This window comes from Cryptomeria japonica, chromosome 6, assembly GCF_030272615.1.
Source record: "Cryptomeria japonica chromosome 6, Sugi_1.0, whole genome shotgun sequence".
NCBI lineage: Eukaryota > Viridiplantae > Streptophyta > Pinopsida > Cupressales > Cupressaceae > Cryptomeria > Cryptomeria japonica.
This window is the reverse complement of record NC_081410.1, coordinates 319,339,839-319,484,017: the sequence shown is the minus strand read 5'-3', so window position 1 is coordinate 319,484,017 and position 144,179 is coordinate 319,339,839.

The window sequence follows — 144,179 nt, the reverse complement described above, 5'->3', positions numbered from 1 at the left end:
ATGCAAGACTACAACAACCTCAATATAGCAAAATGAGCCTCTTGGCCAGCAATAAACAAAGGCATATCAAGTCATCAAATGCTGCCATCAAATAAAAGATAACATCTCAGCAAGACCAACTCACTTGCTGGTCCAAAATAATATAATAATCATCTCAAACATCCATGACTTATCAACATGGAAGAGAGTCTAAAATATCCACAAGACATAGATAAACAAATATACTCAAAACCATCAAAATGCATCAAAATGGATCAAACCCAAATCGGAAAATATTAGCAAACCTCAAATAAAGCCTCTAGTACAAAAATCAACTCAGGATAATACCTCAAAAATGACCAAAACTAAGAAAACACAGAACACAGACAATTTAGCACTTTTATCCCGTGGAACAACGCTTCTATCCAATATAACAATGCTTTCATCTCGTAGGACAACACAAACATTTTCAGAATCATGCATACATATCCTAAGACAATGCATTCATTCCCAGATTCGTGCTTATGCCTTTTGAGACAACGCTTATGCTGTACAAAACAACGCAAACACAAAATAAAAACAATGCGTTTACACATTTAAACAACACTTTTTACAGAAACAATGCATTTACATATTTCTTACGAAAAACTCAGAAATCTTACGGGTAAAATAATAAAATCCAGACTTAACCAAAGGGCTCAAAAAATACATGAATAGAGACACCCAGAAACAAGGAATACATAGGTATAAACAAAATAAAACAAATCAGACTATAAACCAAGATTCAATCAAAATTTCTTCACGATAAAATACATACATAACCACTGCAAAACTTACAGAGAAACCAATGAAACCAAATCCAACTCTCACAAACTAAAAAATCACAAAGGGGAAAAATATCCATTCAACTCCCATACAAACCAAAAATTAATCAACCAGAGATTTTCACAAGAACTCCACAGAGCCAAGAAATGACATGCACAGGAAAAACCAAATATATTTCTCCAACGACTATATGAAAACTCTTAAACATAAAGTTTCTTCCCTAAATATTAACCTTCAACAATATTAAAACTATGGAATAACATAATACTTCATCCCAAGCCCAAAACACTTGCAGGCACAATGCATACACATAGAAGCCATTAAAATCAAAATACAAATGCAAGAACTCCAACCTGCATCCTGAAGTAATGGAATGAAGCTGAAGAAGAGCTCCCACAAAGCCAAACCAAAATCCAACTAAGCTCCAGTCAAAACCAAGAGTAAAAGAAATCCAAAACCAAGGAAGAAAGCTTGCTGGAAAAAATTCCAGATTATAGCCAACTCGAAAACCATCACGGGAATGAAAATAAAAAGTAACAATAATCCAAAAACCCTAGCTTCAATCTCGGCCAATCAAAATATTCCATTTTGGAATATATTTTACCAACCCACCGTATATTATAATTTATTCTCCCATTTTGAATCTAGCCAATGAGAGTAAAGGGTAGGTAGAGTAAATATAAAATATACTTACCTATCTAAGTGGGAATGTTTTATTATTATTTAATTTAATGTGTTCATACACCCCACTTATGAAATAAAAGTCAAACTATTAAATAAACATAAGCTATAAATAAATAATCCAAATGGGGATTAAAATTAAATAAACCAAAAGCTAATTAAATAAATTAAAGAGCCAAATAAATATAAGATATCAAATAAATACTAAACCATAGAAAATCAAATAAATAATTAAATAATCAAATACCATTAAAAATTAAAACACAAATATAAAAATAAATATTAAACAACGACAAAGCTTACTAAATATTAAATAATCATAAAATCAATAAACGTTAATTATCAAATAAATATAAATATCAAATAATTAAATATTCAAAACTAATAAATTAAATACATTAAAATAAACATTACTAAATATAAAACCACACATCAAGAGCCACATAATTACTCTAACATACTCAAGTAAATCAACTGACATAAATCGAACACACAATACCAAAAAGACCAAGCTTACTAACTGACAAGGCGAATTATGCCAAGACATTGACGACTCACGGTGAACAGATTAGACCTAGAGTATGTGAAGGGAACTCATGCCATCTCCAAACCACATAAGCCATTGGAACTAAAGACACACTCAGACCTATGAAGCCAGGTGGAGTCGATGTCTGGTACCTACAAAATCCCACAACAACAAAATGATAATACAACATATACATATACATATATAGAACAAGCAAGTATAGAGAATCATGATGACACATCTTGCTCACAATGAGTGATGTGGAATCATCTCTATCATGAAGATAGTCAAAAAATATTCAAACAATAGTCAAACACATCTCATAAATGTCTCATCAAATGTAATTATGAAGTAGGGTTAGTGTAATCGTAAGCATCATCAAAACCATGGCCATCGGTCTATCATAGGCCCATTAGACCTTTCCTTTATTCCAGGTATTTCGTTCAGGAAGTATAAAGCCAAGTAAATAAGAAGTGCACTGTATTTAAATGTGTGCTTTTATCCTACTTGATCTTCTTCAAATTGCTCAATAATTCAGTCAGGAAGGTTGTGCATAGATCATACCTTTTATCTTCCTTCAACATTTGATATGAAGAGTAAATAGCAATACTAGAGATAGAGTTGTATCTGCTTGACTAGTAAACCTTATAACCGACTACCATCAATGCAAATTTTACATCATTCTCCAGAATGCCATTTATGGTCGTTGATCTGTTATCAAATTTGGAACCTATGGTAGCTATCACCATGTCATTTGATACTTTCCTCAAGCTGGGCACATCACCAATTTCACTGAGGAAGGTCACAACTCAGTTCACTTGCTTGGTGATTTTGTGCAGCCTGTCAAGCCATATAAATTCATCATGAACATGACTAATAATTTATTGAATCCACTTTGCTTCATCGAACAACAAAAAGTGAACAAATTGCAAAAAACCTTATCTTCAAGCACCTTGTACTCGGGTTTCAGACTTCCCAAACCATCAACCAAATTCTTGTTGTAAAGATGCAGCATGTCCGCATTTCCAAGCTCCTCAAGATCATAGTAAATTTAAGCCCTGATATCTTTGTTATGGAGCACGTTGTAGGGTATCGATGAAAATGCACATTCTGGATCATCCTCAACTGACTTGAAAGGGTGTTTCTTGAAAACAGGTTGGGCCCTGCCCTTAATCTCGACCACCAAATGGGTAGAAACACCAGAAGCTAAATCCATTTTGAATGCTAGGGTTTGTGAAAATAGAAAGCCTGAATAGATAAATACCTTGCTTCACAACCGAACGCTGAAATTCACTTTGGAGTCACGAAGATCGCCAAATTGCTTTTCTCTCTTCTTTTCTCTATTCGCTTGATCGCATTGTGACAAATGAAACTTTGAAATGTACTTTTATCCTTCAAAAACCTAATTTATGACTACAATAAATGCAACAACCGATTACCATGATTTTCATGAAGTTGGATATCGGAGCATCAAATCCTTACTGAAACTTTCAGACAACATTTGCACATATGATTCCATCCTTCTGCAACCTTCCAGAATCAATTGCAGAATACCAAAGAGGGGGTTCTTATAATGTGCATGAAAATCTCCCCCTAAGGCATAAAACCCTAGTTACTAGATGAAGATCCTACATCGAATTCGGGTGCAGACCCATTTTTTGCTTTAGATTCATCTTTTTTAACCCACATCTTCTCATGCTTCTCCCTGATCTCTTGTACTTTGCTTTTCCCTTCTCATCTAATTTTTTTTTTGTACCGGAGCATTGTTCTTGCTTCTATAGTACTTTGCAATATGACCGGTTTTGTTGCATGCACGACAAACAACATTATTTTTTGTAGATCCGAAGTTCACCTGATTCGGTCTCATCCTGCTTTGGTTAGAGATATGTCCAAACATCCCACAAGAATAGTATATTTTGTTTTGGAAATTATTCATTACCGCTCTACACATATTTGACTTATGTCCAAAGTTATTACATATGAAACACTAACCAGGAAAGGTAGGAAAATTATTCATGTTGTTCATTCCATTATTCATCCACTTTCTGCATTGGTTCACCATATGATCAAATTTATTGCAAGTAAAGCATGTACCATTGAATTTGTGAGCATTAGGTTGTCTTACCAGAGGATTCTTGCTCTTCTTTTGATCAAGTTTTGCATTGCCTTGTCCAGATCTGGAGGATTCACCTTTCTCAAATCCCAGACCTCACATGTCCTTTCCATGCCTCTGACTCTTCAGCATCTCATCAAGCCTTGCTGAGGTATCTTTGAACTTGTCTTTGTTTTCATTAATAGTAGCAAGTTCATCCCTTAAGGTAGCAATCTGTCTTTCAAGTTCTTGACCATTATTCCTTGATTGTGTCAACTCAAGCTTCAACTGATCATTCTCATAGGTAATCCTGAAGCATTCATATACTCTTTCCTTCAATAATTATGCCAGATTCTCTTCATTCTTCTTCTGGTCCTCAATCTCCTTAGTCAACCTCATCACAATGGACTGAATCTCATTTTTCAAAGCAACATTCTCTCTTTCAAGCTTGTCTACTTCATTAGCTTTATCCTGGTATTCCATGATATGATATTCTTTCTCCTTTAGCTTGTCCATCAATTCCTTCCTCTGCTCTCTAGAGATGTTTGCTTCATCCTTCAAGTCATTAATGAAATCATCAATAGCATTCAGGTTCTTTTTCAAGGTACAGATCTCATTTCTTGCTGCATCAGGATCCTCAAGTGCCACACTGAGCTGTCTTTGAAAACCAGAATCCATTGACTCAATCTCCCAGACCTTCCTCAAGTAGTTAAGCTTCCTCAAAGGAAGTAGGATCTGATACCAATTGTTGGAATCAGGGATCACTGAGAGAGGGGGGGTGAATCAGTGGTCTACTGGTTAGCAGGTTTTCAAACTTAACTTTCAACCACCAGAAGCAAATACTTAAAAATGAAATGTAGAAACATGAAACGAACAACCACAAGATCATAACACTGATATTTTTACATGGAAACCCAAATGGGAAAAATTAGAGTGGGATTTGAACTCATAATATTATTCCACTATGGCCAATAGCAAAATAATATTACAAAATGGGAATGCATAGGCATTCAGGCACACTGCTTAGAGCTCATTGCTCAATTACAATAACTCAGAAGGCTACAACCCTCAGGGAAGTTTCACTAACTTACAAGATAATTATAGTGATGAATTACAATGTATGAACTCTGAAATAGCATCTACTATGCTTGGATGAGTTTCAGTTGAGTGCTAAAATAGTGATTGGAGCACCTTCTCTGTTCTGCTTTGTTCTGGCCTGTTCTCTATCTGATCTGTCAGCTACCAGATCAAGAATACGCACATGAAACTACACCAAAATGGATTCTCGATCACCTCTCACTCACATATAATCACATCATCCACTAAAAAGATCACACACACCAAACTTATATACTGACAAGCACAAAATAGGTCATACATCATGTCAGCTTGAAGGTGTAAAGTGTAGTCACATGTCGGCTTGATAGGATCCAAAAGGATAAATGTGGGTCATAAAAATGATAATAAAATGATGTTTCTAAGTTGACACAATCATCCCAAACACTCTTCAATGCACCGCAATCATCGGAAAGCTTCCGGACCCAAAACTGCTATGTTCTTCCTGAAATACCAGTTAATTAGCTACTGACCAACACCCGCTTCTAGATAAGAAGAATTACGACCACTAGATAAAATCTATATGAAGAGTTGCCATGAATGACAACCCTAGACCAATAATCTACCATTGAAAACCACCAGATGAGTGTCAATTTCCAACAATCTATACATGTACATATATTTTTATACATATGCGTACATACATATATATATATATATATATACATATACATACATATATACACACATATATACATACATATACATACATATACATACATATACATACATATACATACATATACATACATATATACATATATATACTTACATATATATATATACATATATATATATATACATACATATATATATATACATATATACATATATACATATATATCTATAGACACACACACACACATATACATACATACACACACACACACACACACATATATATCTGTGTGTGTGTGTATAATATATATATATATATATATATATATATATATTATACACACACACACACAGATATATCACACACACACACATAACTCATTAATAAAAATACAAACCATATGATTAATATTTATAAATAACCATTAATACAAAGAAAAGGATAAATAATCACTTGCACATATAGATGCATACACAACCAGGGTTATTGGATATCACCTTAATGGCATTCTGATTAGGTAAATACATGACTAGGATTATTGCCTTTATGTAGAGAAAAGGTTATAGGTTAGGTCAATTGGGCCAATATGCTATCTCCCACAACCGCCATTCGGATTTTTTAAACACTCTCGGACTTGTGAAACTAGGTGGAGTCGATGACGTATGCCTACATCACAAATGAACACATATACAAATATAATATATATCATATGTACATGCACATTGGTGAAGGGATATCGTGACATCATATCTCTCTCCTACGAGAGAGTGATAAGACATCATCCCCTCACACCACAATTGGGAACAAACACATAATATATGAATCAATATCTCAATACACTTCAACTATCACTATTAATCACATCTCATAGTCTAACTAAATCCATTAGTACATGGGTTAGCAACCATAATATAATATGCTTCACCTAACATAACTTATTTATAATGAAACATATAATCATAACATGAATATTAACATACCATATATCTAACTCTAACATCATAATAGAGTCTCATTAAGATAAACCATCATAAAATGTAGCGTCACCAAAACTGCATATAAAACCAAATAAATTACCTTGAGTCCATCCAAACAAAATTAATGTCTAAACATAGAAGGGGCATCACACATAAACCTAACTTCAATAATTATCCATAAAGTAGAATCAACATCATCAAAGTAATTATAATGAATACATCAATATCAAAGAGAATATGAATATAAATAATGAAAGAAGAGGCAAGGAGCATCAAGAACACAAAAAAATCCTATAAGTATCTATCACATCCTATCATAAAAGATGAATTAGGGAGGGACACTACATCTTATGTATGTATCATGATTAGGTGTATATATATGTATATATATATTTTGTGCAAGTGTTTTGTCTTTTGGTTGATGTAGGTACAAGACAATGACTCTACTTGGCTTCACAGGTCTGAGTGTGCTTATACTATGCTAGACTTGTGTGAATGTTGTCATTGATGTCAAACCCTGTGATCCAGTTAGGACCGGATGTAGCATATTGACCAATAGTGGAAGATAGGTATGTATGCAATGTTGAGCAATAGTGGAAGATAGGTATGTATGTGATATTGAGCAGCACGGTATGTATGGATTACAGGAGTAATTTATGGAAGATCCTTTGCTCCATAATCTAGTGTTCTGCTAGTCATGGTTGAGTTTTTTCCTTTTGTATCAAGTGTTGATGTTACCTATTTTTTCCCTTAATGTCAAAAATATGTTTACTTTCAAGAAAAATCCCATAGTTTCAAAAGAAAATATTTTATGATTGTTAGTAGGGTTCAATTTGTTTAAAAATTGTCAAATCCCTTCTTATTTTCAAGTTTATCTTGAAAAGGAATGAAAAAATCAATATATTTATAGCAAGAGTTTTCAAAGGTTAAATCAATTAGAGTAACTCATTTTGGAGGAAATTGCGGTTTAAAGCTTGTAGTTTCCAAGTTTCACAAAAATCAAGCAACCAAGATTTTACTTTCCCACGTTGCATGACAAAGAATCTGAAGACATTTTGTCACATAAGACTCTTTGTTATGAAACTCTTTCCATGTAGTAAGGATAGGGTTATGGCTATGAGGAAGCTTTTCTTCTACAAGTTAATCCATACAGAGCTGAAATGACAGCCAAATAGCAGTTAAGGAGGTAAGTAAATAGCTTTAGGTTTAAAGGAAGCCTTGCATAGAGCTCTTAAGCTTGATGCCACTCAGTTGGCATCCCATGATTCAATGAAAGGGTAGCCTTTGTTATAACAGTAAGTTATTAGGCCATCTTCTCCTCACTGCATGTCTAGAGTCCTCATTATATACCTACAATGCATGCAAATCTCAACAAAGTTTAGATTCTTACAATGATACATAGGAATGCAAAGAAATGAAATGATAAAGTGATCTTAAAGTATTACTTGCAAACATTAAGGAGTTGCATTCCAAAAAGTAGGAGTTGGCATGGCATGGCATATAAGGGTCTATTTTGTTTATGATGAATTTTCTTGTATCACATATCTGATAGAATGTATTATGAAATTATCAAATAATAACAAAATATTCATTAGGTTGAGAAGAAAAGATTGATTTCTGTATGAGTCTTGCATATCAGAGTTGTAACGGTGATAATTTGGGAAAAATCTTTGAATATAGAGATATTATAGATCCTTGAACTCATGATTTTCAATATAGATTTCTATGCAAACATGACAACCCCTGAGAAAGTCCCCAAGTCATCTCCAACCAGGTACAAAAGAACAGATCCATGACCTTGGTTAAGAAATCAAAGAGAAATATAGTCTCAAAAAGATTGTAGTAGTTATAATAGTGCATGCACCAAGAAATAAGGAGCAGTAAATAAGGAGTAGTGATATTCATGATCACGAGAGTATGATATGCATCTTGTAGTGTGTATGTATAACTCTAAACCAAAGTTTTTGATTAAGGAAAATTAGGTTTTAAGGGACCCGAAACCTGCTTACATTATGAAAGATGAACAAGAAAGAAACAAGAGAAGATAAGACCAAGACAAAACAACTGCAAAAAACCATCACAAAAACCAGCAGCCAGGACAAAAGGACAATAAAGAGCCAGCGAGAAAATGGCATCCAAAACCCAACATTACAAGTCAAATGAAAACTTTTATAGACTCCTCAGCATTCTGAACCAACAACATCATGGCCTTAGCGGCTTCTCTTAGATCATTTTTCTCCTGTTTTAGCTGAATGCCTTTCATTTTTGTCTCCATATTAGTGGTGGTCTGCCTGGTCCTTTGCCTAGAGATTTGATGAGTAGAGCTGGAGGTCGGAATATCTTCAATGATTACCAAATCCTTATTCTGATTTTTCCTCTCTAAGTGATCCACCAAGGCATTCATGTTTTGAGAAGAAACTCTCAAGACCTCAAGACGATGGTTCATGAAGCTTTTCAATGCCTTCTCAATTTGAGCAACCTGATTGATGATGTTATCGTTATCTACCTTAGTCTTTTCTTTTACAATTCTAATAACATACTCTAGATGTTTCAAATCCCCTTTTATCAGGTCTTTTTCCGACCAGTCCTGCATCTCAATTTCCTCCTTAGCTTCATTGGTTTCCACCTCCTCACTCTTTTTCCCCGAATTTGTTTCCTTAATCAAATTGTGTATCTTATTTTCTAGGTCCCTCTGTTTGCTTCGAATGCTTGTTATGTTGTCAATAACCCACTTCTTGAGATTGAAAGACTCCAGTGTGCAATTTCGGGCAGTATTCAAAATAGTATTTGCCGAATCCCTACCTTGCTTAGTGCACATGGATTTATGGTTGTCTTCCTCCATTGAGTTCGGGGTGACATTCCTGTTATCTGAACCCAACTCTAAACCAAAGTTGCTGATTAATAATGATGAGACTTTTTAGAGAAAACAAATACCTACTAGTCAAACATCAAAGGGTAGCTACTCCCAAGGCATCACACATTGATCACATATCAAAGTGTAGTAGAAAACCTTCTAGAAAAGGTTAATAATAGTGCCATTAAGGAAGAATATAAAATCACTAGAACACATTCATATGACCTTATGACAGTGGAAAATATGAAGACTGTTATGAACAAAAGAGCAGTGCTAGCAATGACAACATCCAAATGAAGAAGGTAGGGATCATGGGAAAATATGAGACATACAATGAAATATGACTATAATAGTAGTCAAGAAACATTAATCATTGAGAAGAAATCATAATAGTCATTGATGATAGTGGCTAAAAGACAAAGAAATGCACTCAAAGGAGGCTCAACCTGTAGACATGGATAGTGTTCATCAATATATAAGAAAGAACAACCAAAGGAAAGTCATATGACTAGCATAAATAACTAAAAGATTGCTAAAGGCATGATACTGTAGTCATCGTACTCTAAGACAAGACAATGACACAGTCCAAGAAGCACATGAGCTAGTTGGTAAGGGAAGAGTATGAATAAATCACAGTGAGCACATTGATAGCCTTGTAAAGAGCAGTAACCTTATACCAATCAAAGAGAAATGTCAACATTAGTACTCATGAAAGAAATACAGTGCCTTGTCAAGATCACAGTCAAGAAGAATGTTGTTTATAATTCTCTACAAGAAAGCATAGCCATCAAGGTCATCTAAAACCTAAAGATCATTAAGTGCATCAATGAAGACATGAAGGATAACAAATAGAGAAAGATAGGAAGAGTAAGAGCGATCAACTCATTAGAATTGTCAGTCACAAGTACAACACATCACAAGAAAAGGGTCTAGATACAATGACATCTCTACAGTGACATCTATATGTTACATAGAACAAGCAATGATTGCCAAAATGCAGTCAAGAAAATATCTTAGAGCAGTCCATTTCAAATAGAATCCAAAAATAATGATAGTTAGAAAGCTAGATAAATACCTAAAGACCAAAGAGGAGCTTGTGAAATGGTGAATACTCTATTAGCACAATGGACAAATAAGGGTTCACAATATCCTTATAAACACTATAAGTAGCCCATCATCAAATGATAGAGCAAAGGAGGTGACTCTATCATGCATCACATAAAATCAATCATGTATTGAGTTTATGGAGAGGAGCATCAATAGAAGGGTTTGGCTATGAAGGTAGTGACTACATCAAAGGTATAGTTAAGAGACCTTCAATGAGCATCCTTAACTCCCAAAATAGTGACATCATGAAGCAAATTTGATAGTAATAAAGTTGCAGTAGTATTCAACTCAAGCATAATGAAGTCAAAAATAGTGAGAATAGAGAAAATACAATGATGAAGTAGTCGTATGAGTAGAGTAAAGGTCATCAAAGGTCTTATAATAGCATAGAGAGAGAAAAGGTTTCCTTATATATAACATTTGATAGTGCTTTGACAATATTTTCCAACAATGACAACAAATCATCTTGCAGTCATAGACAAAAGTGTAGAAATAAAACATGAGACAATAAATGATAGTGACACTTCTTATCAACAAATACCACACATACATAGTAATAGCATGAAAGGAGAGTACTGTTAACAAAAATAAGAGAACCCCATTGATAGCCAAAAAAGATAAATAACAATATTGTTTGGACATTGTATTAATGAAGTTATTGTCACAATGCATGATTTAGGTCTCACTCATTTAGAATAAAGAAGATCAAATCACACCAAAGACACAACAAGAAGCCTCATACTTGTTAAGGGCAACTTGCAATCAGATAATAGCATTCAACATTTAATGTGCATAGTGGATCAACCATTAGTGTAGGCTTATGAAATTATCCTTGTAGCACAAAATGTTGGCCATTTGGTGGAATTGATTATGTGTTGCATTGATGTTTTGTCATTGATACCAAAATTAGCTATTTGGATGCTTTATCGACACCCTTCTGGTCCTGGTAGGATGAGTGGTTTCTGGTTGATTTGGATCCAACATGATTCGGTAGGCTCCGATATGGTTTGGTTATGGAATTGGCTTGTTCATAATACTCATGCTCATATTCAGTAAGTTGGTTTTGGTCTGATGATCGGATGCTATCCTGTTTGCTTAAAAGATTGGTTTCTGGTTCTAGTGAGGGTTTCACCAGCAGAGCTTTTGATGAAGATCTTTGATGAATTGCATGTGTTGTTGGTGCAACTTCTAGTGGAGTTTCACGATGCTGTTGGTGATCATGTTCGAGACTTGGTAGATGAAGATCATTACTTAGTGTGTGGACCTATACTAGGTTCTGGTTGATCTAGGTTATGGACCAACTTTAATGTAATGTGTGGATTGGACCTCTCGATGCATTTTCAGGATGTCTTGTGTTGGATTTATTTGTTTGGTCTAAAGTCGACATGGTTTGTAATTATGTAATTACTTTATTATCTGGTGGCCGACCTGATTGTTTATGGTCGAGGGTTTGTATATATAGATGTAAGATCTCATTGTAGATCATATGGTAGAGATATGGTTATGGAAAAGGGATGTAATGTGTGAATAATGTAATATCATTCAAGCAGAGGATTTGGTCAATAATTGGAGATCAAATTGGGTTTATGTAAGAGGATTTAGTCCTCTAGTATTGAGCTTAACCAGAACTATATTTAGACATAGGAGATGCTATCTTTTTCAGTTCAACACTTCTCCGAATTGTAGTTTGGATTTCTATGTAGTTAGTGAGGCTCCTTTTGTGATGAGCAGTGCGCTCTAAGCTGTTGGCCTTCTTGCAAGTGTAGGCCCCTCAATTGTAATTCACATACTTACTACAGAAGTATTATCTGACTATGGGTAGGCTTCCCACCGTGGTTTTTCCCTTTACCAACTTTTCCACGTATAAATCTTAATGTCACGTGGATGGTATTTATTCTGTGATTATTGTTTATGCTTAATTGATTTAACTTCTATTATGGTATTAATGTTTTGGGTTCTTCTATTAAAGTTATAATTGTTAATGGTTTCAGTAATCTATAACAACTAATCCACCCCCCTCTTAGTTGTCTTCCAGTTATTTGAACTCTCTAACAATTGGTATCAAAGCTTTGGTCCTCTCTATAGAAAGATTAACCGCTTGAGGAAGATACTATGGCATCTAATAGTTCAAGTTAATCTAGTTCATCCGGGGCTATCTTTTGAAGAGATATTCCTAGGCTTGATGGAACAAATTACACAATATGGAAGATTCAGATGGAGACTCATCTTAGATGTCTTGGAAAGGAGATTTGGGAGATCACACAGAATGGTGTCACAACTCATAATCTAGGATCTGACAATCCTCCTTTGGAAAACCTGGATAAGGAGCTTGAGAATGATTGTAGAGCAAGAGAAGCCCTCTTATGTGGACTTTCTGATCAACAAATAATGGGATTAACTAATAAATCATCTGGAAAGGCTCTATAGGATAAGTTGGAGACTCTTAATGAAGGTAAACCTACAATGAAGATTGCTAAACTTGATGGTTACTGAGTGAAATATGAAAACCTAAAGATGGAAGAATATGAAAGGATTACTGCATTCATGGAAAGGGTAAATGAGATTGTTATGGGAATTCAATATTGTGGTGGAACTCTGAGCGAAGATGAAATTGTTTCTAAAGATCAGAGAGCTCTACCACTGGCTTACAAGATGATGGCTACTGCTATTAATGAGTTGAGAACAATGGCTAATACATCTGTCAACATAGCTAACTTGGTTGCAAAACTATCTTCTTTTGAGCTTGAAGAATTTGGACCTTATGGAGCTATGAAGACTGAACCTGCTTTTCATGCATCTACATCTACAACCAGTTAGCAAGATTGTAAAGATTTATATGCAAAGGAATTGGAAGATATGAAGAGAGAAGATGATGATTTTGAGCAACTTGAAGCACTATTTGCTAGAAGAGTACCTAAAGGATCGGTAGGAAGTAAGTATGAAGGGAATGTACCTTTTAAATATTTTGCATGTAATAATATTGGTCATTTTGCATATAGATGTCCTGAAAGGAATTCAAGATTTGAAGAAAGAGTTAAAAGATATTTTAAGCCTAACCCTAGATATATGAACAAGTATAAGTATAGGAAAAACATAGATAAATCATGCTACATAGCGGATGAGGAAGGTATTATCGATTCAAATGATGAATTGACAGAAGACTCTACTAGTGGTTTCGGCAATGGGAAGAAATGGGTGTTCGTGCTATCAAGGAAGAAGATCCGACACTGGGAGAGAATGGACCTAAAGAGAAGGCACTTGCTGGTAAAATTGAAGACAAGGATGAATGGGTAATTGATGATGGTTTTTCACATCATATGACTGGAGATAAAGGGAAGTTTCTATCTTTACAATAATTTGATGGTGGTCTAGTTAGATTTGGAGATGACGAAGCATGCATGAGTAAAGGAAAAGGAACTATATCATTGGATGGTAAGAACAATACTAACAATGTTTATTATGCTCAAGGTTTAAGGCATAATCTTTTGAGTGTAGGACGATTGGTGGATAAGGGATTTCAATTACATTTCATGGATGGAAAATGCAAAATATTTAACAGATCTAGATTGGAGATTACAACTGGTACACAGACAAAAGGTAATATATTTCATTTGAAATCTGGTGAGAAGACATGTCTGATTACACAGATTGATGAGTGTTGGTTATGGAATTAAAGGATGTGTCATGTGAATTTTGATCACATTATGAAGATAAGTTCAACTAAGGTAGTTAGGGATATACCTAAGATTATGAAGCCCTGTAATCTGATATGTAAAGAATGTCAAATGGGGAAATAGGCCACGACCTCTTTTAGGAGTATACAAGATAAATCAAATGATGTTCTTGATCTTATTCATACTAATTTGTGTGGCCCTGCTAGAGTTAAAAGTTTTCAAGGTGATAGATATTTCATGCTAATCATTGATGATTATTCTAGAATGATGTGGGTTACTTTTCTAAAGGAAAAATCTAAAGCATTTGAAAAGTTTAAAATATTTAAGGCTAAAGTGGAAACTGAGACATGATTGAAGATTAAATGTTTGAGGTCAGATCATGGTGGAGAATTTACATCTGGTGAGTTTAATAACTTTTGTGAGAAGCATGTATAAGAAGACAATTTTCTCCTCCCCAGACACCTTAGTAGAATGGAGTTGTGGAAAGGAAGAATGAAACTATCTTTGATGCTGCTAGAACAATGATGATGGAAGCTAGTCTACCTCATATCTATTGGAGAGAAGTAGTGAGCACAACGGTTTATACATTCAACAGAGTACATATGAAAGGAGAAATTGGTAAGACACCTTATGAATTATGGTGTGACAATACACCTATTGTAAAGTATTTCAAAAATTTTGGTAGTAAATGTTGTATCAGGAGAGATTCTATTATTGGAAAATTTGATCCTAGATGTGATGAAGGCATATTTCTTAGTTATTCTAATGAAAGCAAGGCATATATATGTTATAATAAGAGATTGTAGATAATTGTGGAGAGTGCTAATGTCAAAGTAGATGAGCTTAACAAAAGTCAAATCAAAGTTTATGAGAAGGAACCAGTAGTGGAAATGATTATATCTGAACCAATAGAACCTTTACCAGAACAGAGTGTTGAACCAGTTACTCCGACAGTATTGAAAAATTTTACAGTGACTGAAGAACAAGGAAGATGAACAGAGAGTCAGAGGACTCCTAGGTATGTGAGATTGAATCATTCAAAAGATCTGATAATTGGGGATAAGAGCAATGGAGTAATGACAAGAAGAATACTGACAACTAATGAGGTATGTTTAATTTCACAAGTTGAACCGGTATCGGTAATTGAGGAATGTAAAGATGAATATTGGTTGAAAGATATGGAAGAAGAATTAGATAAGATTGAAAAAAATAACACATGGACTTTAGTTCCCCGGCCTAAAAATAAATTTTTTATTGGAACTAAATGGGTGTTTAGGAATAAATTGAATGAGGATGGTCAAGTTATAAGGAATAAGGCTAGATTGGGTTATAAAGGATATTATTAGAAGGAAGGAATTGATTATGGAGATACTTTTGCACCTGTAGCTAGGATTGAAGTTGTAAGATTATTTCTTGCCTATGCTGCTTATAAAAACTACAAGGTTTATCAGATGGATGTTAAATGTGAATTTTTGAATGGGGATCTTGATTAGGAACTTTATATTGAGCAACCTGATGGTTTTTCACTATCAGATTATACAAACATGGTTTGGAGGTTAAGGAAAGCTTTATATGGATTGAAAAAAGAACCCAGAGCTTGGTATGCAAGGTTGGATAAATATATTTTGAAGCTTGGTTTTACTAAGGGTAGTGTTGACAATAATTTATATTATAAGATCACTAATGATGATATACTGATTATTAAAGTTTTTGTTGATGAAATTATTTTTGGAGGTGAAGATAAGTTATGCATGGATTTTTCTAAGAATATGGAAAAAGAATTTGAGATGTCTATGATTGGTGAGATGAATTTTTCCTTAGGTTTGCAGATTACTCAAACTGACAAAGGTATTTTCATCTATCAAACTAAGTATGCTAAGGAATTGTTGAGTAAATTTAGTATGGGATATTCTAAACCAGTAAGTACTCCTATGGTTACAAGTGAGCAATTTAAGGAAAAGATGTTTCTACATCGATAAATCCTACAAGATACAAATCTATGATTCGAGGTCTTCTTTATTTGACTCAGACTAGGCTTGACATTATGAATGTTGTTTGCATTGTTTCAAGGTTTTAGAGTGAACCTAGAGAAAATCATGAGAGTGTAGTGAAAAGGATTTTTAGATACTTGCAAGGTACATCAGAATATGGTTTGTGGTACCCTAAGGATGATGACTTTACTTTATGTGCATATACACATGCTGATTGGGTTGGAGATGTTGATGACCAGAAAAGAACTTCTGATGGATCTTTCTTTCTTGGAAAGAAGTTGGGATCAACAAGAAATAGTCATGTACTTCTTTATCTACTACTAAAGATAAGTATGTTGTTGCTGCTACTAACTGTACACAATTTTTATGGATCAAGCAAATGTTGAAGGATATAAAGGTGGATTGTGATGCACTGATAGTTATTCACTGTGATAACTCTGCTGCTATTGATATATCAAAGAATCTGGTATTTCATTCTAAGACAAAGCACCTATCTATCAAGTATAACTTTTTGAAGGAAAAGGTGGAAGCAAATGAAGTTAAACTGGTTTATGTGAACACTAAAGAGAAGATTGCAGACATTTTCACTAAACCTTTGCCTAAGGAATCTTTTGAGTACCTGAGAGACAGATTGGGAGTTTTTGCCCCTCCGGTAGAGACTTGATTGATATGGTTTGGCATCAATCTGATATGCATTATTAAGAGATACTATTCATTTGGGCATTGATGTGGGGATGCTACTGCTCAAGGGGAGTAGTTAGCTTTGCAATTCAGTGATTAATATTTTTACTTTGATATTTTTGTTAGATTTTTGACATTGATGTCAAAGGGGGAGTGGTATTGATGTGAAAAAGAAAAGGAAAAAGGGAGAGATTTAGAGCATTGAAAAAGAAAAGGAAAAAGGGAGAGATTTGGAGCGTTATAGAGATATTATTCACATGGGGAGTTTGGTCTTTGTTTCAGAATTTCATTGCTATATCTTTGAGTGAGAGACTTGTTTGGCATTTCTTGGTACTTAGATGTTTTTCATATCTAGTGTTGCCATCAATGCCAAAGGGGGAGATTGTTGGCCATTTGGTGGAATTGATTATGTGTTGCATTGATGTTTTGTTATTCATGCCAACACTAGCTGTTTGGATGGTTTATCGACATCCTTCTGGTCTCAGTAGGATGAGTGGTTTCTGGTTGATTTGGATCTGACATGATTTGGTAGGCTCCGATATGATTTGGTTATCGAATTGGCTTGTTCATAATACTCATGCTCATATTCAGTAAGTTCATTTTAGTTTGATGATCAGATGCTATTCAGTTTGCTTAGAAGCTTGGTTTCTATTTCCAGCTAGGGTTTCATCGATAGAGATTTTGATGAATTGCATAAGTGGGGTTGGTGCAGCTTCTGGTGGAGTTTCAAGATGCTGTTGGTGATCATGTTCGAGACTTGGTGGATGGAGATCATTACTTTAGTGTGTGGACCTATACTAGGTCCCGATTGATCTAGGTTATGGATTGACTTTAATGTAACATATGGATTGGACCTCTCGATGCATTTCTGGGATGTCTTATATGTTGGATATTATTTGTTTGGTCTAAATTCAACATTGTTTGTAATTATGTAATTAGTTTATTATCTGGTGGTTGACCTGATTGTTTATGGTTGAGGGTTTGTATATATAGATGCAAGATCTTATTGTAGATCATATGGTTATGGAAAAGGGATGTAATGTGTGAATAATGTAATATCATTCAGGCGGAGGATTTGGTCGATCATTAGAGATCGAACTGGGTTTATGTAAGAGGATTTAGTCCTCTGGTATTGAGCTTAACTGGAACTGTACTCAGGCATAGGAGATGCTATCTTTTGCAGTTCAACACTTCTCTAGATTGTAGTTTGAATTTATATGTAGTTAGTGAGACTCCTTTTGTGATGATCAACATGCTCTAGGTTGTTGGCTTTCCTACAAGTGTATGCGCCTCAATTGTAATTCACATACTTACTACATAATTATTATCTGACTGTGGGTGGGCTTCCCATCGTGGTTTTTCCCTTTATTGGGTTTTCCACTTATAAATTTTGGTGTCATGTGGATGGTATTTATTAAATGATTATTGTTTATTTTTAATTGGTTTAACTACTATTCTAGTATTAATGTTTTGGGTTTCAGTATTTAAGTTATAATTTCTAATGGTTCCGGTAATTTTTGACAACTGATTCACCCCCCCCCCTCTCAATTGTCTTCCGGTTATTTGAACTGTCTAATACAAAAGGCTATCCATTCAAAAAGATATCTCTATCAAAATAGAGGAAAACAATGACTATGAGCAGTCATAATAAAAAGAAGAAGTCTCTACTAGATAAGATAGAACTGTCCAAGATTGCAAAGGAATTAAAAAATAGTCCCAGGTCTAAGCACAAAGGCAGTAGTAATGTGAAGGGCACAAAGACAATGACCTATTGTAGTAGAGTCATGTGTCACAAACTAATCATATTTCCTTAAAATAAAAGAGCATACTTGTCTAAAAATATGATAAGGGCAACTACAGAGGCGAAGTTGCAGGCCTAGGCCACAATCCACAAGCAATGAGTAGTTACAAGACATTGAACATTATAGCAACACTATCATCTCATAGTTCTAAAGTGTAGTATAACATTTCATAAAACAAAGATATCAATCATAGACATAGACAAATATAATGATGAAATAGAGGAAAGTAGATTGATAGGGTACAAAGGGTAGGGATATAAAGGAGATAGTAATGTTCATTGTTGCAGTAGCATACAGAGACCATTACCTGTCATGCCAATCTTTTAAAAGTCTTGGAGTAGCTTAAGCCTACAAAAATTCCTATAACAGAGTTTATAGTCATAGTAGCCTCCATGATCAAAAGACAATGACCAAGTGTAGATAAGAAGACTAGTTAAAGGTATAAAGAGCAATGATGTAGAAGTCATGCAAGGACAATGAGAGGATATTAAGATGATAGAGGTGGAAGCTTGAAATTAAGGGGATTATGTGGAAAAATATCTTCTAGATATCCTACGAAATAGAAAGGAAGCATGGTCAGATTGAAATGTAATCACTGCTTCTATAATCATGAATCCATTCCAAGAATCTCTCAAGAAAACAAGGATTAGTTGAAAATTAGTAGAATCAACATGTTTAAGTTTGAGGATTGGTCTTAAAGGAAAAGTGGAGTTCTAAACTCATCATGCAGTTAAAGGCATTAAAAAGAGTGATTTAAGGGCTAATGAGGCAGTTTATCATCTGTTCAAGGTCCCACATGGGTCAGTCACCACTTAAGACCTCTTTTGTAATAGTTTACAAGCAATTACAGACAATTTTGACTCATTTTTTGAATTCTTTTCCCTTTCATTCGACCCAAGAAGATACCTCATGCAAATTGGAGCATCTTTAAAGGTGGAGCATTCTATTCAAGTGGAGTTCAATGATGAAGAGCTAGAGTTTAAGACCAGTCTCTACTTCCAGTCAGAGATTATTTTCATTTGATATATCTCTTGTATCTTCTCCTTTCTTTCTAGTTCTTTTCTCTTCGCCCTTTGCTTTCATTTGGGCATGAAGCATTGTGACTCAATTTTTTGAGTTTTGTAACAACAACATTTATTTGATTTTTTGATAAAATAGAAGTATTATTCCTTCTCAATATATTATATTTCATGTTATGGATGAGCGATTTGATGAGTTCTTATGATTTATTTTCAAGGTCCTTCAATTTGTCTCATTCAATCCTTGTTTGTTGTAAGAAGATACATGTTTTATGCATGTACTAGATTGTGTAGTTGATTTTGATGGTTTTTAGCTGTGAAATCTAGTTGGTTTTCCTTCAACAAAGCATTATGTTAAGCCCTTTCTAAGAAATACTTATGCACCATTTTTTTAGTTGAGTTGTGAAATGTTCAAAGCTATAATATTTTTGTGAATTAAGAAGGTTGCAGATATTAGATAGAATATTTGGTGCATCACCTCTTAGGATAGATTCCAATTTAAAGTTTCCTTCTATCTTTTTTCCCATTAAGAAATTCATTTGCAGGAGATTCATCAAAGAGAACCAGCTCACTATGGAGGTTGATTTCCACAATAGGCAACCCACATGCTTGGAAATCATCCCATGTTTCAAAATATTGCCGAGCTTTTAGATTAAGTATAACAGGTGCAATCTTGGTGACAACAGTTGGTATTAGTTGTGATAGCTGAATTTCTATTTGAATGTTTGTATTGCAATATGATCTATAAATTCTATGCTTAAAAAAAAACAGCATTTGTATCTTGAAGATGGAAGTTGTTATGCTTGGAATTCATGTCTATGGGTTCGTATTGATGGGTCTGACATACCTTTTTCTTGCTTTGGTAATTCAAGCATGTGTTCTGGTAATTAAAAAGAAAGCATGTAGAAGATTAGGGAAGACTGACTTGGTTACCTTGTTTTGGTCAAGGCATGTTTGATTAGCGTGTTGATTCGAGTGATGCATGATTGTGTAAACCTTTGTCATTTGGCCAACTTATTGTCTTATTAGTGGTACATAAATATACATGTATATACAATATATACATATACATATATATATATATATATATATATATATGTATATGATGATTCATGGGTATGTGAGTAGTAGAGTGTGGTGTTTATGTGTGTGTAAGGGTGAAGGCGTGTATAAGTGTGGAAAGTGCAAGTGCAATTATAGTGTTGTAGTAATCCCTTACCAAATCTGTTATAAGTAGGTGTGTTGACAGGTTGGAGAAAGTGTTGCAAAGATCCCTAACTGGATCTACTGTAAGTAGTTATTTTTCTATCTAATATTATCTTGGAAATGACTTCATGCACTTGGAGATGCAATTTTCCTTAGTTCACTTGTTTCTATTGCAGTGAGCATTGTGTCAGTAATCCATGTTGTAATCTGGCAGTAATTTTTGTTATAATTAGAAAGTGAGACATTTTGTAGTTTTTGTAAACACCATATAACTAGTTATATTATCTTAAGAATTAACCTTCTCTGTGGTTTTTCCTATTTGGGCTTTCCACATATAAAAATATTGTGTCTATCTTGTGATTATGTTTTCCATCTATTCTGCATTTGCTGATTCATTTTGTTGAGATTAATTGCTAAGGTTAAAATCAGTGGAAAGTTTTTATTGTTGTGAGAATACCGATTCAACCCCCATCTTAGTATTCCAGACCATTCAACCATTCAACATACTATACCTGATGGTGGTTTATATGGAAATAACATTAAGGAAAATATGACCTAACTCTAGCCATTGTCTTGAATTAGGGCAATAAATTTGTTCTTGGAGTCTGACTTCTTGGGTTTCCATGAAGGCAACATTTGGGCTCCCTATGTTAGTGATCTTTGATTGTGTGGTATTTTTTGATGAATTTATCTTGGTGATGATTATTATCATTTATGTCATATTTTTATTAGTAATATTTATGTTATTAATACTATTATTAATAAAGTAAATAATCCTCACCTTTATTATAATTATTATCAATATTTTCATCCTTATGTGATATAATTATTTTTTATTAGTAAAGCAACGTTGACCAGGGCACTGACCCTTAACATAGTCATAGACTATTAACAACACATTATCTACATAAAAAAATCACAAAAACCAAGTTTGTAATGAGAGTTTAATAGAGATAAAAGCAATAGGGGAATACCCCAAGAGTCCAAAGAAACCTAGAAACAACCAACAACCTATGACCTAAGGGGCCATTTTATGGACCCCATTCATATCAATGACTTCACCTTGGTATTCAAAGAGGAAACTGTAGAGTTCCTGGTTATCTTGTTTGTTAGCTTCATCTACAATAGTCTTATCATGAAGGAGGTAGAGAGTCAGTGCAGAGCTATGCATTACTTGGATGCAAAATTTGTTGATGCTAATGAGTTGCTTGTCCTTGGTATCCAATATGTTATTAATCTCTCTAATTTCTTGTTTCAGCTTCTGATGTTCCTCATTTGGCCCCAAGATGTAGAGGCGGTTATTCAACTCACATATATCAAAATTGGGGGCCTTCAGCTCATCCTCCCTGGGGTGATTTGTGGGATCCTTATTCCCATCCTTCTACATTGTCCGATGTTCCTTCTCCCTAGGAGAGAGACCCTTTTCTTTTTTCTTCTTCTTCTTATTCTTGTCACTTTTCCTGTCCTTTTCACCATCTTCAACAACAACCTCTTCATTATTCTAGGACCCCATGACTAGCTTAGAAGTCATCCTAATAATAGGGTCCAAATTTTGCATAAGGCTCATCGGGGCCCCATCATCCAAATTCTTAGTAACTTTCTCACTGGTTATGTTCAAATCATTAGGTCCCATAAGGGGAGCAGGGTCCTCCATGTTGTCAAAGTCTAATTTTTGGGTGTCAGCCTCATCTCCCACAGGTTCATTTGCAATATTTCTGCCCTCACCCTCATCAAGATCCTCCTCAATTTAAATGGATTTTTGGATCTCATTATTCTTCTCACCCACACCCCTTGAGGCAAGCCTACAAGACCTTCTTATAACCTCAGTTTCCACCACCTGGTCTTCATCCTCCGATTCCTCAGAGCTGGAATCATTGATGCTAATTCATTTACATTTTTGAGTGGATTTACCCTTACCCTTAGAGCAAGAGGCTTTCCTATCCTTCATCGTAGAGTTGGAAGGGAAGGTGGGGGGATCAACTCAGTGATAGTAATAGAGGATGATGGAATTAGGGAATAAACAAAAGCTTCATTGGAGAGCTTGAAAATATGGAAGGGGCCATTCCACTCACAAAATCCGCCAAAGGATGGGAGGCATGCAAAGGGGGTTGGATAAGCATTATGTTTCTGGGAGGGAATAAATCCAAATGGTAGTGATAGAGCCTATAGATTAGACCCTAGTGGAGGAGGATAGGAGGTAAATGTCCTCATTTTTGGGTCTAGAGCCTCTTTAATAGAATTCTCCATAAAATGTAACAGATAAAAAGACAATCATAATAGATCATTATTTCTAAAATGATTTAACAAGGGAAAATGGTAGTAATAAATTTTTTTATGGTGACCCTCAAGAGTAAAATACTTCATCATCATTAAACATACCATATCCCACTGGCAAAACTGCCTTGAAGTTTCACCCGAGCCTCCTTCCCTTTGAAAAATCGATTGAGTCCTTTGCTAGTAGCCACATGAATCACCCTCTTCCATCGTCTTCCTTCCAGAGATAGGCTATTTACCCTGGCAATAGTTTCCTTAGTGACTTCAAAGGAAATCCCCCTATGGCCACTCTATGATTATTCCATGAGACTGGAAATTGGATGGAGAGTTGCTCATCGTGCCCACATAGGTTTTACATGAAATCCGCCACCCCACCTTCAACACAATAGTTCCAAACCACCACATCCTTCTTGAATTCGTTAGGTTTATTTGGCTCAAAATGAACCTTATCACCTCCCATGGCAGGATCTCGAGTGTTGATGATCGAAGCTTTTTCCTATGCCCTAGACATAAACTCAAAAGAAAAGAAGATAGGAAAAAAATGCTTAGTTAAAATGAGCTTATTACCATAATTATCCTCTAGACAAAGAGAAATGTGTGAAAGCTAACTTTAGCCTTTTGAAGTGACATTTGAAATTAAATACACCTCCTTGTAATCAAGGCTTTATGAGTAATCATTAATTGGACATCCACTTGTCTCATCCAACCCAATTCTTTCGCTAAGCACACAAAACTCCATAGGTTTTACATGTGTTATGGATTGAGTGAACTACATCATTAAAAGCTACAAGTAGAAGCAATGCCAACAAATCATGGTGAGGTGGACACAACAATTCGTGGCCTATTTGGCAGTCCATGTAACATGACCATTAGTGCTAATCAACATAAAGCTAAGATTATTCAAATTTAAAAGTTTCTCCTTCCGATGATACCAGTGAGCCCGATGGAAAATGTGGGTAAAATTAGGGAGGCGAGTATCCATGGGGGATTGGATTGCAATAGTCTCCTTGAAGGAGTAGTATGACATTGAGAGGAAAGGAACTCAAATTCCTCCAACATCTAAGACCCTGACTAGGAAGCCCAAGTGCCGCCAAAGAATCAATGACCCTGTTACCTTCCCTGGAGACATGACCAAATGAAAATGAATCAAAACCTAAGATGAGTCTAAGAGTATCTCTAATGATAATATTTGTACGTGAGAAAGAGTGATCACCTACAAAACAAACAAGCCCACATCAAGCATACCAATGAAACATTATATTGGAGGATTCAAATAAAGAAAACATGTTAATCAACCAAAAAATCTCAAAACCATCTCATTGTCCTCTATCTCAAGGGATCCTTCAGATTCAAGGTGGTTCTCAGCTTGGAAGAGCACTTAATCTCTACAATGACAACCTAAAGAATAAGAGATATGTGAATCTAGGTTTTGAAAGTATGCAACTATGATCTTAGTGATATGCTATGGATATGAAACTAGATATGTTACAAAAATGAGAAAATTTACTGTGAGATCAAGCTAGCATGAGGATGATAGAAGATAATATGTAACTAGCATGAAGTTGAAACTAGCATGATATACTAAACATGATAAAATCTATGCTATAATGCAACTAAAATGATTTAAAATTCTTGAAGATGGCAATGGAGTTCCTTGATAACCCACACAAGACAATTTAGCTATAGCTTAGATGCAAATAACTAAGATGGGATCCTTGGTATAAAGAAATGAACTCTATTTATAAAAGAATTAGTGAAATGGATGGCCAAGATTGAATTGGCTTAAGAAGGGTCAAGATTGAAAGTTATCAATCTATGTGATATTTTCAACCCAATCCCATGTTGATAAGTGTCATCATGAGATTTCTTGAGAGTAGAGGGAATAAACATTAAATGCTTGAGAAGATTTAATGGTTAACCCCATGTGGGTGAGATTATTGGGTAAAGTTATTATCCAGGGATGTAGACTATTGTCCAAGAGTTAAACTCTTGTGCAAAGTTGAAAGATGGTCAAAGGGACAAGCCATGATGTGTGAAGAGAGAAAACTTCAAGGCTTTTGTAATACTCTTTAATGGTTTGGAAGACTTTTGAGGTTAATTTGTAAGAGCCTTACAAATTTGGGGAACTCAACAAGTTAACTTGTTGAAAAGGATAGTCTTAAATGCATTTAGAATACTTTCTTCCAATTTCGGAGAAGTGACTTCCCCAAAATTAGGGATGTGACATGATTAGAATAAATTAGGCTAGTTAAGTGTAATTTGAGATGTTCTAGAAGAATGCCTAGGATGAAAGTGGGAAATGTGGGAGAATGCAAGTGGGAGAAAATAGGATTTTTAATTAAAATAAAAAGATTTATTTCAACCAAAATGAATACAACTTGCTTTTATAGGAAAATACAAGTGGGGGGATTTATAAATAAATTTGATTTATTTATGTGCAAGAAATGTTTTTAATTTAATTAAATGGCAGAGAAGGAATTTAATCAAATAAATATAATTTATTCAATTAATGGAAGAAAGAGAAATTAATCAGATATTTGAATTTAATTAATGGTCGGTTCAGAAAAAAAAGGGATATATTAAATAAACTTGAGTTTAATTAATAGGTAGATAAATGATAATTAAATAAATAAAATTCATTTAATTAAGTGTGCAGATTTAGGTGTCTACAATTTGCCACAATTTGAAGTGATGTGTGACCACATGATTCAATGAAAAATCGTTCGATATGTCTATCAAGATTTTCAATTTTGATGTTGTTGCCAAATTTTTTGATATTATGCCCCAGATATGAATACTGATACTGATATGATGTTGATATGATAATGATGCCCCCTCAAGATATGAATTGAGAAAAATTTGACGCTTGAGTCAATTTTATTGATGTTGGATGATTTGACGATTTTTCGGATTTTTTTCAGAATTTTTGATTTTTTTTTTGAAAATTTTTGATTTTTGTGGTTTTTAAAACTTTTTCGATTTGTTTGGATTTTTAAATTTTTTTCAAAATTGATCTGTCGATGAAAAATAATTAAATTTTGTGAAAAAAAAATGGTGTGAGCATAGAACGAACATTTCCCACACGTCCATCTAGTCAACATAGCTCGCTTACATCACAATGGGCTATATAAGCTTCCAAGGGTCCACTTCCAGCTCATTTGTGCATGTGGCATTTGAAGATTGGAGCTTGGAGAGGAGAAGAAGATTAGAGAGCAAGATGGTGCCCCCCTATCATAAGCACAAAGTCGAGCGGGTTCATCGATTTGATAGGCCAATAGAGTATGGCCCACTGGTAAGTGGATTTTCGGACCTCTTTGTGTGATTTTTGAGCATTTAGAGATAGATTTTTGAAGATTTTAGCAATTTTTTTGCGCTTTTTTATGTGCCCTAGTTTTTTCTTTCTTTTAGTGCATTTATTGTTTTGCAAAGAAAATTTAAATTTTCTTGTGGCACATATCATCTTTATCGCGACACATATGTGTAGACATCTAAAAATGGTCAATGCTTGCGGAGTCATACTTTAACATTTGCGCATTGCCTTATTTTAGGGTTTTTGCATTGCATTAACATTTCTTCTATGTTGCGCACTTGGTCTTTATCATTTGTGAGCATCGAGTCCTTCTTCTGCATTCTTCATTTGTCTCACTTTCGAATTTGGTCTTGTCGATAGCAATCTTTAGTCATGACTTTGGTCGATCTTATCTTGTCACATCAATGTGCGTGTTCATTTGTCATATATTGGGCATCGTCAATCCTAATTGATGATAGAATTAGGGTTTTGTCCTCTTGTCAATTTTGTCATCTTGCGATCAATTTGTCATCGATCCTTGTCCTCTTGTCAATATCGTCATTTTGCGATCGATTCGTCATTGATCCTTGTCCTTGTCAAATCATGTCATTTTGCGATCGATTCGTCATCGATCCTTGTCCTTGTCAAATCATGTCATTGTTGCGATCGATTCGTCATCGATCGTTGTCCTTTTCAATCATGTCAATTTTGATCAATTAGTCATTGCTCCTCATCAATTGGTGCCTATCAATTTGATCTCTTTGTCAATCTTGGTCAATTTGTCAACCAGTCTTAATCATTTATCAACATTTGGTCGTTTGTCAATCAGAATCATGATCAAATCGACCCTACATCAATTATCTTTTGTCAAGACCTAATTGTCATCCTTGCATTTCTAATTCATCTTCTAGGATTTTATTATTTATTCATTTAATCTTGTTTGTCATTTTCCCTCTAGGTTAAATAATTTATTTATTTATCCTAAGTCTTCTTGTCATAATTAAATATTTATTTAATTGGCTAATTAATTCCCCCTCTTTTTGTGAATTAATTAATGAATGAAAAATTATTAATTAATTTACCTAATTTTCATCAATTTCTAATTTCCTAATTTCCAATTCATCTAATTTTCTATTTTCTCCTATTTTTCTAATATTTCCCCTAATTTCATGGGAATGACATTTCAATCTTGTCATAATTTGTCATAATTTGTCAATCAATCAATTTTGCATAGCAATCTTGTCAATTTGGTCATAATTTGTCAATCAATTTTGCATGTCAATCTTGTCATAATTTGTCATATTTGTCATTCTTGATTTGAAATTTCCTTTCAAATCTCTTCATGCTAATCTTGTCATCTCTCCAATTTGTCTATAAATTGGATGAATTTCTTCAATCAAAGATCCCAAGGAATGACATTTTTGAATCGAATCAATCAATCACACTTCTAGTATCCTTATGCTGCCATTTCATCTTGCTTTCATACTATGCCTTTGCATTTGTAGGTGAGATCCATAAACAAATCAATTTGAAGGAGAAAGAAGGACAATGGAGAATCATGAAGGAGATATTCACGTTTGTTATGGTTTGCATTTGATTTGAATGTCTTGTTTTCATATCTTTGTTGAATGTTTTTAGGATTGTTATCATTGCAATCTAGTTTTTGTGATTGAGCTAGTCTAAATTCCATTTGCTTTGATGAATTCCAAATTCCAATCTACATTAATTGGTGAACCCGACGTGAACTAACCATTTAACCGTGTTTTGAATGCCTTTTGAGCTGATTTGCAGGTGAAAAACTCAAGAAATAGGGCGACCCAGAGCTTTCTGGACACTTCTACGCTTGTGTAGGAGGGATCTGCGCCTATGTTAAAGAGACCTGCGCCTATGTCAAGGCATTCTGTGCCTGTGTCAAGGCAATCTGCGCCTATGTTGAGACATTCTGCACTTGTGTAAGGCTAGAATTAGAGGTGAAAATTAGTGTTTTTACTTGCAAATTACTTTGTTTTCATTCTGTTCTTATATTCTACTTTGCTTTGGTACTGATTCTCTGTGCAGCACCTTGGCGTTACATGTGACGAAGACAAAAAAAAAATGAAACTACTAACGAATCTTATGCAAGACGTGGTCAAAGACTTTTATTAAAACATCTTGCATGTGATTTTTAGAGTAGTTGCACATTTAGTTTCTTAAAGGTTAATGAACACCATGCATGCTTTGTTTGCTTTTAGTTTGTTTGCATGTTTTAACCTTTAGAATTGGGTCTGCCTCCCAATTTTCCTGGCACTTCACACAGGCATTGGTGAGAGGGAATGACCCTAAGTGGTGACGGGCTGAAGCCAAGCTCTTCCGAACCACTCTAAATAACTGTGGATGCAACGAAAGTTGTAGACAACGGGTGCTGGAATGGTATTGCGATGATTTATTCACTGGATCAATACCCACCCGAATGAATGCCTTAACTAAAACCTTTTGTTTGTAGAGACCAAAAACCTTCTATCTGTTGGCTCAGGCATTGTAATACGCGCATGCCGAAGACACCTCTCATGTACTCCTTAGTTAGAGATAGCAAGTTCTTGGGAAGTGATGCCCCTTGAACTCGAAGCTTGGTATGCTCGAGAAGTGAGTGCACTGTAAGGGGGAGCCAGTGCTACCAAGTGTCTAGCTATCCGGCTAAGTGTTGTATTTCGTTGGAGTATTCAACAGATATTGCCCTTGCCAACCATAGGATTTGTTTTAAATGTGCTTGATTGTCTTGAGTCAAGGTCAAACAACCATTTTGTCTTCCGTGATTGTCAAAGGTTAAATTAAAAACAAACTTTCAAAAGTGCTCATAATCAACTTGGATTTTCAAAATCAACAACATTCAACTCAAAACACAATCCAAACAAAGGTCCAAATTTGTCCAAGTATTCATCCAACATTTGAACATGGTTGTCAACACATTGAATGTCTTTGTTTCAAAATTCATGTCACTTTAGGCTAGGTTTTTCATAGTCCCAATTAGGTCCTAAGGCATATTGTCATCTTCATTCATTTTAGTCCTTTTCATTGCAAGCGTCCTCATTTTGCACTTAGGTCCAAGATCATTTTCCCTAAGTTTGCATTTCATTGTCATATCCAAGATAGATTTCCATTTAGGTTGCATAGGTTGCATTTCACATATTCCAAGTTATTGTTCTTCGCATATCCTTATCATTGCATTGTCATGTCATATCCTTAGATCATTTTCATATCATATCCTAAGTCATTGTCATAATCATTGCTTTCTTGCGTGTAGTCTCAAAAACTAGGTTTTGTCATACTTGAGTAATCCAAATCTTTGAATAAACCCTAAGTCATTGTTAGGAAGTCTAGACCTTATCAAACTTTTGTCTTTTTGTCATCAATGTCATTTGGTCAAACCTAGCTTAGTATCCAAGCATATAGGGGAGACATTGTCATTTTGTCCTTTTGTCACTCGGTCCTTTTGTCCTTTGAGGTCTAGACATCATTTCAATTTCCTAAGGGTCTCTTTTTTAGATTTGCATTCCAAAAAGTTTGTCAAAATTTTGAAAAACAACCAAAAACATAGGTTGCATTCTTGCCATAGATTGCATTTTCATTTATTTAGGTTGCATTTAGTTGCATATCATACATCATCCTTTTAAAATCAAAAATCCCAAAAACATTGCATAGTGACATGTCTATTGAAACAAGGTTCCAAGCACCAATGATGCAACAAAGTTTGATGTATCAATTGACAATGCAATCGAATTTTAATCCAAGGCAATCACAATTATATCCAACCCAACAACAAGGCAATATCGGTCAAACTTTTTATGTTGAAACAAGTCTCCAAATGCAAAAACTAGAGGAGAAACTAGCTCAAGAAAAGGAGATTTTGGAACAAAAAGTGAAAAACATTTAGAAGAATAGATCACAAATGTCCAAAATGTTTCAAAAATTTCTAGGTCAAAATCCAAATATTGAGCCAATTGATGTAGGATCTCTTATCAAACGATCAGACATACCAGCTCTCCTCTCACAAATAGAGATGATGAAACAATTTCAAGAAAAGAGACAACAACATTATGTGCCTCCACAACAAGAACAAGAAGGTGTTTACTATCAATCACATTTTCAACCATCACAACCAATTGTTCAACAGTTCGAACATTTCCAACAGACACAACCAATGGTCCAATTTCAACAATATGTCCAACCAACTATACAATGTCCACAATTAGTTCAACCAATGGTGGAATATCAACAAGTTCAATCAACATATCAATGTCAACAACCACAACCAAACATTCAAAAACAAAGCTTGCAACATGCACCAAGCCAAATTTTGAACATGTCAAACCAATTTGAGCAACATCTAGTTCGAAATCAAAACATGACATCAAACCAAGACCAAATTCTTACCAAACAAGTTCAAATTCCAGATACAACTATGTCAAAACCTCAAAAGAAAGGTGGCTTTATTGCAAGGATCTTAAGGAAACTACCAAGTGAGTTCTTTGAGGAAGATCAAGATAATACACTTATGTCTAGCAATGCCTCATCCCCCCACAAGCAAATGGACTCTCTAGTGGCATCTATCCTTACACCTTTAGAAGTTTCACAGGAACCTTCCATATTGTCCTCATCAAACAATACACCCAAGGATGAAATTATCCAAGAGCTATCCATAATTGATTGCCAAAATAATCCAATTCATGATGCACATCCTTGTCATGTTTCATAAATACAAGACCCAATGCCACCATGCACTTTATTGCCATTACCTATTTTAGAGGACCCCATTCGAAGTCCCTCTTCCTCATGTTCAAGCATTGATTCCTTGTCAAAATCCATCACAAGTGTTCAAAGTGCATTTCTTTCATGCCAAAACATTGATCCCTAGTCAGAATCCCCCATGCATATCCAAAGTCCAACCCCATGTCAAGAGGATAATTTAGAGCATGAAGAAACGTGTCTTAAAATAGATCAAGATCAAGATCTTGAAACCTTATCATCCCATCCAATTATTGACTAGGACCCCATCTTCCTAGACACTCATGATGATTCCCCTATTCTTGTCAATCCTATCCAAAGTCCTATTGACACTCCATTCCCCAAGCAAGATCAAGATATCCCAGTCCATCCAATCCCAAACGATCCCCTTCCATTTCATGAAAACAATGTCCTTTCAAATCCCATTGGCATTCCACTTCCTAAGAAAGATCAAGATATCCCTTCCATCCTTTCCGATGATCCCATTAAAAGTCCAGCGCAAAGCAACTTTAAAGAGGATTCCAATGATCTTCCTCCTTGTCAAGATCAAATTATTCCTTTAAATCCTCCACAAGATCCTTTTGTTCCTCCATCTCCTTGTCTTAATCCTCCATATACACTCCAAGATCACATTTCTTTTGATGATCCCATTATTTCTCCCATTCCATCTCTTGAAGAGCCTGTCATTGAACCATGTCCACTACACAATCCTAGTCCCCCTCATGATCCTAATCCCCCTCATGATTCTAACATGTCAGTGCAAGATGTTCATGAACCCTCGACATGCATAATGGGTTCTTCCACTTCGGTGCAATCCGATCCACTTCAAGATCTCATTATTTCTCTCATATCATATCCACCTCATAATGGACTCGCATCTTCTTCCCAAAGAAAAGAGTATCCTACAAGTCAATATATTCATAAAGGCAAAGGAGTAGATCTGCATAAGCAAGAATCCCTCCATATCAAAGAAAATATTAAGGCTCATGTCTACACAACTCACTCTCAAGACGTTGGTATCCCTCCATCAAAATCAAAACACAGACCTTCCCCATCATACTTTCCATCCATCTTAGGTCCTTATATCCCTTCGTCCTCTATGCAAGGTCAGCAAAGGCACACATCCTTGAGTAAATTTCATCAATCCAAAAGAAGTCCATTTCATTCATATCCATCCATGCATTCCTTTCCCCCTCTAAGCAATTTGGATGCCGAGTATAAACGTCATAAGTCTAGCAATCCACATGTATTCAAGGATCAACATGTCCAATATAATCAACATGTCAAAGCAAAGAAAAATATTATCCAAAAAGAAAAGGAAAAATCCAAAAGGCCACAAAGGCCGATTGCTAAAAAAAAAAGTTAAAATCTATATGGGTTCCTAAATCCCTCGTGTTGGCAATGCACTCCAAGGAACCACAAAAGCATGAAAAATCAAAAACCATGTGGACCCCTAAGCGGCTCCTTGAAGCACAAAAGCCTAAAGAAACATCAAAATTGGCATCTAAAATTGCTATTCCTCCATCTAAACCTTCCAAGTCTATTCCTCCACCACCTTCTTCATCAGTTTTGGGCCCTTATGTCCCAAAATCCATAGCCTTTCCTTTGTCAAAATCTCAATATCCAAAATACATTTTTTCTCCATCAGTCCATCACCCCTCAACGTGTGTGCCAATGTTGATCTTGCCTTCATTTCCATCCACTGAAGCCCAATTCTTCCAATAGCCTATCTATTATCCAATGCATATTTTCCATCCTTCCATTCCTCTGGTCCAATCCTTTGCATAAATCCTCACCTTAGTTTCATCTTATTTTCCATGTCCTTATCCTACCAACGTCTTTGAGCATGCTTTTAAAGGTCATGGTCCATTTTTTTTTCAAGGCTACTATCCAAAAAAAAAAAAAAAAAAGATGCTTAAGTCCTTCTTCCATCCCCTATCATGTGTCCATCTTCTATTGAAAAAGTAAAAATAACCAAAAAAAAAAAAAGTGAGAAAAGAAACAAAAAGAAAAAAAAAAGTAAAGCAAAAATAATTCTTCCATTGGTGAAAACCTGGCAAACAGGCGCCTTGGGCAAGTACCATGATGAAAACCTGGCAAATAGGAATCATGCATAATTTATGAACTTCTTGCACACCACACTTGGGGGCAGGTTTTATCCTATCATTACCCTTCATTATCCTATCACACCCCTATCATTACCCTTCATATCCTATTGTCCCTCATGTACATTTTCCCTTTCAACCTTTGATCTTGACAAGGCTGACGATCTTCATGAGCATCATGTATCTTGTTTGAAACTTTTAGTCCATCATAGCTTTTGGTCTTTATCCATTTGCTTATTACAACCTTTCATCCATATTCACTGGCTTATTGCAACTTTCTGCCACTATCCCTTAGCCAATCCCGACCTTCAGTCCATGTGCCTTATCCATTCTTGGTCTTGCTTATCCTATCCATATCTTATCACTATCCATACACTCTTTCTGTCCCTTGATCTTGATCTGACATAAGGATGCAAAATTTAAACATAGTTTCAAAAACCTCTTGACATGTCCCTCATGCCATGTCACTCCTTTACATTGTCATATCCAGTCTCTTGTCCCATCACGCCATAGCCCTTGAAAATTGCATCCGTATTGTCTCCATGATAAAAGGTCTTTGTCTTCCCTCTATCCACCATCATTTCAGAAAGCCTATTTATTCATTTGTCATATTCCTTGCCTTGCTAGACACTGGGGGCAAAATCATAAAAAAAATAAAATTGAAAAATGTCCTGAAATAATCCCAAAAACATCGAAAAAATGTCCTAAAATAATCCAAAAACATCGAAAAAATGTCCTAAAATAATAATTAAAAAAAATCAAATAATGTCCTTAAAAAAGCCAAAAAAATTGAAAAATGTCCTGAAAAAAATCTCTAAAAATCAAATAATGTCTTGAAAAAATCCAAAAAAATTGAAAAATGTCCTAAAAAAAATCTCTAAAAATCAAATAATGTCTTGAAAAAATCCCAAAAAATTGAAAAATGTCCTAAAATAATCCCTAAAAACCATATAATGTCCTGAAATAATCCAAAAAAATCAAATAATGTCCTGAAATAATCCAAAAAAATCAAATAATGTCCTGAAAAAATCCAAAAAAATCATATAATGTCCTGTAATAATCCAAAAAAAAAATCACTTAATGTCTTGAAAAAATCCCTAAAAAGTCAAATAAAGTCCTAAAAAAAAAAAAACGAGCACAAAAATTTCAAAACATCAAAATCCAAAAACAATTCCTTTGGCATTTTGCATTTTGTCAATAAATGGTTCCCTTTGTGCATAGACAGATCGTTGAGCATACATCCAATGACACTCAATCACATATTGTGCTATAATGAAATCATGCATTAACAGATGAACTTTTCGATCAAACCAGACATTCAAACTGATTAAACTTGTCATATCCATTAATCAACATCAATATCATTTGTCCTTGTCACTACTATCATGGGTCTTATACAGGGTGTGGTATACTCGAAACCAGACTGTGTCTTGTCTTAGACGGGGTACCGCATTCCCTGAAACCAGATAGCATGATCATTCTTGTTTTCCACTTTTGACAATGATGATCAGACTGTTTGTTTGACTTGGTTGAATTTGTGCATCTTATCTTTTTACTGATTTATCTTTGGCCTCAATCATGTTCCTATGTTGCTCGATGATGTCACTGAGTGATTTAGAGTGACCGGGATGGTTCATGGTCCCTTTCCTTTTTTTTTTTGTTTGTTGTGTTTTCTATTTGTGGAATGTTTGTCACAAACTGGGGCAACTATATCATTGGGTGTCTATGATAAGTACGTTCGCTTTGTGAATGCTGCACACACCTCGACCCTTGATGTATGCACCCTAGGATGCTTCACTCATTCCTTGTGTGCGATGTGTCTATCTTTTGCAAAAGGGGTTGCATTCCAGCTCTGGCCTTCAATACCATGATGCTTTGCATCTGCTTTGCTACATTAAATAAAAGTTTTCACCTACTTATGTGCATTTGTGAAAGCAAGTTTTCCTTCATCTCTAACTGTCCTCTGTCTAATTTCTGCTTACTAACATTTCTTCCGTCAGTCTTGGCAGTCCGTTCGAACATATCGTCTTATGTCATTCTTATCGATCACTTGGCCTCTTTTTTGGATTTTTTTGGCCAATTCCTCGAGGGGGCATGCATATGTCATTGTTATTGTCTGGGGCATTTTCATTATTGTTCTTTGAAACAACACTTAGAATTGCATTGTCTCAAAGAGGCGCAAAATGTAGACATCTAAAAATGGTCAATGCTTGCGGAGTCATACTTTAACATTTGCGCATTGCCTTATTTTAGGGTTTTTGCATTGCATTAACATTTCTTCTATGTTGCGCACTTGGTCTTTATCATTTGTGAGCATCGAGTCCTTCTTCTGCATTCTTCATTTGTCTCACTTTCGAATTTGGTCTTGTCGATAGCAATCTTCAGTCATGATTTTGGTCGATCTTATCTTGTCACATCAATGTGTGTGTTCATTTGTCATATATTGGGCATTGTCAATCCTAATCGATGATAGAATTAGGGTTTTGTCCTCTTGTCAATTTTGTCATCTTGCGATCAATTTATCATCGATCCTTGTCCTCTTGTCAATATCATCATTTTGCGATCGATTCGTCATTGATCCTTGTCCTTGTCAAATCATGTCATTTTGTGATAGATTCATCATCGATCCTTGTCCTTGTCAAATCATATCATTGTTGTGATCGATTCATCATCGATCGTTGTCCTTTTCAATCATGTCAATTTTGATCAATTAGTCATTGCTCCTCATCAATTGGTGCCTATCAATTTGATCTCTTTGTCAATCTTGGTCAATTTGTCAACCAGTCTTAATCATTTATCAACATTTGGTCGTTTGTCAATCAGAATCATGATCAAATCGACCCTACATCAATTATCTTTTGTCAAGACCTAATTGTCATCCTTGCATTTCTAATTCATCTTCTAGGGTTTTATGATTTATTCATTTAATCTTGTTTGTCATTTTCCCTCTAGGTTAAATAATTTATCTATTTATCCTAAGTCTTCTTGTCACAATTAAATATTTATTTAATTGGCTAATTAATTCCCCCTCTTTTTGTGAATTAATTAATGAATGAAAAATTATTAATTAATTTACCTAATTTTCATCAATTTCTAATTTCCTAATTTCCAATTCATCTAATTTTCTATTTTCTCCTATTTTTCTAATATTTCCCCTAATTTCATGGGAATGACATTTCAATCTTGTCATAATTTGTCATAATTTGTCAATCAATCAATTTTGCATAGCAATCTTGTCAATTTGGTCATAATTTGTCAATCAATTTTGCATGTCAATCTTGTCATAATTTGTCATATTTGTCATTCTTGATTTGAAATTTCCTTTCAAATCTCTTCATGCTAATCTTGTCATCTCTCCAATTTGTCTATAAATTGGATGAATTTCTTCAATCAAAGATCCCAAGGATTGACATTTTTGAATCGAATCAATCAATCACACTTCTAGTATCCTTATGCTGCCATTTCATCTTGCTTTCATACTATGCCTTTGCATTTGTAGGTGAGATCCACAAACAAAGCAATTTGAAGGAGAAAGAAGGACAATGGAGAATCATGAAGGAGATATTCACGTTTGTTATGGTTTGCATTTGATTTGAATGTCTTGTTTTCATATCTCTGTTGAATGTTTTTAGGATTGTTATCATTGCAATCTAGTTTTTGTGATTGAGCTAGTCTAAATTCCATTTGCTTTGATAGATTTTTGAAGATTTTAGCCATTTTTTTGTGCTTTTTTATGTGCCCTAGTTTTTTCTTTCTTTTAGTGCATTTATTGTTTTGCAAAGCACATTTAAATTTTCTTGTGGCACATATAATCTTTATTGCGACACATATGATCTTTCATGTAGTGCATACGATTAGTTAATTAGCGCATATGATTTATCTTGTGGCACATATGATCAATGTATTAGCACATTTGATGCTTATGTTAGCACATATGTTCAATGTATTAGCACATATTTTTGATTAAGTAGTGCATTTAAATGGTGTTATGCCACATATGTTTTGGCGTATACAACGATTATTGCAGCGCATATGAAACACTGTTGATTTTTTGATATTTCTGTGAAATTTAGAAGTTGGTAAATTTGGTATTTAGAATGTAGAGGATGTTTGATACTTAGTTTGATGATCAGTTTGTCATGTTTGCATCCAATTTTTTGAGACTGTTTAATTTTGATATTGATAGGACTTGGTTTTGTGTCTGTTTGTGTTTGGATAGATAGAGTTTATGATAGAAACTCTAGATTGATAGTGTGACTTATGTTTTTGATATGAGAGATCTACTTGATAGTGTATGATAGACACTCCAAGTTTTTGATAAGTTTTATGACTAGGTCACTGAGAGAATAGGCTGAGATGAACCTTCCCTTTTTGATAACAGTTTAAGATCGAAACTCTAGAATGATAGTGTGACTTTTGCCACTGATATATGTCAACTTGATTTTTGTTATGGGATAACTTGATTTGATATGAGTTATTGATGTTGATATGGGCCACTTGCGTTGATATGAGTCAATTGATTTGATAGGAGATAACTTTTTTTTTTATATGAGATTTTGATTTTGATATGGTGACTTTATCACTGATATGTGATAACTGATTGGATAGGATAGACTAAGATCAACCTACCTAGTTGTGATAGCGTAATTGGCATCACTAATAGGAGAGGTGTTAAACAATTCAAATAACTAGAATACAACTAAGAGGGGGGGGGGTGAATCAGTTGTCATAGATTACTATAACCATTAGCAATTAAAACTTTAACACCAGAACCCAAAACATTAATACCAAAATAGCAGTTAAACTAATTAAGCATAAACAATACCATAGAATAAATACCATCCACATGACACCAATAATTATACGTGGAAAACCAGGTAAAGGGAAAAACCACAGTGGGAAGCCTACCCACAGTTAGATATACTTCTACAATAAGTATGTGAATTATAATTGAGGGTCTTGTAGGAAGGCCAACAACCTAGAGCGCACTGCTCATCACAAAAGGAGCCTCACTGACTACATAGAAATCTAGACTACAATCTGGAGAAGTGTTGAACTACAAAAGATAGCATCTCCTATGCTTGAGTACAATTCTCGTTAAGCTCAATACCGGAGGACTAAATCCTCTTACATAAACCCAATTTGATCTCCAATGATTGACCAAATCCTCTGCCTAAATGATATTACATTATTTTCACATTACATATCCATTTACCATAACCATGATGATCTACAATGAGATCTTATATATATATATATATATATATATATATATATATAAACCCTCAACCATAAACAATCAGGTCGGCCACCAGAAAATAACCCAATCACATAATTACAAACTATGTCGTCCTTAGAACAAACAAATAATATCCGACACATAAGACATCTCGGAAACACATTGAGAGGTCCAATCCACACATTACATTAAAGCTGGTCCATAACCTAGATCAACTGAGACCCAGTATAGGTCCACACTCTACAACAATGATATCCATCCGTCAAGTCTCAAACATGATCACTATCAGCATCTTGTAACTCCACTAGAAGCTGCACCAATACTGCTTATGCAATTCATCAAATATCTTCATCAAAAGCTCTGTCGATGAAACCCTCATCGGAAATAGAAGCCAGGCTTCCAAGCAAATAGGATAGCATCCAATCACCAGACCAAAAACAACTTACTAAATATGAACATGAGTATCATGATTAAGAGAATTATATAACCAAATCATATCGGAGCCTGTCAGATCATGCCAGATCCAAAAAAACCAGAAACCACTCAACCTACTCAGATGAGAAGGATGCCGGTAAAGAATCCAAATAGCTAGTGTTAGAATTAATGACAAAACATCAATGCAACACATAATTAATTCCACCAAATGGCCAACAATCTCCCCTTTTGGCATTGATGGAGACACTAGATGTGAAAAAAATCTAAGTACCAAGCGATGCCAAACAAGTCTCCTCCAATGGAAGACAACCAACAATCTCCCACTCAAAGATATATCAATGAGGTTCTGAAACAAAGACCAAAACTCCCCTTATGAATAAAAGCTCTGAGTCTCTCACTATCAATATCTCTCCCCTTTACTTTTTCTTTTTCACATCAATATCTCTCCCCCTTTGACATCAATGCTAGAAATTTGACAAAAATATCAAAGCAAAAACATAAACAACTGAATCACAAAGCTGACTACTCCCCCTGAGTAGTAGCATCCCCACATCAGTGCTGAAATGAATAGTATCTCTGATAATGCATACCTGACTGATGCCAAACCACATCAATCAAGTCTCTACCAAAAGGGAAAAAAATCACAATCTGTCTCTCAGGTACTCAAATGATTCCTTAGGTAAAGGTTTAGTGAAAATATTTGCAATCTGCTCTTTATTGTTCACATAAACCAGTCTAACTTCATTTGCTTCCACATTTTCCTTCAAAAAGTTGTACTTGATAGATATGTACTTTGTTTTAGAATGAAATATCATATTCTTTGATATATCAATAGCAACAGAGTTATCATAGTGAATAACTACCGGTGCATTAAAATCCACCTTTATATCCTTCAAAATTTGCTTCATCCATAAAACTTGTGTACAATTAGTAGCAGCAACAACATACTCAACATCAATAGTAGATAAAGATGTACATGACTGTTTCTTGCTGATCCATGAAACCAACTTATTTCCAAGAAAGAAACCTCCACCGGAAGTACTTTTCCAGTCATCAACATCTCAAGCCCAATCAACATCTGTATATGGACATAAAGTAAAGTCATCATCCTTAGGATACCACAAACCATATTATGATGTACCTTGCAAGTATCTAAATATCCTTTTCACCGCACTCTCATGATTTTCTGTAGGGTCACTCTGAAATCTTGAAATAATACAAACAACATTCATAATGTTAGGCCTAGTCTGAGTCAAATAAAGTAGATCTCCAATCATAGATTTGTATCTTGTAGGATTTACTGGTGTAGAAACATCTTTTCTTGTCAATTTCTCACTTGTAATCATAGGAGTACTTACTGGTTTCAAATCTCCCATACCAAATATTTTCAACAATTTGTTAGCATACTTAGTTGGACAAATAAAAATACCTTTGTCAGTCTGAGTAATCTACAAACCTAAGAAAAATTTCATCTCTCCAATCATAGACATCTCAAATTCTTTCTCCATATTCTTAGAAAATTCTATGCATAACTTATCTTCACCTCCAAAAAAAAAGTCATCAACAAATACTTCAATATTTAGTATATCATCATCAATGATATTATAATATAAATTACTGTCAACATTACCCTTAGTAAAACCAAGCTTCAAAAGATATTTATCCAACCTTGCATACCAAGCTCTAGGTGCTTTTTTCAATCCATATAAAGCTTTCCTTAACCTGCAAACCATGTTTGTATCATCTGATAGTGAAAAACCATCAGGTTGCTCAATATAAAATTCCTCATCAAGATTCCCATTCAAAAATGTACATTTAATATCCATCTGATAAACCTTGTAGTTTTTATAAGTAGCATAGGCAAGAAATAATCTTACAGCTTTAATCCTAGCTATAGGTACAAAAGTCTCTCCATAATCAATTCCTTCCTTCTGAGATTATGCTTTGCAAACCAGTCTAGCCTTATTCCTTATAACTTGACCATCCTTATTCAATTTATTCCTAAACACCCATTTAGTTCTAATAACATTTTTATTTTTAGGCCGGGAAACCAAAGTCCATGTCTTATTTTTCAAAATATGATCTAATTCTTCTTCCACAACTTTCAACCAATATTCATCTTTACATGCCTCAATTACTAATACCGGTTCAACTTATGAAATTAAACATACCTCATTAGTTGCCAATCTTCTTCTTGTCATTACTCCATTGTTCTTATCTCCAATGATATGATCTTCTAAATGATTCAATCTCACATACCTAGAAGTCCTCCGACTCTCTATTCCTCTTCCTTGATCTTTAGTTACTATAGAATTTTCTGATACTTCCAAAGTACTGGTTCAACACTCAGTTTTGGTAAAGGTGCTACTAGTTTAGATATAATCATTTCCACTACCGGTTCCTTCTCATAAATTCCAATTTAACTTATGTGCAACTCATCTACTTTGACATTAGCACTCTCCATAGTTATGTGTAATCTCTTGTTATAACATCTATATGCCTTGATTTTATTAGAATAACCAAGTAATATACCTTCATCACATCTAGGATCAAATTTGCCAATGATATCATCTCTCTTGATATAACATTTACTACCAAAAATTCTGAAATACTTAATTGTAGGTGTATTGTAATACCATAATTCATAAGGTGTCTTACTGAGGTGTACAGGGAGCAAAAAATTGTCTTCTTATACCATGCTTCTCACAAAAGTTATTAAACTCACCAGATGTGAATTCTCCACCATGATCTAATCTCAAACATTTAATCTTCAATCTTGTCTCAGTTTCCACTTTAGCCTTAAATATTTTAAACTTTTGAAATGCCTCATATTTTTTTTAAAGAAAAGTAACCCACATCATTCTAGAATAATCATAATTGATTAGCATGAAATATCTATCACCTTGAAAACTTTTAAATCTAGCAGGGCCACACAAATCAGTATGAATAAGATCAAGAATATCATTAGATTTATCTTGTATACTCCTAAAAGAGGTTCTGACCTGTTTGCCCATTTGGCATTCTTTACATACCGGATTATAGGCTTCATAATCTTAGGTATATCCTTAACTGCCTTAGTTGAACTAATCTTTACAATGCAATCAAAATTCACATGACACAACCTTTTATGCCATATCCAACTTTCATCTATCTATGTAATCAAACATGTCTTCTAACCAGAATTTAAATGAAATATATTACCTTTTGTCTGTGTACCGGTTGCAATCTCCAATCCAGATCTATTAATGATTTTGCATTTTCCATCCTTGAATTGTAATTGAAATCCCTTATCCACTAATTGTCCTATACTCAAAATATTATGCTTTAAACCTTCAACATAATAGACATTGTCAGTATTGTTCTTACCATCCAGTGATATAGTTCCTTTTCCTTTAATCATACACGCTTTTCCATCTCCAAATCTAACTAGACCACCATCAAATTCTTGCAAAGATAGAAACTTCCCTTTATCTCCAGTCATATGATGTGAACAACTACTATCAATTACCCATTCATTCTTGTCTTCAATTTTAGGAGCAAGTGCCTTCTCTTTAGGTAAACTCTCTTCCAGTGCTGGTTCATCTTCCTTGATAGCTAGGAACACCCATTCCTTCCTATTGCTAGAACCACTAGCAGAGTCTTCTGTCGGTTCATCATCAGAATCAGTAATACCTTCCTCATTCACTATGTAGCATGATTTGTCTCTATTTTTCCTATACTTATACTTGTTCTAATATCTAGGGTTAGGCTTAAGAGATCTTCTAACTCTTTCTTGAAATCTTGAATTCCTTTCAGGACATTTAGATGCAAAATGACCAATCTTATTACATGCAAAATATTTAAAAGGTTCTTTTCCTTCATACTTACTTCCTATTGGTCCTTTAGGTACTCTTCTAGAAAATAGTGCTTAAAGTTGCTCAAACTCATCACCTTCACTCTTCATATCTTCCAATTCCTTTGCAAACAAAGCTTTCCAATCTTGCTTACCGGTTATAGATGTAGATGCATGAAAAGAAGGTTCAGTCTTCATTGCTCTAGAAGGTCCAAATTCTTCAAACTCAAAAGCAGATAGTTTCCCAAACAAAGTATCTCTATTGACAGATGTATTAGCCATTGTTCTCAATTCATTAATAGAAGTAGCCTTCATTTTGTAAGCTGATGGTAGGGGTCTCAGAACTTTAGAAACAATTTCATCTTCGCTTGGAGTTCCACCACAATATTGAATTCCTATAACAATCTCATTTACCCTTTCCATGAATGCTATAATCCTTTCATCTTCTTCCATTTTTAGGTTTTCATATCTCACCAGGTAACCATCAAGTTTAGAAATCTTCACTATAGGGTCACCTTCATTAAGAGTCTCCAACTTATCCCATATAGCCTTTCCAGATGATTTGTCGGTTAATACCATTATTTGCTGATTAGAAAGTGCACACAAGAGGGCTTCTCTTTCTCTACAATAATTCTCAAGCTGCTTATCCAGGTTTGCCAGAGGAGGATTGCCAGATGCTGGATTATAAGGTGTGACACCATTCTATGTGATCTCCCAAATTTCCTTACCAAGACATCTCAGATGAGTCTCCATACGAATCTTCCATATTGTGTAATTTGCTCCATCAAGCCTAGGAATATCTCTCTGAAAGATAGCTCCAGATAAACTCGATGAACTTGAACTGTTAGTCACCATAGGATCTTCCTCAAGCGGTTAATATTTTTGTAGAGAGGACCAAAGCTTTGATACCAATTGTTAGACAGTTCAAATAACCAGAAGACAACAAAGAGGTGGGGGGGGTGAATCAGTTGTCATAGATTACCATAACCATTAGCAATTAAAAATTTAATACCGGAACCCATAACATTAATATCGAAATAGCAGTTAAACCAATTAAGCATAAACAATAATCACAGAATAAATACCATCCACATGACACCAAGATTTATACATGGAAAACCCAGTAAAAGGAAAGACCACGGTAGGAAGCCTACCCACAGTTAGATAATACTTTTGCAGTAAGTATGTGAATTACAATTGAGGCTCCTGCACTTTTAGGAAGGCCAACAGCTTAGAGCGCACTGCTCATCACAAAAGGAGCCTCACTGACTACATAGAAATCCAGACTACAATCTAGAGAAGTGTTGAACTGCAAAAGATAGCATCTCCTATGCCTGAGTATAGTTCCGGTTAAGCTCAATACCGAAGGAATAAATCCTCTTACATAAACCCAATTTGATCTCCAATGATATACCAAATCCTCTACCTAAATGATATTACATTATTCGCACATTACATATCCATTTCCCATTAACCATGATGATCTATAATGAGATATTACATCTATATATACAAACCCTCGACCATACACAATCAGGTCGGCCACTAGACAATAAACCAATTACATAATTACAAACCATCTTAGCCTTAGACCAAAGAAATAATATCCAACATATAAGACATCCTGAAAACACATTTAGAGGTCCAATCCACATGTTACATTAAAACTGGTCCATAACGTAGATCAACCGGGACCCAGTATAGGTCGACACGCTACATAAATTATCTCTATCCACCAAGTCTCGAACATGATCACCATCAACATCCTAAAACTCCACCAGAAATTGCACCAAAACCACTTATGCAATTCATCAAAGATCTTAATCAAAAGCTCTATCGGTGAAACCCTTGCTGGAACTAGAAGCCAGGCTTCCTAGCAAATAGGATAGCATTCGATCACCATACCAAAACCAACTTACTGAATATGAACATGAGTATCATGATTAAGCCAATTCCATAAAAAAATCATACTGGAGCCTATCGGATCATGCTGGATCCAAAACAACTAGAAACCACTCAACCTACCGAGACCAAAAGGGTGTGGGTAAAGAATCCAAATAGCTAGTGTTGGTATCAATGACAAAACATCAATGCAACACATAATAAATTCCACCAAATGGCCAATAAGAGGTCTTTTTGATTACTGATAGGATAGGATAAGATGAACCCACCTGACTGATAAGAGTCTATGATCAAAAATCCTGAATGATAGCATGATTGATGTCACTGATAGGGGCTCAATCAGTTTGTTTAAGATCTCATGATGAGCTGATAGAAGATTGTTTGATTGACTCATGTTGATTGATCCATTTGATAAATAGAATTGATATGGTGTTGAATTGTGATGTAGGTTCAACATGGTGTGTTGATTCTTAAAGAGTGATACCCAAAGATGTTGGCTATGCGGGAAGATTTGAATAATGGGGATAGGGCGGTTATTGTTGCATGTGGTTTGTCACACATCCTGTTCATGTCTTCCTATCAGAAGCACATGGCCCTATTGAATGTGTTAGCAAAGAGATGACACAACGAGAATAAAACCTTTGATCTACCGACTGGAGAGATCACGGTGACACCCGAGGATGTTTACTAGATACTTACCGGAGAGTTGGGACAATATGATGTAGAGGAGCAGGGTGGGATAGAGGCATTGCGAGAGGTTTTTTGTGATCCACACCTTAGTGGTTATTCAATTGCATGGTAGGACATGGTGGATCAGTATGCCCCACTTCTGTCTATACTAGCAGGTTTGATTGGTGGATTTATTTGTTTGGATAGGAGAATGCATGGGTTGTCAGATGGATGGGGGTAGATACTCTGACAGATGGTGAGACAATGGAAAGGATATGGATGGGGGATCTAAGTGTTGGCCCATTTGTACCACGAGCTACACCAAGTTGTATATGATGAGGGTGCCAACTTAGCAATGTGGGTCACAAACTTATAGATTTGGGCCTGGGAGCACATAGCAGTGTCTCACCCAGTAGTAGAGAGATCACGATCGATTAGGATATTCTATCTATTCATGTATCAACAAGAAGCTTCCCAACCGATGCTCAGGAAGTTGGAGTACTGGAGATGAGTCTTAGATGACATAGACTTAGTGGTCTAGTGCCCTTACAAAGATTTTGATGCCTGGGTAGAGGATGCAACATAGATCCCTATCTTATTTCAAAGATGATACTTGATAGGGAGGACCCCCTATATTGTTGAAAAATTCATCTTGCCTTGTGTACTCTATTAGTTTGGTAGTTCCCAGGTGATGCTGTAGGGGATAGCCATCTATGCCTGAGTGCACAAGGAGAGAGAAGATTAGGGTCCTCCTTTGGAATTTGATATAAAATGGGATGAGTTCCAGGCTCTTCCTCATGTATGGTGGGATATGCGAGTAGGGGTGGTGGATCTAGGTATGATAGTTCAATATGCCTAGTATTTGGCAAAGCATCTATTTCCATGACTGACAGGACTAGGGGATCTAGTGCGACTTTTGGAGGAGGGTACCGATAATGAAGATGAGGGAGGACCTAGAGGATGGAGGGTGGGAGAGAAGGCTGGGGTAGAGGTCAAGGCAAGAGTTGTGGAGGGTTAGGCAGAGTGAGAGGACAGATTGGTCGAGGAGGAGATGGAGGAGGTGGGGATGGTGGTGGTGGAGGAGATGCAGGATGAGGGGTGACATGGAGAGGGGGTGGGTGGAGATAGTATCTAGGCCAGGGAGGGCCTTTGTAGCTAGGGGCCACAACAAGAGGAGCAGGAGGTGGGGGCAATGAGGGTTCAAAGTCTGAGGAGATTGGTGAGGAGGAGGAGTGAGAGGAGGTTATGGGTGGGATGGGAGGGATTGGATATGATGAGGAGGAGGATCCACGACCCTTGGTCAGGTAGAGGAGGACAAAGATATTACCCCCAACATCTCCTGTATAGGTCAGTGCAACACAATTGCCACTAGTGCATGATCCTCAACCATCTCGATCACTAGTGGTATAGATTGCAATGCATCCTCACCAATAATAGGTGCATATAGCTACCCTTTAGTCTATGGTGTAGGGATTGCAAGTATAGTTGGCTCAAGCACATGGACATATAGCTCAGCTTTAGGGTGCACGGGGTCAATTGATGTAGGCATAGACACACATTGCTTAGCTGTAAGGCTAGGTTGCTCAGTTACAGGGTCAGGTCGCTCAGTTGACAACTGAGCGTGATACAAAGATAGAGCGATGGGGCAACATAGAGCAACTTGCACAAACAATCTATCAGATCACTGCTCGGGGTTTGACTAGTGATACCATTAGAGATCTCACGCGATAGTATGAGAGGGTTGAGAATTATAGGATCTTGTATCACTAGGTTGTGTTGCTAGAGCAATGAAAGCCATTGTTTATACCTAGCTCGCAGCATGGGAGCTCTTAGAGATAGGAGGGAAGATAGGGAGTCACGGGGCCTAGGAGAGATCCCAGAGGTGGTGATATAGGTGTAGGTGGAGGTGGTCCTAGTTCTCGATCAACAAATTCAGGAAGCAGTCATTCCTAGATTGTGTCTTATGATGTATTTTTATGATTCAGGATATGATGTATACTTTCATACTCTTTTGATCATTTGATATGATGCACTTTATTGATGTATGTTTGATGATGTACATTTATTGTTTGTTATGATATTCAGGGACATTTGTACATTATTCATGCTTTTGATTCCTTTTGACATGTATCAGTGCTTTTCCTTTGGATCAACACGGGTCACACATGCATGATGATATGATACTGATATGCTTATACATGATATAGATGCATTTGTTTTGATGATCGAGATGCTTTGATATGAAGATCTACATGATTTTGTTTTTATGATGCTATTTATGGGATGTGTGTGATGATGTGATTTATGACGTTGTGATCTATATGTTTTGAAGGTGATATGCTTAGGTGATGATGTTTACTGATATGCAAATGCTTTATGATATGTAAATGAGTTGATGATATGAATGTTCTATCATTCTCCTATGATACAATGTTTGTGTTTGTGATATGAATGTAATGCACATGTGATGTTGATATGAAAATGCTCCTAACATGCTCCTTAATGTTTGTAATGATGATGTGATAGAAAGGTTGTGAGATGTTTCTATATGCACTAATGATTTAAATGATATGCAAAATGAGACTAATGCAATTTGTATGAATGGATCTATGGTATGCAATTAACTATAATGTTAAATGATATGATAATGAGAATGAGCTAAATGATATGTAATTCAACTATATGATAATGAAATAATAATGAAACTAATGCAAAGTTTAAAATGATAATGCAAGTAATTCATGGAATGACACTAAAATGATTAATGATATAAAATGCACTCTAAATGGTATGAAAATGGCAACAAAATGATAATGCAACTAGATGGAACCTTTCAAACGATATGAAAAATGATAATGCACCTAAATGCAAATTTTAATGATATAAAAAATGATAATTCTCCTAAATAAAAAAGTTAATGATATGAAAAATGATAATGCAACTAAATGCAAATTTTAATGATATGAAAAATGATAATGCAGCTAATGCACTGTTTAAATGATAATGATAATTCATTTTTGATATGATAATGAAAATGTAACTATGTGCACTGTGATAATGATATGATATGCAATGAAATGTACCGTGGACTGATAATGAGATGTATAGATGCAAAAATAACATGATAATGCAATGAGATGTGTCTTGAAAATGAGATATAAAATCAACAAGATAATGCAATGAGATGTATCTTAAAAATGAGATGTAAAATCAACAAGATATTGCAATGAGATGTAAAATCAACAAGATAATGCAATAAGATGTATCTTGAAAATGAGATGTAAAATCAAGAAGATAAGGCAATGAGATGTATCTTGAAAATGAGATGCAAAATGATACTAATGCAACCTTTTAAATGATATTAACCAACCAATGATATGAAACTAAGTGGATATGACTAATTAATGCAACTAAATGTAGGCGAATATAATATGAAATAATCCCTCGTTGCTGATATAGTCACCCTTTTGATCACATTTTATAGTGCTTCCCTTTTTATCATCATTGAGCCTTTGATATGTTGAAAGTTAATACAAGCATCATGGTATAGTTAGAACCATAATGACCTAAGTATAACTTACATGGATTTTGATATTTGCATGATGACACAAGCATCGAGGTATAATTGAACCAAGACGAACTGAGTGTTGCTTGTGTAAAACAAACAAGATTTAACCTTTGCCCTATGCAAATCAGTAATGTCCTCAGTGATATGTTACCTGATCACATCTTGAGACAAACTTGCACAGTAGTATGGCTTCACTCACAAACAACAAACAAAGAAAAATCACACTCCCTCCTTGCATCTCTAGTTTCAAGACATCCTTGAAACACTCAAGAGATATGATATCAAAAATAAAAAATAACCATAGGTGAACATGCATGCTATCCTATGTATCATGTTAGATAAAACATCTTGCAAGTAGATCTTTGTTTAGTTTGTTTAGTTCCTAGTTTTGATGTCTACCATTGATAGTTATGATTTTTGTTTTTGTTCAAATGTCTTTGTTTCGATGGTTGTTTGCTTGTATAAATTCAAAAAGTGAATTTCCCCCTAACTAGGTCAGGATTTTATCCACAACTATCAATACTTGTTTCGATATGGATATATACATTGATCACCAAGCCATGGTGAGCTATGATACAGATAGCTATTCAAATAACCAGGGACAGTGACTACGCTAAGTGTGTCCAAGATTGTGTTGTGTGAAAAGGTTTTGTGATGGTCATTGGATTAGTTTAGATGGATGCAAAAGATATGATATATGTACCTATAGATGGAAGAGTCGATCTATCAAAAGTAACTCTTGTTTCTAGGTTTTCACTACTTGCTTTTATTGCACTTTTTTATTTTTATGAGTTTTTTGTATGTTTCTTGATTTTTTTTTTTGGTATTTTTCCCTTCTGTGCATTAGATAACTCATGTATAGAAATTTTTGAGGTGAATTCCATTGATAGGTTTGTTGAATAGGTCCCCCTCTAATGTAGACAACTGATATGCCCTCGATCCATAAGCGGGTATGATGACAAAAGGACCTAGCCAATTTGGTTCAAACTTGCCCTTCTTTTCCCAATCTTGGTGATTGCGGGGATTTTCCTTTAGTACTAAGTCACCAATTTGAAATGCTCTTGGTTTTACTTTGTGATTGTATCTCCTACACATACATTGCTGATATGCTTTGAGGTGGTCAAAAGAACATTTTTGGTGTTCGTCCAACAACTCTAACTCTTGTAGTCTATTTACCCAATATTCCTCATCTGGAATGAGTCCCTTTAGTGATACTCTGTGTGATGTAATCTCACCTCAATAGGTAGAATAGCCTCTAATCCATACACAAATGAGTATGGTGTTTCTCCTGTAGGTGTGCGGATGCTAGTTCTATAGGCCTATAATGCTAGGTTGAGTTGAACATGCCAATCACGACCAACCTCATTCATTATTTTCTTGAGGATTTTCAAGATGGTTTTGTTTTAGGCCTCTACTTGGCCATTCCCTTGTGGATAGTATGTTGTGGAGAATTAATGCTGGATATGGAATCGTTTGCACAGTTCTTTCACATCTTGATTCTTGAATGGTCTTCCATTATTCGTGACAATGGAACTAGGAATTCCACACTGACAAATGAGATAATTTAGTATAAAAGAGGATATTTGCTTGTTGGTAATAGTAGTCAATGGGATGACATCTATATACTTTATAAAATACTCAGTAGCCATGATGATAAAATTATGTCCCTTTTATGAGGAAGGATTAATCTTGCCCACTAGGTTGAGTCCCCATTGAAAGAATGGCCATTATGTAGTGAACAATTGTAACTCATGTGTTGGTGCATGTATAAGATTGCCATGAAATTTTCATTTTGGACATTTTCTAGAAAACTGGAATGATTTATTTTCCATAGTTGGCCAATAATATCCTATCCTTATAAGTTTTTTGGCAAGAGTAGGACCACTTGAATGTTAATCCTATGAGGATAAAGTTAATACCAAGAGGGGGGGGGGGGTGAATCAATATTAAGACCAATTGAAACTTTAAACCCAAAATAAAAATTATATCAGATCTAAAACCATTTAATAAATATCTCAACTTCTTTAATCAGATCTAACAACCTCTTTATTAGATTTTCTTAACACACTAATGAAATCATTTACCACAACTATCAATACTTTCACCACCAAAGTAATCATATAAACTTGATCATTAGAGAAAATACTTTCACAAACAACTCCTTATCAGTACTGGTAACCTCTGATAAAATTTTGACAAAACATCATAACCGGTGTCTCACAATTAATGCATGAAATGAAACATAAACAAGAACATCACATGAAAAACATTCCACACATGAAAACCATAAGTTTTTGATGTGGAAACCCAAATAGGGAAAAACCACGGTGGGAGTTGGCACCCACAAATATTTTTACTCTTTTGAAGTACGCCCTGTTAGGAGCTTACAATACGCCTGAGTAGGAGCATACCCTATTAGGAGTCACCCGGTTAGGAGCTTAATGATATATTAGGATCAACCTCATGAGATGATTTAACACTCTTTTGAGAGCTGCCCTATTAGGGGACTTAAATGTTTAAAGAATGTTAGGACCTACCCGGTTAAGGGATTTAACCTGCTGCAACTATTAGGGAACAACAGTTAGAAAATAATCTGTTTATTTTCACTTCTCTACTTTCTTGATCAAATCCAATTATAATCAACACTCTACAACTTTTAGAAAGATCTCACACTTCACTTGGATGACTTAACACATTCTTTAAGACCACAGACATCATAAACATCAATTGTGTCATGATAAATAGCCATCTCAACTAGGTCGGTCACTAAAACCTAATTACATCATGAATTTACAATTCAAATCATAAGAGATCATCACAGATTAATATAAAGATTATTACAACAAATTACAATACAATATCAACTATTGGTTGATCGTAACCCATCATGAAAATCCGATTTGTATCCTCAAAACACTCTACTAAGTGTTTCATTGATTCCCAAGAAATTCTTCCTTGAATCACACCAAAACAACAATCAAATCTTTTCATGTAGGTTGTGCCATGTTACCAACTTCATGTAGACTCGCCTTTGATCACCGTCATAATTGAAATCATTACCAGTTTGATGATTTCTTCATTGGTCTTAAACCCTACTAAAACCTTAGAAAAACTTCATCAGAAATTTGAAACACACCTTCTGGTAATCTTCACAAGTTCTGGTTCCAGTCATATACTCCTTTCCATGATACAAGTTTACCATCTAAACCACAAATCACCAAACATCACTAATCATTTGATTCAATCAAAAAATCTCTGCTTTACCAGTTAAAGTCATATTTCACAGACTTTAGTTCTCTACCGGTAAACCCTATCTTCCGATAAACCAAATCACTTAGATGACAAAACCAAAAATTAGGAACATTTGGAACATCATTTGACATCAGTTTCCATCAATGACAACACGAATAACCGATCATGTCATCTAATCATATAATCTCAATCTCTTCATCACAATTAGACTTCTATCCTTTATCAGTGCAGTCATCAGACTTCAACTGCATCACCTCATCTGCATCAGTTATGCCAAATGCCAACAATCTCCCCCTTTGGAATTGATGACAACACTAATAAGATATACAATAAGAGTAACATCATCATCTACAACTTGCTTGCTAGTATCACATCATCTGCCGGTTCTCCTCTTTTTTTCATCTCCCCTTTAACCAATGCTTCTCCCAATCTGATCTTTTTATCTTTAACTTCTCTCATATCTATCATATCTAATTTCTATTCTTCTCCACCTTTGACAAAAATGCCAAAGATGTAAATGCACCACTTGTCTTGAATTTCGCTACTGCCTCTTCCATCATCTCTACTACTCAAATCCGAAAAATTATAATAGAGCATTAAATCAAAACTTTACATCACTTGCTCCCCCAAAGGAGTAGCTTGCACCTTCATCAATCCTTAGTGACAAATAAACATGAAATCCACAAGATTGATGGATCTCCATCATTCTACTTCTTCCAGTATAGGGGTCTAACCCCTAGTTTACCTCTAAGAAACTCAAAGGTAGCCTTTAGTAAGGGCTTAGTAAAGATATCAGCTAATTGATCATTACTCTTCACATATTCCATCTTCACCTCTTTTTGTTGAACTCTTGCCCTTACAAAGTGATACTTCAATACAATGTTCTTGGTTCTAGAATGAAGTACAATATTCTTATAAAATGTTTATTGCACTTGTATTATCACAATAGATAGTCACCAGTTAAGAAATATCTACCCTGAATCCTTCTAGCACATGTCTCATCCATATTGCCTATGTGCAATTGATGGATGTAGCTACATACTCTACTTCAGTTGTAGATTGAGAAACACAAGTTTGTTTCTTTCTTGTCCATGCGACTAATCTTCCACCAAGTAGAAAATATCCACGTGTTGTTCTTTTCTGATCATCCACATTACCTACCCAATCAGCACCAATAAAGACATCCAAAGTAAAATCTTCTTTATAGGGATACCATAAACCTGGTGCAGGTGCACCAAGGCAAACAAATTCAAATTTGAAGACCTTTGAGACCAAGGAGGTGTGTCCAACATCAAACAAATTAAATAAAATCAATTATGAGATCCTAAAGCCAATAATGGCTTTTGAAACTAAAAAAATGTAAAAAGTGGTCAAATTATCCTGAAAGTGGTAAAATATTGTCAAATGTTGGATATTGGGTCAAAACACCCAAAAATGGATTTAGGAGGGTTTAGTTTAATTTAAAATGCAATAAGGGATGAAAATCCTTTTGTTTTTAATGTTTTTGTCAAAGTTGTAATGCATTTTCCAAAGTGCAAATTCAAAATTTCAAAAATGCAATGGTTAGGAAGAATTAGGAGGGAAAAGCAAGTTTTAATTGTTTTAGTGCTAAATAAACTTTGTAACCAACCATATGGTGGTTGAACAAACTTGGAGAGGCTATTTAAAGCCATAGACATTCTTTTTAAGGCAGATTGAATGCCAAGGAGTATAGACTACTGTAGAAACTCAATGAAAATTCAGAATTTTGGAGTAATTTCTCAGATTTTCTATTCTTTGTGAAGGTTTATGTTGAATTTTTTCATGTCCTAACATTGAAAAGAACTTTTATCAACATTACACACCTCTATGGATGATTAGAGTTCATTATTCATTCTGAAATTCTATTATAGGGCTGATTGTCATAACTTTTTTAGTATTTTCCTTTGGTAGTTTTGAGAAAATTCAATCATGGGGTCATTCCATGAATGTTGAACCCTATTTCTCATGGGATGACTATTTTATAACATGTATAATACATTATAACAACTAAAATGTGCAATTGAGGGGTTTAGTGCAGGTGATCACCATTTGGAGGATTGAGAAGCCTAGTGAAGAGGCTCGGTAGGGTGAAGGTTGGAGAGATCTACCTACACGATGGGTAGTTTTTATGATTTGGAAATTGGTAATACACCTATATAAAGGTGAATCAATAACCAATTTGGTCAAGGAGTGAGTGGACGTGGGAGATTGGAGAAACCCTAGGTTTTAGGGCTTTTTGATGAAAATTTGGGGCTCTTTGGGTTAGAGGCCTCACAATCTGAAATTGATTGTGGATTCCTTCATAATTTATCATTTACTAAGATTTTTTTGAGGTTATAAGTACCCAGAAGTAATATTTCTTGTAGTTTCTTTTTAAATCCACCATTCTAGTTGCTTGAAAACGAAGTATAGTCTAAAAAATGCAGATACTTTCCAAAACAACTTGCTTAATGTTCTAAAAATGTTATATGAAAGCCAAAAGGGTATCCAAAAATCCATTTTATTTGTCTAGTTTCTTGGAAGTTTGTAGAGTTATCATTAAAATGCTCTCGTTGTAGGGCTAATAGGGGCTCTAGGGCTAGTAGGAGGAAATTGGGGTTTGAGCATTTGGGTATTGAACAGAAGGCCAAAAATAGTTTGAACCTTTCATAATAGACCTAATTACACCTTCTAAACCATCATTTTCATTTGGGAAGGTCTTGTTTCATAATTGGCCCAATTGAACCATTTGGGGTGTTTGTAGGCTTAAGGGGATCTATCATTTCCTACCTTGTATTTCCCTTATACTTTAAAAATTAAGCTATACCTGTTTGAGAATTGTCTTATACCACCACATCTCTACCAATTCTACATGAAAGTGGTATCAAAGCAAGAAAGGTTTGGGTAGGAAGTTGGAAGGAGTGATGGCACCTGAGAACCAATTGGTTAAGGAAATTGAAGAGTTGAAAGAAACCTTGGAGAGGGAAAGAAGAGAAAGAGAAAAGAGAATGGAAAGGGAGGAAAGAACATGGAGAAGAGAGAAAGAGAGTATGCAAGCAAGGATAGAACAATATGAGAAAGAAAGAATGGACAATAGGAGGGAAGAACCTAATTAGGAAGAACAAAATGGAGATGATGGAGAAGAGCAACCAGAAAGACCAGAGCGTAGGAGGGTTGAAGATGAAGTGGACCTTGAGGAGAGGAGGTTGGTTAGACTTTTGAAGGCAATACAAAACAATGCAGGGAAAGGACATGTGGATGTACCTATCTATCAGGGAAAGATGGATAGTGAGGAAGTGTTGGGTTGGCTTAATGCCTTGAGAACTACTTTGAGTATGAAGATATGGAGGATGATAAGAGGGTAAGGTTTGCAAAAACAAAACTCAAAAGTACTGGTTTGACTTGGAGGACAAGTTTACAAAATGATAGAATGTCTAGGGGTTTGACAAGAATCACACAGTGGGCAAGGATGAAGAATTTGATCAAAGAACAATTCTTGCCTTTACATTATAGCATACATGTGAAGAGGATGAGACAAAACTTGAAACAAAAAGACATGGATGTAATGTCCTATACTGAACAATTTCATAAATTGAGTATTAGAGGAGGATATGAGGAAGAAGATGAGAAGGTAGCTAGATATGTCAATGTCTTGAAGTATCATTTGCAAGATGAGATTGGTCTACAAGTGTGAAGGACCATTGGTGAATGTTTTCAATTGGCTATTAGAGAAAAAGAAAAGGTGAAGAGGAGACAAGAAAGGTCAGGAAGAGGAGGTAACTCAAATAGAGGAAGAGGTGGAAGAGGTCAAGGACCAAGAAATGAGGAAAAGGGAAAGGAATCATTTTTAGAATCAAGGGGTGGATACAATCAAAGATGAGGAAGAGGATTTGGTCAAGGAAGAGGCACATTTAGGTGTTATAATTGTAATGAACCAGGGCACCCATCATTCAAATGTTCTAAATGGAATGAGGATAAGAAGGAAAGGAGGGTTAATTTGACATAAGAAGACAAAAAGGAAGAACAAGAAGAAGAAATCATGATACCACCAGAGGAAGGAGAGTTGTTACTCATGGGGAAAGTACAACCATCATAGCAAGAAAGGATCTTCAAGAAAAATTGTAAGATCCATGGCATGGTATGCAATTTGATTGTTGATTCAAGGGCTTGTCACAATTTGGTTGCTTATGAAGTAGTCAAAAAGTTAAATTTACAAACCCTTGCACATCCTAATCCATATTTTTCTACATGGGTCAGTGAAGGTCAAAATATGTTGGTAAGGGATCAGGTAGTTATTGATTTCTCCATTGGTCAATATGCTGATAGTATTTTGTGTGATGTAATGGATATGAGTTGTGGTCATTTGATTTTGGGCAGACCTTGGCAATACTCTAGAAGAATTATACATGATGGGTATCAAAACACCTATGTGGTTCATAAGGGTGGAAGGAAGTACAAATTGAGCCCATTTATGGGGAAGGCAAGAGACAACATTGTAATGTGTTTTGGCAATGAGTTTTTCAGTCAAAGAGTAGGGTAAGAAAAGTGCAGATTTGGAGCATTATGATAGTCCATTTCATAAAGGACTTTGGAATATTGATCATGTACAAGTTGGTATAGTCAAGTGTCCTATCATTAGACAAAGGAAGGACAACAAGTTGGAGAAAATGCAGATGCCTCAAGATAGAGGAAAAGGGGCAGCCATGAGTACCATTGGTTTGGGGCAGCCAAATCATAAAATTTTTGTTTCTAATGATTGGTGTATGAATGTAGGTGTTAATAGGAGGAAAAAAGTCACATTTGGGGACTATATAGTTCCTAAGAATCAGATGCAAGCAAGCAAACATGAAGGCAAGGTATGGATGACTTCTTGGGACAAGAAGACTTTCATTCATGGGGAGTATGGTGCAGGTGTACCAAGGCAAACAAATTCATTTTTGAAGACCTTTGAGACCAAGGAGGAGTGTCCAACATCAAACAAATTCAATAAAATCAATTATGGGATCCTAAAGCCAATAATGTCTTTTGAAACTAAAAAATGTAAAAAGTGGTCAAATTGTCTTGAAAGTGGTAAAATGTTGTCAAATATTGGATATTGGGTCAAAACACCCAAAAATGGATTTAGGAGGGTTTAGTTTCATTTGAAATGCAATAATGGATGAAAATCCTTTTGTTTTTAATGTTTTTGTCAAAGTTGTAATGCATTTTCCAAAGTGCAAATTCAAAACTTCAAAAGTGCAACAATTAGGAAGAATTAGGAGGGAAAAGCAAGTTTTAATTGTTTTAGTGCTAAATAAATTTTGTAACCAACCATATGGTGGTTGAAAAAAATTGGAGAGGCTATTTAAAGCCATAGACATTCTTTGTAAAGCATATTGAATGCCAAGGAGTACGGACTGTTGTAGAAACTCAATGAAAATTCAGAATTTTGGAGTAGTTTCTCAGATTTTCTATTCTTTGTGAAGGTTTACCATGAATTTGTTCATGTCCTAACATTGAAAAGAAATTTTATCAACATTCCATACCTCTATGGATGATTTGAGTTTACTATTCATTCTAAAATTCTGTTATAGGGCTGACTGTCATAACTTTTTGAGTATTTTCCTTTGGTAGCTTTGACAAAATTCAATCATGGGGCCATTCCATGAATGTTGAAACCTGTTTCTCATGGGATGAATATTTTATAAAATTTATAATACATTATAACAACTAAAATGTGCAATTGAGGGGTTTAGTGCAGGTGATCACCATTTGGAGGATTGAGAAGCCTAGTGAAGAGGCTCAGTAGGGTCAAGGTTGGAGAGATCTACCTACATGATGGGTAGTTTTTATGATTTGGAAATTGTTAATAAACCTATATAAAGGTGAATCAATAACCAATTTGGTCCAGGAGTGAGTGGACGTGGGAGATTGGAGAAACCCTAGGTTTTAGGGCTTTTTGATGAAAATTTGGGGCTCTGGGGGTTAGAGGCCTCACAAACTGAAATTTATTGTGTATTCCTTCATCATTTTTCATTTAATAAGACTCTTTTGAGGTTATAAGTACCCAAAAGTAATATTTCTTGTAGTTGCTTTGTTAATCCACCATTCTAGTTGCTTGAAAACGAAGGACAGTCTAAAAACAACAGATACTTTCCAAAACAACTTGCTAAATACTCTGAGTATGTTACATAAAATACAAAAGGGTATCCAAAAATCCATTTTATTTGTCTAGTGTCTTGGAAGTTTGTAGAGTTATCATTAAAATTCTCTCGCTATAGGGCTAATAGGGGCTCTAGGGCTAGTAGGAGGAAATTGGGGTTTGAGCATTTGGGTATTGAAAAGAATGCCAAAAATAGTTTGAAACTTTCATAATAGACCCAATTACACCTTCTAAACCATCATTTTCATTTGGGAAGGTCTTGTTTCATAATTGGCCCAATTGAACCATTTGGGGTGTTTGTAGGCTTAAGGGGATCTATCATTTCCTACCCTGTATTTCCCTTTTACTTTAAAAATTAATCTATACCTGTTTGGGAATTTTCTTATACCACCATACCTCTACCAATTCTACATCAAAACCATAGTCTATTGTGCCTTTGAGATACCAAAAAATTCTCTTCACAACCACCATGTGACTCTCTAGCCACTAATCCAACAACATGAGCAATGTCTGGTCTGCTATGGACAACATAGTGTAGCTTTCCAATCATAGATCTATACTCTTTTTCACTAACAATAGGGTAATCATCTTCTATTGACAACTTGCAGCTTGTCACCATCAATGTTCCTACCAGTTTGCAGTCTTCCATGCCAAAAGTCTTCAACAAATCTTTGATATACTTGGTCTAACAAATAAAGATACCACCATCCAATTGTTGGAAATGTAAGCCAATCAAAAAATTTATTTCACTGATTAGAGACATTTCAAATTCCATTTTTCATTATATCAGCAAAGTCCATACACATATCATCATTTCCATAAAAAATTATGTCATCAACAAACACTTCTGCTATCAACATCTTGTCTCCATCAATCTTCAAATAAATGTTGTGTCCTCACTGGTACGTTAGAATCTAATTTTTATCAAATGTGCATGTAATCTCTCATACCATTCTCTCGGTGCCTGCTTTAGACCATATAGTGCTTTATGCAATTTACACACCATGTCTTTATCATCAGTCAAGGAAAATCCTTCCGACTTTTCAATGTATACTTCTTCTACAATCCCATTTAGAAAGGCTGACTCGACATCCATTTGGTAAACTTTGAATCCCTTATATGCAACAAATGCCAACAACATCCTTACTCCTTCTAATCTAGAAATAGGTGCAAATTTTTCTGTTGGCAATATTGCATTATAACAGACAATGAAAGATTGTTGGCATTTCATAAGGATATTGAGAAGGTTGTTGATGATTATGGATATAATTGATTAAAGATGTTTTACTGTCTTGATATTATTATTTTGTCATTGATGTCAAGAAATTGATTTTCTAATTCAGTATGATGCTGCCATATCTTGAGAAGTATGATATGAAGATTATAAAGATGTCAGTAAAAGACATAGGAAAGAATATGATGAATAAGGGGATGAATAAGGTATTCAATGGGCAACTACTACCGAGTCAGACAATGATGAGATCATGATGTTTTAGATTGTTTTAACATCATACATATGTTGTAAATTGTAAAGGTTAATACTATACTATGTTATCAACCAAAGAACCTAGTCGGTAAACCCTAAGGAACCTAGTCGGTAAACCCTAAGGTTATCGCTATCGGTTAATGAAGGGGGAATGTCTACCGAGTGAAGTTTAGTATTCACCAGGTTGTTACCGAGTTCTAACCGAGCTATAACAGAATGCATTAAATGTTTACATACAATATTTAATGAAGGAAGTTGATGAGTTGGAGTGGATTAAATGATTGGTAAGCCGTGGAAGAAGTTTGTTAATGAATCTAAGGCAATGAAAAGTCAGCATGAAGATCTATAGCTCAGATAGAACCACAATACCCTGGCACAAGTTCCAAGACTAGTATGCAAGTTCCAAGGTGGGGTAAAATGTTTTCAGATCGAAAGATGCGTTGAACCTGGACAAGATTGAAGATCTGATGGCTATGATTGATCATGGGAAATGTGATCAAGGAGATTAAGCGGTTATCTAATTGTTAATAAATAGGAAACTGTTGATAAACAATGTATGCGGGCAAGTGTATGCATAGGGATGCTACATAGTGATTACTGAGCACAGAAGCTTGAAGACCTGTTTGAATAATAGAGTATAGAAGGCCAACATATAGACAAGATTAGTTCTATGTCTAGATTGTATTGAACAAATAAGAATCTGCTTTAGCATTTTTAGATGTGAAGTTGCAGATAGAATTTTATTACTGTTATTTTGTGAAAGTGATAGAAAATCTCTTAACCAAGTGGACTTAACAGTCTTATATGTAAATCCTCTAGCAAGGTGACATTATGATTGAGTGTTTGAAATCCTTTAACAAGGTCACTTCTAACAAAGTGAAGATCCTTATAGATCTGAGGGAAATCCCTTAACCGGGTCACATCTAGCAATGTGTTTGTAATCTTTAACAGGATTTGCTTTTAACCGAGCATACTCTAGAAGAGTATATTTCTTAGTGGGTCTAAAATCCCACAGTGGTTTTTCCCTATTTGGGTTTCCATGTTAAATCTGGTGTTATGAGGTTTATATTGTTCATATGCTTTTGAGTTTGCATGTTTAATAGTTTTGGTTATATTGCTGATATATATGTGACCGAGGTTGAATCTGATGTTTTTATGGATGATTAAGTTTGTATGATTCACCCCCCCGTCTCATCTTGTTGCCTATAGGATCTATACTTATATTAAGTATTAGAACTATCAATTGGAATTAGAGCTTTGGACTCTGGAAGGAAAGTTTAAAGGCACTTGAGTTAAAGATCCAAAGATGTATAAGAGGGATGCACCAAAGCTGGACAAGTCAAGTTTCTCTACATGGCAAAAAAGGATGAAGCTACATCTATCAGGAGTTGGAGAATATGTTGTATACTATATGGAGAATGATTTTGTTGCACCAAGAACCTATCCATTGACTATGGAAGAGATGAGGGCAAAGCAAGAACATATTCAAGCAATGATTGAAATAACATCTGCATTGACCGATTCAGAGTTTAATGATCTAGAAGGTTGCAATGATGCAAAGGAAATGTGGGATAATCTCATATCAGTATATGGAGGAGATGAACATGTTCAAAGAGAAAAAGTAGATAGTCTAAGAGGACAACTTGAATCTATGAGGATGAATGAAGGTGAGAACATAACTCAGTATAGTACAAGACTAAAGGAGATTGTCAATCAAATCAAAGGAGCAGGTGGAACTATTGAAGAAAAGGATATAACAAGTAAGTTGTTGAGAACCCTTCTACCAGCTTATGCAATCCAAGTCTCTGCAATCAATGAATTGAGGTCTATACCTAATATGCCAGTTTCTTTAGATGCTACTATTGGTAAGCTACATGCATTTGAGTTAAGTAATTTTGATAACAGTGGATCTTCGGTAAATAAAGTTGAATCTGCATTTAGTTCTTTTCATCTTGATGAATCTAATGATTACAATGAAAGAAAGTATAAGTACTCTGAAGGAGATCATAGTGGAGCAAGTGAAAGATTTCGGAAGAACATGGAAGAAGTACACAAACTGTATGAAGAAATCAGAAAGCAAGAAGAGTTTGAAGAACTATTAGCCAAAAGGTTGCCGAGAGGCAAAGGTAAGTATAAAGGAAAACTACCTTTGAAATGTTTCAATTGTGATAAGATAGGACATATGGCTTCTAACTGTCCTGACAAAGATTTTAATGAAAGAAGAGATTACTGAGATGATAGACAGAAAGATAATCATTACAGAGGACACCGAGACTTTAGAAGAAGAGATAGAAAGACATGCTTAATAGCCGATGAGGAATCTAACAATGATAAATTAGATGAGACTGATACAAAGGAAGTAGTTTATGTGGCTATCAAGGATGGATCAGATGAAGAAAGGTATGAAGAAAAAGCCCTAATATCTCACATAAACACTAATGATTCTTGGATTATAGATAGTGGATGCTCACATCATATGATAGGAGATAAAAACAAGTTTGTTATATTAGAAGATTATGATGGAGGCTATGTTAGATTTGGTAATGATGCACCATGTCTGGTAAGAGGTAAAGGATCTATAACACTTCTTGATAATGCAAGATGAAATGATGTTTATTGGGTTGAAGGTTTGAAATACAATTTGTTGAGTGTAGCACAGCTAAACAACACAGGTTACTGAATAGAATTTCAGAAAGGAATTGTCAAAGTTCATGACAAAAATCTAAAGTTAGCTGCTACCAGGACACAAACAAAAGGTAATACATTTCACCTTGACTCAACTCAGAATGTGTTTGCATGCAAAGATTGATGATACCTGGTTATGCCATAAAAGGTTTTGTGATGTCAATTTTGATAATCTGATCAAAATAAGTAAGAAGCACAGAGTAAGAGGTTTACCGAGTCTTGAAAAACCTGAGAATGCTATGTGCCAAGGATGCCAGATGGGTAAGATGACAAGATTAAGCTTTAAAAGTAAGTCTTACACTTCTAAGGGAATTTTAGATCTAGTGCACACTGATCTTTGTGGTCCTATGAAAGTTTAAAGTTATTATGGTGATAAATATTTCATATTATTTGTGGATGACTATTCAAGGATGATGTCAGTAATGTTTTTAAAAGAAAAATCAGAAGTTTTTCAAATGTTTAAATGGTACAAGGCAAGAGTTGAAAATGAAACAGGAAGACAACTGAAATGTCTTAGATCAGATAGAGGAGGAGAGTTCACATCTGATGAGTTCAACTTATTTTGCAATGATCATGGTATTAAAAGACAATTCTCTACACCGAGAACTCCACAGCAGAATGGAATAGCTGAAAGAAGAAACAGATCTATTGTGGATTGTGCTAGAACACTGATGATTGAAAAGAAGGTGTCACAAACATTTTGGAAAGAAGCAATAAGGACAGCTGTTTACACCTTGAACTGAGTTCAATTGAAGAAAGGTACTTTGAAGACACCATATGAAATCTGGCATGATAAGAAACCTAATGTTAGTTATTTTAAAATCTTTGGAAGTAGATGCTATGTTCATAAAGATGATAGAAATGGCAAGTTTGATCAGAAAAGTGAAGAAGGAATGTTTCTAGGTTACTCTTCTAGAAGCAAAGCATTTAAATGTCTGATCAAATCATCTAACAAAATAGTAGAAAGTGCAAATGTGAAAATTGATGAATTTACAAAAAGAAATGATGAATGAAATTCCAAGGAACCAGAAGACTATGATGAATTTGTCTATGTTCAACCGAGAAGTCTTACCAAGAAGACTGTTGAAGAAAATGAAGAGAATATCTAGTTACCGAGTGATGAAGAAGATCATACAGAGCCTACCAAGCCTGTATTAGCCAAGTATGTCAAAAGACATCATGCACCAAGTCAGATTATAGGAGATAAGGATGATCCAGTGATGAAAAGGAACAAACTGAGACAAAACACATGCTTGATATCTAAATTTGAACTGAGAATAGTAAAAGAAGCATTTAATAGTGAAGATTGGGTAAATGCTATGACACAAGAGATTGATCAAATCAAGAAGAATGACCCATGGACACTAATCCCAAGACTGAAGGACAAAAATGTAATCGGTACAAAGTGAATTTTCAAAAACAAGCTAAATGAAAAGGGTGAAATCATTCAAAACAAAGCAAGACTAGTTTGCAAAGGTTATGCTCAAGAAGAAGGAATTGATTATGGTGAAACTTTTGCACCTGTTGCTAGACTTGAAGGAGTTAGAAATTGTTGGCCTATGCTGCTTTCAAGAACTTCAAGATATATCAAATGGATGTCAAATTTGCATTTCTGAATGGAATATTAGAACAAGAAGTTTTCATTGAACAACCTGAAGGTTTTGTTGAAGACAATAATAAAGATCAGGTATGTAAATTGAACAAAGATTTATATGGTTTGAAACAAGCACCAAGAGCATGGTATGAAAGATTGCACTCTTATTTGATTAAGATTGGTTTTATAAGGACAAATGACAACAACAACATGTACATGAAGAATGATGAAAATGGAATACTGATCTCAGCCATATTTGTTGATGATATTATATTTTGTGGAAATGACTCTTTATGCAAGAACTTTGGAAATGAAATGAGCAAAGAATTTGACATGTCATTAATCAGTGAGATAAAGTATTTCATAGGTTTACAGATACTGCAATTGAAAAATGGGATTTTCATTACTCAATCCAAGTACATAAAGGAAATCTTGAAGAAATTTGGAATGGATGATTCAAAACTAGTAAGTACTCCTATGACTACCAGTTGTAAATTATCAAAAAATGATGAATCTACATCTGTTGATGAGACACTCTACCGATCCATGATTGGAAAACTACAATATGTTGTTCATAGCAGACCAGATATAGCACATGTAGTAGGTATAGTTCCAAGATTCTCTGCAGATCCTAAGGAAACACACATGACAACAATCAAAAGAATTTTTAGATACTTGAAAGGCATAGAGGATTATGGCTTAGTATATCAGAAAGGAAATGATTTTGATTTAAAAGTTTATACTGATGCTGATTGGGCAGGCAACATTGATGACAGGAAAAGCACAAGTGGAGGAGCTTTCTTTTTAGGAGAAAGACTAGTGAGTTGGCTTAGCAAGAAACAAGGATGTGTTTCATAGTCAATAGCAGAAGTTGAATACGTTGCTGTAGCATTAAATTGTACCAACATTGCATGGATCAAACAACTGTTGGAAGGTATAAATGAAAGAGTTACCAAGCTAGTAATTATATTCTGTGACAATACTAGTGCCATTAATATTTCAAATAATCCTGTTATGCACTCTAAGACAAAACACATATCTATCAAATCTCATTATCTTAGAGAAGAAGCTCAAGAGAGGAAAGTGGTGTTGGAATATGTTAGCACAAAGGAGAAAATATCAGATATCTTCACCAAGCCACTACCAAAGGACACTTTTGAATATCTCAGAAGTCAGTTAGGGGTCCTACCCCTATCTTCTACTCACTGATCGAGTTCGGTGAAAGAATCAATCTGATGACTAATGAATATCTTTTGGGAGTTGATGCTGAGTTATACACTTTAATATGTTTTCTAAAGGTGTACAAGACATAATACAAGAAATATTATAGGGAACAAGAATTGAAGACAAATGCTCTGACCGAGACTGAGTTGATACACAAACAACAGGAAATAACTTCTTACAGAAAGAAATTATGTTTTAGTTCTTTACTTTTTGGAATTGTTGTCAAAGGGGGAGAAGACTACTATGAAGAAGAGACAATTGAGAGAAGACCTATCAGGGGAGAAGACTAAGAGCAAACTATAGATTGGAAAGAAGACAGAAATCAGGAGAAGTCTAATGTATGGGGGAGAGCATTTCAACAACAATCCAAATCTTTTAAGGTCAAATCAATTGGTTTTGCCATCAATGCCAAAGGGGGAGATTGTTTACAATATTGCATTATAACAGACAATGAAAGATTGTTGGCATTTCATAAGGATATTGAGAAGGTTGTTGATGATTATGGATATAACTGTTTAAAGATGTTTTACTATCTTGATATTATTATTTGGTCATTGATGTCAAGAAATTGATTTTCTAATTCAGTATGATGTTGCCATATCTTGAGAAGTATGATATGAAGATTATAAAGATGTCGGTAAAAGACATAGGAAAGAATATGATGAATAAGGGGATGAATAAGGTATTCAATGGGCAACTACTACCGAGTCAGACAATGATGAGATCATGTTGTTTTAGATTGTTTGAACATCATACATATGTTGTAAATTGTAAAGGTTAATACTATACTATGTTATCAACGAAAGAACCTAGTCGGTAAACCCTAAGGAACCTAGTCGATAAACCCTAAGGTTATCGCTATCGGTTAATGAAGGCAGAATATCTACCGAGTGAAGTTTAGTATTCACCAAGTTGTTACCGAGTTGTAACCGAGCTATAATAGAATGCATTAAATGTTTACATACGGTATTTAATGAAGGAAGCTGATGAGCTGGAGTGGATTAAATGATTGGTAAGCCATGGAAGAAGTTTGTTAACGAATATAAGGCAATGAAAAGTCGTCATGAAGATCTACAACTCAGATTGAACCGCAATACCCTGGCACAAGTTCCAAGACTAGTATGCAAGTTCCAAGGTGGGGTAAAATGTTTTTAGATTGAAAGATGCATTAAACCTAGACAAGATTGAAGATCTGATGGCTATGATTGATCATGGGAAATGTGATCAAGGAGATTAAGCGGTTATCTAATTGTTTATAAATAGGAAACTATTGATAAACAATGTATGTGGGCAAGTGTATGCATAGGGATGCTACATAGTGATTACCAAGCACAGAAGCTCGAAGACCTATTTGAATAATAGAGTATAGAAGGCCAGTAGATAGACAAGATTAGTTCTATGTCTAGATTGTATTGAACAAATAAGAATCTGCTTTAGCATTTTTAGATGTGAAGTTGTAGATAGATTTTTATTTCTGTTATTTTGTGAAAGTGATAGAAAATCTCTTAACCGAGTGGACTTAACAGTCTTATATGTAAATCCTCTAGCAAGGTGACATTATGATTGAGTGTTTGAAATCCTTTAACAAGGTCACTTCTAACAAAGTGAAGATCCTAACAGATCTGAGGGAAATCCCTTAACTGGGTCACATCTAGCAATGTGTTTGTAATCTTTAACAAGATTTGCTTTTAACCGAGCATACTCTAGAAGAGTATATTTCTTAGTGGGTCCAAAATCCCATAGTGGTTTTTCCCTATTTGGGTTTCCATGTTAAAGCTGGTGTTATGAGGTTTATATTGTTCATATGCTTTTGAGTTTGCATGTTTAACAGTTTTGGTTATATTGCTGATATATATGTTACCGAGGTTGAATCTGATGTTTTTATGGATGATTAAGTTTGTATGATTCACCCCCCCCTCTCATCTTGGTGGCTATAGGATCTGTACTTATATTAAGTATCAGAACTATCAGTTTCACCATAATCCTCACCTTCCTCTTGAGCATACCCTTTGCAGACTAACCTTGCCTTGTTTCTTACAATTCTTCCTTCTTCATCGAATTTATTCCTAAAGACCCATTTTTTTCCAATTACATTCTTATCCTCTGGTCTAGGAACAAGTGACCATGTCTGATTCTTCTCAATTTGATCTAATTCTTCATTCATTTCTTTCACCCATTCATCATCGTTTAATTCTTCCTTAACTATCTTGGGTTCAATTGTAGATATCAAACATGAGTTCTCTCAGATCTTTCTCCTGGTTTGCACACTTGCATTCTTATCACCAATTATATTCTCTTGTGAATGATTCAGTTTGACATATCTAGGTATTGCCTGTGCCAGTTCTGCATCTTTTGCATTAGGTTCTTCATCTTCTTCCTCACTGTCACCACTTACCGGTTGAGCATCTAATTTTGCATTTGCTGGTTCTTTAGTAATCTTTGCTTTCGGTTCAATGATCACAAACTTTTCTCATTATCATCCTTTTTAGGTTTTGATCTGCTTGTACCTTTAGACTTATCAAATAGATCATCAACTGTTACATTGGCACTTTCAACAATTTTCTTAGTTCTCTTATTGTAACATTTATATTCCTTACTCTTAGAAGAGTAACCAAGAAAAATTCCTTCATCAGATTTTGCATCAAATTTCTCAGTGTAGTTATCTCTCTTAATAAAACATTGATTTCCAAAGATTTCAAAATAACTTACACAAGGGGTTTTTCCATACCATAGCTTAGAGGGTGTCTTATTATACCTCTCTTTAATAGTACCCAGTTTAATGTGTATACAACAGTACTGACTGCTTGGCTCCAAAACATTTTGGATACATCACCCTGTAATAAAATGGTTCTTGCAGCTTTAACTATTGTTCAGTTCATCCTTTTTGCTATGCCATTTTTTTGTGGTGTCCTTGGAGTAGACATCTATCTTTTTATACCATGTTCATCACAATACTTAACAAATTCATCAGATATGAATTCACCTCCTTGTTCTGATCTTAAACCCTTCAAGGTTTTACCGGTTTCCTTCTCAATCAGAGCTTTAAATTATTTAAATTTATTAAATGCTTTTGATTTTTCTCTCAAAAATGTCACCCACATCATTTTAGAATAGTCATCGATGAAGATCATGAAATACCTATCACCATAAAAACTCTTTGTTCTTAGAGGGCCACAAAGATTAGTATTTACCAAATCTAAAACATTCTCATAAATACAATTCTTTTTCTTAAAAGAAATAGAGGTCATCTTACCGATTTGACAATCTTTGCATATCACACTATCCGATTTGACAAGTTAGGATAATCCTCTTACAACACTTGACTTGCTTATCTTAACCAAATTATCAAAATTAACATAACATCTTTTATGCCACAACCAATTGTCTTCCATTCTTGCAACCAGACAATTATTAATATTACTATTCAAATGGAATAAGTTACCTCTAGTTTGCTTCCCGTTAGCAATCAGTTCACCATTACCTCCAAGAATTCTGTAGACTTCACTTTTAAACTCAAGTAAATAACCTTTATCATTGAGCTGACCAACACTTAAAAGAGTATGCTTTAGACTGTCAACCCAAAACACATCATCAACATTACTCTTCCCATTTAGAGAAATTGAACCTTTACCTTTCACCATGCAAGGATAGTTATTTCCAAATCTAACAACACCCCCATCAAATTCATTAAGGGTTATGAACTTACTTTTATCTCTAGTCATGTGGCATGAGCAACCACTATCTATAATCCATTCATCACTATTCTCCATATGAGATACTAGTGCCTTTTCATCTAACAGTTCCTCCTTCATGACTACAAACACAATTTCTTCATTGTCATCTTCATCCTTAGACTTCTCATCTATCACACCATCATCTACAGCAACATAAAAATGTTTCTTACCCTTTTCTTTGAATATTCTAAACTTTTCTTTCTTATCAGTGTTAGGATAGTTAGCAACAATATGACCAATTTTACTACAATAGAAACACTTCAAAGGTATCTTTCCTTTATACTTACCAGTGCCTCTTTGAAATCTCTTTGCTAATAGTGCCTCAATTTCCATCACTTGATCTTCATTGTCTTCATTTCCCCGGTTACTTCCATGACTTGTCCTGCACTCATGATTTTGACATATATCTTTTCATTTTCTAGCAGATGAACGGGTAACAAAAGCTTTAAAGGCAGATTCAGTAGATTTTGTCACACTATTGTCAAAACTATTTAACTCAAAGCTGTAAGCTTACCAATCAATGATTCAACAATTACCTTATCCTTTGAAATAGATCTAAGTTCTTGGATTATCAATACTCTTATAACATACTGAGGTTGATGAGTTTTGATCATTTTACTTACTACTGCATCATCTTCTATTTTAACTCGTGCACTCTTTATGCCACCAACAAATTTTTTGATTCTTTGACCATACTGTGCAATATTGTCTCCTTCAAGAATTCTCATGTCATCAACCTTTCCTCTCAAGCTTTCCTCTTTGGCTCTTTGAACATGCTCATATCCTCCATAGATTGTCTCTAAATTTTCCCAAACCTCACCTGCAGTTTCCAATCCTTGAACATCAATATATTGTAAATCAGATAAAGTACTTACAATAGCTTCTAGGGATTGCATGTTATCTTGCTGCTATCAGATTTCATCGGGTGTCAAGGGAGTAGTAGTAGAGCAACATATGTTGTTTCAACTTGCTTCGAATATTGTGCACCAAGACCTTTGATGTAGATCTTCATTCTATCTTTTTAGATCTTGTAGTTATCCTTGTTGAAATTAAGACCCTCTTTCTTCATCATCTTGACTTCCTCATAATCATTTCCTAAAGTGGTTAGGCTTTCTGCATAGAGGACCAAAGCTCTGATACCAATTGTTAATCCTATGAGGATCTGATTAATACTCAGAGGGAGGGGAGGGTGAATCAGTATTAAGACCAATTGAAACTTTCAACCCAAAATCAAACTTATATCAGATCTGAAACCATTTAACAAATATCTCAACTTCTTTAATCAAATATAACAACCTCTTTATCAGATTTGCTTAACACATTAATCAAATCATTTACCACAACTATCAATACTTTCACCACCAAAGTAATCATATAAACTTGATCATTTACCAACTCATTAACCTTATCAATTAGACCAAATACTTTCAGAAACAACTCCTTATCAGTATTGATAACCTCTAATAAACTTCTAATTAAACATCATAACTGGTATCTCAGAAATAATGCATGAAATGAAACATATACAAGAATATCATATGAAAAACATTCCACACATGAACACCATAAGTATTTGACATGGAAACCCAAATAGGGAAAAACCATGGTGGGAGTTGGGACCCACAAATATTTGTACTCTTTTGAAGTATGCCCTATTAGGAGCTTACAATACGTTGGGTTAGAAGCGGACCCTTTAGGAGTCACCCGGCTAAGGGATTTTCCTAGCAGCCTAGTTAGGAGCTTCATGATCTATTAGGATCAACCTCGTGAGAGGATTTAACACTCTTTTGAGAGATGCCCTATTAGTGGACTTAAATGTTTAAGGCCTATTAGGACCTACCCGGTTAAGGGATTTAACCTACTGCAATTATTAGGGATCAACAGTAAGAAAATGATCTATTTACTTGCACTTCTCTGCTTGTTTGATCAAATCCAGTTATAGTCAATACTTTGCAACTCTCAGGAAGATCTCACACTTCACTTGGATGACTTAACACATTCTCTAAGACCATCGACATCATAAACATCAATTGTGTCATCCTAAATAGCCATCTCAACTAGGTCGGCCACTAAACCCTAATTAAATCATGAATTTAAGAGATCATCATAGATCAATATACAGTTCATTACAATAAATTACAATGCAATATCAACTTTTGGTTGATCGTAACTCATCACAAAAATCTGATCTGTATCCTCAAAACACTCTACTAATTATTTCATTGATTCCCAAGAAATTCTTCCTTGAATCGCGCCAAAACATCAATCAAATCTTTTCACGTGGGTTGTATCATGTTACCAACTTCATGTAGACTCTCCATCAATCACCATCATAACAAAAATCATTACTAGTTTGATGATTTCTTCACCTGTCTTACACCCTACTAAAACCTTAGAAAAACTTCATTAGAAATTTGAAACACGTCTTCCAGTAATCTTCACAAGTTTTGGTTCTAGTCATATAATCCTTTCCATGATACAAGTTCACCATCCAAACCACAAATCACCAAACATCACCAATCATCTGATTCAATCAAAACATCTCGACTTTACCGGTTAAAGTCCTATTTCACAAACTTTAGTTCTCTGCCGGTAAACCTTGTCTTCCAGTAAACCAAATCACTTAGATGACAAAAAAAAATATTAGGAAAATTAGGAACATCATTTGACATCACTTTCCATCAATGACAACACAAATAACTGATCATGTCATATAATCATAGAATCTCAATCTCTTCATCACAAATAGACTTCTATCCTTTACCAGTGCAGTCATCAGACTTCAACTGCATCACCTCATCTACATCAGTTATGCCAAATGACAACATTGAATGTGTATAACAAATACCTTTGTGGAGTTCTTGTAAGGCAGTTTTAGATTCATTACGATTAAGACACAGAAGAAGAGTACCATCGAGAGCTTGTTGGTAAAGTGTGCCAGTGGTTAAGGTGTAACGGGCTCCCTAATGAATAAAGTTGTGTTTTTGGTTTTAGGATAGATCTGGTGGAAGGATATTGTCTTTTAACTAGGCATAGATCTTTCCATAGAGGGGCAAGTCAAAAATGACTATATGGAATATGACTTGGGATACAAAATTGTCATAGGCAAGGGAAAACAATTGTTCCACCAAGAACTCATAACGACTCTATTTGTCTAGTATTTTCAAGAGTGAGGCAATGGTTGCCATGGCATCGGCGACTTTGTTTTCTAACCTTGGAATCTACTCAAATTTGATGTCCACAAAGTATTTCTTGAAATCATCCACCATGCACTTGTAGGGCATCAACTTGTTGTCCTTTGTTTAATAGTCATTGTTAACTTGATTAATGACTAATTGAGAGTCTCCAAAGATTGAACTTTGTGATCTTCTACTCTACTACCATTTTGATGCCTGTTACTAGAGCTTCATACTTAGCTACGTTATTTTTGCAAGGAAACATCTATCTGTAAGATCTTGGAATAGTGTGTCCTTCTAGAGTGACAAATAGGACATTGACACTTGATCCATGCTATGTGTATGATCCATCAAAGTACAAAACCCATGGTTTTGTTGTGACTGTCATGGAATCTATGTCTAAAAATTCAACATGCATTGGATGATTGTCTTACAATGGAGATTCTACCAATTGATCTTCTATGGATTAACCTTTGATATCTCTTCCATCTATGTAGTAAATATCAAATTCACTTAGAATCATTACCCATTTAGCTAGCCTTCTTGTGAGAGAGGCTTTGCTGAGAAGATATTTTAATGGGTCAATTTTTGCTACCAACTTGATTGTGTAAGCGAGCATATAGTGTTAAAAATTTTGATAAGCAAACACCACAACCAAACAAGCCTTTCCTATGAATGTGTAGTTGAGCTCGTAACCATTCAATGTCTTGCTAATGTCGTATATTGTGTTAGACAACTCAGATAACCGATGAACAACTGAGAGGGGGGGTGAATTAGTTGTTAATAGATTATATAACTTTAAACATTAAAATATTATTACCAAAATATCAAATATAATACTTAAGCACAAATATAACCACAAAACATTTACCAACCATCCACAAAAGATAACACCAAGATTTGTACATGGAAAACCCCATAAAGGGAAAAACCATAGTGGGAAGCCTACCCACAGTTAGATAATACTTTTGCAGTAAGTATATGATTAAAAAGAGAGGGTCCTACACATGCAGGAAGGCCAATAGCCTAGAGTGCACTTCTCATCATAATAGGAGCCTCACTGACTACAAAATAAATGTAGACTACAATTCAGAAAGAAGAGTGAACTGCAACAATAACATCTCCAATGCCTGAGTACAATTCCGGTTAAGCTCAGTACGAGAGGTCTTAAACCTCTTTCACCAACCCAATTTGATCACCTATGATAGACTAAAACCTCTGCATATGATTACAACCTTATTCATACATAGATAATCACATAACCCCTAAAACCTTAAACCCATGATCTACAAAGAGATCTTATATCATATTTATACCAACCCGGGACCTAAACAATTAGTTCGGCCACCTAAAAGATAATACAATAAATTCATAACATAAACCTGCAATCCAATGATCAACAAAGTCAGTCTAAGACCAAAAAGACATAATCCAATAATAGATCCAACTGGTAACGCATCAAGATCATCCACCAACATGTTACATAAACCGGTCCATAACCTAACCGAATAAGATAGCATAAGGCCTGGACCGAAATCCAACACCACCAATCAATAGGAAAACAAACAAGATAACCAATAGCATCCCGAAAACCATCTAGAAGTCGTTCCAACACCACTTATCATGTACATTAAAATATCTTCAATAAAGCTTTGCCGGTAAAACCCTTATCGGTGATCAAAAGGCTTACTAGAAGAAATGATAGCTCCTAAGTCATCAAATCCTGAACCAACTGACCATGATACACTTCTAAATAACATGAATTACATATCCAAACCAATTCCACAAACTGAAGCATACCGAATCAATATCATAATCCAACTGCTCTATCGAAACCTATCAGAAACCTGTAAACAACAAAAACAACAGGTGTTGCCATCAATGACAAAACATCACTACAACACATAATGAATTCCTCCAATTTTCCAACAGTCTCTCCATTTGGAAATGATGGCAACACTAGATGTGAAAAACATCCAAGTGCCAAGAAATGCCAAACAAGTCTCCCCCAAAGGAAGACAACCAACAATCTCCCATAAGATGATATTAAAATGAAGTTAACAAATTACCCCTGTGAATGATATCCATGTTAAGCTCTGTTCTCACTTTGATTGATATTCTGTTAAGCTCTATTTTTCACATATATTTGTCCCCATTTGATATCAATGCCAAAAAATATGACATAAACATAAAAGAAAATTCACAAATCCACTAAACCACACAACTGACTACTCCCCTTGAGTAGTAGCACCAACACATCAATCCAGAATGAATAGTAGCTCCATAAATGCATACTGGAATGATGCCAATCAAAATCAATTTCTTAGCATTTTCATGAAGATTGCATTAATGATATGTTATGTTATCATTGATGTCAATTGAACCAGTAATGGTATTTATGATATTGTTGTTATTATTGATATTGTCTTGTAACCTGTAGGAAGAGCTTTATGGAAGATGTTGTAAACCGGTATATAAGTAAGTGAGTTGAACTGGTAACCGATGTATAAGGTTAAACCCTTTCTATGAAATGTAACCAGTAAACCCTACCAATTATTTTTGTTAAACCCTAACTGATTAAGTTTGCTAAAATGGTTATGCTGGTTTATTATCTGATGTTGAGCGGCAATGATAGTGACACGTCTGGTCATTGTATGAAGATAAGTTTAGATTATTTTGGTATGTTTGTTTGATTGTCTAGGGAATGAGCAAAGTGGATTGCATCTAATGCAAAGTGCGTGATGAGTTACAAGTCTGATGAAGCAGTGATCATGGAGCGGTTGGAATTTTATTGAAGAATGTATATAGATTGCTATGTAAATCCAACAGTCACACTTGAACTGATTTGTTTGTAATCTCTATGAGAGAATTAGGTTTTTGTTGTATTACCGACCTAATTGATTTGTATTTAAGGTCGATGAGGTTGTTTTGGTAAAGTGTTGGCAAGGTGTTGGCAGAAATCAGTTGAGTGTGTGGCTGCCTAACCAGAGAATGGATCTACAGTTTGTGTAAAGGCAGATTGAAGCTTAAAAGGATATGATCAAGCAAATGTAGTGCTATTCAGACAGATAAAAAAAAAACCCGTTGTCTTCTAACAATTATAGCATAGTTGAAGTCCCCTAACTGGGTAAGCTCTAACAAGCTTGGTTACTTCTTAAATCCTCTAACAAGGTGGTCCATTAGCTTGGATTCTCAAATCCTCTACCGAGGTTACTCCTAATAGGGTATTTTGTTTTATCAAGGCATTTGTAAATCCCTTAACTAGGTGATTCCTAACAGGATTAGTTCTTAACAGGATTGGCTTGGCTCCTAATAGGGAAAACTTGAGAAGAGTTCAGATAGCTATCTTGTGAGTCTCATCTCATTGTGGTTTTTATCTATTTGGGTTTTCCACGTATAAACATTTGTGTCATGTGGTGAATGTTTTTGTGGTTATGATCTTATTTGTTGATTTGATTAACTACTTAACTATTCTAATAAGGCATGATAACTAGAAGTATTGAGGGATGGAATGTGTTGATATATGATTAAGTATTTAGATGTTTACAAGATTAAAGTTGTTTACTATTAAGTTTTTATAATAGTCAACCGGTATTCTTATGAGTATTGATCTTGACAGTGATATTTTATTGATAAGTTTACTTTGTGTGATTGAGTTTGAGTTTGGGAAGTCTGTATCAGTTTTTTAGTATACTGATTCACCCCCGCCCTCTCAGTAATCTACTAGATACTTATTCTTTCATCATACCATCAATTGGTATCAGAGCATCTCAGGTCCTCTATAATCTAAAGCCTAATAGCTTGAGGAAAAGATCTTGTAGATCATGATGAAGAAGGAAGGTCTGAAGTTCAATAGAGAAATCTATAGGATATGGAGCGACAAAATGAAGATTTACATCAGGAGTTTGGGAAGTCAGTATTGGGATTATGTAGAAACTAAGTATATTGCACCTACTAGAACTCTGACTGATGATGAGAAGAAAGAACAACAAGAAAATCATCAAGCAATGGAGGCTATTATGAGTTCCATGTCTAATGTTGAATATGTGGATGTTCATGGTCTTGAAATTGCATATGAAGTATGGAAATTTTTTGAAGAGATTTATAGCGGTGATGAACATGTTAAGATTGCTAAAGATGAGAGCCTTAGAGGAAAGTTTGATGACATGAGACTGTTTGAAGGTGAGAATATCCAGCAGTATGGTCAAAGGATAAAATAGATAGTTGGTGAAATAAAGAGTGCAGGAGGGAAAGTGGAAGATGCTACAGTGATTAGTAAGGTACTGAGAACCTTGCTACCGGTCTATGCTATTTGAGTTGTAGCTATTCAGGAGCTGAAGTCTATTGAAAAAACTAAGGTAACTCTTGACTCTATCATTGACAAACTTACTGCTTTTGAATTAAACAACTATGATGGTAGTGTACGGAAATAAGAGTATGCATTTAGAGCTTCTATCTCTAATCCATCTGTGAGAAAAAGTAGAGATACTTATCATGGCTAGGATTCTAGATCTAGCAGAGATGCTGATGATGAAGACATCCTAGTGGAACTTGAAGCATTGTTGGCAAAATGACTACCTAGAGGCACTGGGAAATACAGAGGTAAAGTACCTTTAAAATTTTTTGCATGCAACAAGATTGGTCATATAGAAGATAATTGTCCTAATGATGAAAATGAACACAAGAGAGACAAATTCAAGAAGTATAAGGGTAAAGGCAAGAGAGATTGTCTTATAGCGGTTGACAGTGTTATCAATGATGAAGAATCTAATGATGATGCTAGTGAATATATTGTGTTTGTGTTGGCATTATGTGAACCGACATGAGCCTTATGTGAACTGACATAAAGACATAATGATATTGTATGTTGTCATTGATGTCAATATGGGACATAGTGTGAACCAGCATATGTGTGAACCGGTATATGCCAAAGTGAAGCGGCATATTTGTTCAAGGTGAACCGGCATGCAGTTATGGGAACTGGCACATGGAAGCACTGTATGACTACCAGTTGGTAGGAAGCTTCCACTTTGGGGTTTTCAGTTGGAGTACCTCAAGTTTATGTATCTCAATCGGTGATCTTTGTGTGATGAGTTAGCAGTGTGATGAAGGACAGATCGTGTCACCACGTAAGCTCTGTGTGCGTGAAGGATCTTGCATGAAGATGACTATTCCTATCTACCTTGGGAATGTACAAAGTCTATCAAATGGTGATAAAGCATGATGGGTTATCAACCACCATGAAAATGGTGGATAATGGACGATGGAGAATGTCTTGAGATTGATTCAAGACTGGTGCATTTAATGTAGTATGATCCAACGGTCAGGATCGAACCATTTGAATTGCTCAACCTAACAGGTTTAGGGTTTAGGGTTTTTGCTACCGTCCTGTATGTTTCCCATAAGGTCGATGTTGGGTTTCTGTCTAAGGTTGTTGGCAAAAAGTTGTTAGTGTGTATCCAAGGAAAGTGATACATGATTCTTGCTAGACCAAAGGAAAGAAGAGATATCTGCAAAGTGAATGTGCAGAAAGAAAAGAGGAGCCTAAATGGATCTGCATTAGCATTGAGTGCTATTAATAGATCATTGTAATACCTGTTGATCTCTAACCACTTCAATAGTTGTAAAATCCCCTAACAGGGTAGCCTTAACTGGCTTGATTCAAAATCCCTTAAATCAGGTGGTCTTAACCGGCTTGTTTCAAATCCCTTAACCGGGTAACTTGAGGCTAATGAGTTCTGAGAAGCTAGAGAAGCTTAGGAGATCCTTTCAGCTATTGAGTTCTTAAAATCCTCTAACAAGGTGACCCTACTGGGTTTAACCCTTAACTGGGTATCCCTTAATTGGGTGATCCTTAACAGCATCAGTTCCTACCAAAACCTATTGTAATGTCCTTAACCGGACAAGGCTCCTAACAGAGCGGACTTCTAAAGAGTTCAAAAAGCATCTTGTGGGTATTCATTCCCACCGTGGTTTTTCCCAGTTGGGTTTCCATGTGAAAAATTTGTGTGTCATGTGTAATGCTCTTGTCTTGTGATGCTCTGTTTTATCTGTTAAGCACATGAAGGTTCTATGTTTTATGCTTGTCTATAAAACATATTGAACTCACTATTGTGAAGATCTGATGGTTAGGTTTACTAGTTTATGCATGAGAATATAATGATACTATGGTATTGAGCTAAGAGAAAAGCTTATTGAGTGACCGATTCATGACTGATTGAGCTATACTGGATGTTACCGGTTGCACTCTGTTTTACCGGTATCTCTGTTTATCAGTCATTTGGAGTATTTGCTGTCAAACCGGTTTTGGACTGTATTTGTGTTTGTACTGATTCACCCCCCACTCTCAGTAGCAGTTTAGTACTAGTGGTTCATCATTGAGATATCAATTGGTATTAGAGCCCTCCAGGTCCTCTGTGTTGTAAGCTTAAGCACTTGAGGAAAAGATCCTAGCCAAATGATGAAGAGGGAAGGTCCAAAGTTCAACAGGGAAAACTTTGGTATATGGAAAGACAGGATGAAGATATTCATCAAAAGCATGGGTGTTCAACACTCGAGTTCTGTTGAAAATGTATATTTTGTTCCTACCGATACTCTCACCAATGACCAAAAGAGGGAGATACAAGAAAATGGGCAAGTCATGGAAGCCCTCATCAGTAGCCTATCTGACATTGAATTTATTGATGTTCAGGATAAGGCTAATCCCAAAGAGGTATGGGATGCTCTTGAAAATATCTATGGTGGTGATGAGCATGTAAAAAAGGCTAAGGAAGAGAGCTTGAGAGGAAAGTTTGAAGACATGCGGATGGTTGAAGGAGAGACCATTTAGCAGTATGGAATAAGAATCAAAACAGTTGTTGGAGAAATAAAGAGTGCAGGTGGCAAAATAGAAGATTCCACTGTGGTAAGTAAAGTCCTGAGATCCCTGTTGCCGGTCTATGAAATAAGGGTTGCTGCTATTCATGAGCTGAGATCAATAGACAAGTCTAAGGCATCCTTGGACTCCATCATAGCCAAGTTGACAGCCTATGAGCTGAATAGTTTTGATAGTACTGTTCAAAAGACAGAATCAACTTTTAAAGCTTCTGCTATACCATCTAGAAAAGGAAAAGAGGCTAGCACTAGTGGGGAACCTAATCAGAATAGAGAAATGAAGGATGAAGAGTTTCTAATGGAGTTTGAAGCTCTTCTTTCCAGGAGATTTCCAAAAGGAACCGGTAAATACAAAGGTAAGCTTCCTTTAAAATGTTTCTCCTGTAACTGGATAGGACACATTGCTATTAACTGTCCTAATAGTGACAACAAGGATAAACCAGAAAGGTTCAGGAAATTCAAAGGAGGAAACTAGAGAAATTGTTTTGTGGCAGTTGATGAAGGTGTCACAGATGAGGAATCAGAAGATGAAGAGAATGAAGACATTGTGTTCATTGCTTTAAAGGAAGATGTGGTAGGCAAGAAGGCTCTTGTCTCCCAGTTTGATGATTCCAATGAGTGGATGATTGACAGTGGCTTTTCTCACCATATGACTGGTGACCGGAGCAAGTTTCTATCCTTAGAAGAGTATGATGGTGGTGTGGTTCACTTTGGCAATGATGCACCATGCATGGTCAAAGGTAGAGGGTCCATCTCTTTGAATGGAAAGAGTAGTGCTGACAATGTGTACTAGGCTGATGGTCTTAGACACAACCTTCTAAGTGTTGCCCAGCTAAATGACAGTGGTCTCACTCTGCAATTCAAGAATGGAGTTTGCAGAATCAAAGGTAAAGATGGTAAACTGGTAGCCACTAGCATGTAGACTAAAGCTAACCTATTTCATCTGAATGCAAATATAAGTACATGTCTTATGGCTAAGCTTGATGATAGCTGGATATGGCATAGGAGGTTCTGCCATGTGAACTTTGATAACATTGTGAAGGCTAGTAAGATCAAGGTAGTTAGAGGGTTGTCGGTGCTGAGCAAACTGGATAATACCTTGTGTAGAGAATGTCAATTGGGGAAAATGTCTTCCTCAACCTTTAAATGTAAATCTTTTATTGCTGACAACTTGCTTGATCTTGTGCATACTGATTTATGTGGTCCTATGAAAACTAGAAGTGTGCAGGGTGATAGGTACTTCATGATTCTCACTAATGACTGCTCAAGAATGATGTGGGTCACATTCTTGAAAGACAAGTCTGAAGCTTTTGGGAAATTCAAAGCTTTCAGAGCATTAGTGGAGAAGGGAAGCGGTAAAAGGATCAAATGTCTTAGAACTGATTAAGGAGGGTAATTCACTTTCAGTGAATTCAAAGAGTATTGTGAAGAATTTGGCATCAAGAGATAGCTGTCTGTCCCTCAGACTCCACAGCAGAATGACCTAGCAGAGAGGAATAACCCGACTGTGGTTGAAGTAGCTAGAACTATGTTGATCCAGGGAAAGGTTGCTCACACCTTTTGGAGAGAAGTAGTGAGCACTGTAGTTTACACTATGAACCGGGTACTCATCAAAAAGGGTAAGGACAAAACTCCTTATGAGTATTGGACCGGTAAGACACCTGTGGTAAACTACTTTAAGGTATTTGGTAGCAAATGTTACATCAAGAGGAGTGAACATCAGGGAAAATTTGAAGCTAAATGTGATGAAGGAATATTTCTAGGATATTCCACAAAGAGTAAAGCTTTCAAGTGCTACAATAATAGGACTCATAGAATTATGGAAAGCATCAATGTAAGAGTTGATGAATCCTCTGAGAAGATTGAGAAAACTGATAGTGAGCAAGTTGTAAATGAACCAGTTGCAACCTTTTGGGAACCGGTTGTCAGTAAACCTAGTACCAGTAACAGTGTTCCTGAACTGGTGAATGCTGATACTGATGAAGATGAGGATGAAGAAGAAAAGCAAGAAGAACCAGTTAAGACCATTCCTCAGTATGTCAAGTTGAATCATGATCCCAAGTAGATCATAGGTGATAAGGATGCAGGAATCCTTACTAGAAGAAAGATTAGAGAAAACTCATGTATGATCTCTGAATTTGAGCCTAAGTCATTCAAAGAGGCTCATAAAGATGAAGACTGGATCAAGGCAATGGAAGAAGAACTTGACCAGATAGAGAAAAATGGTACATGGTCCTTGGTACCCAGACCGGAACATAAAAATGTCATTGGCACCAAATGGGTGTTCAGAAATAAGATGAATGAGGATGGCACAGTGATTAGGAATAAAGCCAGACTGGTATGCAAAGGATATGCTCAAGAAGAAGGTGAAGACTATGGGGAAACCTTTTCTCTTGTAGGTAGATTGGAAGGAGTTCGTATGCTTCTTGCATATGTAGCTTTTAAGAGGTTCAAGGTATATCAAATGGATGTAAAATCTGCATTCCTAAATGGTGTACTTGAAGAGGAGGTGTATATTGAGCAACCAGATGGGTTTTCCCTATCTGAAGATAGTGACATGGTATGTAGGCTACATAAAGCATTATATGGTCTAAAGGAAGCACCTAGGGCATGGTATGAGAACCTACATTCCCATCTTGTGAAGATTGGATTTGAGAGCAAGTGAAGATAGCAATATCTACTTGAAGTCTGAAGGAGATCAGATTCTGATCTGTGAAGTTTTTTTTGATGACATCATCTTTGGTGGAGACAACAAGATGAGTCATGAGTTTGCTGATGAGATGAAGAAAGAGTTTGAGATGTCACTCATAGGGGAGATTAAGTTCTTCATTGGACTGCAGATCCAACAGATGAAATATGGAGTCTTCATCACTCAGTCCAAATATGTCAAAGAGGTGTTGAAGACTTTTGGCATGGAAGATAGAAAACTGGTTGGTACACCGATGGTGACCGGTTGCAAATTGACAAAGGAGGATGATTCCACACTGGTTGATGAGAAGGAATACCGGTCAATGATTGGTAAGTTGCATTATGTAGTGCATAGTAGACTGGATATTACACATGCAGTTGGCATCACTGCAAGGTTTCAGAAGAGTCCAAGTGAATCTCACTTGAGTGCAGTCAAGCGGATTCTTAGGTATCTGAAGGGAACAATTGACTATGGATTGTGGTACCCATACAACAATAAATTCACTCTGAAAGTATTCACAGATGCTGATTGGGCCGGTAATGTGGATGATCGGAAGAGCACAACTGATGGTGCATTCTTTCTCAGTGGTAGAATGGTCTCATGGATGAGTAAAAAGTAGAGTTGCATCTCTCAGTCTACAATGGAAGCAGAGTATGTTGCAGCTTTCATGAATTGCACTCAGACAATCTGGATGAAGCATGTACTAGAAGGCTTCAAGATCCCTATATCTGAACTGGTAAGTATATTCTGTGATAACACAAGTGCTATCAATATATTAAAGAATCTGGTTTTACATTCTAGAACCAAGCATTTTGAGCTTAAGTATCATTTCCTTAGGGAAAAGGTTTAGAATAAAGAGATTGCATTGGAGCATGTGTCCAGTAAGGAGCAGTTAGCAGACATATTCACCAAGCCTCTCCCAAAGACAACATTTGTGCATTTGAGAGGTGAATTAGGGGTCTTGCCCCTTCAGGAGGTGAACTAAAAGTGAGTGTTCCACATCAGTCAGGTGCTAAAAAGACAAATCTTTGGTTGATTAGTGTGTTTATGGATGCTACTCCTTAGGGGGAGCAACATGATGAAACGGTGATGATTGTAGCTCCACTTTGACATTGTTGTCAAAGGGGGAGAAGGAGTGAAGTGAAGATATCTTTTGTATTTCACCATCAATGCCAAAGGGGGAGATTGTTGGCATTATGTGAACTGGCATGAGCCTTATGTGAACTGGCATAAAGACATAATGATATTGTATGTTGTCATTGATGTCAATATGGGACATAGTGTGAACTGGCATATGTGTGAACTGGTATATGCCAAAGTGAAGCGGCATATTTTTTCAAGGTGAACCGACATGTAGTTATGGGAACCGACACATGGAAGCACTGTATGACTACTAGTTGGTAGGCAGCTTCCACTTCAGGGTTTTCGGTTGGAGTACCTCAAGTCTGTGTGACTCAATCGGTGATCTTTGTGTGATGAGTTAGCAGTATGATGAAGGACAAATCGTGTTGCCATGTAAGCTCTGTGTGCATGAAGGATCTTGCATGAAGATGACTATTCCTATCTACCTCAGCAATGTGCAAAGTCTATCAAATGGTGATAAAGCATGATGGGTTATCAGCCGCCATGAAAACAGTGGATAATGGACGATGGAGAATGTCTTGAGATCGATTCAAGACTGGTGCATTTAATGCAATATGATCCAATGGTCAGGATCAAACCGTTTGAATTGCTCAACCTAATAGGTTTAGGGTTTAGGGTTTTTGCTACTGACCTATATGTTTCCTATAAGGTCGATGTTGGGTTTCTATCTGAGGTTGTTGGCAAAAAGTTGTTAGTGTGTATCCAAGGAAAGTGATACGTGATTCTTGCTAGACCAAAGGAAAGAAGAGATACCTGCAAATTGAATGTGCAGAAAGAAAAGAGGAGCCTAAATGGATCTGCATTAGCATTGAGTGTTGTTAATAGATCATTGTAATACCTGTTGATCTCTAACCACTTCAATAGTTGTAAAATCCCCTAACAGGGTAGCCTTAACTGGCTTGATTCAAAATCCCTTAAATCGGGTGGTCTTAACTGGCTTGTTTCAAATCCCTTAACCAAGTAACTTGAGGCTAATGAGTTCTAAGAAGCTAGAGAAGCTTAGGAGATCCTTTCAGCTATTGAGTTCTTAAAATCCTCTAACAAGGTGACCCTACCGGGTTTAACCCTTAACCGGGTATCCCTTAACCGGGTGATCCTTAACAGGATCGGTTCCTACCAGAACCTATTGTAATGTCCTTAACCGGACAAGGCTCCTAATAGAATGGACTTCTAAAGAGTTCAAAAAGCAGCTTGTGGGTATTTATTCCCACCACGGTTTTTCCCAGTTGGGTTTCCATGTGAAAAATATGTGTGTCATGTGTAATGCTCTTGTCTTGTGATTCTCTGTTTTATGTGTTAAGCACATGAAGGTTCTATGTTTTATGCCTGTCTATAAAACATATTGAACTCACTATTGTGAAGATCTGATGGTTAGGTTTACTAGTTTATGCATGAGAATATAATGATACTGTGGTATTGAGCTAAGAGAAAAGCTTATTGAGCGACCAATTCATGACTGATTGAGCTATACTGGATGTTACCGGTTGCACTTTGTTTTATCGGTATCCCTGTTTATCCATCATTTGGAGTATTTGTTGTCAAACCAGTTTTGGACTGTATTTGTGTTTGTACTGATTCACCCCTCCCTCTCAGTACTAGTTTGGTACTAGTGGTTCATCATTGAGATATCAGTTTGTAGCTATTAAGGAAGAGATATCAGATCAAAAGGCACTAGTGTCCAGGATGGATAAATCTGATGATTGGATCATTGATAGTGGTTGTTCACATCATATGATTGGTGATCAAAGCAAATTTCTTTCCTTAAAGGAATTTGATGGCCATGTTGTTAGATTTGGCAATGACTCACCTTGTATGGTTAAAGGTAAGGGAGTTATTTCTCTTAATGGGAAGAGCAGTGCTAACGATGTCTATTGGGTTGAAGGTCTAAAGCACAATCTTCTGAGTGTGGCACAATTTAATGACAGAGGATACCCACTATAGTTTAGAAATGGTATGTGCAAAATATTTGATAACAAAGGTGAATTGATTGCAATTGGGAAACAAACCAAAGGTAGTCTGTTTCATCTTAATCCTAAAGTTAGCAATTGTTTGATTGCAAAGATAGATGATAGCTAGCTTTGGCATAGGAGATTTTGTCATATAAACTTTGTTAACATTGTTAAAGTGAGCAAGTCCCAGACAGTAAGAGGTCTTCCTCAGCTACACAAACTGGTTAATGCTCTTTGCAAAGAATGCTAGTTAGGAAAGATGACTTCTTCCACTTTCAAGAGCAAGTCCTTCTCAGCAGAGCACTTATATATTTGGTTCATACGGATCTATGTGGACCGATAAGAACAAGAAGCATTCAAGGTGATAGATATTTCATGATCTTCACTGATGATTATGCAAGGATGATGTGGGTCACATTCTTGAAGGATAAGTCTGAAGCTTTTGGTAAGTTCAAGGCATTCAGGGCCTTAGCTGAGAAAGAGAGTGGAAAAAAGTTAAAATGTCTGAGAACAGATCAAGGTGGTGAATTTACTTCAAAGGGATTCACTAAGTACTGTGATGAGAATGGTATCAAACATCAGCTTTTTGCACCAAGGACACCACAATAGAATGGTATCATAGAGAGGAACAACCAGTCAATGGTTAAAGCTGCTAGGAAAATGTTGATATAAGGAGGTGTAGCGAAAATATTTTGGAAAGAAGATGTAAGTACAACTGTCTACACAATGAACTGAGTTCTAGTGAAAAGAGGTAAGGGTAAGACCCCTTATGAATATTGATAAGGAAGATCACCTGATGTTAGCTATTTTAAGATAATTGGTAGTAAATGTTTTGTTAAAAGAGGTGACTACATTAGCAAGTTTGAAGCTAAGAGTGATGAAGGCATATTTCTTGGCTATTCCACCAAGAGTAAGGCCTTCAATTGCTTCAAAAACTGGACACAAAGAATTGTTGAGAGTGCTAATGTTCGAGTAGATGAATGTCTTGAAGTCTTAGAATGAACTAGTTCAGAGAAAAAGGATGAAGATCCTTGCATTTTGCTTTTGGAACATGAAACTATTAAATCTGAAATTGGTAAAGCAAATTCTGATGCACTTGTTCAACCGGAACAAATAAATTCAGATGAAGATTATAATGAAGAAGCTGAACCTGAAGAGAATGATCATGTTATTCCTAGGTATGTGAGACTGAACCATAGTTCTGAACAGATTATTGGGGATAAGGATGCTCAAGTACTAACTAGAAGGAGAATAAGAGAGAACTCTTGCATGATCTCCACTATTGAACCTAGAAGTGCTAAGGAGGCTTTTGGTGATGATCATTGGGTTAAAGCTATGGAGGAGGAATTGGATCAAATTGAGAAGACAACACTTGGACCCTGGTATGCTGACTGGTAAATAAGAATGTTATAGGTACTAAATGGGTATTCAGAAACAAGTTAAATGAAGATGGTGTTGTAGTTCACAACAAGGCAAGATTAGTCTGCAAGGGTTATGCGCAAGAAGAAGGAGAAGATTATGGAAATTTTTTTGCACCAGTAGCAAGAATGGAAGGTGTCAGAACTTTACTTGCATTTGCAGCCCATAATAAGTTCAAGGTATACTAGATGGATGTTAAGTTTGCATTTTTGAATGGGATATTGGACGAAGAGGTATACATAGAGCAACCAGATGGTTATGCTTTGACAAATGAGAAAGACATGGTATGCAGATTGCATAAAGCTTTGTATGGATGAAAGCAGACACCCAAAGATTGGTATGAAAGGCTTCATTTACATCTGATTAAGATAGGCTTTGCAAGAACCAATGATGATAGTAATATTTATCTCAAGTCTAAAGGAGATGAAATACTAGTCAGTGAAGTATTTATTAATGATATTATTTTTGGAGGTAATGATATCATGAGCAACAGTTTTGCAGATGAAATGGAAAATGAGTTTGAAATGTCCTTAGAAGGGGAAATAAATTTTTCATAGGCTTGCAGATACAACAAATGAACAATGGTATTTTCATTACACAATCTAAGTATGTGAAAGAGGTTTTGAAGACTTTTGGCATGAGTGACTGTAAACCAGTTGGAACACCAATGCTTACAGGTTGTAAGTTGTCCAAGGAAGATGAATCTAAGTTTGTTGATATAAAGGAATATAGGTCAATGATTGGCAAGTTACACTGTGTTGTTCACAACAGACTCGACATTGCCCATGCGGTTGGCATAGTTGCTAGATTCTAGAAGAATCCTAAGGAGACACACCTGATAGCAACCAAGAGAATCTTTAGATAACTAAAAGGTATTGTTGACTATGGATTATGGTATCCATATGGAGGAAACTTTGACTTGAAGGTGTACATAGATGCTGATTGGGAAGGAAATGATGATCAGAAAATCACTACCGGTGGAGCATTCTTTCTAGGAGGAAGGCTTGTTTCATGGAGTAGTAAGAAGCAGAGTTGTACTTCACAATCTATTGTTGAAGCTGAGTATGTTGCAGCTTATATGAATTGCACATAGGCTATTTGGATGAGGCACATTTCAGAAGGTTTTAAGATGAAAATCTTAGAACCTATAAAGATTTTATGTGATAATACAAGTGCCATAAATATTTCTAGGAATCCTGTTTTGCATACATGAACCAAGTACATTGAATTAAAGTATCACTTTTTGAGGGAAAAAGTTCAAAGTAAAGATGTTATCTTAGAGCATGTTTCTACCAAGGAGCAACTTGCAGATATCTTTACCAAACCTCTACCTAAGACTACATTTGAGTGTCTTAGAAGTTAACTAGGGGTTGTACCCCTTCATGAAGTTAGTTGAGCATGATGTTGATTGCATCAGTCCCTGAATCACTTGCAGAATCTTAGAACGATTGATGTATTCCATAGGGGGAGCATCAAGTTGTAGTATGTTGTTGATGCATAGTGAAATTTTGATATTACATGTTTTACTTTCAATTTGGCATTGCTGTCAAAGGGGGAGAAGAATTATGTGATTATGACAAAGGGAAACCAACGACAGGATAAAGATAGACAAAGCATGGTGAGCATGGTGAATACTTGGTAATGAAAACCAAGATTCCTATTTACTATTCACAACAACAATTAGAGGCATTGATATTTGTATTGCCATCAATGCTAAAGAGGGACATTGTTGGAATTTGCATGAAGATTGCATTAATGATATGTTATTTTGTCATTGATGTCAATTGAACCGGTAATGGTATTTATGATATTGTTGTTATTATTGATATTGTCTTGTAACTAGTAGGAGGATCTTTATAGAAGATGTTGTAAACCGGTATATAAGTATGTGACTTGAACTAGTAACCGGTGTATAAGGTTAAACCCTTTCTATGCAATGTAATCGGTAAACCCTACGAGTTGTTTTTGTTAAACCCTAATTGATTAAGTTTGTTGAAATAGTTATGTTGGTTTATTATCTGATATTGAGTGGTAATGATAGTGACACATGTGGTCATTGTATGAAGATAAGTTCAAATTGTTTTGACGCATTTGTTTGATTGTCCTGGGAATGAGCAAAGTGGATTGCATCTAATGCAAATCATGTGATGAGTTACAAGTCTGATGAAGTGGTGATCATGGAGCGGTTGGAATTTTCTTGAAGAATGTGTATAGATTGCTATGTAGATCCAATGGTCACACTTGAACCAATTTGTTTGTAATCTCTATGAGAGAATTAAATTTTTGTTGTGTTATCGACCTAATTGATTTGTATTTAAGGTTGATGAAGTTGTTTTTTTAGGTGTTGGCAAAGTGTTTGCAGAAATCAATTGAGTGTGTGGTTGCCTAACTGGAGAATGGATCTATAGTTTGTGTAAAGGAAGATTGAAGCTTAAAAGGATCCGATCAAGAAAATGTAGTGCTATTCAGACAGATCAAGAAAAACATGTTGTCTTCTAACAATTATAGCAAAATTGAAATCCCCTAACCAGTTAAGCTCTAACAGGCTTGGTTACTTCTTAAATCCTCTAACAAGGTGGTCCATTATCTTGGATTCTCAAATCCTCTACCAAGGTTACTCCTAACAAAGTATTTTATTTTATCAAGGCATTTGTAAATCCCTTAACTAAGTGATTCCTAATAGGACCAGTTCTTAATAGGACTTATTGTAACAACTTTAACAGGCTTGGCTCCTAACATGGCAAAATTAAGAAGAGTTCAGATAACTATCTTGTGAGTCTCATCTCACCATAGTTTTTACCTATTTGGGTCTTCCACGTATAAACATTTGTGTCATGTGGGGAATGTTTTTGTGGTTATGATCTCATTTTTTGATTGGATTAACTACTTAAATATTCTGATAAGGCATGATAACTAGAAGCATTGTGAGATGGAGTGTGTTGATATATGATTAAGCATTTGGATGTTTACAAGATTAAAGTTTTTAATTGTTAAGCTGCTATAATAATCAACTAGTATTCTTATGAGTATTGATCTTGACAGTGATATTTTATTGATAAGTTTACTTTGTGTGATTGAGTTTGAGTTTGGGAAGTTTGTATCAGTTTTTCAGTATACTGATTCACCCCCCTCCTCACTAATGTACCACATACTTATTCTTTTATCATACCATCACAATCAAGTCTCTAGTGGAGGGGTAGAAACCCCCAATCTATCTCTGAAGTACTAAAATGATTCCTTAGACAAAGGTTTAGTGAAGATATCTACAATCTACTCTTTAGTGTTCACATAAACCAGTCTGACTTTATTTCCTTCCACCTTCTCCTTCAAAAAGTTGTAGTTTATAGATATGTAATTTGTCTTAGAATGAAATACCAGACTCTTTGATGTGTCAATAGCAACAGAGTTATCATAGTGAATAACTATCGGTTCATTACAATCCACCATTATATCCTTCAACATTTTCTTCATCCATAGAACTTGCATACAATTAGTAGCAACAACAACATACTCGGCTTATATAGTAGATAAAGAGGTAAATGATTGCTTTTTGTTGATCCATGAAACAAGTTTCTTTCCAAGAAAGAAAGCTCCACCAGATGTACTCTTCTGGTTATCAAACATCTCCAACCCAATCTGCATCTATATATGCACAGTGTAAAATCATCATTTTTAGGATACCACAAACCATATTCGGTTGTTCCTTGCAAATACCTAAAAAACCTTTTCACCGCACTCTCATGATTCTCTCTAGGACCACTTTGATATCTTGATACAATACAAACTGCATTCATTATATCTGGTCTAGTCTAAGTCAGATATAACAAACCTCCAATCATAGGCTTGTACCTTGTAGGATTTACTAGTGCTGATGCATATATCTTAGTCAATTTATCACTTGTAACCATATGTGTACCAACCGGTTTAGAATTTTTATACCAAATTTCTTCAACAACTCCCTAGCATACTTAGTTTGATAGATGAAGATACCTTTATTAGTCTGAGTAATCTACAAACCTAAGAAAAAATTCATCTCCCCAATCATAGACATCTCAAATTCATTCCTCATATTATCAGAGAATTCCATACATAACCTATCCCCACCTCCAAAAATGATATCATCAACAAAGACTTCAACAATCAATATGTCATCATTAATGATCTTATAATATAAATTACTATCAGCATTACCTTAAGTGAAACCAAACTTCAAAATATATTTATCCAATTTTGCATACCAAGCTCTAGGAGCTTGTTTCAATCCATATAAAGCTTTCCTTAACTTGCAAACCATGTTTTTGTCATCTGAAAATGAAAATCCATTTGGCTACTCAATGTAAACTTCCTCTTCAAGATCTCCATTCAGAAATGCACACTTAACATCCATTTGATAAACCTTGTAGTTCTTATGGGCAACATAAGCAAGAAAGAATATCACAGCTTCAATCCTAGATACCAGAGAAAAAGTCTCATCATAATCAATTCCTTCCTTCTGAGAATATCCTTTACAAACCAATCTAGCACTTTTCCTCACAACTTGTCCATCTTCATTCAATTTATTCCTAAAAACCCATTTAGTCCCAATAACATTCTTATTTTTAGGCCAAGGAACTAAAGTCCATGTATTATTCTTTTCTATCTGATCTAATTCCTCTTCCATAGCTTTTATCCAACATTCATCTTTACATGCTTCAATTACTGATGTAGGTTGAATTTGAGAAATTAAACATACCTCATCATCTGCCAACCTTCTTCTTGTCATCACTCCTTTATTCTTATCTCCAATGATCCGATCTTTTGAATGATTTAACCTAACATATCAATGAGTCTTCTGACTATCTGTTCCTCTGCTTTGATCTTCAATTACTATTGAATTTTTTGTAATTGCCAGAGTAAGTAGTTCAACATTATGTTCTGGTGTAGGTGCTACCGGTTTAGTTATAATCATTTCCATTGCTAGTTCTCTCTCATAAGTTCTGATTTGAATTCTATTCAACTCATCCACCTTGACATTTGTGCTCTCCATAATTCTCTGCAATCATTTTTTATAACATCTATATGATTTTGTTTCATTAGATTAACCAAGAAATATCCCTTCATCACATCTAGGATCAAACTTTCCAATGGAAACATCTTTGTTGATATAGCATTTACTACCAAAGATTCTGAAATACTTAACTGTAGGTGTATGACCAAACCATAACTCATAAGGTGTCTTACCGGTGTCTCCTTTGATATAAACTCTGTTGAATGTTTATACCACCGTGCTCACAGCTTCTCTATACTAGATATGAGGCCAATTAGATTCCATCATCATAGTTCTAGCTGCATCCAAGATAGTTTTGTTCTTCCTTTCCACAACTCCATTCTGCTTAGGTGTCCGGGGTGCAGATAACTGTCTCCTTATCCCATTCTTTTCATAATAACTATTAAATTCACCGGATGTGAATTCTCCACCTTGATCAGACCTTAAGCATTTAATCTTCAATCTTGTCTCTATCTCAACTTTATCTTTAAAGATTTTAAACTATTTGAATTCTTCAAATTTCTCCCTTAGAAAAGTTACCCACATAATTCTAGAATAGTCATCAATGATTAGTATAAAATATCTATCACCCTGAAATTTTTTGATTCTAGTAGGACCACACAAATCAGTATGAATAAGATCAAGAATATCATTAGATTTGTCTTGTATACTCTTAAAAGAAGTTCTAACTTGCTTTCCCATTTGACATTCCTTACACACCAGATTATAGGGCTTCACAATATTTGGTATATCTATAACTGCCTTAGTAGAACAATCTTCACAATGCAATAAAAATTCACATGACACAACCTCTTATTCCATAGCCAACTCTCATCAATTTGTGCAATCAAACATGTCATCTCACCGAAGTTCAAATGAAATATGTTACCTTTAGTCGGAGTACCAGTTGCAATCTCCAATCCAAATCTATTGATAATCTTGTATTTTCCATCCTTGAACTATAACTGAAATCCCTTATCCACCAACTGTCTTACACAAAATATTATGCCTTAAACCTTAAACATAATAAACATTATTAGTATCATTCTTACCATCTAATGATATAGCTCCTCTTCCATTGATCATGCATGCTTTGTTATCTCTAAATCTAACTAGACTGCCATCAATTTCTTGCAAAGATAGAAACTTCCTTTTATCTCTAGTCATATGATGTAAACATCCACTATCTATCACCCATTCATCCTTGTCTTCAAATTTAGAAGCATGAGCCTTTTCTTTAGGTATGAGATCATCTTCCTTGATAGGCAAGAATACCCATTCCTTTCCATTAACAGATCCACTAGCTGAAGCTTGTGTCAATTCATCGTTAGAATCGGTCACACCCTCCTCATCCACATAGTAGCATGATTTGTCTTTGTTCCTCTTTTACTTATGATTATTCTGATAATCATGGTTAGGCCTAAAATATCTTCTAGCTCTTTCCTCAAATCTTGAATTCCTTTTAGGACATCTAGATGCAAAATGACCTATTTTATTGCATGTGATTTTCCTTTATACTTACTTCCTTTCAGACCTTTAGGTACCCTTCTAGCAAATAGGGCTTCAAGTTTCTCAAACTCTTCATCTTCTTTCTTCATTTTCTCTAGTTCCTTAGCGTATAAGGCTTTCCAATCACTCTTGCCAGTAGATGATGTTGATGCATGAAAAGAAGGATCAGATTTTGCAACTCCAGAAGGATCAAATTCATCAAGCTCAAAATCAGATAAATTCCCAACCAAGGTATCTCTATTACCAGAGGTGTTTGCCATTGTTCTCAACTCATTAATAGTAGTAGCCTTTAGTTTATAAGCCAATGGAAAATCTCTCAATACTTTAGAAACTATTTCATCTTTGCTTAGAGATCTACCACAACACTAAATTCCCAGAACAATTTCATTAACTCTCTCCATAAAAGCAATAATCCTTTCATATTCTTCCATCTTTAGGTTCTCATATCTCACCCGATAACCATTAAGTTTAGCAATTTTAATAGTAGAGTTACCTTCATTCAGAGTCTCCAATTTATCCCATATAGCCTTTGTAGTTGATTTGTCGGTTAGTCCCATTATTTGTTGATCAAAAAGTGCACACAAAAGGGCTTCTCTAGCTCTACAATCATTTTCAATATCCTTATCCAAGCCTATTGGAGGAGGATTGCCATATGCCAAATTATGAGGTATATATCCTTTCTTAGTGATCTCCCAAATCTCCTTGTCAAGACATCTCAGATGACTCTCCATCTAAATCATCCATACTCTGTAATTTGTTCCATCAAGCTTAGAAATTTCTCTCCGGAAAACAACTATAGATGAACTTGATGAACTTGAACTATTAGATGCTATAGGATCTTCCTCAAGTGGTTAAGCTTTTGCAGAGAGGACCAGGCTCTGATACCAATTGTTAGAAAACTTAGATAATCAGTGAACAACTGAGAGGGGGGTGAATCGGTTGTTAACAAATTATAGAACTTTAAAAATTAAAACCTTATTAATAGAATAGAAGATATAATAGTTAAGCACAAATATAAACCACATAACATTTACCTACCATCAAAAAAATATAACACCAAGATTTGTACGTGGAAAACCTTGTAAAGGGAAAAACCATGGTGGGAAGCCTACCCAGAGTAAGATAATACTTTTGCAGTAAGTATGTGATTACAAAAAGAGGGGCGTGCACATGCAGGAAGGCCAACATCCTAGAGCACACTTCTCATGACAAAAGGAGCCTCACTGACTACAAAATAAATCCAGACTGTAATCTGGAAAGAAGAGTGAACTAGAAGAATAATATCTCCTATGCCTGAATATAGTTCCAATTAAGCTCAGTATCAAAGGTCTTAAACCTCTTTCACCAACCCAATTTGATCACTTATGATCAACCAAAGCCTCTACATATGATTACAACCTTATTCACACATAGATAATTGCATAACCCATAAAACCATAAACCCATGGTCTACAAAGAGATCTTACATCATATTTATACCAACCCAAGACCTAAACAATTAGGTCAGCCACCTAAAAGATAATACAGTAAATTCATAACATAAACCTTCAATCCAATGATCAACCAAGTTGGTCTAAGACCAAAACAACATAATCCAATCAATAGATCCAACCAATAATGCATCAAGATCATCCACCGACACGTTACATAAACCAGTCCATAACTTAGTTGAATAAGATAGCATTAGGTCTGGATGTAAATCCAACACTACCGATCAATAGGAACACAAACAAGATAACCAACAACATTCCGAAGGCCATCTAGAAGCCGTGCCAACACCACTTATCACGTGCATCAAAAGATCTTCAACAAATTTTTGCCGGTAAAACCCTTATCGGTGATCAAAAGGCTTACTAGAACAAATGATAGCTCTCGAGTCATCAAATTCTGAACCAACTGATCATGATACACATATGAATAGCATGAATGACAGATCCAAACCAATTCCACAAATTTAAGCATACCCGAGCATAACGGATCAATATCATAATCCAACCACTCTACCAGAACCTACCAGAAACTGGTAAACAACCAAAACAACCGATGTTGCCATCAATGACAAAACATCAATGCAACACATAATCAATTCCTCCAATTTTCCAACATATTGCTCTTTCCTTTCCTACTGAATCCTCTTGTGCTAATAATGCTCCTAGTGATACCTCTGTGACTGATATATAAATCATGAGAGGTTTTCTTGCTATTGGTGGTATCAATATAGGTGGATTCATAAGATATTTATTGAGTTGGTGGAATGATTCTGCACATCGATCTTCCCATCTAAAAGGAGTATTCTTGTGGAGTAGGTGAGTGAATGGAAGACACTGGTCAACTAGTTGAGAAATGAATCTTCTTATGGATTGTAGTTGTCCTTCTAGATCTCTTAATTGACTGATGTTTATAGGAGGTGGCATCTCCATGATTTCTTGTACCTTTTTGGGGTCCACCTCGATTCCTTTTTCTGAGATGATATATCCCAAGAGTTTGCCAGATGTTACACCAACGACACACTTTTTAGGATTCAGTCATACATTGAATTATTCTATCCTCTAAAAGATTTTTTTCCCAAATTTCTAGGTGTCCTCTTGTAAATGATTTGGCCAATAGCTCATCTACATAGTCTTCCATGAATGTGTGCAACATGTCATGAAATATTATGGTCATTGCTCGTTGATAAGTCGCTCCTGCATTCTTCAAACTAAAAGACATGACATTCCAACAATAAGTACCCCATGGACATCTAAATGTTGTTTTATCTTGGTCTTCTAGTGCTATTTTGATTTTATTATAGCCTAATAAACCATCCATAAGTGACAACATATCATGTCATGTTGTTAGATCTACAATTGTGTCGATGTTGGGTAAAGGAAAGTCATCTTTCGGACAAGCCTTGTTGAAATTCCTGAAGTCTGTACAAATTTTGATGCTCTTATCTGGTTTGGATATAGGTACAATGTTAGAGATCCATTCCACATAATCTATTGGTTGGATGAATCCTACATCAAGTAGCTTCTTTAGTTATTCTTTAACCAAAAGGCGACATGCGAGATCATTTTTATTAGTTTCTGCTTGACTGGCTTAGTTCCTGGAGCTATAGATAAGTGGTGCATGATCAAATTTGGATCTATCACTAGCATATCTACATAGGACCAAGCAAAATTGATTTGATTCTCTTTGAAGAAATTGTTGAAGTCAGGTCATTCTTGTTCAGTTAATGACTCTACCAGGTGTATGGTCTTTGCTACTGCTTCAGTGCCTATGTTGATTGATTGAGTTGGTTCAATCAAAATTGGTGATCTCTCCTAATAATGTTCAGGAAGAGTGTCAAGTCTCTCATCCTTTGGTACCTTAAAGAGGTTTTCACCATTGGATACATCCTTTGTTTTACTTTTTTGTGATCTAATACTACCATTAAATAGTTTTCACCATTAGATCAATTTTTTATTTTACTAATTTTGTGACTAAGAGACTTGGCACTCTCCTGATTGAGAACTTTGTTATGAGATTCACTGGGGGAACATGTTTTTGGGTTTACTGAACAAAGGTATTGGACAATAGTGTCATCATCTGGGAAGATAGGTATGTTGAATTCTTTAGGTTGTTCCCAGTCAATGAGTTCAAGATGGATGAGAGGTAAGGAATCATTGGGTGGATATATGTCAACAAATGTAAGGGTCATGATAGAAACATTATCAAAGTTGTTAATAACATGATCAAGGTCTATGATGGCACTCTCTTTGGTATTGTCTTTTTTGTAGTGACGCTGATCATTCTCACTGGCTTTGTATATATGTTGTGGTCCAAATTCAAATGATCTAGACCCCAAGCCTTGTCCTTCATCAGACCTGGGTGTATATGTATGTATTACATCTATATCAATGTCTTCAATTACATCAGAACAAGTATCCCTTTCATATTCATGCGAGTCTATTTTAGAATCACTCTCTAGGACTCTATTGCTGTATATGATGGGGATATCATTTGGTGAGAAGAGTTTGCTGACAACATGTACAAATTTTTCTTTTGTTTCTAAACTTACTTGCATTCCATTAGGCTCTGTACTAGGTTTCAATCTATGGATCTTCTTGTGAGAAGCTTCCTCTCTTTGTATGGAAAACTCTTCTTGTTATTTTTCATACTCCTCTTCCTAGTGATTTTGGGCTATCTCATTAGCTGCTTGTTGTTGTGTTAATGCCTATTTCTTTTGTTGTCACCATGTGGTTTCTTGTTGTTGATTTTGTTGCCATGTAGATACTTGTTGTCAATTCTATTGATCAGATTGATGTTGATGGTGTCCATATCCTAGTCCAAATTTGTCCTTGGTAAGTTGCGAGTGTGGTTGAGTTGGTTCTATTATACCTTCTTGCCATTTGCCGATAGCACCATTTCCTGAGTATCCCATCTTTTGATTATTTTGAATCCATTGCCATATTGTTCTGTTGGGAGGGTGACACTTAACATTGCTTCTTATGTGTCTTCATCATCTTTGTATAACAAGTTCAAAACATCTATCTTCTATTTCATCTGCTAGTGTTCTTGCTTGATTAAACATTCCATCAAAGAGTTTTTGGGTTGTGAAGATTTTTTCTTGGATGTTGATGGTTGTCCATGAGATCTTGGTAAAATTGGCAATTTTGATAGACATAAGGATGGTTCAAAAGATTATTCTCCCATGCCTTTGTCTTTAAACTTTATATTTTTCTCAAAATTATGGATAGAGATTTGAGTTGATCCTTTTTGTTTGATGATGTGGAAGTGAGAGCTTCTCTGTTATGTGGTACAAAAAAAATTTGAGCTTCTTTGAGAGTATTGTAATATTGAAAAGGATTAGTATCCATGATGAAAATTTTGTTGGTATTATGGATATGTTGCATTGGTTTTGTCATTGATGTCAACACTTATCAACACTTATCCTTTTGGAGATCCTTCGTTATGTTCGCTAGCAAGTTTAGTGACTTATGCACAATCACTGATATTTGGTTCACTAGCAAGCTATATTGTTCAACAACATTAAGGATGACTTGTTATCATCTGGAGATCACTTGGTTATCTCAAAGACATGGTTTGGACACTTGGTTTCGGTATTCTGGTTATTGGTCTAATCAGGTTGACATATTTGCTGTTACCAACAAATTGATCTAGGTTATGGACTGACATGCATTATCTATTCCAAATCAGCATGACACGTTATGGAGATGATTTAATCAATTGGTATTGTTGTAATTACATTGAGCCGACATGATGCATCACATCTTGACTTACTTGTAAATTATTTAATTGTAATATTCTTAGTAAGCCGACCTACACATTTGGTCTTAGGTTTTGGTATATATGTAAGATCTCAATTGTGAGATGTAGGTATATGGTATGTAAGGTTATGGTATTGTAACATGGTATGTGTGAATATTGAAGATCATATGAGCAGACCATAGTGTAGCGTCATAAATTGTACGCACTTGCTAGGGTGGTACAATTTCACACCTAGTTTAGCACTCGCCTTGGCGCATTTTGCATTTTGCATTGCATTTCCCTTTAGCACTTAATTAATTAAATTAATTATGTCTAAGGTTCTATTTTATCATCTCCCACATCATAAAGTTGGGCCCTTTCATTAAAGTGTGCCCTTTTCATTTTATTCCTCCAATACATCATTTAATCAAAAACCCTAATTAGGTCCTATTTTGAACTTGGGGGCTTGATTTCGGGGGTCAAAACATCTCAAAATCAGCTGTAACTTCGGGATTCTCTCTAAAATCATCATATCCGACGGCCCTGAAAATTTGGTGAAAAGTTGTCAAGACCGTGGCGCCCGGTGCACATGGTCCTGGACATTTTTCCCGAAATTTTGGGAGCACGATCCAATCATAAAATAAAGCTTAACCCCAAGAAATTGGCGGGATATTCAATCTCTAGGTCGGCCAAAATATGAATTTACGACCTAGGGTTTCATACATAAGAGCTCTCTTTCTTCATTTGAAAGGAGCTGATTTTTGTTTTCAGGACCTTCTATGCAGCGAAAGAGCAGATCTTTGAAGACTTCAACAACATTCAACATCCATCTATCAAGCATTTATCAATTTCATTCATCCATTTAGGGCTTGGAAGACATTGAAGAACAATAGGAGATTACCGACTGAAGATTGGCTTGTACTCCTCCCTTGAGGGTTGGGTATGATTTCATGTTGTTTTCATGTCTTTGCATAAGCTTCAAATATCCTTTATTCATGCTTTAGATCACTTTGCATCTTGATTTAGAGCATTTACATTATCATTTACAAGCAATTAGGGTTTACTTTCTAGGTTGCTCTAGTTTGCTTTCTTGCATTTAAGGACCTTGCACACACACTAGGTCTGCACACACAATACATTTTACAATACAACTTGGCTATTCGTGGAGGTGGAAATCACCGAAGTAGGGGTTTGACTAAGGCAAAACCCTATATAGCCGCCCAAACACCTTTTCAGATATAAGTGCAGGTTTCAGGACTCGGACGACACCGCAAGTTGTAGATCTGAAAGAAGCAGACTGAGACAGAACGACACACCAAATTCTAGCCTAGAAAGCTAGGACAGGGGTGTGGGGCGCCCTGGTCCTGCTAGGACAGGGGCGCTGGGCGCCCTGGTCGTCCTGACAGACAGCATTTTCAGCATTTTTGATAGCTTTTCCAAAGTGCAAAACAGCAGTTTCCGGAGTAGTTTCAGGGGCAGAATCAGGATAGTGGCGCCCGCGCCCCCGTCCTGAACATTTTCAGTCAGATTTTAACTCCGGGTACGCATTTGCATTCTTGTCTTGTCCTTGTGTTTACAGCTTTCCATTGTTTAAGTTCAATTCTGCAATCTTGTTATTAGTTCATACTTGCACTTTGGGGTTAGGGATTGAACTTGCATCATTTCATCTTTCAATTGCAACAAAGGAATAGAAATCCTAATAGGTAGCCCGTGGCTCTCTCTTCCACAAGAAGAAGTAGCCAATTGTGTGATACCTCTAGGCTCTTTCGTATTCCACAAGTGTGTGGTTGAAAGTGAGATTAGGGCATGTTTGCTTAGTGTCACTTTTTCTCCCACACATTTTGGTGAACCCGACGTGAACTCCAATCTTCTCTAATTCTGATTTATGTTTTCAAATTTGAGTGTTTTCAAATTCAAATTTGTATTTACAAGTTTCAATTTCTTGCAAGATTCAAAAATTTAGAGGAAATTTTTGCTAAAACCCTAATTTTTCAATTCAAAGTTGAACTTGTGAATAGCTTAATTGGGATCAATAATTTTAAATCTGATTTAGGAACTCATTTGAATCATAAATTTTATCTACATTCTAAGTGCTTGCATTGGTTAAAATTGAACATTTTCTTCTATTTTGCATGTGTTATCATTTGAAAGAGGAAAATTGTTGTCATGATGCATTCATTTCATAGATGTGATAATGGGTTGGCTTCCCTTGTTTCAATTTTTCCTTCTCCTAAAGAACCTCCCTCCATCTATAACAACATTTTAGTGCCTAAAAGAGTTGCTAACAATCCCTTTGAGACTCTCCCATGCTCTAAGGATGAAGACTTTAAGAGTGATCTTAACAACTCTCCTAAAATGTGCCCTTCCTATTTAGCTATCCTAGAGGAAGAGAATGATATCATAAACACCTTTCTTAATGTTACTTCACCTTCCCTACATGATGCCTCTCTAAGTGAAAAGGTATTGATGGACATTGACTTATTTTCTCCTAAAGTTGGTCCTTCCAATTGGGGCATGTTGGTGCAACAAGAGGTTATGAACACTTCTTTCAAAGATCTCCTTCCTAAGCATGAATCTTTGAAGAAATATGTTCATGTTCCTCCTAAAAAACACTCCCTTCATGAGGATCCTTTTGTGCAAGAAGATGACATGATCCCTACATTTCCTAGTGATGGCATTTCCTTTTCCAACAAAATTCCCACTAGAGATGATGAATTAATGATAAATGATTACCCTTCTCCTAAAGTTTGTCTTACCCATAAGCATCCCTTAGAGAAAGAAGATGAAATAATAAGTAATTTCCTTAATTCTCTCTCCCCTAAAGATCATATTGAACATATTTTGAGGAAAGAGGATGAGTTTAACACATCTATTGATGCTCTTCCTCCTAAGGATGAGGAATTAATAAACAATGTTATCTCCTCTCCCGAAATTGACAATACTTCAAACATTCCTTTCAACAACCTCACTATTTGGGATGAACCATTAGAAGAAGGTGTAGATTATTCTCTCTCCCTTGATAGTTTCTCACCTTCCTTGAATATCAATTATTCTCCCTCTAAAAAAACATCTCCCTCTCCTCAGCTTGGTTCTACTCAGAAGGATACCCTAGTTCAAAGCAAGATGGTTAACATCTCTTTCAAAGATCTCCCTCTCAAAAGTGAGACTTTAGAGAGTAATGTTGACTCTTCTCCTAGAGAGTTTATTCCCCATGTAGATCATTTGATGATAGAGGATGATATGACCTTTCCTCTTCCTACTAGGACATCAATGCCTACCCCTTGTCTCTCTCCTAAAATTGATTTAATTCGTGATGAGATTTTAGTGCAAGAGAAGACTATCAATAATTCTTCCAACACTTTTGTTCATTCCTCTAAACCATCCTCAATCAATTTGATACATGTGAATGAAACACCTAACAAACCTCTCTTCACTGTCCAAGGTGCTTGTCCTTCTCAAAATTCTCAACCTTTAAATAAGCCTATCTTAGTGGTTCAAGGTGGTTATGCTAATGATTCTTTTTGCATGCCTAAGAAACCTGTTATTACTGTGCAAGGAGGTTATTCCTCTAAGAGTCCTTATGAGTATGCTAAGCAACTGACTAGAGAGAGTTATCATGCGGTTGCCCATACCTATAACACAAGAAACAATAGGCAACCTAATCCTCCTCCAGTTATCCCAACTTCACTTCCTCCTTCTCAACCAATTCTTCCGCAAGCTCCACGTATTTCACAAGTTCTTGGTAAGGAATATGATCTCATAGAACAACTTAAAGCTACCCCTGCTAAGATATCCCTTTGGGATTTGATCCAAACTTCTTCCGCTCATCATGGAATGTTACAAGATGCCTTGAAATATTTGAATGTTCCTCCACCGAATACATCTAGTAATATAGTATCTTTGGTTAACTCTGTGATGAATCCTAAAGCTCAAATTGTGTTTACCCAAGATGAGTTGCCTACTAGTGAAATTCAACAACAATATGATCCCTTGATGATTGTGGTTATCATAAATGACACTGCTATAAGACGAACACTAGTAGATAATGGCTCTGGCCTTAATGTATGTAGCATTAATCTATTGCATAAGATGAATGTGGATACATCCCTTATTGAGCCTGACTCTCGTCCCATTCGAGGCTTTGATAATGTGGTTAAGTCTTCATTAGGTATTATCACCTTACCCATCACAGTAGGACCTATTACTTTGCCTACTCCTATCCATGTTATGTCGGGAAATCTATCATACAACTTGTTATTAGGGAGACCTTGGATTCACAGTATGCAAGCTGTCCCCTCTACATTGCATAAACAAGTTAAATTTATTTATAACAATAAGACATATACCTTGATAGGTGATACTAATTTTCAAGCTTGTTTGCAAACATCTACTTCCAAAGGGATTTCTTCTAAGCCTTCCTCTTCCAGTGATGACTCATTAAACAAGATACCTATGGATGAATCATCACCCTCTAATAATCAAAATTCTTTGGATGAGTCTAAAGCTCCTGAAGAAGATCCTTCTCGACTTGAGTTTACACATGAAAAGGCTTTTGATCCTGAGAAGGTTCTCGTAGAAGACGATTGGGGATCTCTTGATTTTAATCCCACCTTTGTAGGTGAGTATAGGGTTCCTCCTAGAGATCTTAAAGGTAAAAAGAAGGAAGAAACTAGAGATCAATCAGTCTTACTTGAACCTATGAGCAATAATTTTGTGGCCGCCTCTCAAACTTCTTCTCCTCACACCTCTAATTATGAAGAGTTTGATTCTTTGTCTTATGAAAAACCACCCTCTCTTCCTGAAATGGCTGATCGTTATGGTCATGGTTTTCGCATTTTTGCTAAGCATGGGTATCATGGAAATGGTTGTGGTGCTCATGAACAAGGGATAAAAGTTCCTCTAGAGACTAATTTTCACAATTATGCCTGTGGACTTGGCTATAATCCTTGCAAACACACTAAAGCATCTAAAAGACCATCTCTCAATGTGAATGCTATATTTAGTAGTGATGATGATCTCACTTCAACTAAATCTTCTACTTCTATCAACTCTCATTCCCCTCATAAGGAAATCTTGGCGATGAACAAATCTCTTTATGACTCCCCTCAAATTTCTAAATCCACTTATGAATCTTTATCTCCTATTCATCATAAAGTCCTTTCCTCCAGGGATAAGGGTCTAATAAATTACACTCATCCCTCTTCTAAGATTTCTTGTGAATTTTCTTCTTCAATTTTTATCACTTTATACATGTTTTTTATCTCACTTATAGTTGAGCATTTAGCATGTCATATTCAAATACCTCATTCAATCTATCATGTCTTTAAATAACATTAATGTTTGTTATGTTGCTCATCATTATGTGACATTGGTAGCTCATTTACTGGGGGCTCATTGTCATTCATGATGGTACAATTTCAAGTGCAATCATATTTTTGAAGCAACATAATAGCCTAAATTTTCTATGTTATCTCTTGTTTCTATGGGGACAAGAATGATTACATCTCTCCTTTTGCTTATGTCCAAATCTCTCCCTAGAAGATTGTGTAAGTCCTTCTCATTGAGGCAATGATCTTTCCTTATTTTTATCTAAGGATCCACTTTTTCCTATTCCGTGGATGGTGTGAACTTTATTATTTGATGTTATTCCTTGTATGCATTTGTTGTTGTTGGTTCAAGGATTCTCTCTTACAAGAGGTGTAAGTCCTTGACTACAACCTCTTTTGCACTTGGTAAAATACATCTATAATGAATTCACTCTCCCAATTGGGTTAAAAGGAGCGTCATCCTTCATTAAGAATCACTTTCACCTTGCAAAGGAAGGAAGTATTGCATTCTTATTCTCTTCTTTTTCTTATTCTAGAAGATGTTATATTTGTCTAAGACAATTCCTCTCGGGGATAAGTGTCTTTTGTACAAAGATCTCTTCTCCTCTAAGGATCTCCTTTACACATACTACAAGATATCCCTTTTCAACTATCTTATCCTTGCTTAAAGAGTGCAAAAACTCCCTTGCTTGGATCTATGACATTGTTGCATTTTTTGGGGTATCTTCTTTTGTGATGAAGGTAGATATCCTTGTTCTACTTTACTTATGACATAAACATTACACTTTTTGAGCAGGTGATTATTCTCCGAACCAGAGCATAGACTCTTAGAGAGAGATTTCACGCTTTTGTACTATACATATACAGGTTGTAGCATACTCGGGCATAGACTCCTATGAGGTGCTTCTAACCTCCCTTACACACACATGCACGAGGTTGAGTGGAACTAATGGCATAAGGCTAGACTTTCTCACTCTCCTCCCTTACATGGATCACCTAGACAGACTCTAGGGGCTAGTTTTCCATGTCCCTTTTCCCATGGATCACCTAGACAAGATCTAGGGGCGAGAAGTCCATGTTTTCTCTCTCACTATTCTTCTCATGGATAACCAATGTGTGTATTCATTCTTTTTTTCCTTTCTTTTCTTCTCTTTGCATTTTGTGTTAGAGAACTCTCAAATCGTCACACTCTTTGTTGTGTTGGAATTGAGATTTAGTCCTCTTTCTTACCAAATGATTCTCCATTAGATCTCATATCAAATCTTCTTGTGAGCATTTGTCATCAATTTTCTTTAACAATTCGAAGTGGTAAACATGATACCCTATTTCAACTCACTAAAATTAGCAAGCTGAAATAGGGGGGGGCATATAGCTACCCTCAAATTTTCATCACCTTCCTTAGTAAGCATTAGGTGATTTTGTGATCTAACGTGTGTTTTGTAGGGTGCGGTTCCTAACTGTGTACTGCAGATACCGCTGGGGGCTTCGTTCGACAGACTTATGGATATATCCTTTTTCAAATAATGTTTACTTTTCTGTACTTTAGCTTGCATATGCACGTAGTGTTCATATGACCGCTAAAGTGGGGGCTAAATGTAGCATCGTAAATTGTACACACTTTCTAGGGTGGTACAATTTCACACCTAGTTTAGCACCCGCCTTGGCGCATTTTGCATTTTGCATTGCATTTCCCTTTAGCACTTAATTAATTAAATTAATTAGGTCTAAGGTTCTATTTTATCATCTCCCACATCATAAAGTTGGGCCCTTTCATTAAAGTGTGCCCTTTTCATTTTATTCCTCCAATACATCATTTAATCAAAAACCCTAATTAGGTCCTATTTTGAACTTGGGGGCTTGATTTCGGGGGTCAAAACATCTCAAAATCAGCTGTAACTTCGGGATTCTCTCTAAAATCATCATATCTGATGGCCCTGAAAATTTGGTGAAAAGTTGTCGGGACCGTGGTGCCCGGTGCACATGGTCCTGGACATTTTTCCTGAAATTTTGGGAGCACGATCCAATCATAAAATAAAGCTTAACCCCAAGAAATTGGCGGGATATTCAATCTCTAGGTTGGCCAAAATATGAATTTACGACCTAGGGTTTCATATATAAGAGCTCTCTTTCTTCATTTGAAAGGAGTCAATTTTTGTTTTCAGGACCTTTTATGCAGTGAAAGAGCAGATCTTTGAAGACTTCAACAACATTCAACATCCATCTATCAAGCATTTATCAATTTCATTCATCCATTTAGGGCTTGGAAGACATTGAAGAACAATAGGAGATTACCGACTGAAGATTGGCTTGTACTCCTCCCTTGAGGGTTGGGTATGATTTCATGTTGTTTTCATGTCTTTGCATAAGCTTCAAATATCCTTTATTCATGCTTTAGATCACTTTGCATCTTGATTTAGAGCATTTACATTATCATTTACAAGCAATTAGGGTTTACTTTCTAGGTTGCTCTAGTTTTCTTTCTTGCATTTAAGGACCTTGCACACACAATACATTTTACAATACAACTTGGCTATTCGTGGAGGTGGAAATCACCGAAGCAGGGGTTTGACTAAGGCAAAACCCTATATAGCCGCCGAAACACCTTTTCAGATATAAGTGCAGGTTTCAATACTCGGATGACACCGCAAGTTGTAGATCTGAAAGAAGCAGACTGAGACAGAACGACACACCAAATTCTAGCCCAGAAAGCTAGGACAGGGGCATGGGGTGCCCTGGTCCTGCCAGGACAGGGGCATTGGGCACCCTGCTCCCTGGGACAGGGGCGCTGGGCACCTTGGTCCTCCTGACAGACAACATTTTCAGCATTTTTGACAGCTTTTCCAGAGTGCAAAACAACAGTTTCCGGACCAGTTTCAGGGGCAGAATCAAGACAGTGGCGCCCGTGCCCCCGTCCTGAACATTTTCAGTCAGATTTTAACTCTGGGTACGTATTTGCATTCTTGTCTTGTCCTTGTGTTTACAGCTTTCCATTGTTTAAGTTCAATTCTGCAATCTTGTTATTAGTTCATACTTGCACTTTGGGGTTAGGGATTGAACTTGCATCATTTCATCTTTCAATTGCAACAAAGGAATAGAAATCCTAATAGGTAGCCCATGGCTCTCTCTTCCATAAGAAGAAGTAGCCAATTGTGTGATACCTCTAGGCTCTTTCATATTCCACAAGTGTGTGGTTGAAAGTGAGATTAGGGCATGTTTGCTTAGTGTCACTTTTTCTCCCACACACATAGAGAAGGTTCAAGGAATATTTGAAGGTGATTATTAGAGCTTAACCGGTACTAAATCCAGTATTGGAGATGCTACTTTGAGCAGTACATTATCATTGGATTTAATCATCCAATTGTAGTCACAGTGACTCCTATTTTGTGATTGAGTAGTGAGCTCTAGGCGGCTAGCTTTTCTGCATGTGCAGACCCCATTTGTATACACATACTATCTACAGTAGTATCATCTGATTGTGGGTAAGGTTTCCCACCATGGTTTTTTCCCTTACAGGGTTTCCACATACAAATCTATGTGTTATGTTTTGTGGATGTTGTTTCTCTTTCTGTTTCATGCATTAAGTTTCACCGGTATTAATATTAACTGTTAATCTATTAACTGACATTAAGTTTGGTTTACCGGTATTATGTATCAAGTTTGATTAAGTTATATTTAGGTTGAAATTAATAGACAACTGATTCACCCCCCCTCTTAGTTTCCTCCATGTCCTAACAATTGGTATCAGAGCCTAGTCCTCTTTTTGTAGAAGTTTAACAACTTGAGGATATTCTATGGCAACTAACTTTTTCAGGAAGGACAATCTGAAACTTGATGGAACTAACTATGGTATATGGAAGATCAGAATGTAGACACATCTAAATTGCATTGGAAGAGATATATGGGATGTTACATAGAATGGCTATGTTGGTCCTACACTGGGTCAACCTATTCCACCTACATTGGGTAAGGATCAAGAGAATGATTACAAAGAAAGAGAAGCTCTCTTGAGCACCTTGTCAGATCAGTAAATCATGGGATTATTAGACTGATTGCTGCTAAAGCTATTTGGGATAAATTGGAGACATTGAATGAAGGAGATACCACTGTCAAAATTGCAAAACTGAAATGCTTCCGAGTCAAGTATGAAAATTTGAAAATAGAAGAAGATGAAAGAATTTTTGCTTTTATGGAAAGGGTTAATGAAATTGTTTTGGGAATACAATGTTGTGGAGGTTCCTTAAGTGAAGATGAAATTGTTTTTAAAATTTTAAGAGCATTGCCACCGGCATACAACTTGAAAGTAACTGCTATTAATGAGTTGAGAACAATTCCTAATACATCAGTATCTAGAGACACCTTGGTTGGAAAAGTTTCAGCATTTGAGCTTGAGGAATTTGGTCTTGTTGCTACAATTAAAAAAAATTTAGCCTTCAAAGCATCATCATCTAATAAATCTAATTGGAAAGCACTTTATGCCAGAGACCTTGGAGATATCAGGAGGGAAAATGAAGAACTTGAAGAACTTGAAGCACTATTTGCAAGGAAAATGCCTAAAGGTCCTATTGGAAGTAAGTATGAAGGTAAAGCACCATTTAAATGTTTTAACTGCAATAAAGTTGGTCATATGGCATCTAGATGTCCTGATAGACATGCAAGATTAAGAGAAGAAGCTAAAAGAATATACAAGCCTAACCTTGAATATCAAAGATATAGATTTAAGAAGAATAGAGACAAATCATGTTATTATGCTGATGAAGGAGTTACTGATGATTCTGATGAAGAACCGACAGACAATGGATGGGATTTTGTTGCAATAATAGAAGATCAACCGATACCTACTATTCCACCGATTGAGCAGGCCCTGGCAGCTAAAATTGAAGAAAATGATGAATAGATTATAGATTTTGGATGTTCATATCATATGACTGGTGATAAAAGTAAATTCTTATCTTTTCAGGAATACAGTGGAGGTCTAGTAAGATTTGGGGATGATAAAGCTTGTTTGATTAGAGGAAAAGGCACTATATCTTTTGATGGTAAGTACAATACTGACAACATTTATTATGTTAAAGGTTTGAAGCATAATCTTTTGAGTGTTGGTCAATTAGTTGAAAAGGGATTTCAATTACAATTCAAGAATGATAAATGCAAAATCATGAACAAAACTAGTTTGGAAATTGCAACCGGTAATCAGACTAGAGGTAATATATTTCATTTGAATAACAATGAAAAGACATGCTTGATTGCACATATTGATGAAAGTTGGTTATGGAATAAAAGACTCTGTCATGTGAATTTTGATTGCATTGTAAAGATTAGTTCATCTAAGGCATTAAGGGATTTACCTAAGATTTTAAAACCTCTTAATTCGGTATGTAAGGAATGTCAAATGGGAAAGAAAGTTAGAACAACTTTTAAGAGAATTTTCCTAAGAAATCCAATGATGTTCTTGATTTAATTCATATTGACTTGTGTGGTCCGGCAAGAACAAGAAGTCTACAAGGAGATAGATACTTTATTCTAATTATTGATGATTATTCTAAAATGTGTTGGGTTACTTTTCTCAAGGAGAAATCAAAAGCTTTTGGGAAATTCAAATTATTCAAGGCACTTGTAGAGAATGAAACTGGTAAGAAAATCAAATGTTTAAGATCGGATCAAGGAGGTGAATTTACATCTAAGGAGTTCAATACATTTTGTGAAGTGAATGGACTTAGAAGACAACTATCAGCACCCTAGACACCTCAACAAAATAGAGTTGTGGAAAGGAAGAATAGAACTATTCTGGATGTAGCTAGAAGCATGATATCAGAAGCAAATCTACCTCATGTGTATTGGAGAGAAGCAGTGAATACAATGGTTTACACTTTCAATAGGGTTCACATCAAAGGTGAAACCGGTAAGACACCCTATGAATTATGGTTTGGTAATATTCCTACTCTTAAGTACTTCAAAATATTTGGAAGCAAATGCTACATTAGGAGAGATGAGTATATTGGTAAATTTGAATCTAGAAGTGATGAAGCTATATTTCTTGGTTATTCATCTAAGAGAAAAACATATAGATGTTTTAATAAAATATTGCTAAAAATCATTTAGAGTGCAAATGTGAAGATAGATGAACACTTTAGAGGAAATTCAAGGTCTATGGATTCTGAACCAGCAGTTGAGATGATCATAAATGAACCTATAAAGAGTGCACCAGCACAGAATGTATATCCAGTCACACCGACATCATCAGAGAATTCCACAGTGACTAAAGAACAACAACAAGTGAACACACCCAGGTATGTAAGACTGAATCACTCTGAAAGTCAAATAATTGGGAATAAGTATCAAGGAATTATGACAAGAGGAAGACTAGCAAATGAAGAGGTATGTTTAATTTCTCAAATTGAACCAACATTTGTTATTGAGGCATGTGAAGATAAACATTGGATTAGAGCTATGGAAGATGAATTAGAACAAATTGAAAAGAACAATACATGGACATTGGTTCCCCAGCCTAAAGATAAAAATGTAATTGGAACTAAATGGGTATTCAGAAATAAACTTAATGAAGATGGTAAGGTAATCAGAAACAAAGAAAGATTAGTGTGTAAAGGATATTTTTTTGGTTTAGATATCATATAAAGATTACATATTATCAGGAGTGTCTGAGTTTAGCGATATCAAGGCACTAAAGGAAGGTGCATACACAAAAAATATACAGTTGATGAGCACCTCCACTATGGGAAGATGATTACATTACATACATATAATTATAACAGAAAAAAAAAAAAAAATAGACAGACTTAGAGAACTAGGAAAATAATATTTCAGCTTCTAGTGCAGAGTTGGCTCCGAATGGAGGGATCCAAGCTACCCATCCCAGGTTTCCATCTTTCCATACTTCCACTCTACCATCAAGTATGTCCTTCTTGTGGGGGTGTGAGGTGCACTCATGGATCAGGTTAGCTTCCTCATGAGAGATCTCTATGTGTAGGTTTCTATGATCCATTTGTCTCATGAAGGACATTAGTGCTTGTTCAAATGCAACCTTGCCCAGTTCATCTCTCTCCCACGTGAAGCTATGAGATAACTCTCGAATGTACACAGTGGTGGCCCCTTCCTTTATCCATCTATCAAATTTGTCTAAATCCAGCTTTATTACCACAGTGACCTACATCGAAATAGTGTAAAAGATGAGTCTCCTAAGAGACTCAGTGAGGTGCTCGGTGTTGTTATTAAAGATGTCATCATTGCAATACTTCCAAATGAGCCAAAGAACCTCTAAAGAAAAAAAAGACCAAAAGATATTTACAGTTTTCATACATCCCTTAATGTAGTCTAAAACAACATCTATGATTTCAACAAAATTATATTCCAGATTAATGTCGAATAGCCTCCATATTTCTTTTGGAAAGTGACATTCAAAAAAAATATGTTTCATAGTTTCAGGTACTCTACATATTTTGCAGTTTAAGCAATTACCCTCCTTATCTTTTATGGGGAGTTTATTTAACAGCAGGCGACAGCCAAAGAATTATTTTTTTGGTTCATTTTGAGCCATCCAGAACTTACCCAACCTATCTTTCCAGTAATTTGGTTCCCAGTTTAGACCCCAACATCTGTTAATGTGAAGAAAAATGGTATTAGCCTCGGTAAGTGAAGCATATATGCATTTGGCTTTAAGGGAGGGGAGAGGTGTGCCATCGGCCCAACAGAGTGCAGAGAGGGGGGAGTGAGGGAGAGGATGGTGAGAGAGGGAGAAAATAGAGGCTAAGGCCAATTTAAGGATGTTATAGGTCCTACTCTGGGATATTGGGATAGAGAAGGTAAGTTTTAGCTCCTCCCACAATCTCATTTGTCCATTCTCAATTATCTGATCAAAACATTTAATACCCATATTGTAAAGGATATTCACAAAAACAGGGAATTGATTACAATGAAACCTTTGCACTGGTAGCTAGAATTGAGGCAGTCAGATTATTTCTTGCATTTGCAGCACATAAGAACTATAAAGTATATCAAATGGATTTTAAATGGGCATTTTTGAATGGTGATCTTGAAGAGGAAGTTTACATTGAACAACCTGATGGATTTTCATTGACAAATGATAAAGATATGGTTTGCAGATTAAGGAAAGCTTTATATGGATTGAAGCAAGCTCCTAGAGCTTGGTATGCTAGATTGGAAAAATATCTTTTGAAGCTTGGTTACACTAAAGGTAACACTGACAACAACTTATATTTAAAAGTGACTATTGAAGACATCTTTGTTATTGAAGTTTTTGTTGATGACATCATTTTTGGAGGAGAAGATGGATTGTGTAAAGACTTTTCTAATAAGATGTAGGAAGAATTTGAAATGTGTATGATTGGGGAGATAAAATTCTTTTTAGGATTTCTTCAAAGATTGCTAAAGGTATATTCATATGTCAAACAAAGTACCTGAAGGAACTACTGAAGAAATTTGGTATGAAAAACTCTAAACCGGTAAGTACTCCTATGACTACAACTAATAAACTATCATTGAAGGATGATTCAGCTCCTGTTAATCCGACAAGATACAAAACTATGATTGGAGGTTTACTGTATTTGACACAAACAAGACTTGATATAATGAATGCAATGTGTATTGTTTCAAGATTTCAGAGTAATCCTAGAGAAAATCATGAATCAGGTGTGAAAAGGATTTTTTGGTATTTACAAGGTACAACAAATCTTGGTTTATGGTAGCCTAAAGATGAAAATTTTGATTTATGTGCATACACCGATGCTAATTGGGAAGGAGATGTAGATGAAAGAAAGAGCACCACCGATAGGGAATTCTTTCTTGGTAGTAGATTGATTTCTTGGTTGAGCAAGAAATAGAGTTGCACATCATTATCAACAACAGAATCAGAATATGTTGCAGCAACAACTTATTGTACTCAGGTATTATGGATTAATAAAATGTTGAAGGACATAAAGGTAAAATGAAAAGAACCTATAATCATCTATTGTGATAATTCAACTATAATTGATATATCTAAGAATCTGGTATTTCACTCCAAAACTAAACGTGTTTCTATCAAATAAAATTTTCTGAAAGAGAATGTTGAAGCAAAATAAGTGAGATTGGTTTATGTGAATACTACAAAGAAGATTGCAGATATCTTTACTAAGCCTTTGCCTAAAGAAAATTTTGAATATCTTAGAGAGCATCTTGGGGTTATACCCTCACCGGTGGAGACCTAGATGTTTGATGACTGGCATCAAACCGACAAAATTTATAGAGAAACCTTTTTCTGGCTTTGATGGAGGAGAGCTACTTCTCAGGGGGAGTAGTTGGTTATAACAATTGGTATTTGTAATTGGTTCTATGAACGAGTTGTATCTAGTATTTGTATTGCTTTGTAATTTGATGTCAAAGGGGGAGAGATATCTATGGAAAAACATTATCCTTTGGGGAGAGATTATTCATTGGGAGAGAGATTTTTACTCTCTACATTTGTATTTTGATTTCTGGTATTGATCTATTCGGGAGATTGTTGGTTTTTGGTTTTTGGCATTTTTGCTTTGGCACCTAGATGGTTTTTCCATCTTTGTGTTTCCATCAATGCCAAAGGGGGAGATTGTTGGTATTATGGATATGTTGCATTGGTTTTGTCATTGATGTCAACACTTATCAACACTTATCCTTCTGGAGATCCTTGGTTATGTTCACTGGCAAGTTTAGTGACTTATGCACAGTCACCGGTATTTGGTTTACCGGTAGGTTATATTGTTCACTAACACTGAGGATGACTTGTTATCATCTGGAAATCACTTGCTTATGTCAAAGACATGGTTTGGACACTTAGTTTTGGTATTCTGGTTATTGGTCTAATCAGGTTGACATATTTGCTGTTATCGGCAAATTGATCTAGGTTATGGACTGACATGCATTATCTATTCCAGATCAGCACGACACATTATGGAGATGATTTAATCAATTGGTATTGTTGTAATTACATTGAGCCAACATGATGCATTGAATCTTGACTTCTTGTAAATGATTTAATTGTGATATTCTTAGTAAGCCGACCTACACATTTGGTCTTAGGTTTCGGTATATATGTAAGATCTCAATTATGAGATGTAGGTATATGGTATGTAAGGTTATGGTATTATAACATGGTATGTGCGAATATTGAAGATCATATGAGAAAACCATAGAGAAGGTTCAAGGAAGGTTTGAAGGTGATTATCAAAGCTTAACTGGTACTGAATCCAGTATTGGAGATGCTACTTTGAGCAGTACATTATCATTGGATTTAATCATCCAATTGTAGTCAGTGTGACCCCTATTTTGTGATTGAGTAGTGAGCTCTAGGTGGCTAGCCTTTTTGCATGTGCAGACCCCATTTGTATACACATACTATCTGTAGTGGTATCATCTGATTGTGAGTAAGGTTTCTTACCATGGTTTTTCCCCTTATAGGGTTTCCACGTACAAATCTATGTGTTATGTGTTGTGGATGTTGTTTCTCTTTTTGTTTCATGCATTAAGTTTCACCGGTATTAATATTAACTATTCATTTGTTAACTGACATTAAGTTTGGTTTATCGGTATCATGTATCAAGTTTGATTAAGTTATATTTGGGTTGAAATTAATAGACAACTAATTCCCCCCCCCCCCCCTCTCAATTGCCTCTGGGTCCTAACAAATTTCTTGTCCATCATATGGGAATTTCATGCACTGGTGATATGTATATGGTATTAGTTGCATTTCATGGATTCAAGGATGACCCAAAAGTATGTTCTAAGATAAATCTATTTCCAAAACTTGACATAGAGTATCTCTCGAAACTAGCCCTACTTGAATAGGTAGTACCATAAGCCATTTTTATGATCTTTCTTCATCATCATATGCCTTAATTGTTATCTTTTTCTTAGGATCAATGGCTATTTTTGAGAAACCCAATACATAGATGAGTTTTAGAGTACAAATATTTAGATCGGCTCCTACGTCTATCAGTAAATCATTTCACTCGATGTTTGTAGACCAAGACTTCAATATGGAGTGGAGTATTAAGTGAATGATTTAAAGAGACATCATCATTTTTAGAAAATGATAGATTATGAGGCATAGTTAAATGTCCCACCATGGGTTGAAATAGATCAATATCTAGGTTATTTGGAACCATAGTGTCAACAAGAGATTTTTCCAGAATATCCTTATGTGTTGGTGAGATATTGAGAAGCTGTACTATGGATATGTGGGCTGGTGTTTTCTTCAATTGATCTACAAAGTTATATTGTTCTTTCATAGGAGCAGATATGTTGGAAGTGTTTCCTTTCAAAACATACTTGGATTGGGCCCGTGTAGATACATTTATCGGGACTTGTTCTTGCTTGTCCTTGATTTTTATGACATTGATCTAATTGTCATATGTCGATATGTGGTTTATGACATTGTTGTATACATGATTTATGTGATCCCCTTTGTTGTTTGAGGATGATGATGCAGCTTTGTCATAATTAGGAAGTGGATTCTTGAAGGCCTCATGATTATCATTGGTTTTATGACCGTCTATCGTTATATCACATTTATCTAGAAAATATTGAACCAAAATTTTCAACCTTAGGTAATCATTTGTGCAATGCCCTTTATTTCTATGATATTAATAGTAGTGTGCATTATTCCACCATGAAGGTTTGACTTGGGGTTCAAAATCCCTTGTGTTTGGCAATGAAATGAGTTTGTTTGTCAATAATTCTCGAAATGATGATTCAAGTGTTTTCCCCAAAGGTGTGAACTTCTGTCGATATGGTGCAAGTTTTGCATTAGTGTTGCTTCCTTGATTGTTGTTCCCTTGATAGTTGTTTCCTTGATTGGTGTTTCCTTGATTGTTGTTTCCTTGATTGTTGTTCCTTTAAGTGTTCATTGGTGGAGTAATACTTGATAAGTTTAACACCGGTTGTTTTGTTTTAACATTGTTAGCGTCAACTGCACCATCATTGATGACATTCTTGTTCCTTGTCCAAAATTTGGATTTGTCTGAGTTGTTGTTGTAGTAGTAGTTGTTATAGTTGTTGTTTGATGAACTGGCACCTTCCTTAGAAAATTTCAAAGTTCCCTTCTTGATTAAGGCCTCTTCTATCTGGGTGCAATTTTCGATCAACTTTTGAAAACTAGGTAGACATTGTAGTTTAAGTTGATAGCTCATCTCATTGTTAAGATACTCTATAAATATTTCAATTTTCTCCTTTTTAAGTACAGTTCATGGATATCTAGAGATCAATCGTCTCCATATTTGCAAGAACATTATGAATGGTTCATTTTTCTTTTGTTTTGCGCTGCAAAGATCAAGCATGGTGACCTCATGTTGAATGTTATAAGAGTATTGTGAAACAAACTTGTTCACCAATTCTTCAAATGATCTAATGGGAGGCGTGAGTTTTGAAATCCATTCCATTGTTTTTCCTCCTAGGCTTCTTGGAAATAACTTCATCATGTATGTATCATTGTGGGCAAACTCTAAGCTCATTGTGCAAAATTCCCTTATATGATTGTGAGGATCACTTTTACCATTGTATTTGTCATACATTGGTATTTTAGAGTTTGGTGGGAATGATATCATGTTTAAAATTATATCAAAAGGATAAGGACATATATCCTCTAAAGAATATCTTGTTGTGGCCCCTTGTTGCATGTCTTGCATTTGTTGTTGAAGTGCTTGTAGTTGTTGCATAAGTGTAGTAATGGGATTGTTTTCATGACTTGTATCTCTATTGTTGGTGTTACCTTGATCATTGGTGTTGTCTTCATCATGCATATTGTTATGATCAGTGTTGTAGGTATATGTTATTGATTTTATCCTTTTTACACTCTCAGTTTGTTTTGGATGATCTGTGTCAAAATCCTCAAGGATCTTGACACCTTTGCTAGATAACAGAAGGAAGTATTTTTCTTTGTTTGTTTCGATGAGTTTCTCTAGGAGTTTGTGTAGGCCAGGGTCTTGTGCCTCCTCAATAATGTCATTTGGTCTATTTTCCTCATCCATATTTAGGTACTTTTTCGATGTGTTAGTTTCTCTATGTCCCATGCTTGATTTAGGCTCGTTGTCCCACTCGTTCTTTTTATGGGATCTTGTAAAAACTGACATGTTATTGATTTGATTTAATAAGTGATTGGATCTTTAGGAAAATAAGCTAAGTTGATCTTTCCTTCTTTGTTGAGCCATTGACAAAATGCCAAATTTTATTTGAAAATAACATGCTTGCAAAGTTTCTTCATCAAACTCAGTTCCTTTACCGCGTAAATAGATATGAAAGTGGTGTAAGAAAGTGAAATGTTTTAGGAAGAGTTTACGATTTATGTAGAGAAAATTCCTTCTCTTTAGGATTTTCTCTTGGTTAGGTTGTCTCCTTTTTAAATAAGTTTTCTAATGAAGATTCTTCCTCTTTAAGTGTTGAGGAGTGGTCATATAAGTGATCAAAGTTGATATTCGTTGATAGGTTGATTTGACAACAAATACATTGTTTGGATACTCAAGTTCACTAAGTTGAATAGAAGGTTTGATATACCCTCTATTGATGTGACTAAGTGTGTAAAATGATATGATAAAGTTCCACAATTTTGGAAACTAGATTTATTTGACTAACCTAGATACCTAGACTAAGTACCTGAGTTGATATTGGTTGAAATTGTGTCACTTGGATCAATAGTTGATATTCCTCTGATTTGGTTGGAATAAATTTGATTTCTTTAATTTGTAAAGTCATTCTTTTATTTTGTTGATATCTTTACAAGATGTATATCTGACAAGAACAAACCAAACATACATGAAAGCAATAGTAGTTTTGGTCTTAATCTAACATGAAGTATATGTTCTATTGAGGACGTGTTCAAATCCCTGATGTTTTCACTGGTTGGATACAAGAAAAACACACCAAGTAGACTCTTTAATCAAGGGTCATCAATAATACCATAGGTCACATCTGGATACTTCTTCAGCTCAAACAATCATGTCACCCCCTAGAGGGTGCCCATTTTTTTTCCTTTGTCCGAAAATTAACTCAAAGAGGATTTCTCCTCAATTGAATTGTTATCTTGGGAGATGTATGGTGAGTGTCTTGGGGGCGGATTCTTCCCCACCCTTGCACTATGATATTATCAGTGTTTGGATACTGACTCAAAAAAGAGATTCTTAAGGTTTTTTAGTAAAGGTTCCATTTTGCATGGTGATAGATAAACTCTCTTAAGAGGTTTCCCAACCTTTAAAAAAATGGCTTTTTGTATCTCGGGGATACTGGGGGAAGGCTATCATTGTACACTACCATTGGAGGGGATTTTCATCATCCTCCACATTTCATTATAGTGGGTTGGTAAACTTGGCTAAAAGCCATTTCCCACTTAGGTCATTCCCCTCTCAAGACTCACTGGCCTTATGGGTGTCTAGGGAGGGTAGGCCTGCTAAAGGTTTTATCTTATTTGCTAAAATTGAAAGAAAGAAAGCAATGGTGAGTTTGGCTTTTTGATCACTCAATTAAGAGGAGAGCATATACCTAAAACCTTTGAGACAAAGCAATCAATTGTTCTTTTTAATCCTTCATGGCAATTTGTTTTCTAAGTTCTATTGGGAGATTTTGCTCCAACAAGCATGGTGTTCAATTTTAATCCCACAAAGCAATTTGTTTGAACTTTGAAATAAAACTTTGTCCACAAAATAAATCACGTGCTTGAAGCAAATGTGGCTTGTTCTTTTTAACTTTCAAGATAAGAGGACGACTGTTTTTTTAATCTTTGCAAGAATAAAAAATTTGTTTGTTCTTTTAAGAGCCCAAAAGAAGTGTGATCCTAATCTTGCAAAAAAAGCAAAATGTGAGATTTGTTGTTCTTTTTATCACATTGCAAGAATTGAATGATTTAGCTCTTTTCAAAGGCCAAATGAAGGTAAAGTTCTTTTTAGGTGCACCAAATGAAAGTTAAGTTCTTTTTATTCCTTGAGAAAAGGGAAGTGAGTTCTTTTTAACCAAATTTAAAACAAAGCAAGTAAAAAGTTAACTAACTCCTCTAGAACCTGCAAAACCCAGCTAGCAAAATCACAAATTAAGGTGGGCTAGAGAAGCCTAAATTTTTTTTAAACCCTGTTACAAACTTTTTGCTCTGTTTTTTATGTGCTAAAACAAAGCAAAGATGCACCACAAGATCATACAAATGTGCTAGAATAGTTTATATATGTGCCTCAAAATGATGCATATGTGCCACATAATCAGATAGATGCGCCAAAGAAAATTTACATATGTGCCATAAGATAGGTTAAATGCGCTAGAACATGGATTAGATGCACTAAAAGATAGGTTTTATGCGATAAATAAGGGGTCATATGCACCAAAGCATGTTCTAGAAATTTGGGTGTGAACCTATGGAAAAATATTAGAAAAAATGTGGGTTTGCCCCATGGTGGGTGCTAGAAATGTATGTGAGAAAGAGTGATCACCTGCAAAACAAACAAGCCCACATCAAGAATAAGAATGAAACATTATATTGGAGGATTCAAATGAAGAAAACATGTTAATCAACCAAAAACTCTCAAAACCATCTCATTGTCCTCTATCTTCAAGGATCCTTCTATAGAGCCCCTCCCCAATCAAGCTCTAGTTAACTTAGTTGACCATGGTTGACCATATTAATAAATGCTATAATTCAATAGAATGGGCTATGTTAGATGGATAGATTAGTGGGAAAATAATTGAACTAGGTTATGGAATCATTTTACCTTGCAGTGCACATTTTGATGTATTATGGATTTAGATCCTATATGATCCACTGATTTGATAATCTTGATATGATGTATGTCAGATATCTCAGAATTTGCAATACTTCATTATGATATTAGAAAACATGGATGCATGTCATATTAATGATTGAGTTTCATGAGGATTATGATGATGCCCTTTGAGTAAGTTGCTTCATGTGGATTTTATTGGATAAATGATAAATTGATCGTTATGATTGAAATTGTATGCAAAGTGTCTAAATTGTATTCTTTTCATTTGTTGATATTAAATGTGATTATTTGGGGTTACTAATGTGTAAAGTGAGATGTACTGGAAAACTAATCCATGTGACCATGGAAACTATTCAGAGAATCAAGCCTAAACCTATGTGCATATGTGAAGCCAAGGGTTGTCTATTTGGAGAGACGACACCTCGTTTGTAAATGTGTTTTTATTTGTAAATGTTTGTGCTTGGATGTGTGTTTAATTTGGAAATTTTTTAATTTATAAATTCCAAAAAAAGGGACATTGCCATGTGTATTTAGTGATGTGTAATTCTTTTGTGGTGTCACTTGACACATGTGATGTAAATTGAGTTGGAAATGACATGTCCCTTGGGAGGAAACTTTTTTTACCAATGCATTTTTCAATTATCCTAGTATGGTCCCAAGAAAGTCTTGGATAGGGAGCCATTAGAAAGGTCAACTTAGGGTTGGCGCGTAGGTAAACTTTGGGTGAGTTTCTAGAGGGTTAAACTAACTCCTAGGATCAAGTTAGGGGCATTTTTAGTGGTCCATATGATGTACCTATGGATGAAGGCCAAATTTAGCCATGTGTCCACTCCCTAGAGACTGTTTAGTCACCCCAAAAGTTGAGTTTTCCAAGTTGGCCGAATTTCAACTTTTGAGGATCCTACCTAGGTTAGACAAACCTCCTCATGAGTGACATTTCTCTTCCCCATTCCTATTTCCTTTTTGAGGTGTCTTGGATAGAGAGTTTGTAAGGTGTTGGGAAGACCAACCAATGAACATCCCTCACCCTTCCCAAGAGTATTGGAAAGGGTAAGGAGTGTCTTCTTAGGGAATGGTTTGGGAGGGAGAAGTTTGATCACCCACTCTCCATTTTTGGAGAGAAATTTTCTTGAGTTTGGTTCTTGGATTGGAAAGTTTTTGGCTAAGTTTTGAGAGGAAAAAGATAGTAGATTTGGGCAGCTCTTCTACAACTTCTATTCATCCTTTTGGTAGATTTAAGGTTGGTTGGTTTACTATCTCATGTTGTTGCTTTGAGTTTTGAAAGGATTGTTTGTTGTGGTTGTTTTCCCATTGTAGATTTCTTAGTATGTTTAGGAAGATGTTGGGTTCTTCCTTTTGTGTTTGTGATATTGTGGTTTTATGATATTGTTTTGGGAGTTTTCAAGGCTAAACTCACCCTTGGGAGGGTAGAGTGGCCTTGGGGTGAAGGGTTGTTTGACAGCCTATAAGTGTAGAGGCTCTCTTTGGAAGAGAGTATTTACAAGAGATTATGGGACCCTTGCTGCATAGTGTTTTGTTTATGCAATGGGGGTCATAAGGGGAGTTTGTTGGCTTGTATGCATTAGGGGACATAAGGAATTATTGGGACGAGTTTGGAACTAGTGGATGTTCTTCTTGGTAGCCTAACAATGGCATTATGTTCTTCTATTCTTGCATAATTCTCCTCTAGGTATTTGGTCCAACTTCACCCCACTTGAAAAGTCACATAAGTGATGTTTTTTATCCTTGGGTTGGGAGTGTTAATGTTTTGAGTTTCTTGCTTGTATGTGTATCCCATTTAGCCTTGGTTCTCCTAGCTCGGGGGTGGCTTCTTGTAAGCCTAGGTTGGGAGGTGAGCCTCCATGGTTACAACCTACAAGTTTTTATTGTAGATTTGCTTGGGAAAAGATTGGAAAGGAAGCTATGGTTGATTCTACTATTGTTAATTGTAATTAGTTGCAAAATAAAATAAATGTATTTGGCAATTCCTCATTTAGTAGAAATGAGAGGCTAGATTTTATTATCTACCTATTTGTAAAAGGGAACCATGATGTATTATATATAATTATTTGCCTAAGTTTTATTAAGAAATAAAGATGTAATTTATTTAAGTATATTCTTGCAAAGAAAATAATAGAATTTGAGTTATTTCCCTATAGATATTTGAGTTATTATTTATTGATATTTACTTCTTGAAATAGATTAGAAATGAAATTTATTTCTGTCTTATTTATCTATTGGTAAGGAAATGAAATAAATTAAATGTTCTAGAGAAGTTATTTGTAAAAGAAATGAAATACTTACTCATGTCTATAGTTTAAGCACAAAAGATAAATAAATAGACATTTTAGAGTTAGTAATAATCTGCATTACATCTTGTTGGTTATTGATAAAAAGTAAATTAGATAAAGATAGTTGCAGCTGTAAATAGATTCTATTACTGTTATATCTTTCCTAATCTTAAAATGCATATAGAAGTGGAAAGTATTTTTGTAAATCTAGACATTGTATATTTTAAATCAAAAGGAAACTATATGTTATAAAAGAAAATAAAATTTATTCTACTCTGTTTAATAAAAAAATAAATCTTGGTCTAAGCTATGGAAGTACAGATTAACCACGTAAATATATATGCATATATATCCTCAAAAATATATACATATATATAATTTATTTAAGTAAATGCCTAATGTTTTAAATGAAGTACTAAGTTGTTGTATTCTTTTTATTTCATTTCCTTAAATAAAACTATAAGGTCAATACTGGCCGAATCTTAAATAGCTGATATTTAATATCTAAAGGGGGATTAAATTCAACCTTAATGTGAGATGGATCATTAGGCAAATATTATATTTATTTTGGTTAACTTTATTATTTTTCTTTCGCTCTATTAATTAATGTTAATACACTGAGCTTGAAATAATATTGATTTAATGGATTCTAGGCTTATTTAAGTTATATAAATACATTTTGGAATTTCTAATGGTATACATTAGTTGGAATAATTTAATGAATGTTATCGAATGGTTATTATTGATTTAGTGAGAGGGTATTGTAGTGGAGTATTATACTTTTCTAAATTAAGTTAATGGACCTATTCTTGCGAACTTATTTAACCCAAGTATTAAATAATTTAATTATTATAATAATGTTTGGCACTTTAATTTTTATTTGCTCAATTAATTAATTTTAATACATTGAAATCGCGTTAATATTGAATTAATAGATTTAAGAATTAATTAAGTTATAAATGAAGACATTATAATATCAATAATTGAGGGAACTTGATATTAGATAAATAATTGATATTGATTCAAGAAATTGTATTAATGTCAATTTAGTAGAAATTGGGCTATTTAAATATTATAAAACGTAACTAAAATTGAAGGGACATTTGAGTGTTATTATTGTCCTTATAAAATTAATTTATTCTGGTTTGATAATAGTAGATTATCGTAGTTGTTACGTAAGTGAAAAATCTAATTCTATCACCTAGGAGTTTAATCAAAACCTAATACTTCTAGTTAAATTTTAATCCATCGCTCACTTTAGAAAACCATTTTAATATCAATTAAGATTTTGTTTTGAACAACTTGTTAAGTTGTCACATCTAATTAAGCATAGGTTGCATGTAATTAAGTGTTCAAAAAAAAATTATTGTTGTGTTTTTTGCCCAAAAGTTTGGGCATGACACCTTCAGATTCAAGGTGGCTCTCAACTTGGAAGAGCACTTGATCTCTAGGATGAAAACATAAAGAATGAGAGATATGTGAATCTAAAATATAAATGTATACAACTATGATCTTAGTGATATTCTATGGATATGAAACTAGATATATTGTGACCAAAATGAGAAAATTTAGTGTGAGATTTAGCATGAGGATGATATGAAGATAATATGTAACTAGCATGATATACTAAACATGATTAAATCTATGTTATAATGCAACTAAAATGATCTAAAATGATTGAAGATGGCAATGGAGTTCCTTGATAACCCGCACAAGACAATTTAGCTATAACTTAGATGAAAATAACTAATATGGGATCCTTGGTATGAAGAAATGAACTCTATTTATAGAAGAATTGGTGAAATAGATGGCCAAGATTGAATTGGCTTAAGAAGGGTCAAGATTCAAAGTTATCAATTCATGTGAGGTTTTCAACCCAACCCCATGTTGACAAGTGTCATCATGAGATTGTTTGAGATGAGAGGGAATAAGCATTAAATGATTGAGAAGATTTAATGGTTAACCACATGTGGGTGAGATTATTGGGTAAAGCTATTATCCAAGGATGCATGCTATTGTCAAAGATTTAAACTCTTGGTCAAAGTTGAAAGATGGTCAAAGGGACAAGCCATGATGGGTTGATGTGTTGAAGGGATGATGTCTTGTAAGAGCCTTAAAATTTCTTTGAAGACTTTGGAGGTTTATTTTGTGTGAAGGGGGAAACCTTCAAGGATTTTGTAATAGCCTTTAATGGTTTTGAAGACTTTGGAGGTGAATTTGTAAGAGCCTTAAAAATTTGGGGAACTCAATAAGTTAACTTGTTGAAAATGATAAATTTTAAAATGCATTTAGAAGACTTTTTTCCAATTTTGGAGAAGTGACTTCCCCAAATTTAAGGATGTGACATGATTAGAATAAATTAGGCTAGTTAAGTGTGATTTGAGATGTTCTAGAAGAATTATTAGGATGCAAGTGGGAAATGTAGGAGAATTCAAGTGGGAGAAAATATGATTTTTAATTAAAATAAAAAGATTTATTTCAATCAAAATGATTGCAACTTGTATTTGTAGGAAAATACAAGTGGGGGGGATTTATAAATAAATTTGATTTACTTATATGCAAGAAATGTTTTTAATTTAATTAAATGGTGGAGAAGGAATTTAATTAAATAAATAAAATTTATTCAATTAATGGAAGAAATAGGAATCAATCAGATATTTGAATTTAATTAATGGTTGGTTTAGAAGAAAAGGGATATATTAAATAAACCCTAGTTTAATCAATAGGTGGATAAATGATAATTAAATAAATAAAATTCATTTAATTAAGTCTGTAGATTTAGGTGTCTACACTATCAATCAATGAATTGATTCTGTTTAGACCTTTAATCACATCAATTATGAGTTTAGAGTCCCCCTCTATGATAATGCCCCAAATGCAAATAGAGAGGGCAATACAAGGGCCCCAAGATTGGGCCATACCTTCAGCTTGATTGTTGGAGCACCCATTCAAATTGCTAGCATAAGCAACCACTAACTCCCTAGTGTGAGATCTTAGAATTCATCCACACACTGCTAGACCTAGTCTGGTAGCCCCCTCAAAGTTAATATTGAAGCACCTAGGGGTAGGTGGTGTCCACTTGGTGTTCATTCTAAGTAGGCGTTTAGAATTGTCAAAGACTGTAAAAGAGCATGTAAGTTTCCATTAAAGGGAAACTTCATTATCACTAATGGAGGGAGGGTTGCGGGGAGGTTTAACATGAGTAACTGAGATATTCTCCAAAAGGAGGTTGAAGAAGCATATGAAAATACCCTCAACAGAGGCTTTAGTATCATGTAATATCCTATTATTTCTCTCCTTCCATATGCTCCAACCTAGATGTGGTGATATTTGCCTCCAAAGCTGCTGAACCAGGGGGTTAGAAGTTAAGCCTCCCACTCCCATAACAATTTTGTCAAATTCTCATTCATAGTCTAGTGAAGTTTGAATTTTTGACAAACCAAACCCCAAAGGGTTTTAGGAAAAGAACAATGTAGGAACAGATGTGAGGAATTTTCTTCTTCAACCTTACACAAAACACATCTATGAGGAAACTGGAAGCCTTTCTTAGAAATATTATCCTACGTGAGGATCTTATTGTGGAGGGAAGTCCACCCAAAAAAGTTAATTTTAGGGATGAGGTGGGTGTTCTAGGTTTTATTCTACCAAGTTGGAGAGTTGTTATCCCTAAGAATACTAGAGTAAGTGGTTTTAACAGAGAAATACCCATTTGAATTCCATCTCCAAATAAATTTATTCGCCCTGGGAAAAGGGGTAATCTGATCTTGCCAAGCATAGCATGTAGCTCCTAGGAAACAGGTAGCAGATGAAGTTGGTCATCACAGTAGGCAAAAATGTCCTTCTAGGTGTTATGAAAGAGATAGTTACAAACCCACTGACCAAATAACTCAATGGTGTACAATTGGATCCTCCTAAGGGAAAGGGAGGAAGCCAGAGGTTTTTCTCCCAGTCAATAGTCTTTTGAGAAGTGAATCTTTCTCTAATTACCAATGAGCCACATCATACCCTGAGAAATAATATATCTACACATAAGAATATTATTCTAGATTTTGCAGCCCCTAGGGATCCCATCCATATCTAGAAACTTGTGGAAGTTGTCTTAACTAGGGTACTTCGAACACATAATGCAACCCCAATCATTGTTTTGGCACGTCAACTTCTAGGAAGTTTTAACCATAAGGGCCTTGTTAAAATGAGAGATTTTTCTAACCCAAACCTCAATTGATTTTTGGGTAGCAAAATTTATCCCAGCTAACTGGTGCTAATCTCTTCTTTTCTTTCATGCCAATCCAAAGGAAAGTTCTTTGAATTTTTTCAAATTTCTCATCCATTGACGCTGAGATTTTGAAGAGGGAAAGGAAGTACACCAGGATCCCCTGAAGGGGGGATTCCAAGAGCTAATATATCCCAGCGCAAATCAGAAATTTGCCCTTCCACCTTTTTAGGTTTTTCTGCATTCTCTCAAGGATAGAAACCCAAAAGTATTTAGAGACTTCCTTGACAGTAAATGGTAGCCCTAAGTAAGTTCCCAGGAGGGAAGCAATCTGGCATCCCAAAATACCCATGATTTTGGCTTGAAGTCTTTCAGCAATGTGGAAAAAGTAAATGTTGCTTTTATCATAGTTGATATGTTGACCCGACACCTTCACATATAGATTGAGGAATTTTTTCCACCCCTTGGCTTCACCACTGAAGCCACCCCAAAAAGGATTGTGTAATCGATAAATTACTGTAGAATAGTGGGGGGGGGACTGAGGAAGTAGGTTTAATACCCAATAAGGTTCTATTGTTGATGAGAGAGTTGAAGTTCCTGCCCAAGACCTCTTCTTGAGTAATAAAAAAGGTAAGGGGAGAGAGGATCACCCTGGCAAAGCCCCCTGGATGCCCCAAAGAGTTCATGGGGGACACCGTTAACCAAAATAGAATATCTTGTAGTAGTGATGCATTCCTTGATTAGGTTGAGAAGTTTATCACCAACTCTGAGCTTTTTAAGGACCTTGAACAAGAATTTCCAATTCACACAATTGTAAGCCTTTGAGATATCAAGTTTTAGCACCATACAAGGTTGACAACCTTTGTCCATTGAATGAATAACTTCATTAGTGGAGATAGAAACATCTAGGATTTATCTTCCTCAGACAAAACCTTCCTGACTTTGAATTATGAGATTATCAAAAAATGGCTTGATTTTGTTGACAAGGACTTTGGAGAAGATTTTGTAAACTATATTGCAAAGGTTGATGGGTCTAAAGTCCTTGAGGAGGGTAGGTTCCCGAGTTTTGGGAATCAAGGCAATAAAAGTGTTGCTTAACTTTTTTTGCATCTTCCCCAATTTGAAGAAGTCCTTGGTAGCCAGAACAACATTAACACCAACTATGTCCCATAAGTCTTGGAAAAAGCTAGAGGGAAGCCATCTAGGCTTGGGGCCCTATAGGCGCCCATAGAGAAAACAACCACCCTCACCTCCTCATCAGTAACTGGGGCCATTATGCTAGCATAGTATTCTTCCATGAAGGGAGTTGGGAGGCATTGAAGAAGACTCTCATATACGAGGGGATCCTTGGGTCTGTTGTCATCTTCAAACAATTTTTTGAAGTAATCCAAGGCCATTGCTCCTAAACCATCATCATATTTAATCTCCTGGTTCTATTCATTCTTAAGGCAAGTGATGTGATTTCTTCTCCTATGTATACTTGCCGATTTGTGGAAGAAAGTAGAGTTTCTGTCCCCTTCCCTCAACCATTGAACTCTGTATTTTTGCTTCCAGAAGATTTCATCCTGCATTGAGTTTGCCTTCTAGTTTCTTTGTAGAGTTTCCTCGTCCCTATGAGTGGCATCAATGAGGTCCCCTTGGTCAATTCACTCTTGGATAGCAGCCAATCTGATACTAATCTCTTTCTTCTGAGAAAAAATGTTTGCAAAGGTATTTTTGTTCCATCTCCTCACATTCCTTTAGATCAAGTCTAGTTTTTGACACACCTTGAACATTGGAGTTCCAATGACAGGGGTATTCCACCATCTTTTAATACAATGTTTAAAGTCAGAATGATAAGTCCACATTATTTCATAGTGGAAAGGATAACCCCCCTTGGTACATTAAGAAGAACATACTAGAAGAATGGGGTTATGATTTGAAATAGTTTTGGGTAAGGCCAAGAGGGAGGTGTTGGTTCCCAAATTGATAAATCTTATATCCTAGAGGAATTGCCACTAACTCATCGACATACTTAGGATTGGTTCTGGCCAAAGAAAAAGATTCAACACAAAGGCTGCAATTTTCTACTCTTTAGGCTCTACAAGACCTAGGTGGGTATCCCTGTTGCAATATTTCACAACATTTCAACTTTACATGGACAAACATTATAGGGTTTTAGCAAATGCTTTCAATAAAAATATACCAAGGAAAAGTAAGATATACTATGAAATATGGCTTGAACCTTAGTTTTTTGTTACTTTTCTTGCATTGAAAACTGATTCTAATCTATTCTACTCCTAATGTAGAAGAAATGGAAAATGAAATATAAAAGGTGAAATAAGAATGTTTAAATGACCCTAAAACTAAAAAAAGTATGACCAGTGCCTTTTTGAGGGAAATACAGAGTCAAATAATAGATTTAAAGACAAACAAAATCACAATGTCACCATTAGAATCCAATACTAAGCACTCTAGAATTTCTTAGAATGGTCAGGCTAAGAATATATTTATTAACTTCCTCACAAAACCTCACACATAAATGTTGCAGTATTCAAGAAATAATTTAATTCATTTACTTGAAATGAAGCCTATCAAGACATACACATTCTCCATTGAAGAAGACAAATTAGAAATTTCATTAACATAACAATTCATACAACACCATACAACAGATTTGAGAAAGAAAAAAATGTCCTCTTTATTGATTTTTCGGTATAAAATGATACATTCATGATTAAAGGTTATGCTAAAAATTTGTAGAAAACTATTTGTCAATATATTGCTTTAAATACTAAACAAAATTTTCAAAATCCTTCTTTATGGTCCTAAATTCCCTTTTATAACCCAAGGGAGCCAAACAAGCTTCAGGCTAAGAAGACACATGTCAAAAGTACAAGTCATTACAATTTTCCATAAGGCCCATTCTTGTCCTTGTCAACATGCGTGCAATCTTCCTAGCTTCATTAACTATGGGCAACTAAGAAGTCACCATCCTAGAAGCTTTGGGCTATAGGTCCACAAAATCTGCCTCTTCATTGGTACCTTGACACATGGTCTTGTCAGGATTTGAAGTATATCTTGGCATTTGGCAGTATGTAACTTGGAGAAGGGTCCTTGATGATTGAAATTCTATGTCAGTCCTCCTCAAAATTTGCAGCATGCACAGAAAATTTAGTTAAGAAAAGAAAACTTGCGGCTATTCTTCTTCCTCGGGTTTCTCTTCCTCCAAGGAGCAGTACCTTCTATGAAATGCTTCTATTTCATCGGATGGCCAAGAAAAATCCCCCAACCCCTACAATTTACTCATTTCTTCCTTTGTTTTATGGGCGGGTACAATTGCAGCTCCCAAGGCAAATCTATGGTACATCTGATCTACCTCCATGATCTTATCTATAATATTAAAAGCGGTATCCCCTTGGTTTGGATCAGTGGCCAAATATGTCAAAACTACATTTATTTCATCTCACGGGAAGCCTTGCCTCCATTCTTCTAGGCTCTTGATCTGTGCATCATCTGTCAAAATTGTAGGGATGTGCACTTTTTAAGCCCTTGGAAAGAGTTGATCATTCCCAACACTGATTTCTTCTCTTCTTCTATGTTGGACAACTCTTTAGCTAATAAATTATAATTTTTCCAAGACCCTAATAATTTGAGGCAATCGAGCCACATATTTTACTGCCAGCATGACCTCTTTCATCTATGGACCCTTTGCTAACCAAGTGAATCTTATTGGTTGAAAGAATAAAATAATCTCATCCAGTTGACTTAGGAGCTGAGATGTCAAAGAATATGAAGAATGAATTTCATCTAATTTGTCAATAATCCTATTTGAAATCCTCAAAAATGAATCTCTCTTGATTTCAAAATAATTATTTTCAACTTCATCCTTAACTCTTTGCAATTCTTTATTCATTCTTTCTAATTTTTCAGGCCTAATTCCTCCTAAAGAATCTGCAGTCACCTTTTCTATTTTCTCCTTCAATGTGCAATTCTCAATGAATAACTTGTTGTAATTTGCATTGAGAGACACATGCATGTCTTTTAATCTTAAGTGTTTTTTCTCAAGGTCATCCACTACCAATTGAGCAAACTGGATTGCATGTGAGGATATTTCCATAGCCTCTGATGTAGTGGTGTCTTCAAGAGTCCTAATTACTGCATCCCCTATCCTTTGGTGTCCACCTTGTAGTCCTAGAGGCTTCTAAAAATTTGGGGCCCTTGACCATAGAGAAAAGGTCTTTAGGCATATACTCACCCCAGACCCATGGTCATTGAATTCTTTTGCAAAATTTGGGTCCTTTTGTCGCATAATTTGATCCAATAGATAGATTTTCTGAAAATCCCAACCTGGGACAAGAAGCATGCCACTATTTTTAATCATATCCCTACCTTCCTCAAAGGTGCAATTTAAACTATTTCTATCAAAATTTATGATCTCCTCATCAGATAGGTCCTTTAACCTTTCCCTTAGCCAAAAAGATCTGAACTTGGGAGAGTTCACAAAATTGTCATTTGCTACAAAATTCTTTGAGGCAATTATCCTCTCATCATCTGCCTCCTCAACAGGGATTGTACTTAGAATAATGGCACTATCTGAGTCATCAAGGACCTCAATGGACTCATCTTCATGGAATGTTTCTTGAGGGGGCAAAGGGGGTGACACACTTGTATCAAATTCCACCTGGACATCTACAAAATTAGACATCTTTGCCTTTCCCTTTTCAACACTCCTGACCTATTCAGTTGCCTACCCAAAAGTGCTAGGAGATGTTTTCTCGATTGTCACTATATTTCCTTTCATTTTGTATACTATAGGGGTGGGGTCTATAGGCCTTGTATCAATTTTAACCCCTTTGTCCTTGGCATCCCTCCTCTGCATTTCCATTTTTATTATATCATTTGCCTTTATATTAATGAAAGACATCTTGGCAAAATCAGTTTGGAACTCCCTGTAAAAACCTGCAAAATTGGGATCCTCCCATTTTCTCTCTCATTCAAGCCTCTTCATTATCTCCCATTTCTTCTTGTGTTTCTCTACTTTAGCAGAGAGAGAATTTCTTATCAGATCTTCCCATTTATCAAAAGAATGAAAATAACCCTTCTCTTTCAGCTTTTTTATTTTGAGGTCATTTATACATCCTTCAAGGTCAAAATGTCAAGCTTGGACAACCTTCAACCTATAATTCCTTACAGGAAAATCTTGTACCTTTTCCAGGGTGTCACATCCTATAGTAAACTCTTCAAAATTGATAACCCTAGGGAGGAGTCTTCCTTTATTATCCGTTGGATATTGTATCATCTCCATCCACATTAGCTGCCAAATTAATTCAATGAATGCTAGCCTAGGAGAGACAAAAAATGGCAAAACATGGGGTTCTTTCTCACACCCATATACTCCAATAATAGTGCAGTTTCCATACAAAAAGAAATCTCCAAAATTGTGGATGAAGGCTCCCTTTGGATACACCACTCCTTCACCCCTGCAACTCCTTATCCTCAAAATTTTGATAATATTCTTTGGCAGCCTAGGAAGCCTCACTCCAAGCCTTGACAATATCTTCATAACAAAGTGATCAAAGAAGATAGAGTAGTTACCAAACCTAGATCCTTTGTCCCAGACCTGATTCCATCATTGTACTAGCCATGGAAGACTTGTGTGTAGATCATTTGTCCTTATTGTCAATTCTGGACCCCAATAAGCCCTATTTTGGTAAAGAATCATATGACACAACAAAGAATATTGTCTGAACTCCAGCTTCTCTTTTTCATTCCTTGCTCCCATTAACCTTTCATGGAGCTTATCATGAATAATGACTACAAAATCATATAGCTCATTTATTGTGGGGTGCTGGATTTTAATGGCAATCATCATGAAATCTATGGGAATTTGGGTTAGTCCATAGTATACTCCAAGAATCCGCCCTAATGCATAGTAGGTTTTGACAAAATAGGGCTCAAAGCATTCTAAGCTGAAGTGCTCTCTCTCTGATAGCAGGACATAGTTTTGTGAATTTTTGTAGAGCTTCTTCATAAAGTGAGGAACAAATTCCTTTCTATACCTGTCCTTTTTATATTGGTAATTCCTTTTCAGATCACCTCTATTGATTTCCTTGAGGGAAGACCTTTCTAAACCAAAACATTCTATAATAGACCTATGTGAAATGTCTGAAAGGACATAGCCATCCTCTGATCTTACAGTCCTGCTTGGGCATCATAGGCAATAGCTAGCTCCCTTATCAACATTGGTTCTACAAAGACATTCAACACCACTAGCTTCTTAAATTTCACTGTCCAAGGATTCGACACTATGATATGTTTATCCCTACTGCCATAAAAATAGTAGAATACATCCCACCCCCTTTCCTTTGTAATCACATCTCTGCATCCTGCCTCCCTATCATGGAAGGCAATTCTGATGCTATCATTCATAGAGGATCCCTCAAATAACTCTAATAGGTCTCGATGGAGGCTCCTTGTCTGTCTAGTTGGTCTCTTTGCAGCCTCTAACTTCCTTTCAACTTCGTGCTGCAATTCTTTTGTTGTCATCTTAGGAGAAAGGGGGGTAGTTGGCATTGTCTCTGGTTGCTCTTCCTGAGCTGATGACTCCCCTCTAGATGTTTTTCTAGGTCTCTTGGGAGCTTTGGAAGCTGGTCCTTTTGCAAGACCAGTTTCCCTCACTAATTTTTCAGGAGCAGTTTCCCTCTTTGCAGGAGCAATTTCCCTCTTCTGTTCAATAGGGTTGTCCCTCTGTGGGGCTTGCTCTTAAGGAATTGGGGTTTCCTCAGTGGTTGGGTTCTTAGTAGAAGGGGAATTTTCTGTAGGAGGATGAGCTTCAATGGTAAATGTTTTGATGAAATATTTACGAGCAACTCTTCTCCTCTTTTGAATTGGTTTCCTAACTTTAGGAGAGGGGGAGGCTCATCCAAAGACTCACTATCAGAAATAACAGTGATAGTATTTAGAATTGTCTTCTTCTTTCTCTTCATGGTTTCTTCTTTAGGAGGGGAACTTGCTTCGGATTCTTCAGACATTTGCGGGGTAGATTCAGGGCTTGGTTTAGTAGTGGGAATGTTTGCAATTAGTGGCACAGGTAGGATTACATCAAGTGGAACAACATGGGTCATTTTTGGCATTGCAAAGCTAGTGCTAGCTTCAGGGGTACTCTCAACAGTGGGAGTAGTAGGGGAGGCCATTTTAATTTCTTAAAAATGGAGGAAAGCCAAGAATTTTAAATACAGAGGCAAACCCTATAGACTCTAGGGCATACACACAAAATCTCTATGTATTACAACTATAATAGCCTAGAAAATGCAAAAAGATGGCAGAAAATTTGACTTACTAGTCTTTTGCTGGGATAAATTTGAGGGATGGCACATTGCTTTGCTGAAATTTGCTTTCCTTCTCACTTAGGGACACTCTGGATTTTCTTCGGATGCAAGTTATGAGAGAAAATCAATTTATTTCTCTTTTATGACAACACCATTAATTCATTCATGTTGGATAAAGAAAATTGTTGGTGCTAAGTTTGAATTTCATCAGTCGATCAAGATTTGAACGATCGAGATTGTCCTTGACAACCATCGAATGATGACATGGCATTTATTGGACTGTCCGTGGCCAGCTCAGATTTTTCAAAATCCATGTCGTTTGGACCTTTTTTGTGATTTTGTGCCATTCACCATCTTTTATGGATAAGTCTTTGATGCAAAGATATGCAATAGTAGGGTGGCAAACCCCCACGCATACTCACCTTTCACTCTTCCAATCTCAAGCCTTTAAAGGCTTCAACTCACACCAAAACCAAATTTGAGCTTCTACCACTCCCAAGGGTTGGGAAACACTTTTCCAATGTTCTTAGGTCCTGCCAAGACCTTTCAAAACTTTCTTGCTTCACAAGAGTAATGACTTGTTTCTTTTACCCCTAGTCACACCTACCCGACTAGTAGCCCTGTTTTCCTTCCTTTTCAGTCTTTACTCCAAAAAGTGCCAAAAAAGGCCCCAAACAAGTTTTAGTTTGAAATACCATTTTTGAACTTCTTCCAAACTCCAAAGAATTAGACCTCCAACCTGCTCCAACACTCCTAGGCACCTACTTGGGTCACAGAACTAGTTGATCAAATTAGGCCTGGGTTGCAAAGGAAGTGTATGGGAATGGGATCACAAGGAATATCCAATGCTTCAAAGGGCTTGTATGAGGTCAAAATACACCAATTAAATCATCTAACTTCTTCTCCCACTGATATCCATCTGGAAATTAATCGATCCCTAACTGTTCCAATCTAAACCCTCACAAAGTTTAGACTAGGGCTTTGTGACAAAATGCCAAACCAACTCCTCTGACCTCACCCCTTTGGAATCTCATAATAAAACCTCATAAATTGCATTATACCAATGGCCATTGCAAACCAATGAATAGATTGCAAGTTAGGGAATCATCTACATGACACCCTAGGAAAATGGAGGGTTTCAGACTTGCAGGGAGTAAATTGTCAATATCTTCCTTTAAACACCACTTCAAGAGGTCAGACTAGGTTCATTTAAAAGGTAACTTAGTACTCTTTCTTACCAAGCCAAAATTTCACAACATGATTCAATGCCCTATATGGACAATATGAAAATGTAACACAGTTTTGGCAAAATCAGATTTGTTTATTCCAAACACTCCACCAAACTTCTCCAAATCATCAATCACTATCAACAACCTTTCTTCTTCGGTTGTGAAAGCATATATATGGGCTCCTCTAAATGACCACAACCAAATTTTAAATGGTTATTACCATTGGGGAGAAGTTACATTTCAACCGCAACTTTTGAAAAGTTGCTTGACAACAATGACAACAATTGTGCAACTTTTGCAACTTTTAATCTCTAAACATGTAAACCTTCTCAAACACATCCAAGGTCATAATTAGCCTTCAAAAAACCTAAGAAAAAATTCTAAGATCATAAAACACAAAAATTCATAATTCAAGCCCACATGGCCTAATAGGCCTCTAGGTTTATATGTGCACTTGAGAGGTTATTGAACACACAAATGCATTTTAGTACATCTAGGGTGATCTTTGAGATCCAACCCATTATTGGAACACAAGTAAACACAAGACAATAACTAGACACCCCTAGGACATGAAAACACTGTGAAAAGTAGAGGTGCCCTGCACCAGTCTTTCTTAGATTCCTCTCTATTTCCTTATCCCGCACCACCTTTTGCTATCTTGACAATCTTCACGGGATAAGGATTTCATGTATTTACCTTTGTTTTTTATCCCGCGACATCTGAAAGCATTCCTCACAACCTTGTAGGATAAGGCCATGTCATCCTCTCTTTATTGACATCCTTTTATCTTTACCCTGCTGCTCATTCGTCAATGTTGTCTCCTCTCATGGGATAAGGCCTTTGTATACCTTCTCAATATCCTCTTATCCTGTGTTGCTCATAATTTTTTGTGTTTTTTTGCTTGAAAGTTCCCTTCCTTGACAATTTTGTATCGAGTAGGATAAACCTCTCAAGATTTTCCCCTCTTGTCTTGCTATCTACCTCTTATTCCTACGGGAATTCATGAGATAAGAAATCTTTGTCAAATTTTCCTTAAAATTATTATCCTGCGACCATTACTAAGTAAGAAAACCTTTTATCTCACAACACCTTTGCATCAACTTATAAACATTGTGGGATAACTTTACCTTTTGATCCTGAGCTGTTTCTTGTCCTGGGGGCCTATCAAGGCATCTTAAAACTATCATGGGATAAGACTTGCCTCCGTGCTTCTTTATATTATCTTATCCCACGTGGACACATTACACAACGATAACTGCTAATACATCTGCAAACACTTCTTATCCCGCACGAGCCTTTTCTTTATATGAAATGACCGTGGGATGAAGACCTCTTTGTTATCTTTGTATTCTTCTTATCCCACGAGGCTCCATCACGATTTCAAAAGTGTCATGAGATAAGGCTCATTCTTTGGGCTTTGAGAATCCCTTATCCCACATGGTCAAGACCTTTCACTAAAAGGCCTACAAGATAACATTTTCTCTATATTTCCTTTGACATGCTTATCCCACATATCTATGAGACTAAAGTAGACATTTTAGGTAAACCATTTTAGCATGTGGAGACTAGCCGAGGGTAAAGTGACAGTGCATGGGGACTTTCCCAGGGAATTTTTAGTAGACAAAAACACGGGGACACTCTAATACTTAGGTGTATAATAAAAATAAAGTGACAACCTCAGGCGACAACTCCTAGTGCGGGGGGGTGGTAAATGAACAACAAGGGACCCATCTAGTGACAACTTAAAGCTAGGTTACCAATACATATAAGTGAACTACAAAATATAACATTGCTTAGATAAACAAAGGGAAACCCTTATCAGCTCTAAAATCCTTTTATAAAAACCCTAAAATCTCAGATCCAACATATAAGCAGGAGGCAAATAAAGCCAATTTTAAAATCTTCCAACAGGAGGCATTGAAACCAATACCCCAGTTGGTCGAGATAAGAAATTTGTCCAACCTAACTTGTATGAGGCGTTCACCCTTTATATGATTGGACCAGGTGAATCTCTATCCAGCCAATTCCACATCAAGAAACCCATTCCTATTAATCATGAAGTCAATTAGGTCCATCATGTTGTGAGAGAAATCCTAGAGGCCCACAAGTTTATCAGAAGGGAAGAGAAGGGAATTAAAATCCGCAACAATCATCCAGTGAGATCAGAGTCATTTTGAACAAGACAAGTAATGTTGTTCCAAAGTGAGAGATTAACAACCATGATAGCCCTTATGAGAATATATCTTAGCAATCATGAAATTAGAAGAGGAGGAGACAAAAATACTTGAAAAGTTCACAGGGTCTCAAATAGTGACAACCCCACCTAAGGCTCCAGTGGAATTGCTAATGAGAAACTAAGAGCTAGGCCAAATTTTACTAGCAATGGTAGAAAATGAGGCATCAATAATTTTGACTTCTTGGAGTAAAAGGACCTAAATCTTATTTTCTAGAAAACAATTCTTGAGAGCATACTGCTTGTGAGGGCTATTTAGGCCCCACATTTTCCATGAAAGGACCTTCATTTCTTAACTATGGTTGATGTCACCAAGGTCTTCTACCTTCCATTGATGACTTCCCTTGCTACTTACTTTTGTTGAGATAATATCAGTGATGGGTGACCCATCTTTGGATTGGTCCCAACATCTACCTTTATTTTTCTTGTATGTTTCCTCTGAGTGATCCAACCATCATCTCCAGTGAGGAGGCAAATGATAGAGGAAGCCCCTAGTGAAAAAAAGTTCTTTAGAGTAGCATAGGGGACCTCTACATCAGACACACCAGTCTATGAATCCTTCAAGTTTGGAACATTGGAGTTGGGGGTTAGTATCACCACATTTGTATTACCTGGAGTTGAAGGCTGGTAAGGAATCTCCCCATCCTTCAGAAAAGTCATCTCTTGCATAGGGCATCCACTTGGCAAGATGGAAGGACATAAAGTCCCATGTCCATGTTTACCAAATAGAGATTGGATTCCCCTTTGGGGTAGCTCCACAGTAGCAGAGTCAGGCAAGGGAGGAATAGAGGCTACAAGAACCCCCTTGATAGACTTGGAGGGGGAGTCAAGTAGTTTGTTGATACCTTCCTTGAAGGGATAGTCCTCATAATTAGCCATAGAACTATAAACATCCTCTATTGTGGGGTTCCCATTAGTCATGGGTTCCTTAAGCTTAAGATGCTTGGGGTTAGGGGCTTTACATTCAAAGAATAAATGGCTAGTTTTTGAGCACTTTTGGCAATGTGTAGTATTTTCATAGACCAAAGCCTAGGTCCAACTTCCTAGTTTAGATTTCAGAGTAATAAAGTTGGGAAGATCCTTACTAACTATTGCCAAAACATACAAATGAGCATAAAATAACTTGGATTTGGTCTGGGTAATCTCATCTAGAGATACAAAATTCCTGAACATGCTACCAATCCATCTAAAGACCAACTCATCCCAGTATTCTAGAGGAAGTCATGGGAGATGAACGCAGATCGAAGCTGACTTGTGTAGGTTAGCTAGAGAGAAAGGTGATTCTTTCCATAAGTCCATAATATAGATAGCACCATGGAAACATCCTCCTTCATAGTAAATTTGAAAAGGAAGAGGGCACCAGGCATAATGCTAATGGAGACACTGGCCTTGAGCTTCTATTTGGCAGTGACTCATTTTTGAACCATTTCCATAGTAGGTCTAAGGGAGAAATTTTTTCCCACCAAAGTGTTATTCATGTTGAGCATAATGTGGTCCACCACTAAGTCAGGTAAAATGATGACCATGTCTTTCCCAGTTTGCAAACATTCTGGGACAAAGTTGGGGTCCACCCCAACTTGAGGACTGCCCACAAGCACAAATTTTCAGCCCTTGTCAAGCATGCTTCTATTTGGCCTAACCTTCTCTATTTCCCAAATCTTGGAAATAGTCTCATCATGAGAACCAACTACCTTGGAGTTGGAAATGGTCATGTTCAAAGAATCCCTAAGTTTATACAACAAAACCATGGGTTTAGTACCATTTCTTGTCATATTCTTCGCAAGTGGAGTGGTTGTAGGGTCCCTAACGATTTGAGAGGTTGTTTTAACACCAAGAGTTGTTTTATCTCACATAAGAGCAGTGTTGAAAGAATCTATCATCACAATAGGCTCTAGCAGAGGATCACCAAGTGAGGGGATCTAGTCCCCACCTTTCCCAGACACCATGGGCAATAGAAGTTCAAAATTCAAAAGCTAGGTAGAGCGGAAAAGTTGCAGGGCTAGTTATCGATATAATTGTTTTTGTTAGTACTGTCATATTTTTTTAATGTGTATTTATGTGAGCACAATTATAGTGCAAATATATTTTATGTTTGAAGAGGGTAAATAATTAAAATATATATATATATTTTTGGTGGCAGTTGGTTGTAATTTGTGGAATTGATTAATAAATTATTTAATAAATGATTTATGTTTTTGTTATGTTTTTTTGGTTATGGTGTTGGTTGGGATGGTTTAATTCCCATACAATTTTTGTGAGGAAAATTCTTTTGTTTTGTTTTTGGTTTTTTGGGAGTGTTTTGGCTACAACATTTTGTTGGGAATTTTGGAGGGGGGTTTTGGTGTAAAATTTGGGTGAGACTCTTACAATTTTGGGCTAAATTTTTGTGGATATTTTGGTTAGTGATTCCTTACATTCGATTAAGGATTGGTTTTGAAAGGGATTTTATGGGAATTTATTGAATTTTCTATTATTTGGAGAGGGTTTTGGCTAGAAGGTTTTGGTGTGCAGGCTTCTTCATTTATTTTTAGGCTTCTCCATTTCCTTTGTTTTTTGAATTTTGAGGTAGGGTTATTCTTCCTCGTATTTTATTTGAAATTATTGCTTTGAAATGGAAATGTGGTGTATTTAATTTCATTTCTATCAATCTAAAAGTTACTTCCTGTTAGTCTATTTTTCCCTGCAGCCTAAATATCATTTAACATTATGTTCTCAAGGTTCAATAAGTCTTGAGTTTGGTCCTGGCATTTGCAAAAGATTAAATATTATCAAGTGTAAAGGTTAATAAGGTGTTTGGTTTTTGTTAAATTCAATCAATCATGTTATTCCTCTTCTAAAAGGGACCCTCAACATATAAATAAAGTTCTAAAATGCTAGTTTTGTCAAAAAGGGTTTGTTTGAAGACAACTAAAAATGTACAAAATGCAGAGAATAAGAGTAATTTTAGGGCTCTTAAGTGTCATTTGACATGTGTGAGGCCTCACCTCGACTCAATCTGACATTCAGTGGATTTTATATTTAGACTATTATGGATACTTTATTTTGATGCATTTTGAGACTTAGAACTTACATGATTTCAGGATTTGGATAACATTGCTATGATTTGATGATTTTACTTATATGCTTTTGTGATAGAACACTACATGATTGTTAGATAAGATGATATTGCAATGATAGATGTCGTTATTTAAATTGCAGGACTTTTCTATGATAATAGAACTATGATGTATGGTTAAGTTTATGTGAATTGGGATGAAATTGTTTATGAGAACTTTGCTTGATAAAAGATGTATTTAATCTGTGCTGATGAAAATTGTATGCAAGTGATGATGTGTATTATTATTCCTTTGAATTATATTTTATGTGGATATTTGGAAGTACTAATGTGTTAAATGAGATGCGCAGGAAATTTACCATGTGACCATGGAAATTACGGAGAACCAAACCTAGACTTATGTATGTTCGTAAGCCAGGGGTTGTCTATTTGGAGAGACAACACCCCGTTTGTGTTGTATTTTATTCATAATAGTATATGCTGCATGAGTGTTAAGTGTTATTTAAATTTAATGTGTAAAACCACAAGAGACAATTTCATGTTTTATTCTGTAAAAGTGTTTTATTTGTGTCACTTGACACGTGTGGATTTAAATTTAAATGTTTTAATTGGTCTCTTGGTGGGAAAGTGTTTAATTATAGTTCTTCTTAAATAAAATAATGTGTTGTCATAAATACTTTGGGAATATAATATTTGGGGTGGTCAACATATGTTTGACCCGAAAATAAACTTCAGAGGGGTTTAAAATGGGTTAAATGAACACCTAGGGGTAGTTTAATAGGGTTTCCTAAAGCCCATAAGGTATACCTAGGGGTTAGGGGTTTTTTAAGGCAAGTTTCTACTTTTTAATGATCTTTTTAACGCTTTAAAAATTGGCTTTTTTGAGTTGTGCGAAAATTGAAGATTAGAAGTTTAAATCTAATTAAGATTTTTCCTTTTGGGATGAGAGTCTTTTTTGCATTCTGCTTTTCTTTCCTTTTTGGTTTTTAGAAACTTGTGAGAACTCAGAGAATGAGCTTCTTAAGCAAGATTTTTGAGAATTTAAGGGTAATCACCCACTCTCCATTTTTGGAGACAAGAGAAATTTTGAAAAGAAAATAATAGGATGGAATAGAAAAATTGACTAAGGGTAGAAGGAAAAAGATTCGTGGATTGGGCAGCTCTTCCTCAAATATCATAAAACCTTTGGGCAGATTAAGGTTGGTTTCAATTATTCATTATAATGTCTTCTTCTTGCTTATGTCTGGAAGTATGTTGGTGTAAGAAATCTGTGTTCTTGAATGTTTCTTTTGAAATTCATTTGGTATTTTTGCATTATGAATTGTTTGTGTTTTGGGAGTTTTCTCAAGACCTCTTACTCTTGGGAGAGAAGAGGATCTTGTGGGTGGTAGCAGTGACAACCCTCGAGTGAGAGACTCTCTTTTGAGAGTGATCACAAGGGATCTTTGTGTGACCCTTGCTGCATGGCCTGTTTGTGTAATGGGGGTCATAAGGAGGGAAATAAGGCTAGAATGCCTTTGGGGGGCATAAGGAATAAGGGGTTGAGATTCTTGATATATTTATTGTGCCATGAGGTGGCTTCTTGTTTATTTCATACTTGCAGTTCTCCTTAGGGTATTGGTCCACTACCACCCTTTGAAAAGATCATCACCAAAGTGTGGTGCTGTGAAGCCAAGTTGGGAGTGTGTCTGAAAATCTGTATGCATTTGCCTTCTATGTGTTTGCCTGTATGTTACCCATCTAGGAATTGGTTCTCCGAGCTCGGGGGTGGCTACCAGTTAGCCTAGGCTGGGAGGTGAGCACTCCGTGGTCATATTTGTGTTTTCTATTATGCAGGATAGTCAGAAGAAGTGAATAGGAACCATGAAAAGATACAGAAGATTATTGTTGAAGATACTTAAATCCATTTGCAAATATTTGTTTTAATTTGATTCAGAAGTATGCCCTCATTCATAGAAATGAGAGGCAAGTTGTAATTCTTGAAAATAGACTTGAGGTTTATTGTTGTAGCTAAACAAAGAAACATCCTGTAAAATTTGCAGAATATCTTGGAGTTGTAAAAAAAAGCTTGTTTTATTTCTACTTCTGTTTTTGTTTCAGAAAAAGAAAAGCCTCCTTGAGTTGCATGCAAAAGCTTCTTTTGTGTTATGAAAAAAAATTAGTTTTCAAATAAATTTTATCTATATTCTTCTTGTTGAAAAGTGTGAGTTTTTTGGCTGAAAGATCCTAAGTATTTTAAAAGAATAAGGGTATTTTAAGTAATTGTTTTATTTGTGGAAAAATCAATGAATGTGTTTTATTCAGAATAGTATGATTTTTTTTTAGGAAAAAAAAAAGGGTTAGGATAAAAGTTAGCAAAAGATCTACTTCAATTTCTTTTATCAACAATTAAAATAAATAAATAAAAGAGCCTAAGTTTATATACCAATTAATTATATATATAACTTTGGTATATTTGGGAGTAAGTATTTAATTATAAATATATATATATATATATATATATATATACATAATTCTGGTTATAATTTGGAGTAAGCAATTAATAGAAATTTAAATATGGTTGTTTTAGACTATATAGTCATTTTGGAGATTGAATTAATTTTCCTCTCCTATTCCTTTAGCATGATTGATTTAATAAACTTAATGACTAGGTATCTCGTGGAGATAAAATTAAACCAGTTAGTTTTTCCGCAATTTAGAATTAAACAAATTATCGATGCTTGGTTCGTTTCAAAATTAGCTCGAATATAATTATGGAAATTTCAATAACGCATGTTGTATGAGTGAACTTGTTAATTAATTAGTATTTAAAAAAAAAAATCATTCCGTTTTTGCCCTAAATTTTAGGCATGACAACATGTGATAATTTCCTTTATGAATGTGAATGCATTCAAGGAGCATTTTGGAGCTATAATGACATAGTTTGAAGTAGTTTTGAGGGTCTTTAGTGGCCTATTTTAGTTCAATCCAATGCCAACACTTTTTCAACTCCAAAACAAACAAAACATATGCCCTATTACCATGGAAGGAGGTTACAATAGTCAAGGAGAGAATCTAGGACAATTTGAAGACTTTTTCAAGTGGTTGAGAGCATCGAGGAGGAGGTTGAAGACTTCTTCAAATAGTTGAGAAAATTTAGTGGACAATTTTGACCACTTCGAAGGCCTTTCCCAAGCATCTAGGTCCTGATTAAAGAGCGTAATCAATAGGGTGATAGTTGGGAAGGAATTTTCTTCATCAAAACCACTTTTTGGAGCTGATTTGAAGGCTAAAAAATAGCAACAAACAACTTGGGTGCCCAAGGAGGATTGACAAAGAAAAATCAATGTAACACATGTATTTCTTGTCATATATTTCTCAACATATGTTCCTTTGTTGTAGCTAAAGAGCTCAACCTTAGGATTAATTTTTAAGTTAGTTCCATTTGCTCTAGGATTGTATTGTAACTTGAAATAGGTTCTTTCTTGCCTATTGTTTATTGAACTCATATTCACATATGCACGGTTGTTGTAAGCACCTTTTTTATTAATAGAGCAAGTTTTTACCTTCTCTAATCTATTTTTTTGTGTGTAACAATGAATGATTGATATATTTCTTATAATTTCATACAAATCCTTTTAATTATGTCTCATTCCTTCACTACCTAATGTAAAGGTAAGCATGTCTTATACAAGTTGTAGGTTATCTCATAAGTTTGGATAGTTTTCTAGTTGTGGAAAGTTTGATTTTTCCTTCTAGGAATGAAAAACTCTAACTTTCCTATGAAGTTTTAATGTGTGAGTATGTTAAACTTGAGTTCTATAGGGATTATCTTATGTATTGATCAATTCTATCTATCAAATAGAATGTATAGGTATAAAAACTAATTCGATGCATCACCACATTAGCTGCATTTCAAGTCATTTTCAAGAATTTATCTCTCCTTTTCCCAACAAGAAAGTAGTTTAGAATAGGTTCTTAGGTAAATCATTACAAGGAACCAAACTTCTCTAGAGGTTTTATTTCATTACAGGTTACCCACAACTTGAATGAGATCCCATGTGTCAATGGTTTGTTGAATGTAGCATTTGGCAAGGGTACAAAACCATTTGACAATAGTTTTTAGCACACCCAGTGGGATGGTTTGAACTATCCTAGTTCAATTTTTTTTCATACTTTGCTGATATTGGTGTGTATGTCAATAACATCTACCTTTGGAGGCAAGGAAATCACACAATTGACAACTCTGGAAGACAATCTACCAATTTTAAGTAGACAAGTGTTAGTATGTACTAGGTTATTACAAGCAAATTTTGTTTCTCTTGAGTTTCTAACTTATATGAATGCTACAACATGTCTTCATTTTATAGCAATACATCCTATCATTCCCCATTTCATGAAAATGTTGCTCCTACACCATCTTACCAGCCATATCAAAGTAATTAC